The sequence below is a fragment of the Gymnodraco acuticeps genome, unplaced genomic scaffold (genome assembly GCF_902827175.1).
Source record: "Gymnodraco acuticeps unplaced genomic scaffold, fGymAcu1.1, whole genome shotgun sequence".
Classification (NCBI taxonomy): Eukaryota; Metazoa; Chordata; class Actinopteri; order Perciformes; family Bathydraconidae; genus Gymnodraco; species Gymnodraco acuticeps.
This window is the reverse complement of record NW_022991443.1, coordinates 2,340,509-2,484,687: the sequence shown is the minus strand read 5'-3', so window position 1 is coordinate 2,484,687 and position 144,179 is coordinate 2,340,509. Positions and strand designations below refer to the sequence as shown.

The following is a 144,179-nucleotide window of genomic DNA, read 5'->3' as shown; positions in this document are numbered from 1 at the left end:
ATCATGTTCTCCTCTCACTGTCCCCCATGGCATAGTTCTATGGCCTCGGGTATTACTGCTATCTCTCTTAAGGAGGAGCAGCTTGAGCGCATTGTTGTTGCCAGTCTATGACAGAGCACAAGCCGCCATGAGGTAGTTTACTGTTCAGGGACGTAGGTTCCCTGGCGCACATTCTTATCTATGGACGAGAGCTCTAGTTAGATTCAGGGTCCATATTTGTTTAGTCTCACTGATGAAGAATGTTGATTATTACACTCCGAACTAGATAAAACCTCGAGCTGCAGAAGAGTTCTTCAGAATTGGTTTGGCAACCACTGTGTCAACTTGTGACACACCACCTGTCTTGTCAATTCTCCGGCCGTAACTCCAAATAAACCGTCAGTGTTTGCCATCAAAGCTCCAGCTCTCCTCGTGTCTCTCTGAGTCCTGTTTCCAATTGCTTCAGAAGTTTCCCCCACACCTAACACATACAGTAGTATGCAATAAGCCAACAATACAGGGATGTTCTACTGCATCCATCAAATGTTGCTGTATGTACAGTAAGCAAGCATGCTTTTCTGTCTATTCTCACCCACATCTTGCGTGGGAGATACATACAGTGCATCCGGAAAGTATTCATACCCCTTAACTTTTTTCACATTTTGTTATGTTATAGCCTTATTTCAAAATGGATTTTTTAAAAAAAGTTCTCAACATTCCACACACAATACCCCATAATGACAAATAGAAAACATTTTGAAAGACTTTTTTGCAAATTTAAAATGAAATAATCAAATGAAATATCACATGTACATAAGTATTCACACCCTTTGCTTTGATACTGATAATTGAGCTCAGGCGCATCCTGTTTCCACTGATCATCCTTGAAATGTTTCTATAACTTGACTGGAGTCCACCTGAAGTAAATTCAATTGATTGGACATGACTTGGAAAGGAACACACATGTCTATATGAGGTCCCACAGTTGACAGTGCATATCAGAGCACAAACCAAGTCATGAGGTCCAAGGAATTGTCTGTAGACCTCAGAGACAGGATTGTATCAAGGCACAGATCTGGGGAAGGGTACAGAAAAATGTCTGCAGTATTGAACGTCCCAACGAGCACATTGGTTTCCATCATTTGCAAATGGAAGATGTTTGAAACCACCAGGACTCTTCCTAGAGCTGGCCAGGCCTTCCAAACCAAACTGAGCATCAGGGAGAAGGGCCTAAAGCCCCGGACACACCAAGCCGATTTTGGCCGTCGATGGATGTCTGGTCGACGATGAGCGTCCTGTCGCCCTACTCAGATTGGTGTGTCCCGCACCGTTGTGTCTTTTCGGCCGTGCCGACACCTTTTCGGATGCACTACAGCAATTTGTCATGGTCGTAGATTTTGTTTCCATCCTCTTGAAAAACCTTGACACAATTTGCCATTAAGAAGAAGAAGAGGGCAAAGTTTGCAATCGTAATTTCAAGAAGATGCTCAAACATAGTGTTCGATTTGAGTTTCAACAGTACCCTGTTGAAATGTACGCACAAAGCAAGTTAGTATATGTCCAACATACTAACTAAAGCATCCAAATTGAGACACAGCATTTTTCATTATAAATACCAAACATTCTCTGGTTCAAATTTGTTTTTATTGTGTGGAATTATGCTTTTGTCTGTTTAATAGAACGGTAAATTGAATATCTTTGGTATGTTGGTCGGACAAAAAGAACAATTTCCAGAAGTAACCTTGGTCTCTGGGAAATTATAATTGGAATTTTTCAATATTTTCTGATGTTTTGTTCGTTAATCTATAAAAAAAGAATTGCTAGATGCAGTCAAGTGTTTGGTGATGTAGGGACGTCTGCACATTGCTGTGGTTGTTTCCCTCCTTTTCCTCATACAACAGTTGAGTACAAACTGTCATGGATCTTTTGTTCTCCCTTCTTGACAACAGGTGTGAATCTATCTAAGCTTGACTACTTCCCTGCATAATTTCCCCAGAGGAAAAAGGGATAATAAGGAGGATTAAGATAGTTAGAGACTTGAAAAAGTGTTGTTTACTTCTGCAGCTGCATTTGGAAAACTATATGTATATGTTCTCCGAAGTCACATGAGCATATATATGCAATGCATATGTTTGTGTATTTCTGCTTTGTGTGTGCTATGGGTTTAGATCTCATGTTCAAAGAAAAAAAAGAAGAAAAACATATTTTGGCAGCGCTAACCGTGGTGCCTCGGAGCCAGAGTTATACATAGAAAATTACACAGTGGTGTGCCAGCGCCTCCTGACTCGGGCGTGCAACAGGGGGATACAAAGGGACACACACAAACATAGAACTACTCCACATAGATGCTATCATTCGATACAATCATAACATAATGCAAACACCACACTCTAAAAACGAATTCAGGCGACCTTTCACCTCCACTTAATTAAATGCATGGTTGCAAGATAAACATGTGAGTTAATTGATTTAGATAAACATTTTAAGTTGCAAACATTAATTTATAAGTTGTGTTGACGTAATAATGTTGATAATTACATCAACTTAATATTGTGTGTAATTTGAACTCTGATTTCTGCGTTAATTGACTTCAAACTAAATTCAAGTTGTAGTAAGTAATGCAATTGGCTTGATAACTTAATTGTTCTACACCTTGAGTTAAGGATTTCAAGTCCACTCCCACTTAACATGCCTGGACAAGTTCCCACAGTTAACACAAATAGAAATATACAAAGGACATTTTAAGGTGAGTGTCATCTGTTGTCATTCAAATACAGTAGATAGCCTTGTAGTTGCACTGTATAGGCAAATTGCTGTTTGACCAAAATTAGCAGCCTTTGAACTGTGAATAGTTCTGTGAGAGGATACAAAGTAGTAGAGGCTACTGTGAGAGTAAAAATACTTTGGTCACTATTGTGATGTCGCTTTTTATTCAAAATGAATCTCGGTGAAGCAGATCAAGGACATGCTTCTTGAGGTAGGATCGTTATTTAGAGTTGTCATTGAAATGCAAGTTGTTGGCAGTCACCCATTCAGAATATATTCATTTAGGTCATTTCTCTTTTTTTCCTTTTTCAAAAATAGCACAATACAATTGAAGTACGCAGAGAACTATAGCCATCCGCTGCCTTGTCGTGTACCTTGGAGAAAAGGAAGAGGACCTTTTCAAGGAGTTTAGCGACGTAATTAAAAATCTTGAAATAAAATACAATCCACGGGCACAGTGTAAAAACACAGGACAAAAGCACTGCCCTCTGTCAGTTACATTTTGAAGCATATTGCACTTTTGGCCACACCCCAATCAATAATATCTTAGCAACGTTCAGCATGGATAGGTGTTGACAGCAATGGCATGGGAAAAGGATTGTGTAACATTTGAAAGGTGGCTTCTGCTCTTCACTTAACCAGTTCAAATATTGTATGGAACCTGCTAAAAAGATGAGAAGGTACACTAACACTTGCACAGTTGTGATTGACAAAATCTGTTCACATGCATTTAAACACTAGGCAAAGTACTCAAAAGCACCTCTGTGTGTCTTCAGGACCACATTGCCATGACGACTCACACATGCAGACTCAATAGGTGAAAACAATACCAGCGTTGCTTTAGCAGCTGGTAATAATGGCTCTGAATTAGCTAAGAGTGACAGTTTAAAAAGTATGCAATTACCTAATTCATTATCTCTTATGCGCTAACCTATTATTTAATGTGCTTCAAAAGGACATGAATATCGCCTTCATCAGTGACCGGTCCACCCCAGGATCTGACCATACGATGGCAACCATCGTGGTCGAGGCAAACAAATGAATGAGCATTCTGCGTTAAATGTGTTCATACTGTTTGAAATAACGACTGTCGGCAGTGCAAACATCTTTGTTACATCTTTTGTAAAATGGATGTGTGTGATCTGCAGATTGGTGGCCATTGAGTTTGTTTCTGTAGTTTTACAAAAACTTTACAGATTTTACATATTTGGCACTGGTTTTAAATATGCAAAGGCCTCTAACTTCGTTGTGATGGCAGCATTTATTTGCTGTGTCCCCATTTCCCATGGTAATATGGCTAATGTGTTTATTTATTATTTGTGGGGCAATTTCAATTTGTGTTATTTATCTTTTTTTTCAAGATTGAAATGAAGCTCAGCGCAAGTTCTTTCAGGAAGACTGGGTGTACATTCACTCCGCAGCTGCATATAATCAGCTCATCACAGGCGTTCTCTTTAACCTATTACATTTCACCTCATTCTCCAGCAGCCAATCACCGTGCTGCAGCCAAACTATAAAATGGTTCTCCTCTCTCCTGCAGTCAGCTGTGATTTGAGGTGTTCATGCACCTTATCATATGGCATGTGTCAATAAATGTTCAAACTAAATGAATTATCTCCTAATTGAAACATCATGTGTTGAAATAAACAACTGCAGTTCAAAATAAAAAGTGAATTACCTAATATTTTTGTTGTGGAATCAATTAATTTATTTCTTTAAAGGCAAAAACATGAAAAAGCTAAGAAAAAAAACTATTGAATACAATATATTTGGAGCAACTTAATTTATAAATGGTTGTCAACTTAAAAACGTGTGTTCACAATGATGGTAATTAAGTACATACAACTTAAAATTCCTTTTAAATCATGCGGTAAAACTAGTCGGAACAACTTAATCTTTTGAGTTATCAACTTCAAAACTTGAGTTTATGCTACCAATTATTAAGTAAGTGGTAATTAAAAACACCTCTGATTGTAGAGGAAAAGCCTTCTCCCCTAACTCAAATAACTTTGTTGCTTTAAGACAATTTCATTCGAAGTTGTCTTAACTCAATAAACATCGATGCAAACTGTTGCGTTGATTTTCTTTGTTGAGCCAAGGCATTTGTTTTTAGAGTGCAGATGCACCCTAACACACCAAAATAGAGACACTGATGCAATTTATTTTTAAGAATCAGCTTTCAAAGCCACATTTTTGAGGATCAAAGAAGCCTTTGAAGGAAAGAAAAATGAAAAAAAAGATCGGATAACATTTAATGGCTGGTTAAAGTGACATCATTATGGCATTCCCCTCATTCAAAATATTAGCAAAGACATACAGAAAACATAATAAGGAAAATAAGAATTAGGGAAATAAATGAAAGAAAAAAAAATAGAAAGAGAAAAGATAATAAAGGCTAATAAAAAATATGTCAATATATAAATACACGGAATCAGTCAAATAAATAAAAATGTTATTTAATCTGCACATTTATTTAATACATTTATGTAAAATAAATTCACACACCTACGCTGTCACTCACACCTACGCTGTCATTGGAGGCAGTCGCAATTTCTACAGGCTCGCACTTACCTGTTAGCATCTGGCATCTGTTAGCATCTGTTAGCATCTAGCAGCATCTAGCTCTCCTGCTTACAAACTTTTAGCCATCCCTGCTTATACAAGTAGTAGTTTTAGTTGTCTGCGATCTGCGGAGGCCTACTCTCACCTGTCGAGTGCGGCTGTACTGAGGTGTTTTTCCTCCGGAGACGTCGCGAAGAGACGGAGCGGCTCCACCTGTTTGCTGCCTGCGATCTGCGATCTACGGAGGCCTGCTCCCACCTGTAGAATACGGCTGTACTGGAGAGGTTTTTACCCCGGAGTTGTCGCGGAGAGACGGAGTGGATCCACGCTTCGGGCTTGGCCTGCTTCCACCGGGCGTGTGCTGCTGTACGGAGGAGGATTTTACCACCGCTGGGGCCTGCTTTCCACCTGTCCTGGTTCTGCTGTTGCAGAGGCCTGCTTTCACCCCGGGGATACCACGGAGGGACCGGAGCCAAGGGCGCCGGAAGCGGGGGGGCCAGGGGGCCATTGGCCCCCCCACTTTTCAGCCCTGCCCCACATTTTCGCAGCAGCAGATGCCGCGGAAAACTGTACAAATCCCGTTTCAATAATTCCACTCTACTCTAAAGTCGCATCTAAAACGCGATCTGATCTAGCTGTGTACATTTTGTTATTTTTTATTGTTATATATATATTCAATCTCAGTAGCTACACGCATTTTTTAAGCTTGTAAAGGGACGACCACAGCTCGCCTCTCACTCGCCACTCTGCTTTTCCCCTCCCTCCGCTGACATTATGAATGTATGGCATATAATCATAGATAACACGGCAGGGTCCGTTACAGTTTGTTTTCATCTGATTTCAAATAAACAAAGTCTTGGCTTTCAGAATATTAAACTTGTTTCAGCAAATTCAAATGATAAATACAGGTTCGAAGCTTGTAACGGCATAATTACAAGCGGAGAACGGAGTAATTTAACGTCACAACAGGCATAACAACAGCCGGTGTTTCTCGTGAGTGCAGTAATCCAAACGAAAATATCTTCCCTCCGTAGTATTTTGATCATTTGCTCCGCTAATAATCAATCAGATCGATCCAGAGAAGAGGACACTTTAAAGGCCTTTTTCTCAAAATGATGACTCTGTAACAGTCATTATATAATGTGACATATTTTGCTTAATATTTGGAGTAGCCTCCAAAAACAATCCTGATATCATTAGAAAGCTAGGAATCAAAATGTGTCTTCGGGTCAATGCGACTGATTTCGATGGAGCAGGTCACTTTGCATTAGGTAAAATAAAGCAGGCAGACATAACAGGAAGAATATGTTGGCCTACATTTTAACCCAATCAAATAGGACATTGTTACACCATTCTAATGTATCTATGTAAATTACAACCAATAAAAAAGCTTAGATTTGTTTATTTGTTACGTTGTTTACTTTATTTGTTACGTTGTTCTGTGTGTGTCAGCCGTTAATCTAGAGATAGAAAGAATATATACACTTGCAAACATGTCAGAAGAACCAGCGCAGAATACATCTAAATACAGTCAATCTAAACTTCAATTTAACAACTGGAAGGTCACATCCCTGACATCCACATCTCCGGAGCCTGGACCTTCTTCAAACAGCGAAGCCAGATGAACGACGTCGTCTGCTGCCTTTTTTTAATTTTCACAAATAGAATTGAGGTTTCACAAATCTCAAACCGTGTTATAAAGAATCTTTAGAGTCTCTGGGATAATCCAGTCCAAATAAATCGGCTATGCAGCGATTTAAGAGGTTCAAACACGGAGGATTGTTCGCTCAGCGCTGTCAATTAAATGTCCCTTAACTTTCCCCTTAACTGCCGAATCGGATGCTCTGAATCGGAAGCCAACTTCAGCGTCGTAAGCAGCAGCTCTGCGGCCGCAGAAACTGTCAAAACCGCCGCCGCCGTTGTTGAACCGAAACAGGCTGGTTCCGACTGCATGGAGGTTTGTTGTCGGGACATTGAGGCGGGTAAAGCATACTTGCCAACCTGGAGACCTCAGAAATCGGGAGCATTTCAAAACCACCGCGGGGGAGGGGGGGAGGGGTGCTAGTGGATCGCCGGAGCTGGATTAACATTAACATGCTTATTAAAGTTGTAAGGGCACTGCCTTGCGGCCTGTAGCACCATCCTTTATGGAGCATATGTGAAGGACAGGAGTGAGCAGAGTTGTCAATTCTTGTTCTGTTTTCTGTGACTATTTTCCCCACCCTCTCAGACTTTCAGTTGCGTGCGCTGCTAAAGAGACGCGCTACCATGGAAACCAAACAATGGTGTAGCTGTATTAAAGTCCGAGTGGAAACAGTCCTGAGTAAATCTGATTTTGTCAGAAATCGGGAGAAATGCGGGAGAAATATGACCCTGGGAGGAAACCGGGAGAGGCCAGTGAAATCGGGAGTCTCCCGCGAAAATCGGGAGGGTTGGCAAGTATGGGGTAAAGCTGTACAGCTAACTATCGTAAAAAAGGAGACCGCTAGTAGATTATTTGAGCAAAGAGAAGGTACTTCAAATAACGCAGAATGGTACAAAACCAGAGAGTGGTTAATTATTTGCAAAACCACTAAACGATAGTGATAAATTGCGATGTTAACAACCTCATGATAACCACATATTTTTTAAATTTAGGATGATACCTGTGTTTAGTCTAGAAAAAGGTAATTGTGTACATTTTATTATAAAGTTGTGTATATTTACAGACTGTTGCAAAAACTAAGAAACTATAAACATCAGGTTTAAAACTAAAATAGCTTTACAAAAAAGTAACACAATTAAAGATGTTTGGAGTTGTATTTGAGTTATTAATTTACATTTTTTGTCAAAGAGATGCTGATTTGAAACTGTTGTTAGGCCTACATACAGTTACGGCATTTCCTGTTTCTGCCGGAGAGAGGGGAGGCCGTCCCAAAAGCTTGACGCTGTATTTACTCCCTCCATCTGACAGGAGGGAGCTTAATGTGTCACTCCACGGAGTTCACTCCATCACGGAGGGGGAGTGTGTAGGGGTAGGGTGTAGGGCGTGGTTTGGGATTGGGCCATACACACGCACTTTTTTTGCCCCCACTTCTAAAATGAATCCGGCGCGCCTGACCGGAGCGCTTCCACGCTGCTGTTTTCACCTGTCCTTTGCTGCTGTGCTGATTTTGCTCCAGGAACATCGCGGATACTGTGTGCTGGTCTGGGAAAATGGCCCATATCGGGATTCTGCTGTGCCTGTTAACTGTTTTGGACTATGAGAAGATCTCTATTCATTCTGAGAAGACTACGGGATTCAGGTCTGTTCTGCCACCCGCAGTGGGCATCCCCTGCAAAGGTTTGGATGTGTTGCTCAAACAATTACCGGTTGCCTTGTCACAGACAATCTGCTCGACAAAATATGTTTGTCTTTTTTATTTTCCTGCGATGATGGTTATTCAGGACTGCTTCTTAAGCTCAAATCACACTCTCGCAGACTTTTCCGGTGTTTCTAAATTAGATGACAATGTATGTGTGTCGCTTAAGAGGAAAAGATGCCTGGTTTTTGTTTTTGTTATTACTGTCAGGAAATGTACAACCTAACCCTGGTCCGCCCAGTAGTAGTAGTCAGATCGCTACTCCTGCTGATTTTAAAGCTAGGTCTGGGTTGGGTTTCATCCACTTGAATGTGCGCAGTCTGTTAGGTAAACTAGATTTTGTCCGTATCTGGGCAAAATCGACTGACGCTGACGTCATTGTCTTATCAGAAACATGGCTAAACAAATCTATTTTGGCCTCTGACATTGCCTTAAATGGTTTTAATGTGTATCGTACCGACCGGCCTAATAAAGGTGGTGGCGTTGCCATTTATGTTAAGAATAAGTTCAGTGTAACCACATTAGTTTCCAAATCGATCAGTAAGCAATTTGAATTTTTAGCCATAAATATAGAAGTGGCAAAGGGTCAACAGGTCATGGTAGTGAGTTGTTACAGACCCCCCTCAGCTGTCAAAGACTCCTTGTCTTCACTAGCAAATATTTTATCACAACTAGACTACAAGGAAATAGTGCTACTTGGAGATTTTAACTGGGACTGGTTAACTGCAGTGTCAGAGGATTTTAAAAACCTTTGTATCTCTTTGAATGTTACTCAGATTGTTGACAGTCCTACTCGCCCAAATATTAAGTCCCCTAATAAATCCTCCCTAATTGATCTCATTTTAACTAATGTTCCCCATAAATATTCATCTGTGGGAGTATTTGCAAATGATCTGAGCGATCACTGTGTTGTAGCCACAATTAGGGACACTAAGGTCCAAAAGGTTAAACCTCGCATTATCATTAAGAGAGACAAAAAACATTTTGTTGAGCAGGGTTTTGTGCATGATCTGTTTGATTGGGGTAAAATCGATCTGTGTGCTGATGTGGAAACCGCATGGTCTTATTTTTATCTTGGTTTTATGGAGATCATTGATAGACATGTACCCCTGCGTAAATTTAGAGTAAAGGGACGAGACAATCCTTGGTTTTCTGCTGAGCTGTCTAGTCTCCTTCATGAGAGAAACACGGCCTGGGCAAAGGCTAGGCAATCAGGCTCAGAGGTAGAGTGGCTGCGTTTTAGGCAGCTAAGGAATAGCTTCACTTCAAATGTTAAAAGTGTAAAGTCGAAGTACTATTTGTCAGTTACCACAGAAAACCTAAATAATCCTAGGAAATTTTGGAAAGCAATAAAATCGATATCCACCGGTGAGATCCGTAATGAGCTACCTCCGTGCCTTACCACAGCATCTGGCACTATATCGGACAGGGCTACTATGCTAAATTGCTTTAATGAGCATTTTGTGTCCTGCGGTTCTATGTTTGATTCTGTGACTAACTCTGCTTCTGTGAACACCCCAATCCGTGACTCTGAACAATGTGGTCTGGAAAACCCTTTCAGTTTTACTCCTTTTACTGTCAATGTTGTTCATGAAGCCTTATCCAAGCTAGATCCTAAGAAACCGGCTGGCCCGGACAACGTAGAACCTTTCTTTTTAAAGATAGCTGCTGATTTTATTGCTCTTCCTCTTACTACTCTTTTTAACCTCTCCCTCAGCACAAATGCAATTCCAAAAGTATGGAAGTCAGCTTATGTCTTGCCTTTACTAAAAGGAGGGGAGGCAACTATTTTAAATAACTATAGGCCAATCTCTAAATTGTCAGTTCTGGCGAAGGTTCTTGAACGCTTAGTGAGTGAACAGGTAAAGGAGTTTTTATGTAAAAATGATATCCTGTCTAAACATCAGTCAGGCTTCAGAAAGCAACATAGCACAATCACTGCCACAATGAAAGTGGTGAATGACATTACATTACATTACATTGCATTTAGCTGACGCTTTTATCCAAAGCGACTTACAATAAGTACATTCGACCAGGAAGACACAACCTTGAAGAAAACAGAATCATATAAGTACATCAGGTTTCATAGAGCCAAACATTTCAAGTGCTACTCAACTGGCTTTAGATAAGCCAGTCCTTTATTAGTATATAAGTGCTTTGTTAATAAATCTATCGCTCGAAGTGGAGTCGAAAGAGATGAGTTTTCAGTTTGCGCCGGAAGATGTGCAAGCTATCTGCTGTCCTGATGTCAATGGGGAGCTCATTCCACCATTTTGGAGCCAGGATAGCAAACCCACGTGTTTTTGCTGATGGGAACTTGGGTCCCCTTCGCAGCGAGGGTGCAGCGAGTCGTTTGGCTGATGCAGAGCGTAGTGCACGCGCTGGGGTGTACGGTTTAACCATGTCCTGGATGTACGAAGGGCCAGATCCATTCGCAGCATGGTAAGCAAGTACCAGTGTCTTGAAGTGGATTCTAGCAGTTACCGGAAGCCAGTGAATGGAGCGGAGGAGCGGAGTGGTGTGGGAAAATTTAGGAAGGTTGAAGACCAGACGAGCCGCTGCATTCTGGGTGAGCTGCAGAGGTCGGATGGCACATGCAGGTAGACCAGCCAGGAGGGAGTTGCAGTAGTCTAGGCGTGAGATGACGAGAGCCTGGACCAGAACCTGCGTCGCTTTCTGAGTCAGCTGGGGACGTATCTTCCTGATGTTGTAAAGCGTGTATCTGCAGCAATGGGTTGTAGCAGCGATGTTTGCAGTGAAGGACAGGTTGTTATCTAGGGTCACACCCAGATTCCTTGCAGTCTGAGTCGGGGAAACAACTGAGGTGCCGATGTTGATTGTTAGGTCAAGAGTGGGACAATCTTTTCCCGGAAGGAAGAGCAGCTCAGTCTTGTCAAGGTTGAGCTTGAGGTGATGAGCAGACATCCACTGAGAGATGTCAGCTAGACAAGCAGAGATGCGTGCGACGACCTGGGTCTCTGAGCGGGGAAAGGACAGAATGAATTGGGTGTCGTCAGCGTAGCAGTGGTATGAAAAACCATGCGGGCTAATGACTGATCCGAGCGAGTTTGTGTACAGGGAGAAGAGGAGGGGACCAAGAACAGAGCCCTGAGGGACCCCTGTAGTTAATTGACAAGGGTCAGACTCAGACCCTCTCCAAGTCACCCTGTAGGTGCGGTCTTTGAGGTATGAGGTGAGGAGGGAAAGTGCTGAGCCTGAAACTCCAAGTTTTTGGAGAGTGCGAAGGAGGATCTGATGATTCACCGTGTCGAATGCAGCAGACAGGTCCAACAGGATGATGACAGAGGAGAGGGATGCAGTTTTGGCAGTGTGCAGTTCCTCAGTGACAGCAATGAGAGCAGTTTCTGTGGAGTGACCTGCCTTGAAACCAGACTGGTGCAGATCCAGAAGGTTGTTCTGATGGAGATAACAGAAGAGTTGTTTAAAGACAGCGCGTTCAAGTGATTTAGACAGGAACGGGAGTAGAGAGACAGGCCTGTAGTTTATAACATCTGACGGGTTGAGAGTGGGTTTCTTTAGGAGAGGGTTTACTCTTGCCTCCTTGAGACTGTTTGGAAAGTGACCAGAAGTTAGAGAAGTGTTGATGAAATGGGTGAGAAACGGTAGAATATCAGGAGCGATAGTCTGAAGGAGGTTTGAAGGGATAGGGTCCAGAGGACAGGTGGTAGGGAGGGCAGAGGTAATGAGGGTAAGAACCTCACTTGGAGAGAGAGGGGAAAAGGAGGTTAGTGTGTGGGTGGAAGGAGGGTCTGGTGACCCAGCGGTGAGTAAAGGTGAGTCAGAAAAAGAAGAGCGAATATCATCAACCTTTTTTTCAAAGTGGGTAACAATCAATCAATCAATCAATCAATGTTTATTTATATAGCCCAATATCACAAATGTTACATTTGTCTCAGTGGACTTTACAGTTTGTACAAAATATCAGTATGACAATACGACACCCTCTGTCCTTAGACCCTGACATCGTACAAGGAAAAACTTCCGGAGAAAACCCACAGTTTAAAGGGAAAAATGGGAGAAACCTCAGGGAGAGCAACAGAGGAGGGATCCCTCTCCCAGGACGGACAGACGTGCAATAGATGCCGTGTGTAAATTGAAAAGATAATACATTTGCAACATAGGTAGTCCAAATGTTTGGAAATGCATGTGTGTATAATAGGAAGATGAATCCACGAGGATATCCATCCAGGACCTATGATCCAGGACCACAGCCACGACTCAAGATCCAGGGCTCGCGATCCAGGACAGAGGAGCGCAGGATCATCCATGACTCCGGATCCCGGCGTATATAGACACCAAAAAGAAAGACATTTGGGGAAAATGTCGCTTGACAAAGTCGCTTGACAGAAGTGAGGAGGGGGGAGGGGCTTTTGGAGGGTCCAAGAGGGTGGAGAAGATGGAAAATAGTTTTTTGGATTGGAATAGGAAGATTGGATCTTATCTTGAAAGAAAGTGCTTTTTGCCTGAGAGATCGAAGCCGAGAAAGAGGAGAGGAGAGCCTGATAGGTTAGGAGGTCTTCACGGTGTTTGGATTTCCACCGTTTCCGCTCTGCTGCCCTAAGGACGGTTCTATTAGCACGCAGTGCATCATTTAGCCAGGGAGCAGGAGGGGACTGACGAGCCTGCCGAGATGTGAGAGGACAGAGAGAGTCCAGAGTGGATGAGAGAGTAGAGAGGAGAGTTTCTGCAGCAGAGTTTGGAGGTAGTAGTTGGAACTAGTGTTGCACGGTGTACCGATACTTGAAAGGTACCGCGATACCCTGCCGTTAAAAACGGTACGATTCCTCCGTTTCATTAGTATCGGTACTTTAAGAATGACGGGGAAAAGTACTCTGGTGAGAAAGCGCCGTTTTAATAAGAGCCGTGTGTGTTCAGCGCTCTGCTTCCACTCCCTGCGTGCACTGCAGCCGTGCCTGCAGTCCCGCCCCTCTCAAGCACGCTCTAAGTCCCTCTCCTCTCTCGTGCACGCGCTAGCTGCCAGAGCATGTGAGAAAACGAGAAGCATGGCTGCAAGTGGGAGTGCAACTGCCGCTGCGCCTCGGCTTGTTGACAAAAAAGACGCCAGAAGCGAAATTTGGAAGTATTTTAGCTATATCTCTGACAGTGAGGGCAAGCCTACGGACACCACGAGGCCTGTCTGTAAGAAATGTTTTAGATCCCTGCAAACCAAGGGAGCAAGCCAACACATCAAACTTGGCTAAGCACCTGGCCGACCGGCATCCAGAGCTGTTTAAAGAATTTAAAGACAGACAGGTTAGCAAATGTGGTAGATAACATCATTACATCATGTTCAAGCCCATGCCCTCAAATCTAAGTCAAACAAGTGTATTTTATTTAGTGACAAACGAACGTTTTAGTAGTTTGACGAGGCAATTAATGGCAATGATAACTGTCTAATATGGCTATCTTTTTAGCTAACTTACCAATGTGGCTAACATCTGCAATATACATTTTGTCAATAATTATTTATATTACTGTGTGTATTACATGTTAACATATTAAAACAATTATATTTTATAAAACAAAAAAGTTGTTTGAGATGATGCTTAATTTTATTTAATACAAATTATTGTCATTTATTTTGTTTATTGTTCTCATTGTTTAAAAGTTTGTTATGGTTCTGGTGTGAAATAAAGCACAATAATTACATTTAAGACTGTTTCCCTTTTTTTAAGAAAAGTATCGAAAAAGAATCGGAATCGCAATTCTTGACTTGGTATCGGTATCGAAACCAAAATGTTGGTATCGTGACAACACTAGTTGGAACGAGTCCGAGGAAGGGAGGGCTGAGAGCACCGATGAGACAAAGGTAGAGGGGGAGAGGGAACGAAGGTTTACGAGCATTACGAGTATTTTAGACAATAAGCAGAGTTGTGCAGCTCTATTTATTGACCTTTCCAAAGCGTTTGATACCGTCGATCATCGCATCTTAAAGCAGAGGCTACTCAGTATCGGCATATCCAGCCATGCAGTGGGTTGGTTTGTGAACTACCTCTCTGAAAGGTCCCAATGTGTTCACTTTGATGGGCTGTCTTCTGAGTGGTTAAACATTGCTAATGGTGTTCCTCAAGGTTCTGTTTTAGGTCCACTTTTATTCTCCATATATATCAACAGTTTAGGTGAAAATGTGGATGAAGCTACTTTACATTTTTATGCTGATGATACCGTGATGTACTGTGCAGGTCCCTCCATTAAGGAGGCTGGTGTTAAATTACAGGCTGTTTTTAACATTATTCAGGCTCAGCTTGCTGAACTTAAGCTTATTTTAAATGTTGATAAAACCAAGGTAATGCTATTTTCAAAAGCTAAAAAGACACCAGAGCCTGTTTTGGATATTGTTACTATGCAAGGACATGTACTTGAAGTGGTTACCAGTTATAAATACCTAGGTATCTGGCTTGATGATTGTCTTACTTTTAAACTTCATGTCAATAACCTGCTTAAAAAGCTGAGGGTTAGACTAGGTTTCTTTTTCAGAAACAAGTCCTGTTTCTCACTTGAGGCCAGGTAAAGGCTAGTCACTGTGATCTTTTTACCTGTGCTGGACTATGGTGATTTGTTGTATATGAATGCACCTGCCCATTGCCTGAAAAAGTTAGATGCCGCCTATCACAGCGCACTGAGATTTGTCACAAATTGTAAAGCACTTACTCATCACTGTACCCTGTATGCCAAGGCAGGTCTGCCATCACTTACTGTAAAGAGGCTCAGTCATTGGTACACGTTTATTTATAAAGCTTTTTTGGGTAAACTCCCGTATTATATCTGCTCTCTGATAACACAGAGAGTTGCAAGCAGCTATTGTCTGAGATCGCATGATGTAGTATTGTTAGATGTGCCAAGAGCAAGGACTGTCTTAGGTAAGACAGCTTTTATGTGCGCAGCTCCACTTGCTTGGAACAGTCTTCAGCAAGAATTGAAACTGAGCAATCTCATTCCTCTGCATGTTTTTAAAGCTAGGCTAAATGAAATGCTTGTTGATACTATGGGCACTTGTAAATGTCTAACTATGTAAATGTATCCTGTAAATATAATGTATGATGTCCTTTATTGTTTTATGTTTCATGTGGAACCTATATGCTGCAGGTCTCCCTTGAAAAAGAGATCTATGATCTCAATGGGACCAATCTGGTTAAATAAAGGTTTGAAATGAAATGAAAAAATTAGGGCCGGGACTTTAACGCGTTAATTAAGATTAATTAATTACACAAAAATTAACGCGTTAAAAAAATTAACGCATTTTAATCGCACTTATTTTTGCACCGCGGAATGTTTCTCACTGGATGAGTTTCAGGCGTACCGATTATACTGGAGCACCAACTAACGTTCATGACTTCAGACAACAACAAACCACAGTGAACAACAGTGGGAAATGTTGTTTTAAAAAAACGGACGGATGGAAGCGTTGATAAGAGCACGGTTGTGTGCAAATTATGCAAAAAGGAATTCGCATATCACCGCAGCACATCAAGCCTCAAGTATCACCTCAATGCAAAACATATAGCAGCTAGCGTGGAAGCTAGCGTGGACGTTAGCCTCTTTTATCGCGTTCACACCAAAAAGAGCCGGTACTCAAATTAGTTCATGAGAACCTTTTTACCCCCACGAAAGTCCCTGCTAGAGAGCAGGGACTTTCGTACGGCTCTCTTGTGAGAAAAGAGCTATATTTCTGATTGGCTGGGCGGATTGCAAACCACGCCCCGTAAAACTCCCAAAAAGTTTTGTGAATTTTATTATCCTCGCATTAGCATTATTAGCATTAGCCCAGCGCAGAAACGCAGAGAGACACATTTATGGCAACACAAAATAAAACATGGGAGCGGTGGAGATGAGGAGGTGTCGGCGTTCTGGCGATTTACTCGGAAGTCTTCAGTAGAAGCTGCTGGGACTCCCAGCAGCTTCTACTGAAGCCAGTCCCCAACTCCGGGGACTTCCGGCCGGGGACTTTGGGCGGCAGTATACGCCGTGAAGTGGTTTGCGGCCTGCCAGTAAACCCAAAGCAGAAGAAGAAGAAGTGACGTCAGCGGCTTCATTTGCCTAATCCACCCCCAGGTTCAAAGAGTTCTCATGAACTAAGTTCTCATGAACTAAGTTCTCATGAACCTTTGTGGGAAAAGTACTGCGGTGTGAATGCGCCTAATGGTATACTAAAATCCATGTGAAAAAAATTGCTTCTCACTGTTCTCAGGTCAAATATTTATATGTGATTAAAAATGCGATTAATTTCGATTAATTAATTACAAAGCCTCTAATTAATTAGATTCATTTTTTTAATCGAGTCCCGGCCCTAGAAAAAATGTATTCATGTAATGAGTCATTTATTTATTTATCATTATGGTAGCTTTATTCATCCATAAATAACCGCACAACTGTTATGCAACGCAAGCGGCGTCGCTTTCAATTTTTTAAACGTCGAGTTTGAAGAGCTCTGTGAAAGAGGGAGAGCAGTATTGTTGGAGCTCTCTGGGCTGAGCAATAAGCTCCCTGACAGGCCCAGGTTGAATCTTTAATGCTCCAGGGGAGAAGGGAGTTGTATGTTTGTGTGGGTGTGCACGAGTGACAGGGCGGGCATGGGATGAAGCTTGGTCAGTCTGTAAATAAATGTTTATGGCCATTTCTAAATCATTGCTTTAGGTAAAAGCAATAAAGAGCTGAGATAGTGGAAGCACATGCGTTTTGAATGTTTGATGCGGACTAATTTAGCTTTGGAGAGAGGATAGCAACAGCGCTGTAGAGGGCTCCCTCGACAGCGCTGTTAGCTTTCTGTCCTGCCTTGGGTAAATGTTTGGCAAACGCTGTCCCTGGTTGCTGTATTTGTTGCACGCTAGTGTGCAGAGGAGGCCTAAGAAAATGAGACAGTTCTGTCACTACGACATCAGACACTCAGCACGCACAGAATTAACCTAAAGTGAACTTTTATAGCTGTTCACATCGTGTATACACTGTGCACACTTTTACTGGAGTTATATGTACCTTTGTGGTTTGTTATTTACTTACTCACTCCTGTATGTACTTACCCACCACCTCACTACACACTTGCTTTTTTATGTATTTATTTGAAGCCGCAGACATAAAACACACACAGTTAGATAGAGCAGATGCAGTAATTAGTCATACGCTAGCTTGTGGAATTCAACTTCATATTAACTGTTAATTCACTGTTTTCAATTTGTTCTCTTTTCTTAAATAATCTCTTCAATATGGATGGATTACTAAACGAGCCTACTCGGCATAGGCCAAGGTAGGCCTTAACCCATACCGAAAAAATGTCACTCTAATAGAAAGTCTGGGACTTTCGGAAACAGTTCTGAATTGGTTTGAATCCTACTTAAAGGACAGAAACAACTTTGTTTCTATAGGTAAATACACATCTGAGTTGACAAATATGACATGTGGGGTACCTCAAGGCTCCATCTTGGGGCCTCTTCTCTTTAACATCTACATGCTACCACTGGCTCAGATAATGAAGAACAACAAAATAAGTTACCATAGCTATGCAGATGACACACAAATTTACGTAACAATTTCACCAGGAGACTATGCTCCAATTCAAACACTGAGTAAGTGCATTGAACAAATCAATGACTGGATGTGTCAGAACTTTCTCCAATTAAACAAAGATAAAACTGAGGTAATGGTATTTGGAGCCAAGTCAGAACGTATAAAAGTTAGCGCTGAGCTTCAGTGTGCAATGTTCAAAACAACAGATAAAGCCAGAAATCTAGGTGTAGTCATGGACTCTGACCTGAGTTTCAACAGTCACATTAAAACTGTTACTAAATCAGCCTACTATCACCTAAAGAATATATCTAGGATTAAAAGACTAATGTCACAGCAGGATTTGGAAAAACTTGTCCATGCTTTTATCTTCAGTAGACTCGACTACTGCAATGGTGTCTTCACAGGTCTCACTAAAAAATCTATTAGGAAGCTGCAGCTAATTCAGAACGCTGCTGCTCGAGTCCTCACTAACACTAAGAAAGTGGATCACATCACTCCTGTTCTGCAGTCTTTACACTGGCTTCCTGTGTGTCAAAGAATATATTTCAAAATACTGCTGCTGGTTTATAAAGCACTGAATGGTTTAGGCCCAAAATACATTTCTGACCTCCTGCTAAATTATGAACCATCCAGATCTCTCAGGTCTTCAGGGACTGGTCAGCTTTCTGTCCCCAGAGTCAGAACTAAACATGGAGAAGCAGCGTTCAGTTATTATGCTCCAAATATCTGGAACAAACTCCCAGAAACCTGCAGGTCCGCTGCAACTCTGACTACTTTTAAATCCAGGCTGAAGACTTTTCTTTTTGTCGCTGCTTTTAATTGAACTATTCATATCTTAAACTGCACTGTAACTTTTATCCATGTACTTTTTCTTTTAATGTTTATTTTATTAGCTTTTCTTTTTAATGACTGATTTTAAATGCCATTTTCTTAATCTCTTTCATTTTTTGTAAAGCACTTTGAATTGCCTTGTGTTGAAAAGTGCTATATAAATAAACTTGCCTTGCCTTCACAACCAGAAAGAGATTCAAAATGACCACCATGAAAGACACATGAAATGTCTAAATAGAGATGCAAAAGTACTTAAATGTTACCAAAACAACTACAAAGAGAAACAAAGAGAATAAAAACTACACAGACACACAATGCAACTTAAAGAGACTCAGAATGACTACAAACAGAATCATAACAATCACAAACAGAAGCAAACTTACTACACAGGTACAAACAACTCCAAACTGAAACAAAACAACTACAAAGAGACTCAAACTGTGTAATAAAGGTAGTGGGACTTTTTCGTGTCTGTGCCCAGGGGGTTCATTGTTTCAAGTTCCCTCCATGCTCTTCAGGCCTCTTTGATGATAATGCTTACAACTCATTGAAACAAAGGTAACAAAACCCTGATACACATATTCCTGTGTGTGTACAAGTGATTTTAATTCGAAGCAACCTAATGGTGATTTTTATTATGGTGGGACAAGACTTAATATCCCCAAATAGTTTTTCCTTTCGTTTGATTGGTTGTGGGCAGACACCCAGCCTGTCTTAAGAAGCCACCAACCTCAAAGACACCTCATAAATCTGGGTTTCCGTGGAAAGTCGATGTCTCAGGATGGTCAACATGCTGATCCAGAGGCTTTTCCCCCCTGGCAGGACACACTGACTTATTGTCATTGGGAGCCATACAAATAGAAAATCTTTAATCTTGGTTAAAGTTTTGACATCACTGAGGGGCTTTCAGTCGCCACAGACTTGTATGTGGGACCTCGTACAAATAAAGCGCAAGAAGTCCAGTGTGTGGTCACACAACTCTTAAAGTGCTAAAATGAGACTATTAACACTGTTCCTCTGTTAGAAAACCACTTAACCTGCCCTAACCTGTGATGGATTACAGCCAAAGACGTTGTATAAGCCAATCAGACGAAAGGAAGAATTATCTGATATCTGATTTACACACGACATCTATTGCACGTCTGTCCGTCCTGGGAGAGGGATCCCTCCTCTGTTGCTCTCCCTGAGGTTTCTCCCATGTTCCCTTTAAACTGTGGGTTTTCCCTGGAAGTTTTTCCTTGTACGATGTGAGGGTCTAAGGACAGAGGGTGTCGTATTGTCATACTGATATTCTGTACAAACTGTAAAGTCCACTGAGACAAATGTAACATTTGTGATATTGGGCTATATAAATAAACATTGATTGATTGATTGATTGATTGATTGTGCTGTGATGTGTGCGTTGGTGTGTGTTGGAGGAGGGGCTCTGTAAGGAAGTGGCAGATTTTTACCGGTTGTGTATTTTCAAATTCTGGTTTCTCCAAAATTACCTACCCCACCTTTAGGGTTAATAAACCCCTCGACTACTTCGACTTCCAGCTGGCACATTATATATTTTTTGGTTTATTCCATACAGTAACATATCAGGAAAGGCAATGGTGTAAGAATGACAATGACAAATGAGTAATTGACAAATACAGATCACAGCCTTTAGCCTGTAGTTAGATCTATGTTTTATTTCAAACTATCTTAATAGGAAATTGATATATTTCTTCACTTACAGCGATTACAGAGAAGATTTACATTCAATTAATATCTCAATCTAAAACTAAATCTGGACTCTGTTTTCCCCTTCATGTCCAGTGATAGCAGCCTTTCTGTCTCTCCATGAAAAACTCAAATTTTCCTGAACTCTCCACAACCCTCACTGTTACAATCAGCACGCTGTCGCACACACTGATGATGGCATGGTTACGAGGTAGAGAATGGAAACATTGATTGACTTCCCTTTCCTAGAAAATCAAAAGGTCATGAAGGCTTCCTGAGGATCTGTTCACAAGCTGTGATATCTGTCACTAATCTCTGCTGCTCTGTGCAACAACCCTTCACAACAGTGGATTCAACCTGCGGGATCCACAGTGGGGGGTCTCCACATTTTGACGAGGAGCTCCTGAGGCTTTCTTGATTAAAGGTGGAGTAGGACAAATGTTTTGAATACAATGTATAGCTAAAACAATGAATGTATGATTGTTAATACACAAAGTACAGTATTGTATTCACTATTTGGGTTGATTTTGCCATTCATCAGTTGTTCAGTTGTCTTTTCCTCTTGAACTGTTGCAGGTCTCAATGATAGAAAGTGTTTCCTTATAGGGACAGTAAGTAGGATTTGGGGAAATTTAGCGTAGCGTTAGCAGTTAGCAACAAGCTAAATACAGCTCCTCTTCCCCTACATTTACAAGGCCCTATCAATGGCCAGGGTAAGGGTTGTCTGTTCTGACATACTTCAGAAATATGATGGTGGACCAAGTGGAAGAAGAGCTGTGCCCAATGAAAATATGAAGGGCTCATTCTAACGATTCTTATGACATACATTATATTCCATTTGTGTTTTTAAATCTTCTTTATATACTAGAAACTGGCCCTTTAAGGAAAAAGTCTGGGAACCACAGATCAAAACTTTTTTTGTGGTTTTAGGTATATATTTTGTTACTTTGCTAAAGTGAATAATTGAAGATTTATATGTATTTTCTTGCTGTAGAGGCTTTCCCTTATGTCTCAGTTTTATTTGTCTGTCTCACACACACACACACACACACACACACACACACACACACACACACACACACACACACACACATTCTTTGCTTACAGTATGAGCCTGTCTGTGGGAGTTCTCCTCAGTACAGTATGCAGTCTGTGGGTTTTATCAGAGGTGTCCCACCTGGAGGGAGTCTGGGAGCAAAAACACAGCTTCAGACAGATTTAGAGCTCTTTCTGCTCCACAGGAATGAATGAGCAGTGTTTGAGTTGCTCCGAGTTTGAATAGTGCTCCTTTTGGGAGTGAGCCTCCCATTGGTAAGTGGCTCCTGGAGTGTGAGGATGCATAATGATGCTGTTGGGTGAAAGTCTTGCATCTGCAAAAGTCAACACACGGAATTGACCTAAAAAATACCAGGATGGAGACTGTTTTTTGTGTATTCTTTCAATGATATTCAATCAAAAGTTGGTGTTAAATATTCTGCGGCTCTCAGCAAAGACCCTTTCCCAGAAACAATAACGTACTCTTTGTAGAATAGCAGCTTTTAATGGAGTGAGACAAAAAACAAAAGCCCTATTGGGGCATATTTTTGGAAAATAAAACACAGTTGGATTCTAGTAGGTTCTTGGCCTTTGGCTCATTAATCTCCCCGCAAGCTATTTTTTTCATAACTTGTGTTTCCTGTGTTTTTAGCACCTAATTTATTGCTGGGAAAATAGGGCACTTAAGAAATGAGTGCCATATAAATGTGTCAGTTTAAGACTCGTAATGTAAACACTATATATTTTAGCTCCAGGGATAAACTGTATATGTATACACAGATTCTCTAGATGAATCATCTGTGTGTCTTTTCAAAATAAAGGTAACTCATATAAACATATTATTTTTACACATGGTTAACATTGAATATGTTCTTGTACAAAACATGTATGACGTCACAATTTGATAATATTTCATGCGGTTACAATATAACACTCGTAGGCTTTGTCAAACAAAACCCATGGCTCAGACTGTATCCCCTACCTTAATTTGACATTGCAAATATCCAAAACCCAATGGAAAAATCGAATTGTCTTTTTCTTGAGGGAACCAGGGCAATGGCTTTTTGGGGTTAGCTTACACAAATATGTTATCCCTGTATTGTATAAGATTATGATAACGAAATGGTCTCCTTGCCTTTTATTCATATCAATGTAATCTTATGAAATCACTTTACTTGTAAATGTGTGTTAACTTGATGATATAAACCTTAAACTGTCCATTGACCATTTACCCTGTAACTTCCCTAATTTCTGGTAGCAAAAAGAAAGGTTTACATAATATTTTTTCTAACCAGGCCAATTTCATAAAATCATAAATGTACTGTTACAAACAAAACTTTTACCTTATAAGCCCATATCGTGTCAACTTCCTTCACTGCTAGTCAGAGCAATCATTTCATAAAGCCCGAAAATACGCAGTAATATAATTAGACACATTATTTACCTTTGCTGCAAAGCATCCTTTCTATTGGTTCAGTTCAGCTTGACTTTATTTCATTGCTTTGCTGATTGCGAAATAGGCAAAAGACGGAATGGATCCATAACATCTGCAGTTCGTTATATCTATAAACCAATGTGAAAAAGTATGAAGGAAATGTATGGCTTCAAGCTGTTTGGAATACCAGATATTATGATTAATGACATGTCCACAGTTTTATTATATGGTAAAATATGAAAGAATCTACAAGAAAGCCAAGTTGAGAGTGGATCAAGACATCTTCAACTTATTTTTGGAACTGATAATCATTTGATTTAATAATTTAACTGCTAAAGTCTGCTAAAGTGCTGTTGTCATCAAACATATGCTTGCTTTAGATATAACATATACAGCTGTTTTTACCTTAATTTGATACTTCTAATGTCCTACATGGACAGTTCTTAAGCCTTAAGGACTGTCCATGTAAGGCTTAAGGAGACCAAATACAACGTCAATTACCGGCAGAGCCAGCCCGTAGCTCTGGCGACATAGGCGGTCGCCTAGGGTGCCAGATCTGGGGGGGGTGCTGCGCTGGTAGTTCTGGGAGGGAATTTCTTTTTTTTTTTACTGTTTGGCTCATCCTAATTTTCAGCCTTGATGTAACAACATTCATAATTAAGTCAAGGTAACACCCTTTTCACCCCGGTTACACTTTTCATTTGCCCTGTACGATGGGCGCTGTAAGTGATGAAAGTGGGGGATGTTGACTTATCAGGCGCCCGCAGCTCACAGCCAAAGTGTATGGAAAGCCAAAAGTGCCTTAATACGCGCGTATATTCGCGCGACTATACGGACCTGAGCCCCTCCTGATTTCCATAGCCAATAAGTTCAACGTTTTTTCAACCAATAAGTGAAGGGTAAAGACATACCAAAGCAATCTGTAGATGAAAAGTTCCTGACCTTGTGAGGCTGTGCTGTAAATTGTACATTATTCCAGATTCAGGGGACTAAGTATTAATTAGCCGTTGAATATAATAAATATATCAATCAATATATCAATATAACCTGCCTTCATTGTCTTTTAAAATAAAATCGCCTTACCCTTTTCCTTAACCCCCTGGAGTGTGACGTGAAGGGTATTTTCTCAATTTTTAGATGTCTCCTTAAATCACCTTTTAAATGTATTTCTTATAACATGGCATGGTGTTACATATCACAGTATCTGGTATTGCTAAAAATGCAAAGTCACTCACCTTAGAGCACTGTCTTATGAGATACTTAGCTTAGAAATCCGATTTTTGGAAAACTTCAAAACTCTTGTGAAACAAATATTTACTCATGTCATCCATTTTTTTTGGTGTTTCAGATTTGGTCTTTGGTTTACAAAAGTAGTGAAATATATGAATTACACTATAGGCCTATATAAATGTGTTATTCATGTCTAAAATGAAAATGTGTCAATTATAATTTGGAGTAACATTGTTCTATCACTCTACTTTCCCCACAGAAAAGTTACATCAGGACTGAATAATGACTTAATATTCCATACCAAGGTTCATGTGATGTGTACAAATACAAATTGAGCATTACAACTTTTTTTTTCAACCAACTATTTATGTTAACATAAGAAACTGTAAAATCTCAATATTTCCAATATCAGAACTTTTTCAACCAACTATTCATTATAAATGTAAAGACAGGGGGAGCAGTGTCCTGGTCTTTGTCTGTCTTCCAAGACAGTGGGTCTGTGTTTTGCCATCACTGTCGTTATGAGTACAGATATGCAGACAGATAACTCCTCGACAAGTGGCAAGCGTTTATCTTCTTTAATAAGATGTTTACATCCACAAGTCAACAGAGTAAAACTGAAAGAAACACAATATACATTGAAATTAGACACTTAGCTGTGATGCAGAAATATATATATAACGGTTAATTACGTCACAAACATCACAAAATATGCATATAAAATGTTTACATGCAAAAGTGCTGTGTAATACACACTACAAAACATGTGCTAACCATACATCAAACATCAATGAATAGCAATCTACTTAAACATTGAAACCTCAAAATAATCGTTGATATCCTCTTAAGAATATGTAAAAAAGCCAAACATACTTACAAGCAATGCTTTCAACAACATAGCAACGAAGGATGGATGCAGATTCAAACAATGATATTCTCCTCTCTGTCCCTTTCAACCACGACTCACATGTGGGTATCACTTCCTATGTTTTTAATGTAAGTATTTCCCATTGGCTGGTACTAACAAAAGAAGAAACAAAAAGCAACAGCACCACCTGCTGGCTGGAGTAAGACAGTGTCTTAGACAGCACACTCCCCGCTTGACATCTATGAGATGTCACAATTACATTTTCTTTTGATTGTTCTTATCATTAGTGTTTGGAAGGAGGAGGATAGTGTCCATTATGGGCCTCAAGAAAACCTTGCATGTTCCTCCAGAGGCAACCGTGACTTCTATCTTCCTGACCTTTCCGTCATGGCTGGGGAAGGTTTTGACCACCATGCCCATTGGCCATTGATTCCGATGAACCTGACTATCCTTCAGCAGCACAAGGTCACCTTCTTGCAGGTTAGGTCTCTCCCATTGCCATTTCCTGCGGCCTTGTAGGGTAGAGAGGTATTGGTTTTTCCAACGATGCCAGAAAGCGTTTGCGAGATGTTGCACCTGCTTCCACTGGCGTTTGTAGAGGTCACTGTCTTTGAAGTCACCAGGAGGTATTTATGGAATGCCAACCTTCTGGGTTAGGAGGGTAGCTGGTGTTAAGATGATAAGAAAGCTTGGGTCGGTGGACACTGGGATGAGAGGTCTTGTGTTCACAATGGCTGTCACCTCTGGTTGCGGCGCAAGCTTAGCCTTGCCGAACAGAAATCCAAGTTCACTTTTGGCTTCTGCATCTGTTACTTTAATATAGGCTACAGCTGCTATGGCTTGTTTAGAGGCGTCGCAGAAAATGCAAAGCCCCCTGCTCAGGGGGATGGCAGTGTATGTCCTTGGAATGCGGACGTGTTCCAGATCTTTGATATAGTCTTTCCACTCACACCAGTCTTTAAGCTTCTTTTCAGGAAGGGGTTCGTCCCACTCGCAGGCCTCCGTTGTAAGCTCTCTTAGCTGGGCTCTACCTTTAATGCTGACTGGAGCTGCAAAACCAAGCGGGTCGTAGAGGCTATTTATGGTCGATAACACCCCTCTGCGAGTGTAAGGTTTCTCTGCCCTGGACACCTGGAAGGTGAACTCGTTAGTGGTAACGTCCCAGCTTATTCCTAGACTTCGTAACATGGGTGGAAAGTCTGCTCCAAGATCGAGGTCTTTTAAGCCTTTTGCAAGATCATCTTTTGGAAAGGCTTTCATCACTTCGATGCTGTTAGAAGCTATCTTGTGCAGCTTTAAATTGGATGCAGCTAGCGTTTCTTGGGCCGCCTTGAGAGCTGCAACGGGCTCATTTCCTGATGGAAATGAGATGAGACCATCGTCAACATAGAAGTGACGCTCAACTAGGTGTTTCGATTGAAAGTAATTTCCTTCTTGGTCTTTGGATGCCTTTCTGAGCGCGTAGTTTGCCACGGCAGGTGATGGACTGTTCCCGAAGACGTGCACTCTCATGCGGTACTCCACTATGGGTTGCTCCAAGTCGTTGTTCCGGTGCCAAAGGAAGCGTAAGAAGTTCCTGTGATCTTCTCGTACCAAGAAGCAATAGAACATCTGCTTGATGTCAGTAGTTACTGCCACTTGCTCTTCACGGAACTGCATAAGGACACCCAGCAGGCTGTTGTTGAGATTGGGGCCTGTGAGAAGGACATCATTTAAAGACACTCCATGGTGTTGAGCGCTCGAGTCAAAGACCACCCTGATTTGTTCTGGCTTATGAGGGTGATAAACCCCAAAGAAGGGAAGATACCAGCATTCCTCATGTTCTTTGAGTGGGGGTGCCGGTTCTGCATGACCGCTGACAAATATATTTTCCATAAAGTCCACAAAGTGTTGTCTTGTTTCAGGTCGCTTCTTCCGCGTGCGACGAACTGAGGAGAGGCGTTGACTTGCTTGCTGTTTGTTGTTGGGAAGACGTGGTCTTGGAGAGCGGAAGGGCAACGGAGCCACCAAGCTGCTTGAGTCGTCTTGGTAGACTTCCTTCTCCATTATCTGCAGGAAGGTTCTTTCTTCTATGGAGTAGGCAGGTTTCTCATCTGCGCTAGTAGACTGAAAGACTGTATCTCCCATGGTGTCTGCCTTAGAGTCCATCCTGTCGCGGTCTTGGCAATCAAAACTTTCATTTACCTGCATGCTGTTTTGACATGGAAGGAAGTAGCTTGGTCTTCCATTTTCCAAGATGTTTGTCTTGAGAACATTTACATGTCCGGGGTTGTGAGCCCTGCCAAGACAGACATCACCAACAATAACCCACCCAAGAGCTAACTTCTGTGCGAATGGAGCATTTAGGGGCCCGTTGCGCTGCTCGAGCACCTTGTGGGTCTGAATAACATCTCTTCCAAGTAGCAACAGAATATCAGCCTTGGGATCGAGTGCTGGGATCTCTATAGCAACGGCCTTGAGATGTGGATGATAGTGAGCGGCTTCAGGAGTTGGTATTTAATTTCGATTGTCAGGAAGCATGTCACATTCGATAAGCGTGCTGTGTCGAGGTACAGCAATCCTGGTATGTGTCCTTTGCTCTAAGCAGAGTCAATCTCTAACAGTAGGTCACCAAGGTCCCGCAGCAGATGAGGCTCCTTGTTGGTAATTCTGGGGAACAGTTCTAGCCTATCAAACATAGCCTTTTCTAAGGCCTCAGGAGATCCATAACACTCTAGAAGTCTCTCCCACACTTTGTTCAGACCGAGGGAAGGGTAGTTAATATGCACTGCTCTGAGGCGTTTTGCATGTTGTGAGGATTTGTCGCCTAACCACTTAGTCAACAAGTCAAGCTCTTCACTAGCTGTTAGATGTAGACCTTGGATGGCTTTTTCAAATGAGGATTTCCATGCCCAGTAGTCACTTGGCTTGTCGCTAAACCTTGTAAGACCTCCAGTGAGCAACTCACGTCTAGCTAGAAATCTGGGAAGGTCAGAAATACTTGAGGTTTCTTGTGGGTGAATCAGAGGACTTGACCATTGTGGTTGTTCATGCACTGCAAAGCTCTTACGGCCCGTCCACACAGCGGCGTGCGTTGAAGCTTACAACGCTTCTGCCCATTCACTTTGAATGGGGTGACGTCACTTTTAGCCGAACTGCATTTTGGGAAGCGACGTAGAGCGTTGCTCGCTTCAAAAGTTGAGCAATGTTCAACTTTTGGCGCCTCGGCAGAAGCGTCAGCCAATGAAATCCCGTTTATGCAAATCTGCCAGTACAAGCGCTAGCCAATCAAACCGCATGTATGCTGGGAGAGACTACGCAGGTCATTTCCTCATATTCCAAAAAATGGAGGGGAAATTCATTATAGCGGTAGTGAATCACCCGGTGCTGTATGATCAGTCTCTGTTCATCTACCGGGATACAAACTGGAGGAGGGAGGTGGCAGAGACAGTGGGTGAAACTGGTAGGTTTTGGGGATTTTATATCCAGTTTACTTCGTTTTAACATTGCTATTGCTTTGTATGTCGGGGGCGGGAGATTCATGTGATTGGTTGTTGGTCACGTTGCTCGCAAAAAATCCCCAAGCTTCAGACACGCCCACCGCCAAGCGTCAACGCACGCTGCTGTGTGGACGCTCCGTTAGGTAGCTGAGATGCTCTGTCGTTTGCGTTGTTCTTGCAAGGCAGCAACGTATATGGAGATCTCGGGTCAAGCATTTCAACTTCCTGCTTGAGTTGGTTGAATGTGGAGTCCGCTGGAGCCTCGTTAGGCTTCAGGGCTGCATGTGGAGTTGATTTCTCATTTTGGAGAAATTGGTCATTCACATACTCGCTTGTGCGTTCTAATGGGTGAAATGTCTGTGGGAAGCGAACGCTTATGCGGTCTTTTTCTATTTCGCTTGCCGCAGCCTCGTACACATTAGCTTCAGCGAGAGCTGTCTCTGCATCTCGTTCCTGATTAAGCGCTTCCAATGTAGCCTCCAGACGTGTTTCTTCCACGTGCTTGTTTTACTCTCAATTCAATTTCCTTTTGAGCATAGGCCGCTCTGGCTCGTGCTGCCTCCGCTCTAGCCCGTGCATTGACCGCAGCCAAGCTGGCAGATGACTTACTGGAGCCCTTTGATGATTTTGATGCGTGAGTGTGGACTGATTCATTATGTCCTGGCTGAGACATGTTTAGTTTCGTAGGGAAGACTGACGTGTGTATCCACCTGATATTTTGATGATGTAGACGAATCTGCTTTTTTACTGTTCTGCCCTCACTGTCGTTATGAGTACAGATAACTCCTCGACAAGTGGCAAGCGTTTATCTTCTTTAATAAGATGTTTACATCCATAAGTCAACAGAGTAAAACTGAAAGAAACACAATATACATTGAAATTAGACACTTAGCTGTGATGCAGAAATATAACGGTTAATTACGTCACAAACATCACAAAATATGCATATAAAATGTTTACATGCAAAAGTGCTGTGTAATACACACTACAAAACATGTGCTAACCATACATCAAACATCAATGAATAGCAATCTACTTAAACATTGAGACCTCAAAATAATCGTTGATATCCTCTTAAGAATATGTAAAAAAGCCAAACATACTTACAAGCAATGCTTTCAACAACATAGCAAAGAAGAATGGATGCAGATTCAAACAATGATATTCTCCTCTCTGTCCCTTTCAACCACGACTCACATGTGGGTATCACTTCCTATGTTTTTAATGTAAGTCTTTCCCATTGGCTGGTAGGCTACTAACAAAAGAAGAAACAAAAAGCAACAGTACCACCTGCTGGCTGGAGTAAGACAGCGTCTTAGACAGTACAGTCTGGCTTCTGTGTAGGTGGGGGTAATGGTGCGTGGGCTGCTGGTGGCTGTGTCGGAGGGAGGTAGGTGGGATTGTCCCAGATTGATGCTGGTGGCTGTGTGGGAGGTACGTGTGCTAGGCAAGACTTCTTTGCTGGCTGGGTTGATCGTGATGGCTGTGGTGGATGCCTTTGTACCAAGGTGTATCTTAATCTTGTGGTAGGCACAGATGGAGGTGGAGGCCGCTGTAGTGATGCTGGTCCTCTGGTCCTTGGTGGTGATGGCTCTGGTGGAGGTCTTTGAGCCACGGTAGATCTTGACCTGGGGGCCGGCACAGATGAAGGTTCTGGCTGCTGGATAAATGCCGTCTGTGGGCCACTAGGCCCAGGCAGCTGTGAAATCGGAAAAAAACATACCTTTACATTTAGCAAATCAAAATAACTGTATGACGTATTTGTCTAATAAAAAAATGGAAATAAATCCACATGACTTTTTATGTATATTTATGTATATTTGTATAGTATTTTATGTATATTATATTATGTACATATTATGACATTATGACTTTTTTAAAGCCTTCTTCATTTACAGTATATAATACAGTGTTACGCCCGGCCTAGGGGAACCTAGGCGCAGCATAAAGTTTGCTCTCTCCCCACTTTTCCCACTCTCAAGAAAAAGGCAGAGACAGAGAATGTCGTTTGGTAAATTTAATTTACCAATTCTGAATTACACAAAAATATACTTTGACAACCAAAAAGAAAATATGCAGAAAGTATGATACAAAAATAAACAAATCAGGAGTAACAAAACCACAAAACGAACTAACCTTAAACACAACATCTTACCTAACAGAGACAAATAAATATCCAGGCTTCTTACCTACAAACGAACAATCCAAAAGGGAAAAAGAAAAAGGGTTTGCACTAGTGATGTTACGTATTGCGCCGAGGCTTCGGAGCGTGTGTCGAGTAATCCCCGAAGCTTTTTGTGAAGCATGTGTCGAGGCTTGTATCGTTTTGGGCCAGTGACGTCATCGATGACAAACGAAGCCTCGCTGCCTGTCGATACCACGTGACTGCTTCAGGAAGCGATTCTGATCGGTTGAACCGTTGAACCACAACGCTCATAATACCCATGGATGTATAATAAGAACGATATTACCCCTCCTGTACCCGGGCCCGCTGGTGACACGATGGAATTAAAAGAGCTCAAAACCTCACCTATATAGAGGTCGGAACATGTCATAAGTATAAATAGATACAAGCATAAATAAATGTAGTAAAAAAAACATGAATGAATAAATACAGGAATACATATGTTACAGTATTTTCAGGGAGATTCAGCGTGTGTGCTGTGGCTCAGCTGGAAAGCAGTTGACTCACGACCGCAGGGTCCCTGGTTCAATGACTCGTCAATACGTCTTTTTTGTTGTTTATAAAAGCTACAGCTAAATGAGATAATGTAGTTAATAAATGTATTCTTTGATATGGTTTAGCCTTTCTCAGGCTACAACATGGTTACGTTTATGAATATTAGTAAGGAATACAAATCCCTCTTTGCAATGTTTACCAGCCTCCTTAGGCTTTTCAATCACAATCATTCAACTGGAATAAAAACAATATTGTTAACATGAAAATATGATTTAATGTTCGTTGTTTAGAGGTATTCTAAGGCTTTACTCATTGGGAACTCGGTATGAGATAGAGCACACTGTTGAGATGTCCAATCTGCCTGTTTTACACACTTTGACCAGCAGGGGGGTTTGTGTTCAAATGAAGCCCATGATGAAGCCTCATGAGATGAACCCTTTTGCGAACCAATTGGCTGGAAAGCTTCAAAGCTTCATAAGGCTTCATCTCGCCATCACTAGTTTGCATTCCTGAGAAAATAAATCCGTCTACAAAGACAGGTAACGTAAAAATAGCTCACAGCCAGCGGAAAAGGACAACATTTTCTCAAAGTGCGAACATAGCACCACAGGACAAAAGATCTAATCATGCGCCGCGTTGGGAGTAGGAGAAGTTGAGTCAGAGAGACCGAGAAACTGCACGGCTGCAGCTTAAATGCTCCCGTCTCCTCAGGTGGACCAATCAGCCTGTCGAGGGCAGCCAATCAGCAACCGGACACCACCTGTTCAATCACACGCAGCCACACAAACACAGAAGGAGGAAGAAAATCTGTACACAATACACATAACGACCCAGGGTCGTAACAACAGTGATAACACACACAACCCGATTGACTGTACTCACTTTAACCTGGTTCTGTTATACACTGATAGGCACAATATTAGACATATGCGATATACATATGGCTATATGACAGATACTATTATACATAATGGCTGCTATATATGAAATAATCATCATCATTCATTGTTTTGTGATATTATGTCCCTCTTGTTTTTTATAAATATATATATTTATATATGTGTCCTTAACAAGCACTATATTAGCACAGGCTATCGCTCCCTGTATAATGTAGGGCACAAACTACTATGTTACTAGGTGTATGACTCCCGTGCACTAGTTTGGCTTACATTTCAAGTGTATTCTGCTTGTATAAATATGTGAAATGCTGGTCTGAGTTCATAATTGTTCATATTATTGAAATGCTAATAGCGCTAATGCTATGCTAATATTGTGCCTATCAGTGTACAACAGAGCCAGGTTAAAGTGAGTACAGTCCACCGGGTTGTGTGTGTTATCACTGTATTATATACTGTAAATGAAGAAGGCTTTAATCCTTCATAAAAGTCATAATATGGCATGTGGATGTATTTCCATTTTTGATTAGAGACAAATACTTCATACAGTTATTTTGATTTTCTAAATGTAAAGGTATGTTTTTTTTTCGATTTCACAGCTGCCTGGGCCTAGTGGCCCACAGGCGGTGTTTATCCAGCAGCCAGAACCTTCATCTGTGCCAGCTCCCAGGTCAAGATCTACCGTGGCTCAAAGACCTCCACCACAGCCATCACCACCAAGGACCAGAGGACCAGCATCACTATAGCGGCCTCCACCTCCATCTGTGCCTGCCACAAGATTAAGATACACCTCGGTTTTAATGCTCAATTTGTATTTGTACACATCACATGAACCTTGGTAAGGAATATGAAGTCATTATTCAGTCCTGATGTAACTTTTCTGTGATAGAACAATTTTACTCCAAATTATAATTTACACATTTTCATTTTAGAAATGAACAACACATTTATATAGGCCTATAGTGTAATTCATATATTTCACTACTTTTGTAAACCAAAGACTTTGGAAAACCAAATCTGAAACACCAAAAAAAATGGATGACATGAGTAAGAGTTTTGAAGTTTTCCAAAAATCGGATTTCTAAGCTAAGTATCTCATAAAACAGTGCTCTAAGGTGAGTGACTTTGCATTTCTAGCAAGACCAGAGACTTTACTGAACATTTTGATATGAAACACCATGCCATGTTATAATAAGTACATTTAAAAGGTGATTTAAGGAGACATCTAAAAATTGAGAAAATACCCTTTACGTCACACTCCAGAGGGTTAAGGAAAAGGGTAAGGCGATTTTATTTTTAAAAGACAATGAAGGCAGGTTATATTGATATATTGATTATATTCAAAGGCAAATTAATACTTAGTCCCCTGAATATGGAATTCACAGCATAGCCTCACAATGTCAGGAACTTTTCATCTACAGATTGCTTTGGTCTGGCTTTACTCTTCACTGATTAGTTGAAGAAACTTTGAATTTATTGGCTATGCAAATCAGAAGGAGGGGCTCATTATCATACAAAAAAATCATGCGTATGTTCGCCCGTATTTTTGCGGAGGTCCGTATATTCGCGCGTATATACGGCCGTTTTTACAAAATAAAACGGGCGAAATATACTCACGTATTCTGGTACTTTGGGCGAGCCTCCGAGCGAGCAAGAGAGAGAGAGCATCGGTACCGCGGATTGTTGTTGGATTGAGGCTGATAACTACAGCTCAGTGAGGTAAAGGACTCTGAGTGTTTAGATATTGCACTTTAGTCTAAGTTATCTCAGTGGGTCTCAAACGGTTTGGTCACAATTTATGTAAACAAATATTTCCAAGGCACTCCTTTATAATTAGGATAAATAAAAACAGGTTTGAAGTCATTCCAATGTATACTATAGGACAGTAAACCAAAAATATCGTTTAAAACTGGAGAGATAAAAAAATATGCATAAATAAATAAATGTTAACTAGGTAAAATAAGATATGAATGAACAACAAAAATTAAATACGTTACATGTATTTGTTATTGGAGTTGTACCCCCTAGATCTAGTCTCTAGTAATTCTGCTCAAAGTGCAAAAGATTGAAGCATTTTACTTTAAAATGTTAAAACAAATCTTTTGTTCCCCCCCTAGTGGATGTGACATCCACCCCCCAATTAAAACATGTTCATACAATAATGAATACATTTGAAACCTTCTTTATGTATATAACCAACATGTCAATATGTTTCAGTTTTTGTAGTGTATTGGTCTTTTGTAGAGATTTTTCATTTATTCTTTGTAAATTCTTTATGTCTTTATGTCTTTATTAGGATCCCCATTAGCACTAGCATGAGCATTGGCTATTCTTCCTGGGGTCCTCACACACTCAAAACATACATACAACAAAATTAAAACAAAACAAAACAGCTCATAATTTCATGCAATTTACAGTGAAATGAAGTGAAAACTAAAATGGTCATCCAATTATCGCCATCCCAAGGCCAAACAAAAGTAAATACAAATAAGTGTACATAATAATATATGCATACATAGCCACAGGCATAGTTCAAATTTACTTTGTAATACTTACATAATTTTTTAGCAACCTTTTGAAATGTACTTGAGAATTTTCCTGAATGATGTGAACCGGTAAAGAGTTCCAGCTGATCATGGCTCTGTACATGACTGTTTTCTGTCCCATATTTGATTTAGATTTGGGTAATACAAACCTTCCTTCTATTGTATGTCGTGTTTGATAGTTATGTTGTGCATATTGCGCTATAAACCTTTGTGATAATATATCTGGTGAGTGAGTCACTGTAATATTTCTGACAAAATGTAATAAAATATAAGTTGACCTCTGTCTGACAGTTAACCATTTCAGTGTCTCCAGCATTTCAGTGACTCTGGTTCTGTAGGAGCACTGCAGTGCACATCGTGCTGCCTTATTTTGTGCTACTTGTAGTTTGTTTAAATCTTTTTCAGCAGCACTAGACCATATAACCAAACAATAATCAAGCTGTGACAGAACCAAAGCATCCAAAACTTGTCTACTGACATCCATAGGCAAATATTTTACAATTATTTTTACAAGTGACACACCCCTTCCCATTTTACATACAACATTATCAATTTGTTTAGACCAAGATAATTTATGATCCAGGGTTATGCCGAGCAATTCTATTGTGTATTGCTTGGAGGGGGGGGGGGGGCACCAAATCATAATCTCGCCTAGGGCACCAAAATGTCTTGGACCGGCCCTGATTACCGGGGTGTTACAATTAGATTCAGTAATTAGTGATGTTATTTGGTGTGTCAGAGTGTTGGTGTAGGTTAAAAATGATTCGCTGCAACCCTTTATTCTATACATTGATTGCAGCACAGAAAGTAAATAGAGGACACAGCTGGGACAAAAGAGAGCACAAATGCAGGACAGCTGTGTGACAGGCAAGCATTCAGGCAGACTCCAAAGAGATTTCTCAATACTCAAATTTCCCCTCCTCGACTCCTCGACTACTTGGTCCTCCGGTAGTGACCCGGAAATGAATTTCAGCGCGCCATTTTAAAGGACATCTAATTTCTCTAAATGCACATCGAGGACCGAGGATCGAGCGTCGAGGAGGCTTTCTGGAGGAGCTATAACCGAGGATACAACACTGATGGTTCCTCCACGGCTCCTCCGCGGATGCATTTCCGGGAACGGTGGAGGCGTGATGCACGGCCGGACTTATCTCTGCCAATGACAGCTCTGCATGCATCCCTTGGATATTATTTTAGAAACTGCTTTCATCGCGTCGCGATGTTTCCAGAGAGAACAGCTGTGATGTCCGTGCAGAAAGCAGAGCAGTGTGTATAATATATATCACCAGGGCCGCCCCTTGCCAACTTGGGGCCCCAAGCGACATTGTGAGATGAGGCCCCCCCCCCAACCGACAGGAGTGAAAAAAAATTGCAAATATAATTCCTGTTTATTATTATTATCAACAGTTACTTTTTTATACAGTGAGGTAAATGGTAAATGTGCATGTATGTCGTTCAGTATGCGTTTACAGGTGAATACGTCTGCATTTCCTGCCAAATACTAGCCTCATAAAGATTCAAATATAATGAATGCAAATAAACTACTTCTACTAATAATCATAATCAATTCAATAATATAATAAATACTATATATTTTTTATTATAATATATATATAATATAATATAATATATTCAAACGTAGTTCTCTCTGTCAGCAATGTATCAACAACTACACACACATTTCTATCAGTATGTCTCTGTGTTGTGGTTGACATGATGATGACTGTTAGGAGTTAAGGGGAGAGGCTGAGCGTCACCATGAAATGTGCAAATTGACATAAAAATGAATAAAAGGGGAAAAAATGCTCCATGTTTTTTAGGCTGTAAACTTTAACTGTTATGTAAGCCAACTAGACAGACAGTGTATCACTCTTCCTCCTGTACATTAGCAGATCAAAGGCATAACATACTTGAATAAATGGTAAATAAAGAATGCTGGAAATAACTGCATCTCCATTAGCCTATATGCTATGCAGAGACTCCCTTCTTCATGTCGTGAGTTGCAGCTGATGTTTTAATATGGCAATTGGCAATTTGACTTATACAACATTCGCAAGTTGTACATTTGACTCATACAATAACACACCTTCGAGTGATGCTCTAGTTTCTTCATGTTTTGTTTTTTGCGCCGGACTGAAACTGTATTTTCAGCGACATCTCTTCACCTGCACTAGTGGCCGTATCAAAGCCGTGATTGGTCAGATGTCGATACATTACAACGGTGTCGGGTTACAGACATGCTCCCCTTGTCATCTCTCACTCTCGCGGGGGTGCGCGGAGAACTGAGCGGAGAACTGCGCACAGCAGCTGAGGCCCTATGGGCGGGGCCCCCTGCGCAAGGCGGGGCCCCATGCAGCCTGCGTGATTGGCCTGTAGGGAGGGGCGGCCCTGTATATCTCTCAGTATAACAGGCCTACTCTCTTTATTTGCTTTAGTTTAGTAGATATCTACAAACAAAGAGTCGATATTTTTCTAAGACCACTTAGTGCTTCACATAATAAAATACACAACGGCTGTAGCTTGATTATGTTTTAGGAGCTGTAGGTGTGTGTGGTAGGCTACAGTGTGTATGTGTGTGTGTGGTACAGTGTGTGTGTGTTGTACAGTGTGTAGGTGTGTGTTGTACAGTGTGTAGGTGTGTGTTGTACAGTGCGTACGGCGGACAGACGGGTCTCAGTTGGTTTGGTGTCCTCTGCTTACTTTTAATAGGCTACTTGTAAATACAACTTTTGGCCCAGAGAGAGGGGGGGGGGGGGATATATCCAGTCTCTGATTGTGTTACGTTATTATGAGAGTGCTCTCATACTTGTTTGATTCTGAAATTGTATATATTTATATAAATATATGTGTGTGTGTGTGTGTGTGTGTGTGTGTGTGTGTGTGTGTGTGTGTGTGTGTGTGTGTGTGTGTGTGTGTGTGTGTGCGTGCGTGCGTGCGTGTGTGTGTGTGTCCGCATCTGTGGCCTGTTATTGTCTCATTATACCGCACTGTCAATGAATCAAAGTAAATATATAAGTCATCATGAATACATCTGTCCATCAGACAGAGGGCTGCTGTGCCTCCTGCATCATTAATGGACGTCTCTTTAAAATGACCGATCAGAGGAGAGGAGTTCTCATTTCTCTAACCGCCTGCTGCTTCCCTCCTCAGTCCTCCGCTCGCATCTCCTGTGGGCGGGACTAAGTATCGAGGATAGGAGTCGAGGAGGGAAGTCGAGGAGGGGAAATTTGAGTATTGAGAAACCTCTCAAGAACCGTCCTGGGACAAACCACACACAGTGCATTGTGGAAGGAGTTTGAAATAGGAAATGTTGTGATTTGTGCTTCCAAAAGAAATGTTTTATTAGATTTTAATATAACCCTTCCATGTGGAGTTGATAAATAAATAAACAGCGATAAAATAACACACTAAGCATTTTCAAGCACAATAAAGAGAAAGTAAGTCAATAAGATATTTTTAGTAAAGTTAGGGTCTCGTTGAAATGGAACCCGTACGTAATTCATAATCTAACTTTTTTATTTATTTTAATATAATTATCTATTTTACCCTGATGTTTACCACTGTTCATTTTAGGTGTAAGAAACATTAAAAAATATATATTATAAATAAATAAATCAATTAAAAAAGATGTGTAACAAAAGGTTTTCGGGAAATACAAAAATAATCTTTTTATTATATTCACTAATGTTGGTATTTCCGTTGTTCAGTGAATTTAACTCATTATTGTTTTATAAATGTATATGTCGTCAATCATCATTCATTTTGTCTGAATATAATTTATTCAACATAACAAATTATAATTTCATGGTGCTTCTGAAATGTACAATGTCACTATCTTGGAATAAATAATAACAATATCGAACATGTTTTAAAAAAAAAAGTACAGCATTGAGGATATGGCTTGTTAACCTTACATTTATATTATCGCTATTCTTTTCAGTTTTCAGCAACATTAGTGAATGAACAGTGCCTGTGACTGAAGTTCAATCGTCTAAGCCAAGATAAACTATTGAGGAACACTGCAACAAATAAAGCCCAATATATTTAATATCTCAAGAAAACAGCAATAAAATAAAGGATTAAAACATGCTTAAGAACAACATAAAAAATGATGATCTCCTTTCGCATTTTCATTCCACCCCGACTCAGCCCACCTCCACTGAGGATGTCAGTTGATCGTTTTTAGTCGGCTTACCATTAGGACTGTCTCCTCTGTGGAGGTCGTACAGAGTGACTCGCCACATCCAGGCAGGCGTGAAGTGACAAGATCACATGTGGCAGGACTGGGAAGAAGGAGCTTTGCGTGTCAACCAGAGTGGAGGGAGAGGGAGGCAAAGGAGCGAGATGATGGAGACAACAAAGAACGAGGAGGAGAAACTCAGAGAAAAGGCAAGTCACTGCCTAGGGGAACTGAGAGACTGCTCACAAACTGTAAATAAGACGTATTTACAGGACTTTTATCCGGAAAACAAGGAAATAAGAAAACTGGAGTCTCAGGCCCAATCCCAAACCACGCCCTACACCCTACCCCTTCACACTACCCCTCCGTTTGCGCGTTCGCGCAGAGGGTCCGCCACATTAAGTGCTGTTCCAAACCAACAAGTGTGGAGCGAGAGTGGGCTATCAAGCCATCAAACAGCGAGTCTGCATCTATACATCCATGGGTTGCAGTCAAATAGTCCATTTAGCTTAGGAACCTTCCTAACGGAGTGAAATGACCCGGAATTACCTCAGTAGCAGCCATGATAAGTGCCGTTCGAATTCTCTAGATGATAGGAAAGGAGATTTCAAACTTCCTTTATAACCTCCTTTAGCTTAAAGGCCCTGACACACCAAGCAGTCACCAGAGAACTCGCCGACGCCGACTGTTGCGTCGCCGTGTTCTCCTGCGTCTTGGCCATGTGTCGCACTAGAACACACCGCAAAGACTTCAGCCGAGCACGTACGAACTGCGCATGGGTGAGTGGCAATAACTCTCCTTACCAGCAGGCGGCGGTAGGGTGTATTCATCATTCAAAAGAGGCAACAAACGAAAGACAGAGAAGAAGAACAGACTGCGTGATCTAAACAAACAACAAATAGCGTGTGCGTTCCATTTTCACTCTCATCCATCGAAAACAGGTTTCGTGCGGTACTCGAGCTATCAGCCATTGGAGTGTTGCTTGTGGAAGACATTCTCAAGCAACCGTTTCACTTCTCATGCACTGATTCGCTAGATGAACAGCCAATCAGAGTGATTTCTTTGTCCGACTGCCTGTCGCCGACGCACGGCCGATTCAACATGTTGAATCGGCTGTGCGTCGGCCATGAAAGGCCAAATAAGGTGTGTCACGGCCGACGGTGCGGGACACACCAAATGGAGTTTGGGCGACAGGGCAGCGTCTATCGTTATTCCAACCCAGTTTAGATTTTGCTTCCGCATTACGCAAGAACGTAGCGCTACGCGATAGCGTCATAGCCTTCTTCTTCGGCTGTTATTCTTCGGCTGTTATAGCGGTCGCGGTAAAGCAGGATGAATAGTTGTTTTTTGTCTTTCCAAAGGATTTGTTGACTGAAAGTAAACGATCCTGTTTGTTTGTTGACTGAAAGTAAACGATCCTGTAATCAAAGCCATATCGAAGATTCCTGAGATTGTATTACTGGTGTTTTATCATCTATAAATAGCCTGTGTGTATTCTCAAATGTCGTTTTCAGGACAAACAAAAGACGTTTTAAATATCTTATCTTATCAGCAGAATATTGAATATAACCTTGACTATTACTGTGCACTTCATTTATTTGACAGCATTATTTAATGATACTATTTTATATATATATATATTTAATGATACTATTTTATATATACATTTATTCATATACACACACACACTTATATGTACTCACACATGTATTTATTCATAAATATACACAGATGTATTCATTCATTTATACACACACAGCATTATTTAATGATACTGTTTTATATACTGTATATATACACACATTTATTCATTTATAAACATATAAACACACACTTATATGTACTCACACATGTATACACACAGATGTATTCATTCATTTATACACACACTCACATACACTTTATATTAATTCATTTGTACACACACACACATACATATATATATATATATATAAACAACACAATATAATAAAAGTATTGAGTATTTCTACACTCTGGTACTTGTACCTTTACTCAAGTACAGTACAAGATCTTATCACTTCTTACACCTTTGGAAAGCACTTTTATGTAAAGGAATACATTTTTATAAATGTCCCAACATTTTATTTTTAGATTTTACAAACGTTTATATGTTATTAATGTCAAATGTTATATGTTGTATTATATAACAAAATAGACATTAAATAAAATATTAAATAGATACCTTTACATCCTAAACAGAAGGACAAAACGTTAATATGTTACATGACAAACAAAAAAACAAAACATTATATAGGCTATATATACAGATGTTTGCTAATGTATCCCTCTTATATCCATCAGGAATTAATATTAAATGATGAATTAACATTACCTCAGCACTGCATAAGTATGGTCGTCAGTCATATTGACAAAGAAGCACTATTTTATTATTATAATTATAATTATAATTATGGGCGTTTAAAAGGACGGTATTTCGCTTGTCAGATTCATATTTGCCGCCCATAGAGATGTAACGCCAGGTTGCTATAACAGCCGAAGAAGAAGGCTATGACGCTATCGCGTAGAGCTACGTTCTTGCGTAATGCGGAAGCAAAATCTAAACTGGGTTGGAATAACGATAGACGCGACAGGGCACGCTTCGTTGTCTGACTAACGAAAACGGCCGATTTCGGCCTGGTGTGTCAGGGCCTTAAGAACCACTGGACCTCCCTTTACGAAAGGAAAGGCGAAAATGCTGCCCCACAATGCCTTGCAGCCGCAGCATTTGCCGTCACACAACAGTCGGGCGTTCACGGAAACAACCGATTATGACCGAGAAATTATATCAGGAAAGTTACGGTGCTTATTAAGCTTTTTAAAACAGTAACTTGCCAAAGTGCTTTGTTTTGAACGTTCATCAGTATTATAATCAAAAAGAGAAATATGAATGTTAGTTTTTACTGAAATTATCAAATAAAGTCAACATTTCACAGATATATCCAGTCTCTGATTGTGTTACGTTATTATGAGAGTGCTCTCATACTTGTTTGATTCTGAAATTGTATATATTTATATAAATATATGTGTGTGTGTGTGTGTGTGTGTCCGCATCTGTGGCCTGTTATTGTCTCATTATACCGCACTGTCAATGAATCAAAGTAAATATATAAGTCATCATGAACACATCTGTCCATCAGATAGAGGGCTGCTGTGCCTCCTGTCATCATTAATGGACGTCTCTTTAAAATGACCGCTCAGAGGAGAGGAGTTCTCATTTCTCTAACCGCCTGCTGTTTCCCCTCCTCAGTCCTCCGCTCGCATCTCCTGTGGGCGGGACTAAGTATCGAGGATAGGAGTCGAGGAGGGGAAATTTGAGTATTGAGAAACCTCTCAAGAACCGTCCTGGGACAAACCACACACAGTGCATTGTGGAAGGAGTTTGAAATAGGAAATGTTGTGATTTGTGCTTCCAAAAGAAATGTTTTATTAGATTTTAATATAACCCTTCCATGTGGTGTGTCTGAGTGTAGAGAAAGGGAGGCAGTTTGGAGTTGATAAATAAATAAACAGCGATAAAATAACACACTAAGCATTTTCAAGCACAATAAAGAGAAAGTAAGTCAATAAGATATTTTTAGTAAAGTTAGGGTCTCGTTGAAATGGAACCCGTACGTAATTCATAATCTAACTTTTTTATTTATTTTTTATTTTAATATAATTATCTATTTTACCCTGATGTTTACCACTGTTCATTTTAGGTGTAAGAAACATTAAAAAAAAAAAAAATGAACTAATTTAAATAAATCAATTAAAAAAGATGTGTAACAAAAGGTTTTCGGGAAATACAAAAATAATCTTTTTATTATATTCACTAATGTTGGTATTTGCGTTGTTCAGTGAATTTAACTCATTGTTTTATAATTGTATATGTCGTCGATCATCATTCATTTTGTCTGAATATAATTTATTCAACATAACAAATTATAATTTCATGGTGCTTCTGAAATGTACAATGTCACTATCTTGGAATAAATAATAACAATAATGAACATGTTTAAAAAAAAAAGTACAGCATTGAGGATATGGCTTGTTAACCTTACATTTATATTATCGCTATTCTTTTCAGTTTTCAGCAACATTAGTGAATGAACAGTGCCTGTGACTGAAGTTCAATCGTCTAAGCCAAGATAAACTATTGAGGAACACTGCAACAAATAAAGCCCAATATATTTAATATCTCAAGAAAACAGCAATAAAATAAAGGGTTAAAACATGCTTAAGAACAACATAAAAAATGATGATCTCCTTTCGCATTTGTATTCCACCCCGACTCAGCCCACCTCCACTGAGGATGTCAGTTGATCGTTTTTAGTCGGCTTACCATTAGGACTGTTTCCTCTGTGGAGGTCGTACAGAGTGACTCGCCACATCCAGGCAGGCGTGAAGCGACAAGATCACATGTGGCAGGACTGGGAAGAAGGAGCTTTGCGTGTCAACCAGAGTGGAGGGAGAGGGAGGCAAAGGAGCGAGATGATGGAGACAACAAAGAACGAGGAGGAGAAACTCAGAGAAAAGGCAAGTCACTGCCCAGGGGAACTGAGAGACTGCTCACAAACTATAAATAAGACGTATTTACAGGACTTTTATCCGGAAAACAAGGAAATAAGAAAACCGGAGTTTCAGGCCCAATCCCAAACCACGCCCTACACCCTACCCCTTCACCCTACCCCTTCACACTACCCCCCCGTTTGCGCGTTCGCGCAGAGGGTCCGCCACATTAAGTGCTGTTCCAAACCAACAAGTGTGGAGCGGGAGTGGGCTATCAAGCCATCAAACAGCGAGTCTCTATCTATACATCCATGGGTTGCAGTCAAATAGTCCATTTAGCTTAGGAACCTTCCTAACGCAGTGAAATGACCCAGAAGTACCTCAGTAGCAGCCATGATAAGTGCCGTTCGAATTCTCTAGATGATAGGAAAGGAGATTTCAAACTTCCTTTATAACCTCCTTTAGCTTAAAGGCCCTGACACACCAAGCAGTCACCAGAGAACTCGCCGACACCGACTGTTGCGTCGGCGTGTTCTCCTGCGTCTTGGCCATGTGTCGCACTGGAACACACCGCAAAGACTTCAGCCGAGCACATACGAACTGCGCATGCGTGAGTGGCAATAACTCTCCTTACCAGCAGGTGGCGGTAGTGTGTATTCGTCATTCAAAAAAGGCAACAAACGAAAGACAGAGAAGAAGAACAGACTGCGTGATCTAAACAAACAACAAATAGCGTGTGCGTTCCATTTTCACTCTCGTCCATCGAGAACTTGTTTCGTGCGGTACTGGAGCTATCAGCCATTGGAGTGTTGCTTGTGGAAGACATTCTCAAGCAACCGTTTTGCATCTCATGCACTGATTCGCAAGCTGAACAGCCAATCAAAATGATTTCTTTGTCCGACTGCCCGTGACCGACGCACGGCCGATTCAACATGTTGAACAACATGCGTCGGCCATGATACACCAAATTGAGTTTGGGCGACAGGGCACGCTTCGTCGTCCGACTAACGAAAACGGCCGATTTCGGCCTGGTATGTCAGGGCCTTAAGAACCACTGGACCTCCCTTTACGAAAGGAAAGGAGAAAGTGCTGCCCCACAATGCCTTGCAGCCGCAGCATTTGCTGTCACACAACAGTCGGGCGTTCACGGAAACAACCGATTATGACCGAGAAATTATATCAGGAAAGTTACGGTGCTTATTAAGCTTTTTAAAACGGTAACTTGCCAAAGTGCTTTGTTTTGAACGTTCATCAGTATTATAATCAAAAAGAGAAATATGAACGTTAGTTTTTACTGAAATTATCAAATAAAGTCAACATCTCACAGCCTTTACTGAGCTGTGTGGGGTTTGTTCAACTTTTAAAAGATGTTTGAATGGTGATATACACTGTGATAGATGGTAAGGACTAACGTTTATAATAAATACATTTGTATTGATTTTAAGATATTTTCATAGTTCATACAATCATACGTATTGGGATCATTTGTATTAATGTGGACCGGAGGGAGAGGGAGACGAGCATAAGTTTCACTTTCCTTTTTTATTTCAATTCCAACTTTGGTCATGAAGAATATGTTTCTCTGTTGTCCACGTTCATAAAGCATAAAGCAACACCATCAGAGCACGGTGCAGAGTCTCTAGATGAGTTTACAGTAGTCCCTCGTTCTTATTAAACATCCATGATGTAGTCCGCTGTATAGAAAACTGTAGTTTCCATAGTTTCCCCACAGCAGCAGACGCACACAATGACGTCCGCTGGCGCATCATAAACACGTTGGATAGTGATAGTGCAGTCGGATTCTCTAAAGTACCGCAGTCTCTTCTCCTAAATCCTTTTGAATTCTCCTATCCACTATCCCTTAACCCCGTGACGTTTCACTCAGAGGTCAAGGGATAGACGATAGGGATAGACGTTAGGAGCTGATTTTTGGACTATTCCACCGCAACCATGGTCTGCATCGGTGCTGACTGGAGACCGGTCTCTACCTGACCGGTCTCCGTCTCAACGCTGTGCGTCAATTTTAGTTAATTAATTTGTATTTTGTGTCTAAGAGATGTGATCTGAAACCGTTGTTACTTACAGTTACGGCATTTCCTGTTTCTGCCGGAGAGAGGGGAATTTGTCCCAAAGCTTTCCGCTTTATTTACTCCCTCCACATGACAGGAGGGAGCCTCGTTGAGCTGCGAGTGTCACTGCATGGAGTTCACTCCGTCACGGAGGGGGAGTGTGTAGGGGTACAGTAGGGTGTAGGGCGAGGTTTGGGATTGGGCCGCCTCAATGTGAAAACAACCATCGGATGTGGGTTGCCATGAGGATGCGTCCTACCTGCTGATGATAGAGAGTGAGAGAGGTGACAGAATTAGATCAGGAGAGATTATAAAAGCCAGGCTGAGAAGGAGGCAGGGGGTCCAACGGTGCTAATCTAAAGCTGTGTGTTGCATAAACACCCTCCCTGCCTTCTTGCTAGGTGAAGTGGGGTTGCAGGATCCAATCAACGTATACGAGGTCAAAGTGATGGACATCATGTACGAACAAAAAGAGACACAGAGGGAGGAGACATCAATAACATGCATGATACATCAGGGTCTCAACAACAAGGGTTCACCCTACGGTCAGGGAATGAATCCTTAGGCGCATTGCCTCTTTGTAACCGCACTAGACCGACAGATTTCTGGGAAAAGCTTTCAGCAAATTTTAATAAAAAGTCCATGGTCAGTGCTTTTTCTTTTACAGAAACGGCAACAAAATATGTTAGTCAATTATATTTGTTTGCCAAAAGACTGAGGATATGAATAGTTCATCAACCAACTGGAGTCTGAAAACGAGGACTATACATAAAAAGTGATTTGCAGAGGATGATAGCATTAATAGTAGCGTATAGTTGCTTTGCTCGTCTGAAGGTTCGATTCACAAAAGATAATGGTGCTAATAATGCTACAGTGCAAGTTTTGCAAATAAATGCAATTTGTCATTCTTGCCACCTTCCCAAACCCCCCAAAAGAGGAGAGAAAAAGAGAGGAAAGGGAAACATGTAATCCCAGAGTTTGAGAAAAGAGGGAGAGAAAATAATTTGTTTATCTGTTTGTCTAAAAATATTAAAAGGCGCTTAGTTTGGCTTTGAGCTAATTGCTAAGTAGCTGGATAACATGCTTAAAAAAATGTGATCATGCTAATGTTTTCCAGGTATTTTTAATAAAGCTTGTTAACGCTTTATCATTAGCTAATTAGCATCAAATACAAAGTGCAGTTGAGGCTAATACTTTTGAAGGTATCAGGACAAAACACCAAAAAAGGGATGATAATGATTAACTGCGTCAAGAATTTAAACGATTACAAATGTATGAGCCAATTAACCAACAACGTGTGTTTCAAATAAAAGTCCAGTACATCGTCATTGTACCACCTGAAGAGTCAGCACCCAACGGTTGCAGTGCATTGCAAAATCGCCATCCTCCCAACAAACTATTGTATCTGTGTTTGCTAGGAGGAGCTGCAGTGATGTGCGTGCAGAGACTCAGAAGATTAGATTTAAGGTGGACAAGGAAATGACGCGGATAAATGTGCTGGACGGTGAGGGATTTTGCGAGCTACTGAAATACATTGAACCAGGCTATTGCAGTTTACCATGGGGTCTATGGTGATGACCCAAGTTTGGAGAAACAGCAGTTTTCGCCATGTCCGCATTCGCTTCATATTTCTGCACTGTAGATTTGACTATGTCAAACTTGTGGTGGCACTAGAGGACAATTGAGGGGATCAGAAGTTAATCTTCTAGGAAACATGAATTTCAGTGGAGAATTTAATGGCAACGCATTGGATAGTTCCAAGAAAAAAAAACGTTCAACACTCAACAAACTCATTAAAAACAAAAGACATGCAACTACAGGACTGATAGATGGATGAGTCATAAAACATATTATGCAACCAATCTTGTTTTTCATTTTCATTACATTTCCTCCCGTGCAGTTGAGATACCAGCACTGCTGGAGCTAGACACCGTACCATTTCAGCAGGAAATAACATTAATTCTAGTTTAGATGGCTGATGTTTGGACACACTTCAGCTGTAATGCAAAAAAGGAGTGCCTTTCCATGTGGGGGTTGTTGGAAAGCACACCTGCACACATGAATAGGGGTTATTTGAGGTTCTTTCCAAGATTTTGAAGTTCATATGAGGGCTTCATTTTCATCATCATGTCATTTTCTGTTTTCCGCAAACATGTAGAGTACAACTTTGTTAAGCTCTGCCTCTGTACTTTGTTCCCAAACATATTTTTTAACAACCGCATAATGGGATACTTCTGCTCTTGATGCTAGCCTAGTATGACATTTAAGAGGTGCTCCTTGGGTCAGCTGAAGGGCAACACAGTTGTGAGTTTAGCACAAAATGAAATCCAATCCTACCTTACCCTACAGTATCTGCAGCAGAGGTGTACCTCTTTTTGGTCAGAGAGAGAGCCTCACTGCTTTCTAAAACCATTATATTTGGACTTTTCACCATGATTTGTTGCAGAAAGTGGAGCCGGAAATTCACAAGATTGCAGGAAATGGAGGGGAAACACACCAACCGAGTAATTTGTGCCCAAACAACATTACAAATAAAAACCTACCCAGTTGGCTTGAAGAGTGTGACTATCACAGCAGTTGGGATAATGATCTGGCACAGAATGTGAAAAGAGAGAGATTGTTTGATATGCTGGAGAGAGGATGCAGGCAGGTGTGTTCGAAGAGAGAGAGAGAGAAGTACAGATTGGTGGCAGCTGTTTCGGTCAACCAGGGACCCAGGATACTCAGAGGGGCAAACGGGGACACAAAAGTTACATGATAAGGAAACATACGGAAACAAAAGCCACTACTTATCAACTACAGTTTAGACCAGGGATGGGCAAAGGGCGGGCCCCACCTCCTCTTTTTGCGGCATTAATTTATAAACAACGTAATTAATTTAAAAAAATCTGCCACTTCCTTACAGAACCCCTCCTCCAACACACACGAACGCGCACATGACCAATGAGGGCACGAGATAAGTTTGTGCACAGATGGAAGGCTGACAGGCCGGCTAAAATGATTGGTCGTGCTTTTTACAGCACTACGGCTTCCACAGATGACATTTTTGTATGGATTTTTTGTCAAAGCACTTCAGATATTCATTGCTATCGGGATGTTAAGAGCATTCCATGGAATATAACAAAAAGTGTATCTCGAGCCAGTTTCTCAAACTTACCTTCATGTTTATGTCATCTTAATGGTTAATCTCAATACACACACATTTTCCGTGCTTTCCAATAGTTTTAAAATAGTTTTATTCCACTGTAATAACCTGTTCAATACAAACATGCCACAAATAACATTTCTGTGAACTGATATTTGTTTAGTGAGCTTATTAGAGGATGTTCCCTGAAAGATTGTAAAATGTCAATGAAGATGTCAGACTTAGTATATGTGTTAATAATGACATACAATACATGGAATTTGTGTGTGTGTTCCAAGTGAATCTGCGGCCCCCTGGTGGCCAGTACATAAATTATGTGGCCCCCACCACCATCCAAGTTGCCCATCCCTGGTTTAGACTATAGAGAAATCTCAAGTGCCTTTCTTGAACCAAACTGACATAATAAAACTAAATGTGTTAGGGAGAGAGCGTCCTGAATTTAAAGAACCTTTTAAAACAGTTTACAGATGACACATCTTAACAGGGTATAATTAGTAACTATTATCTTAATTCTCCTGTCTATAATAAAAGTATTTAACAAAATGACGGCCGTGTGAGTTTTTTAGCGTGGACCTGACAGAATCCTTTGTATCTGAATTTGCTGTACTTGAAAGACAAAAACACATACACAACGACTTCGGGTTTCAATCTTGTGTGTAAAGTAAATGGAATAGAATATTATCAATCTTAACCTTTACATGTATAGATTTTTTTCACAAATACAATTAACAAATATGTTCTCATTTTAGCTGCATTCGTCTGGTGGTCAAATGTCTAGATTTCAAATGATTATTTAATGAATTGCAGTTTTCTTTTTTAAGATTTAAAGAGATAGCTTGGCTCACTTGGAACTGAATGATGTCTCCTCAGGGTGAGAGGAGTCTTTTTGTTGTTTTATATTTAAACTCATACTTGTCTAGTTAACTGATTTATGTCAAAAGTATCTAAAAGTGGACCAAAAAGCTAATCTGCAGTGCAGACTCCAAGTGACCCTCCCCCCGCCCCCAAAAAAAGTGATTTGTTGGGACTGATAAAAGGTAAGGTTCTAGAAACACTTTGTTGCAGTTACCTTAAACTACTGTAGAATCCTGATCAAGGAAGATACAATAAACAAACTGTATTGGTGTCAAACAAGGAATTTAACAACTGATTCAGTATAAATTACTTCAAAAAGGATAAATAGATTACCAAACAATCCTTTTAATCTGTTTGTTGACTGACTCCAATTAGACATGTGAGATAATCTCTAAAATAGGATTTAGCCCAAATTAGACAGAGTGGGATTACAGGGGAGCAGACTAACTAACATGTATTTGCTTTTGGGTCTGGTGTTATCCCATGTTCCCATTTGTGTTCTTCAATGTGTGCAAATTAGCAAATACATAATTGATAATGCTTCATTTTCATTTACAAACCTAACATGTCAGCAACCTCTTATTTAGAATAATGTTTAGAATAATTGTGTGGAATTATAAATCCCATACGAAGGAGTAGAAAACAAACAGCAACACAACATTCATTTTTTCCCGTGTGTTCGACCTACAGTACTTCCAACATATGGGGCTGTATGGTGATCCATAGATGAAAACCTGACATGCTATTGGATTGATTTCAGTCACATTCCTGCATCCAAAGTCCAGCTGGACATTGATTCACCACCGATGCTCTAGAGGCGGTCAGATGTGAGTCTGGAAGCGCTGGGTCAAGTTGGTGTTCCCTGCTCACGTGTTAGGGATTGTGATGGTGTGTGTGTGTGTGTGTGTGTGTGTGTGTGTGTGTGTGTGTGTGTGTGTGTGTGTGTGTGTTAAGCTGTTAGTATAGACTAAGCTCTGGGACATTACGTATCCTCACAGAACCCCTCCGATGAGCTGCGGGTGGATGGAGATATATGGAGCAGGCTGGGAGAGAGGGAGAGCAGAAAAACAATCACGCTTTTCTAACTTTAATGCAGAAATTCAGTGACCGTGGTAATCTCAGTTTATTTTAGATTAGATTCCATTTGTATCGCACCATAAAGGAAAAAAAACATGGCTTAATTACAGCAGCGCCATTTGCAGGTGTTAGGAATAATGCAACCAAGACACAGTTTAGGTAAAATGAAAAAAAGACCAAAAAGTGCATGGTTTTGCCCAAAAGGATGAAAAGATAAGATTGGTACACTGAATTAAAATATAAACCAAACACTCAACGGCTCTTAATTTATCACACGTTGAAATCAAAAGCTAGGACATTTATTGTGCACACTAAAGGCTTATTCCTCAAAGCAATTTGTATTTGCGCCCACGAAAAGCTGTATAAACTAAAATATATATATATATATATATATATATATATATATATATATATTATGTGCTCTTATATATATATATATTAGGGCTGTCAAGTTAACGCGTTAATAACGCGTTAACGCAAAAAAAAATTAACGCCACTAATTATTTTAACGCGATTAACGCATGTGTATTTTTTTTCCTCGGCCGCCCCGTAGTTTCAGAGCGCATCGAGTTTAAAATACCATCTACAAGCTGATGCTGACAGCCCCGCTCCTGCCGCCCGCTTGTGGCAGACCACACTTCCACGCTCACCGACTGGCTATTGGGAGGACCGGGAGGGTGTGTGTATGTGTGGCTCGAGCGAGAGAGAGAGAGACCTTACGTGCATTGTTGTTGTTAGCATCTGGTGCTAGCTAGCTGCGCTAACGGATATGGAGCTGTTTAAATGAAAACAGAGGAGCGACATTTCGCCACAACTGCTTGACTTTATTCAGGAAGCCAGACAGTGGGACATTGTACGAAAAGTCAGCACACTCAGCACGGATAGTGCGCAACATCATTGCAGCGTCCAGGCAGCTCCCGTTCGAGCATATGCCTTGAGTTGCACATAGCTCCAACGATCTCTCACACACACACACACACACACACACACACACACACACACACACACACACACACACACACACACACACACACACACACACACACACACACACACACACACACACACACACACACACACACACACACACACACACACACACACACACACACACACACACACACACACACACACACACACACACACACACACCCACACACACACACACACACACACACACACACACACACACACACACACACACACACACACACACACACACACACACACACACACAATTTGTATTGTATGAGAGAGGTTCCAGGTTGAATTGAGGCGAATATTTGTAATGTTCAGAGGTTGTTGTGTTTAATATTCATGAGAATATTTGTCATTGTTCAAATGATAATAAACATTTGCATAAAGCATATTTGTCCACTCATATGTTGATAAGAGTATTAAAAACTTGAAAAATATTCCTCTAAGGTACATTTAGAACAGATCAAAAATGTGCGATTAATTTGCGATTAATCGCGATTAACTATGGACAATCATGCGATTAATCGCGATTAAATATTTTAATCAACTGACAGCCCTAATATATATATATATATATATATATATATATATATGACAGATGAGGTCAAAAGGCCACATGCATATACACAGAATTTTCTCTACAAAAACAAAAAAAGGAAAAAAACAGCTGACATGATTTGAAAAAACAAAATAAGATGAGCAGAAAAAAACTCACCAACCAGTAATCAATATCTAAAAAAAATAAAATACATTTTCAAATTAATTCAGTATTGTTGTTTAACATGTTTCAACTGCCAAGGTCATCCATCACCCGACAGGTGTGGCAAGAAACAAGAGCACATTATTAGAGCAGCCTTTTATTGTGAACAGCCCAACACACACCTGTGTTAATCAGGCTGTTTAATCAGCATCTTGATAAGACACACCTGGCACCTGGATGGATGATGTTGGCAAAGGAAAAATGTGACTACAAACAACATACAACTTTGGGGGTTGAAAGAAAGATCATAGGGCCTACGCCTAGGCTATTTCTGTGCACAGAAATAAGTCTTAGAATTGTTATTTAAATTGTGAAAAATGGGAGCAAATCAGCAGCGAACCGCTTCAACATGTGTATTTCGGTGTATTCACGGCATTCATTTGGTTATTCTACAGTAGGCCTATTGTTGTTTTATAGTTATTTGTTAATACAACCCAATTTGTGTTCTTTGAAATTGAAAAGGATATCGCATTGTGTTTGTTACTTTCGTTGCAGTTGTATATGTCTTAAGTGTAATTTGGCTTTGCTTCCTATTCATGGACATGCTTTTATTTTGAAGGAGAGGTAGCGCTGTTGACAGGAAGTTGTTGTTGCTATGGAAACAACGTGACGGAGATTAACGGAGAAAAGTAATATCTACATATAAAGACGGAGAAAGTAAACGATAACGTTTATGGTTAAGTGTTATCAGCACCCCCCGAAGAGGCACAAGCTCTTACGTTGATATTGGAGTTTTCAATAAATTCAATCTGAAGAAAAAACGAATATCCGAATAACAAAATTGAAACCCGAATAGTACTCAAACGAACGGATATTCGGGTACAGCCCTAGCAGTGACGTGCGGTGAGGTTCATGGCTGGTGAGGCACTGACTCTTTCAGTCAGATTTACAAATATCATATTTTGACCATAATCGACATATTCGGTTATTTTCAAAAGCTTTTTTAGTTTAACAGACCGTTCAACAAAAGGATACCCAAAATCTAAATATTGGATTGTTCTTTCTTAGTAAGATCCCATTTTCATTACAATTGGGGTCTTACCTTGACTTGAAGTCCATGCTATCCTTCTGGACAACAATCTCTATTACTTTTTTGTAAAAGTCCTCCTTATCTTCCTCTAGTTTCAAAAGTCTAGTTTGTTGTTTGCGTCGCGTCTACCGTCTCTGCGTAGAATAACAGTAGGAACAAGAACCTGTGGGCTCACTTGCGCCCCCTTCAGTGCGGCAGACGTTATGGCTGCCTCCCCTGGTGCTTTTTTCATTGTCGTTGTATGATGAGACCAGCGAGCTTAAATATCATATACGTGAAATAAGTTATTTAGAGACTATGGATGGCGAAGATAAATGTAATAAAGGGATCTACAAACATTACATTGGTGACATACAGTGAAATGGTGCAGGCATGCGCTTAGGGCCCGCTTTCCAGCCAGTTTCTGTGGGGTGACGCATTCTGAGGTGAGGCAGATCTCATCTGTGCCTCACCTGACCCCACAGCAGAGTCCTGCACGGGTCTGATTTTCAAGACCCGCTCCCGCCCCGCACCCGCGACGTGCAATACCGAACCCGCCCCGCTACCCGCACATATTGCCAATTAGTTCCGCAACCCGACCCGACCCGTCGGCACAAGATCCGCAACCCGACCCGAACCCGCATAGCCTATGAGCAGTGAAAACGTGCAATTATTAACACACGCAGTTTCATATTTGTCTCAGAAAGCGTGGGATGTTGGTTATTTCCTCCATCTAGGTCTAGGATGACACAAAAAGCCTCCCAGACGTTGGATTTCGCTCTTGAGGAAGTGTTATTGAAAATGCTGTATTCTCCGCTAGAGAGCTTCACCTCAGCCATTTCGAATGTGGCGCGCACAGCAGCAGATTGATGCGCTGCAGAGGTTATGATTATGCGCGGTCCCGCGGGGGAGAGGTCTGAGGATTTTAAACATTAAACTAATTTATTATTATTTTAATATATTTATTATGCAATACCCGCGACCCGACCCGCATCATCTTTGTTTTACCCAGAACCGAACCCGGAAAAAAGATTTTGAAAAAATACCACCCGCGAATCACCTTTTTTGCGGGTCACCCGTCGGGTACCCGACCCGATGCAGGACTCTGCCCCACAGTAACTGGCTTGAGCGCGCTCACAAAATAAGTGCCCGCGGGAAATTAGTGCCCGCGCTCCAGCCAGTTACTGTGGGCTTACGAGAGGCAGAGCTCGTCCCTGCCTCACTTCTCATCGCTACCCGTAGTTGTAGCGGAATTCGGCAAATTTGCTAATTTTGACTGTAAAAAGCGATTGGAATCATACATAAATCACATTTCCAAAACAGATCAGTGGAGACATTTTATTATTATTACTATTTAGTTTTTCTTTAGTTGTTTTTCCGTTACATTGGAGTATGACAGGGGAGGCTCTGCAGTTTGTTGCAGTTATGTGGAGATGTGGCAACGCGGATGTAAAGAGAATGTTGTGTTCATTCTCAGAATAAATGCCAGAAAACACCCCAGAAGCTTCGCTGTCATTTCCTGAATGATAACAGGTCGCTTACGGTTGTGACCATGGATGTATAATAAGGACTGGATACAGCGTGGAAGGCGGGGCCTTATTCATTCCTATGAGAGTTGCTCATTGGCGCATGGATGACAAAATGGCCCAATTTTTCAGAGAGTGAAACGTCACAGATTACACAGCATGCCTGAGAAGTACCCGTAGGCTATGTGCGCTCCAGAGGTCGCGTTAACAGAATATTTTCCGTATATGACGGATTTTTTTTAACAATGACGGACAAATCTGAAAGAAGTCCGTCATTTTGACAGATTAGAACAAACTCGGAACAACGCCAAAATTTCCCCGCAGCGAGGCTCCGGTGTTATGCCGTGTTATGCATGCCCTCCAAAAAAGAAAATGATACCGTTTCCAAACCTAACTGTGCCGTACAAATCATTGAAATGTCTGTGAGTTTTGGCTTTACGCTGTGCACGCTCCCGCGAGGTGCAGCAGCCATGCATAACACGGCGCATGTGAACTGCCCCCCCCCCCCCCCCCCCCCCCCCCCCGTTGACAGTTCATGAGCATGCTTAGACCCCCCCCCCCCCCCTCTGCTGTAGTCCAACCACCAGGAGACTATTGATGTGTGTAGTGAGTTTGGTAGCACTCCACTGCATAATAGTGACGCTATTGAAGATTATACCATATTTATTGAAGATTATACACTATAAATATTCACCAAAATTATTCCAAACCATATTCTTCCTAACTCTCTGCTGTAGTCCGACCACCAGGAGACTATTGATGTGTGTAGTGAGTTTGGTAGAAATATACTGTATAATAGTGACGTTATTGAATATTATTGTATTTTCTTTTTTCGGAGTTGCACTTTGCAGACGGTCCCTGAGCACTTGTTTCTTCTCCGGCTGCTGAAAGAGACCAATTTAATGTGTTCAGCTCGGAGGACGGCGCATATTGGCTTTTTTTGATCAACATGTGATTGTAGTTCGTTGTCAACCTTACCACGGTACATAGGAGACGTCATTTGTGTCTGAATAACGTTTTGTTCATGAGTTATTGATCCGTGAAATCCGAATCTGCCAATATCGTTCTAACTGTACTCAACTCGGGCCGCCCATGTATATTACCGGCTGCCAAAGTATGATTCGCGAGCTATTTAAGTTTAATTGTTTTAATCCGACCGCGAGCACGACGGCATCTGCGATCCCTCGCTCTACCCCTCGCTATCGCGTGAAGGGTCTGCTGTATGCGCTCCGCACAGTAACCCTGCTGCGTGCTCACTAGCGCACCCCCCCCCCCCCCCCACCCCCCCCCCCCCCCCCCCCCCCCTTCATAACGTCAAGTACCCCTCAAAAGGTCCAGTTCATTTCATTTTAAGGATGCGCACCAAGCAACATCTCCAGGTGCTCCTTTGAGAACCAGGGCAAAAAAGTTATGTGCACCCCTGTCTATAACTCTTGCAAAGATACAAAAGTATACCCAAGATAATACAACCTTAATATGGTTTGTAGAAACCTAAACGCTTGTATACTAAACTTAAGTTGTACTGGGCCTGTTATGTATGAAATTATTAACTTTACTGGCAAAGAAAATAATGAGTGACGTTAGTTGTCACAGACATGCAGTGACGCTGAGTAAAAGTTCTTGCGTTTCCCTCTCACAATTTATTGGAGTAACTTCAGTCCTTCAAAGTAGCATAACATCTAAATACTCATTTAAAATACAAGTACTGAGTAAATGTACTTAGTTACGTTACATAAATTGTCAAAAGCGTTTACACAAGTAGGCTTATATTTGCCAATCACTTAAAATATAATAAAAGCTCAACGTTACCGTGGTTTATTACTGTTCATGGGTAGGCTATACTCTTATCTCGTCGTGCTCTCATACTCTCTTTGTACGTCAACGTTTTGGATACTTATACGTGCATGTCCTCAACATCAACGTTAGTTACTTATTTAGGTTCCAGGATGGTTAAGTTAACTGCGATGTTGCAGTAAGAGACTGAGTTAGGTACAATATTGGTCTACATTCACCTCGCACCTTTTTTGTTTTGTTTAACTTAGGCCTATTGTATTTACGCAGCCACATATGGGGCGCTAACCTTAATCATGCTAAGCTAGACTCTGGTTATGTAACGAGGGTTCCAGATGGTGCACTGGCCCACGTTAGCTAATATCCCTATTGTACTTATAGTTGCGGCGTTTTACCCCGGAGTATAAGCAGGTGTACAACATATATAATACAAGTACGTGCCATGTGAGGGTTTAAAATAGTTATAACATTATAATGTGACAGGCCATCCTGACGATACCATCTGGTCCCATGGTGTAATGGTTAGCACTCTGGACTTTGAATCCAGCGATCCGAGTTCAAATCTCGGTGGGACTATCCTTTTTTTCCGGTTTATGTGAAACGACATATCAATAATGTACTGCACAATTACTTATGAGAAGGTTTGGACCAAAAGCTAATAAATAGAAGCTACATCTGTACACCACCTAAAGAGCTTGCACTGCCGATAATCCGATGATGATGATACACAGCCTACTACACAATGTTTCTCATAAAACCTTGTAAAAGATTATACTGACCTCAAGTGACCTTTCTACTTATTCCAATTATTTATCTTCTCTATGTGTGAAACAATGAAGCAGCAGTGGTAAGTGCAATAGCCTAAAGTACTGTAACTGAGACAATTATCAACCTTGGAACATAATTTTGTGGCAAATATTAAACGATCATTCTGAAAGACACAGGTTTATGTTCAAACAATTTTATTTCCACACATAAATGGCAGAGTTAAAAATATATATATACAGTAATATGCTTGAATTGAACATTACTTTTGTTTTATTGGAATGTTTTTTTCAAATTCTTTACAAATATGTCCATAACAGATGTTTGCCTACAGGGCCACATAGGCTAAAGTGTACAGTGTATCCCTTTTTTTAAAGTCTTCTCTCATACTCAGCTGTTTTCTTACCACAATTGTTTTCCCATGCATGAGTGTAGCTCTTTGTGACCACACTGGAACAATTGTTTCCCGAAAGTCTGTTGTGACCTATGGTTGTGACATGTGGATGCATTTGCTACAATCATACTGTACAGCCAAAAATAAGACTTGCCCAGTATTCCAGTGGAAACTGAAAAGGCTAGTGTACATACAGCACGGTACATGTGTGATGAAAAAACTATGAAATCATATCTATTTTTGAAGTGGCAGTGAATTGTATTTGCAAAAGATAATATTGTAACAATAATTAGAAATAGTGAAACAGACTAATTTAACAGCCAAAATAGTAATATAAAACATGACAAAGCATTAAGAAAGCGAAATGTTCTGAACAATTAATTGTATTACTAATTTGGCACAGTCTTCTGTCTGCAACATTTAGATTTGAAACATTTTTAAAAGGTATTTTAGATGTGTAGCTCTGTCACATCTTACAATTTACCATCATGAAAAAAACATTTAATAGAAGTGAAGATTGTTGGAAATTAAATAAGAAACTTTTCCCCAACTAATTGTCACAAAGCTGGAGGGACTGCCTGAAAAAGCAAATGTGAACACACTGCTCGCAAACAATATTTCACACATCATAGTGTTTCTAAATCTATTGTATGTGCTCTACTTTTTGGCCAAAATCCCCCAAAACCCTATGTTGTTAGTGAACTAAGTGAAGGAGTAAAATTGGAGAAATTATTGCAGCACTTAAGAGCTCTATTATCTCTACACTGGTAATTATCTTGCACTTAAAGCTTTCTTCTAGTTTGAATTAGGAGAGTTTTAACCAAAAATGTTCAGCACATCCTTTAGTTCCAGGAAGTAAATCAGTTGGGATAAAAGGAGGCGCAAAATGAGCTACACACTACGGATATATAAAGAGAAAGGCTTTTTCCAAGTTGAGCTGTCATGTAGCCAATATGTTATACTAAGGAGAGATTTAATAGAGATTGGTATAAAAACCATGAAAGTCAGAAGCCCTTTCATCTTAGTAGCTACGTTCAGTGTTCAGATGGAGTCTGTTTATCAGCCATAAAAGAACAGTTTTAATTTGGCACATGAATAATTACTTTATTACTTATTTTACTAAAACTAACCAAGTTGTTTTTTTTGCACATTTGTTTGGTTAACTTTAACTACGTGTTTAAAACTGCAACCGTAACGCAGGAGAAACAATGTTTACCTCATAATAATATGGCATTTTGGGTCTATGGGAACATCATTTTGTAGGAAAAAGGGCTGGTCTGTCAGTTTGAGTTCCTCCAATTAATGTTGATATTAAAACCAAAATAATTAATATCTTTACAATTTAATACATTTCAAAACAAAAACCTTATTTTAAAGAAACTTAACTTCAACAAATAACATGAATTCCATCAGAGTTCTACGCTGAGATGATAGCTATCACTATTTTGCTTAACTCAGTTAGAGTTAATATTAGCATAAATGTTTTCTCCATCATTAATGGAATTTACTACTGTATCATTTAGTTATATGGAATAACTGGGTTTGACAAAATTGACATGTGTTAGCTTCAGATAACAGCTTGGAAATATCAGTAAAATATGGTAAATGCAATTTTAGCTTTAGCTAATGCTAGCTAATTGTGAATGCTGGCCTTTTTGACGCAGTCCAGTAATGATTAGATTATATTTTCTAGGTTAAGCATGTGAAGGAACATATCATATCGGTTGGCTATGACATTCATTGGTCTCAGTGGTTCACAGGTAAAGCATTCAAAAGCTCCATACTGCAATGCAACACAAACATGAATGCATTTGTCCTTTCAAAATGGCAGTTTTTGGATTTGAAATTTAAGAGGAAATAAGTTCAACAATAAATCAAATACATAAGTGGACTTCATCCCAGCCACAGAACAAAACACATGTATGCAAAAACTATGCTAAGATTACAGGGTGACACCATGATATAAATATATATTTTTCTGATCAGCTCATTAGTGTCCATAAACTGGAGTTATAACAAATATGTGTTTGTGAACATCACATGCTTTTTTTTAAGTGCTTTACTGATAATTTCCCAATCAGTTAACCTTTATTTTGAAAATACACCCAAGTCCTTTATCTTTTGTGACTGTGTGTTTGTGTTTGGCACCACCACCACCTTTCTCCGGTCAGATGTCGGTGGTCTCCAACTTGTTGAGCATGTCCGCCTCTCCGTTGCTGCTTGTCTTCTGCTGCCCGTTGGCTTTCTCCTGCTCCAGGGACAGGAAGTGGCTGTTTTCGTCTCGTTTCGAATTCGCAGCGTCCTCCAAGCTGATGGTGGCGCGGCTGGTTTCGGTGAAGGAGGAGTTGTTGTGGTGGTTGAAGTGGTTGTGGCTCATGGGCGTGTCTCCCCAGCCGGTTTTACCCCAGGCAGACTTCCACTGATGCCACTTCCTCCGCAGCGCTGTCTGGGCCTGGTTGTCAAGAGTTTGGTTTTAGTTTAGTTTACGTTTTAGTAATTAGAGGTTACATGCAGTATCTTGAATATAAATATTAACATGATCTTGTATTCATTGTATGATCCCTTTTAATGTACCTCAGTATTGCAGAAACAGAATATAATTGCCACCAGGAGTCCCTGCAAAGCAATGGGACAGTGGTTAAATATTCATACAGGAACAGATGTCAGTGAGATTATCCTGTAAATAATAAATGTTTATGAATCATCAGGTTTAATTTGACAAAGAAGAAGCAAATAAGATAATGTTTCTAGAAAGCTGTTTTATTAATGATAATACACAGCAGCTGAAGATCATATTTCCCTCAGAAAGAAGCCAAAATGATTACCATTTTTTGCCTTTTTTAAAAAACTTTTAAAAATGTATTTATTTTAACAGGGAAAGTGCACATTAATCAACATTTCTGTAAATGTGCCAGTGTTAGCCAAGAGGCTATTTTTCCTCTGTAGTCCCTGTCTGGCAATAGATATGACAGCTGAACATTGACAGGAAAAGAGGAGAGAGAGGGGATACAAATGTAGCAAAATTCTTTAGTGGAATCTGTTTAAAGTGCTTTTTAGTTTGATGTTGCTTAATGAAAATGGAAAGAGTTGAATGCCAGATTTAATACAACTATTTGTGTATAAATTGTTCGGAACATATTTTGTTCCATTGCTTATGTACTCCACTTTAGTTGGAATTGGAAGGAGACCATTTTTCTCATTTGCCATCATTATTATAGTTCCCATGTTGGTCTTCATATATGTTTGGTACAGAAAATGTAAAATCTTAAAAGAAACATGCAGATTATTAATGTCAAATGAATTATGTTTAACATCACCATAGAAGTTTTTTCGATACATCACATGAGTCTCTGTTCAGCAGCTTGTGCGAACTTTAAATTGCAGTGTATTGTTGCCTGTACCTGGAAGTGGCAGAAAATATTGACAAAGAAGTCATAGATGGCCCGGCTGATGCGTCCCTCGGGTCTCCATGGTAACAGGATGTACTGGACTCCCAGCAGAGGGATGAGGATGAGCGTGGCTCTCACCGCCTTCATGTAGGCTGTGGACTCAGCGCAGTGGGTCTCCTTCAACTTGGTGATTAAAACACGTACGATGTTCAGGAGAAAGAAAAAGTTCACCTACATGGATGATGAAATTAAAATGGAGAGAGAAGAGAGAGACAAATATTTAAATCTAGTGTGATTTGACTTTTGAAGGGGGAAAAAATGGCATTGATTTGCCTGATGGTGGCACTAAAACATCAACTTTGTTGTCAATTACCTGGCAATAGTTAAACCATTTAAAGGCAAAAAGACAACTTTACACATTCATGACATATTTTGCCCCAGTCTTTTACCTTTACAAAGTAACTTAGTCATCAAATACCAAATATAGTCTGCATAGTGGCATATTAATATAAAGAATGGCAATAAAAGCAGTGCATTGTAACTGATAAATGATCTGAATTGACTGTGCATTTGCATCTGTACCATGGTGCATTTACATCAAACGTTTTGAAGGAAAAGTACTCATTCATATATATATATATATTGAATGAGTACTTTTCATCATCATTCTGCAATGGGTGTAGAGCGCAAAACTAAATCTGAAAATAGCAATGATGTAAGCCTTACATTATATAACATTGCTCTGAATAGATTTGAATGTATTATTTTATTTTACTTGTACTGTACGTGTATGTCTATATATAAAATATAATAATACAATTGACACCCATGTCTATAATACTATATAAACATACTTGTATTGCAATATAATCTGCTTATAGCAGCACTATATAAATATATTTTAATAAGCATCGATACATATTCATAGAGCTTTATAGCAATAATCACAACATATTATGTATCATTTTATAATGGCTTCAGCAAAGTAAAATAACAATGTATAGTTTCTGGTCAGTCACTGATATTTTCATGTTTTTTTAATGTACTTATTTTTGAAAAACAGCTTGTTACATATAACATATCGGCCTATACTTATATATCTATATTTTATATATTTTGTATTATTCCAATCCAATAACAGTAATTTATAATTTCATTAAAATGCAACATACAAAGAATATAATGTATTGCATCTATGGGAATTATATTCAACTATGATCCTTGCATATAAAAAAAGTCTATTATTAAGTTTTATGATATTTGACCTTATAAGCAACTCTTAAATGCTTTATAATGTGTTGTGATTATTGTTAAAAAGCGTTCAATGTTTAAAAGTGTTGTATAACTATAATTTGAAGGTGCTAAGGGCAAGTGGCATAATGCATAATAATTGTGTTTATAACACAATACTGTAGGCACAGAGAGGCTACCATGTGTGTTGATCAGAGTCGGGTGTAACGCGTTACTTTGTAACTTTGTAACGTCACCATGGTTAAAGTAACGCGTTACTTTGTAGCGCGTTACTGTAATAGTATTAGTTTGCCGGTAACGGAGTAGTGTAACGCGCTACTTTTATAATTCAGTAATCACACTACAGTTACTAACATTTCCCCGACACGCGTTACTTCGTTACTTACTAAAATCAGTCATAATCAAACCTCAACAAACACCTGCAAAGAACACATGCTAAGGTGAAGCTAACGCACAGCTATTTGTTGTTTGTTTATATCACGTAGTCTGTTCTTCTTCTCTGTCTTTCGGTTGTTGCCTGTTTTGAATGACGAATACACACTACCGCCGCCTGCTGGTAAGGAGAGTTATTGCCACTCACGCATGCGCAGTTCGTACGTGCACGGCTGAAGTCTTTGCGGTGTGCTCCAGTCTGGTTCCAGTGCAACACATGGCCAACACGCAGGAGAACACGCCGACGCAACAGCGTGAGCAGAGATAGAAAACATTCAGGATCTGGATCAGTCTTATGCGACAATGGAAACTGAACTAAAGAGAACATTTGAAACTTTAGCAGTCTGCGTGATCTGCCTGCAGGGAGGGGCGGGCCGGCCCTGCGAGTAAAGTAACGAGTAAAGTAACGAGTAAAGTAACGAGTAAAGTAACGATTTACTTTATGTAGAGAGTAACGAAGTAGTGTAATATATTACTTTTTTTTAAAAAGTAATATGTAATATATTACTTTTTTTTAGTAACGACCCCATCTCTGGTGTTGATTACTCACTAGTAGTGCAGCCTGAATGGGCCCATGGATGATATAGAGCAGGTGTGTGTGTGAGCTGATCCAACACCTGGAACAAATACAAATTACAATTACTCATGCACAGTGACTCAAATAAACCTAAGGGCTCTCAAAGCCTGAATCATTAGTCATCACTGCTACACTTAGCAAACAAAGGGTTTACGCAAATTCCTCTTGATGAGGCAAATCAATATCTTACAAATCCTATCATCCTGATCAAACAGAGAATAAGAACGTCACAGGAAGGGGAGAGGGAGAAATCCCAGTCTAGAGTTATGCCACTGTGAGAACACACTGCAACATTTCTGGCCTTGATCTGACACATTTGAGACAATAGAAGAAAAATAAACATGCTACATCTCACTTGTCGTTGAAGAAGAAACCGCGAGCCACAGCGTACGTGACGGCAGGAATGATCGGGAAACCTAAGAACAGAGAGAGTAAGTATACTAGAGAGATGTAAAAAGTAATACAGCACCATAATATGCTCCTAGAAAGTTACAAGTGGGCTTTATATAAATAAAAACAGTATAAACTTATATATATTTTTTATCTAAACTTAAATAGTTTGACATTTTGGGAAATATTCGTATTAACTATCTTGCTGATAACAAATATCCGTCAAAGATGAAGCTGTTAGCTTAGCTTAGTTAAATCCAAACTCAAACACTAACTTATACGTCATTTATTTAGTCATATAAAAACAGCAGTAGGCTATAGTTAAAGTTGTTATAGTTAGAGTTATGTATTGTTGAATCTGAACTTTATTTTACAAACTCGATATAATGTGTTTTATTGTTAAGCTAGGCTAAGGGTTAGCTTTATGTTAGTAACACAGACGTAACTCAATTACTGTACTTCAGTACACATTTGAGGTATTTGTATTATACTCAAGTCTTTTGTTCTTAACTTTATACTTCTACTCAACTATGTTCCAGAGGAAAATGTTTTTCACCTTACTGTTCTACTTGACTTTACTAAGTTACCAGTGCTTTAAGAATCAGAATCTTTGCATACGGAACATATGAAAAACGTATTAAAAAGCATGATAAAGTGAAGATTTGCTGTTTTTTGTAATAAAAAAAAATTGTAATTTATTTTAATTGACAGAGAAAATACAAATTGTAAAGATGTCATGTTGGGAAATGATGATGGTGTTACTCAAACAAATAATTAACAATAAAAACAATCATTACTTACTGTAAAATAGTTATTACAAATAAGCTCCACTTACTAAAAAAGTAATGTCCTGCTGTCCTGCTAAATGCGGGAGTTATAAAATATTAATATAATATATTGTAGAAGTCACAATTATCCTTTTTCTGCACTAAGTACTATTCCTGATTATACTTAGGTAACCAGTGGTGGGGCACAAAACACTTAGATGTCTATATAAGCTTCTGCAGTGACGTGCAGTGAGGTTCATGGCTGGTGACACTGACTCTTCAGGTTTACAAATATTATATTTTGACCTAAATCAAAATATAGTATTATTTTCAAAAGCCTTTTTAGTCTGATTCTTCGATTAATTTTAAACAGACAGTTCAACAAAAGGATACCCAAAAAATGTAATTTGATCATTTACATATTGGATTGTTCTCTCTTAAGATCCCATTTTCCATAACATTTGGCACACTTGAAGATGAAGTCCATTTGCCTATCCTTCTGGACAAAAATCTCTATTACTTTTTTGTAAAAGTCCTCCTTATCTTCTTGTAGTTTCAAAAGTCTATCATAAATCTAATCGATAGATTTATGATTCGAAAATTATAAAAGTAGGGTAGACATGTGGATATTATCCGGCTGAACAAAACGTGCATTTATCTAACAGCTACGTTTCCCACAGATCTTATTTTGAGCTATTTTCTAAAATCCTATGGAGAAATCTCATTGCTTTTTTGTGGAGGGAAGCCATGCGCAGCTTACTTCCTGGTTTTAGGACACGTCACTGCAGCTCTCTCGTCTCCTCTTCACACACCACACTTTTCGCGGCACACATACTTACAGCCAATCAGCTCTGAATGATGTGAGTATGGTGGGGATGGCAGCTCAGTGCCCCTATGGTGATGATTGTTTTGCCACACACATTGAATAGAAAAAAACTCTGAGCATGCACAGTGTAGTTTTTACAGCACCCATTAGACAGTGAGAGAGAAGGGCTTGATCGGGGCTTGACCCACGTCGCTCAAAACGGCTCAATAGGCAGACAGGTAGACACTAATTAGAAGAACACAGACTAAAACAGCAATGTAGAGACAAATCAGATGATCGTAAAATATATTTTAAGATGTATGCATTTTGCATTTGTTTGCATTTTTTTGTAATTATTTTTTTAATACTTTCTGCTGACACTAATGACTAGTCGCCACTCTAGGTAACAAGTTCAATCCAGGGCTTTTATTTTTGGGAGCTTTCATTACTTTTACTTAAGTAAAGGTTCTGAATCCTCCATTGCACGTAAGTAGGACATGTAATATTCTCATTACTGGCACGCTTTAGCGCAAAGATATAAAAAGCTGTGAGCCTCAGAGAGACATAAAATAATCCATTACTAATACATAAGAGCTAGATGAGAGAGCAAAATGAAAAGCACAGGTTCATCCAAGCTTCAAGGTGACTTTAATGTATTAAATGATGGTGGGAATGGGATGTTCTCAGTGTAGGAAAATAATTCAAGAACAGGGTATAGTCTCAAATCAGAGAGGCTCTCATATTTTCAGGTGTACTTAAGAGTAAATGACTGTTTTGGCCCTTGAATTACAGGACTGTTAACCTTGAGAACAGTGTCTACTGAGGACAACACAGCAACTCCTCACTTGGAGTGTAGCTCAAAAGGTATTATGAGCTTAAGCGTAATATTATAAAGCAGCCACACAATGCAACTGTTATTGAATGTATTGATGCAGTCCCTTTGAATTTGTCTTGTGATTTCCTGGTAGCAAATGCTCATGCACTTTTATACTTAAACATAATCAGAATACTTGATTTATCAAAGCAGACTTTGGTTTTTGGGATGGTTAGTTAGGCTATATTTTAGAATTAAAGTAAAAGATAAATATACATGCTATATCTTTGTAGACCCAGGTTATTAAAGTTTTGGAGTTGGAAGTTAAAGTTATGGTTGGAGAACTGTGTAGGAGATTCCTGACTGTTTTAACATTTTGGTTTGAGAGATATCTTCCAGTCCTCTTGAGTCCTTCTCACTACCACAAAATGAACCTAGTTTGTTAACAATGGACCTCAACTAATTCTGGTTAAATGGCATTTGATCTAACTACAATGTTGTTATTTAATACTGTTTTACTAGACTGCATAGAAAAATAGGGATTTATTCTGAAACCATTGAAGCATTGCGCCATCTCCTGGAACGTCAAGTCGCTTTCATTTCTCTCGTTGACAGAAAGTGATGATGTCTCCTTATTTTGGTAGGGACATATTAGAACAAAAACAGATAAACATATGTTATACCCATTTGTTTTTTAAACCAGGCAAAACTATGTGCTTAGTTTCAGCACTTCTAGGAAAGTATTCATTTACAACCATTTATTTTCAATAATTTTTTATAGTTTTATTTTCAGTTTAAGTTAGAGAAGGTCTCCAAGGATCATATCTCCTAATATAAATACACAGTATAGTAAATGCAAATGTTGAGATGCAAAAAGAGAAGGAGTGTTTTTAGTAACTTTATATAGCAGTCAGCAAGCGTCCTGAGTTACAATAGTCTTCTGGTTTGTTTATTAGTATTGATCTAAGTTCTATGGTTATGAGAAGACTGAAATATACCAGATAAGGTTGGAAATCATTGCTTGCTGTTTTTGATTCACCGCATCCACCCCTCTAGTCGAAGATACCGACCTCTCGAAAAATCACAGTTGTTTGCCATAGACATGCTTGCGCTGAAATTGTTGGGAAAGGGTAATTAAATATCACATCCTCCAGACTCACCCCATCCCAGGACGTAGTACCAGAAGAGCTGCTGTTCCCCTACGAAGACGGCCACTATGATGAGTGTGTGCAGGTAGATGCCCTCACACAACATCCAGAAATAGTTGGAGGTGGATGTATACTGAGTCAGGACAGCCAGGACCTTACAGCTCACCTGTGGACAGGAAACCGGAAGTCTTAAAATATGTTAGAAGGAATAAAAAGCATAATTAAATAAGAATTCCAGACGGAAAAGCACCCACAGTTTGATAGCTGTGAGTTAAGTATGGGTCATTTCTGTTAATATGGGACAATTAGGCCTGTGAAGTGAAATTCATTCGTTTAATGGGATGAAATATAGATTCAGTAGCTCACAGGGTTGCTGGCGGTTATGGCCTGGTTATTGGCCACAGTGAGCGAGAGCCACATGATGGTAACGATGGAGTTCAGGATGAAGGAGAGGAACATGCTCTTGTGGAGGGAGATTCTCTGGCAGCTCAGACTCCTGGAAGAGAAAAACAGTAAGTAAACAGTTAGTGGAGGATTCATTTTTAAAGGCTGCTAACAAAAACATTGTACCGAAATTGCAATAGGTCAAACCATACCTGCCCTAAAAATCCACAAAATGTAACCCAAAATTGTTTTAGATTCATTAGAATGTCACAGGATGGAAACGCCTTTTGGAAAATGTGCATTATGTAAGGCTATACATTCACAGTGGCCCAAACCAATTTACTTTCATACAATTGCACAGGATAAGTCACATTCAATCTTTTAAATTCTGATATGGGCAACTTTTATTTGTAGTCCTAAATGAGACAGAAGTCGTAATTTTTGCAATCCGACCTAAGAAGAGTCTCTGGATCGTCATTTGTTACAATATGGTGATAGCGAGAGTCTTGTAAAAAGGTACTGAAAGCTAAAAGCAGCCCTTGATATTGAAACTTTGGATGAAATCTGTTTCTGTTCATGTCGCAGTCCCTCCCTCTCCTCCTCACTCTACAACCACACACACCTCTGTGAAGAAGTAGCAGCCACTAAGCTGCTTAAAACCATAATTAAAAGTCGGCACTCTTCCTCCTTATCCTCACATTTTGACTGAACTCCAGGCACATTTCAAACATTTCTCAGCCATCGTACACAAACTGCCACTGTAATAAAGGTTATGACTCACTTGAAGTAGGAGAAGATGATGAGACAGATGATCAGAGAGACGATGGACAGGCCGTGACCCACCATGGCCAGGTAGTACAGACTGATGGCAAACTGCAGGGACAAGCAAATTCATGAAGATACAAAATTCACAAATTATTAGGAATGTTTAAAGTTCAGGAGAGAATCCGTGTTTGCATCCTCTACATCTATACTGTATATCATCAAAAGGCCATTTGAAACATGAAGGAAAACATCTGTAAAGAAAATATGAGCCTTTTGGAGAAATTCAGAAGGATTCCCAAAGGCCATGAATTTAGACACATACAAAAATAATCATAATGTTGTTTTCCAAATGCCAAGGCATATAAATGACTTTGTGAAGACCGTTCATGCATAAATATGGAAGTGCAGGGCTGGGAACAAATCCTCAATGACATGCATGTTAAACTCAAGTGTGTAGACATGAGGTGATTTACAATGATTAATCGTACATTGTAAATCGGACGAGCAAGATTCTTGCATTTACATTTAAATCACAAGTCCACGGAGATAGAACTTTCCATGTTAAATTATGAGTTTAAATTCCATTGTTGTAAAGGCGGGGGAATAAATTAAGATGGGCAAGATGCTCCCTTTCTGCGACAGAGTTTGAGGAGTTTTCCTGCGATGCTTATAGTCATGTTGCACTTCCAAATGTGATCCTTTTCAAGGATTTCAAATATATTTGAGGGCAATATTTCAATTAGGTAAGATTCATTTGTAGTTTCACCAGCCTCTCCACTCACATTAGTAATGTTGCTCATACCCAACAACCCTTGTTTTTGATGCTACAGCATAGAAAAGTGTACCATTTACAAGATCTGAAGCACATACAATTGAGTCGACCTTCGTAGAATGCCTACCTTTATTTATATTTTTTAAAACATGTGAAGAAGGACTGTCTCGCCTGTCTTTCTGAATTATAACCCATCAGTACATGTCGGAAGTATACACATATTTGATAGACATGAACCAGGAGTTTTCTCTGAAAACCTACACTTTATATACGACAAAGACAGTTCCACTGCCGGCTCCTGCATGAACAGTATGGTAATCGGGTAAGAGCACTTGCTACTCTTCTCAGTACAGCACAGCTCCCTATGGGCGATAAGGAATAGCAATTTTCTTTTTGAAATGGCAATTTTTTTAACCGGACAGATGCTCAGAACCGGACAGATGTTTGACAGCCTTGAGACCCCCTTGTGTAAGAAGCAATGTGCAAGCCCACATAGAACAAAAAGAGTATAACATCGTTAAACATTTAAATAGTAACAGAAGTATTTTAATTACACTTGTTTAAAGATGGTATTTATTGTATTGTATTTTATTTTTTTATTTTAGATTCTGTATATTTAGTATTGAACTTCTTATGTTTATATAAAAAGTTTTTGTATTTTAATGTCTTTTAATGGTCATTTAACTTTATTAATGTTTGTATTAACATCTTTATTCTATTTATTTTATCTTTTTATTGCATATCCTAACTTGAACTTGTCATGTTGAATATACAGTATATATATATATTTTATTCTAAAATGGAGCACAAAATCCAATTTCCCCCTAGCAAAATAAAGTATTCGGATTTCTGACACCACCGTATCAGGGCATGCAAATTAAAGTCACACGCTAACCTTTAATCCTACTGAGATTTTGACAGTTTGGAGACTGTCAAACCTTTCCAGTCTCCAGTGTTCAGCTCAGAGCACGCATGTCAGAAATGTAAGACTGCACTTCATGTTGTTATGCTCAGCTGTCCGAGCCCCCATGACTTGTGACGATCCGATATCAGCGTATGTCACTAACCCTTCTGGGGATGTTTCCTGTAGTCGGTTCACATTACATTTCCACATCATGCCAGCAAAAGGGTGCCCTGTTGCAGTGTCCTTTAACCTTTCACACCATAGGGTTCAGTGCAAATCTACACTGTAAAAGTAGCGATAATCAGCAAATAATCTTGCACTTAATGTTAAGATTCATTATAAAATTAAAGAAAACATGTCAATATCACCACTGTAATATACTCTTCGATTATAATATGTTAAAATTAGTCTTGTACCGAAATGTTTGCTTATTCATTAAAAAAAAAATGTGTATCATAGTTGTTTGCAGGGCCATTATCTGAGCCTTAGTACATGGGATGATCGCTCTTATATGTTTGCTTAATCTCTCAATTTTACATTTCAGATCCAATATTTGATTATTTAAGTGAAATATTTCGGACTACCTTAGTGATTTGATTCCCTATTTTATTCTTCTACCTATCTGCACATTGTGGAGTTTCACTCTCTTGTGTTTTACCTTGAGTTTGTCTTTGGTGTGGGCCTGACACTGGGTGTAGTTGGTCCAAACTCTGTTGCTCTCTGGGTGGTGGAACCACTGGCCCCCCGGATTACACACCTTGGTAACCTTCTCTGCATAATAGGGACCATTCACATTGCAATTATACAAACAGTCAAAAGTTTTCAAGAAACTGTACTGAACTGTATTACATCAAATTATTGTAATAATGTAAACACACAAAGGCAAACATTGGGAAAGAACTGCAAAAAATGTAAATGCTGATTAATACATTCGTAGGCTTTGGCAATTTTTTTAATAATATGTGGGATTTTGCCCCAGATCACACAATAATAGCGTCCTTGACACACCTTTTCGACCTGGTATGTATGATTTATTTTGATCATCTAGCCTCTTTTGTAAATAGAAAAACCTTTTTAAAAATCGGCATCTTTGTAGATAAGAATCTCTATTATTGCATGAATCATTTTCCCCCCAACCCTAGTAGTCAATTTACATTTCAACACAAACAAACATGAGACACAACACACAAAATCATAACCAGTTGTGCCTGAGCTTGTATGTATTTTTGTTTGTGTCCTCACCAGCAGGGTCAAAATCCAGGAAGTACTCCGGACACATCTGCATGACGGTCCCTTGAGTGGAGTCCCCCCAGCACAGCCAGCCGTCCCACGTCCGGTTACAGAAACTGCCTGCAGAGGGCGGTGTGGACATGACATTGAACTAACAGAGAACACTAGATGCGTTTGTTTATGAATTATTTTTTTTAATGAGATTTTAATATAATACTGCTTGCTACAAGATCAGAATTTAGATAATAATCATTCATTTTGCAACTGTTTGTTTATCAAACAGTGTCTCCATTTCTAATGCTAAATTCATTATGTCATTATTAGCACATTAAACATTTTCTATAAAGTCTTGCATTTTTGTTGAAGTTGGACATTTTGGAGCTGTTTGTCTATTTACCCACTGAGTTCAAATATCCCTGCTTAAGCTAAACTAACAACATGTCCTCCAACTCATACGACCAAATAGGTCGATTGTTCAGCAGCTTATTACGACCTATAGTCACGTTTTAAAGTTTAGCACCTCTAGTGGTCGTGTAAGAAACAACAATTTGCGGCAATTGCAAACGCTCCGGAGGGTCGTATATTCACAAATAACCCTCTCTGGAAAATCCTAAATTGTAGAATAGTTTGGCCATTAAAATGCTTTTTGATTAGATTTCTAGCGAGAAGTGTATATTGTACTTTTAGACTCCACGTTAGGGCTGCTCGATTAAGGCAAAAATCATAATCTCGATTATTTGGGTCAATAATTGATATCACGATTATTAAAAACGAATGTCCATTTACTTTGAAAACATGAATTTATTGGAAAAAAAATATTTGAACAGTATGTTTTTAACAGTTGATTACCCTGAACCTTAAGTATAATTCAACTAAAAAAAAAAAGTAATAATAATAATAAACATTTTTGATTGCGTTGTTTTCGTAATCGTTGCAAGCCATAATCGTAATCGCAATTCAAATACGATTAGCAGCCCTACTCCACGTCCAGTGGATGTGTAGGATCTATAGTTTGATAGATATTACGAAGATTATTTGAGGTCTCGCCAGCGTCAACCCTCACCGGGTGAAAACAGTATTTCCGGTCTCGAAGTTTTCATAATAAAACCGTAAGTATTCCCCTCACTGTCAAATGATTTCACAGTGACATCTGCGATACTCATCCACTAAAACACATCAGTTTATCCTTGTAAATTACACAACATTAATTGGTTTAACTTGTGTACAATGCTTTTGTGTTTTTCCCATAGGTTTTTCCCTTTCAATTCTGAGAGACACATTTCTTTTTTCAGAGGTTTTGATGCTAAAACATCGAACTACCCATAATCCTCAGCTATCGTTGAAGCTCGGTGATTGGATGTTTTAGCCGCAATGCACGTTGGGATATGGTGTTTATGCGATGTGAAATCCGAAAACATATAAAGAAAAAAAGGAAATGATACTTTATTCCGAGTGTGCTTGCTTTTCTCTTTGAAAGTCATCACATAACGGCATTGTAATACACGGTTCGGCTGCATTACATATTACACATCTGCCGTAGTTCTCTTTATAGAGCCCTGATTAGAAGACCTTTGGACAAACTGGAAGAAATGCCGCCAAAACTGAATATGTGACGTGGATCATAAATATATCAGCAATTAAACAACATCTTCAATTTCTCTTCACACAATGCGTCTCCTTGCAGTATCAACATTCATTCGGCTGACTTTTATATTTGATCCAATGGGTAAATAGGCTGTATTTACCCCATAACGGTGCACAGCTGATAGAAAGGGACTTGTAGTTTTTAGATATTACTGATTTTCTTTGAATAAAAGAATGTAAATACTGAGTTGAGAGAATAGTCAGGGGTTTTGGGTGATGGGAGACACATCTATGGAATCACAATTTCAATAGCTTACCGTTAAATGACGGATATACCTCAGATATTAATGTGTAGAACTACAATATGTGAAATAATATAGCAATATCCTGTAAAATTATGTGAAAATATGAATAAAACTACACATCTTCAGATGTTATACATACATAAGTGTCCTACACTAATAATACAAAGTTATTATGGCATTGTCTGCTGTGTGTTATTTGTAACATCTTCATAAAGTATAACCAATACTCAAATCAATTAACAACAGGAGGGGTCACAGACATAAGACCAGCTATTAAATAAAGCTCTTCTGACCTTAGCTGTCATCTGGGTATATATTAATGCTGCCCATTATGGACACAAGCAATTTTCAGCCATTTATTAATTATATGTTTTACATTTGAGTGTTTCCTATCCCCTAAACCTCCAGGGATGTACACAGTTTAATACTGGCAACTTCTAATTATGGGAAATATGAAAACGTCTTTTAAAACTACAATTCCCAGTAGAGACGTGCCATAGAACATGTTGCGAAACACAATTAGCAACTGGGGGGTGGGGCTGGACCCGTTCAAGTCCAGTTTTGGATAGTCTGCCGTGGTACCATTCCATTACAAAGATCTGTTTGAAGCTCGGCGTAACCTTGGCGCACTGCCACTCCAACATCCAATCACAGAGCTTGAGGAATAATCACGGGGTTTGTCAAGCAAAGTGGATGTTGTAGTCCCAAACGATAGCTGAGGATTATGGGTAGTGTCGTAAAACTGTGAAGTAACACATTTGTTTGTGTGAAACGCTCAATGAACTACATCTCTGGTCTCGCAGAACAACACACGTCACCAAGATGGCCGTCACTACTGTCTTGTCAACAAAACGATTAACTACCCTCACTATCACCACAATGAAACACGTCCAGAAGAATGTCATGCAAAGCTGCCTGCCTTCCTTTGATTCTCTCTGAACTGCCTGGTCTTTTTAATGTTTAATGTCAACCATTTTGCAGATAGCATGAAGTAGAAAAGATCGGCGATTGCCGATGCTAGCGTTAGCATTTCTCCCCCGGGCTTAAATTGTGTATGATCACACCGGTGACAGTACTCTTCAAAGGGTTCACGAAATATGACTCTTACTGTTTAACATTTTGGGTTACTTAATGTTACTTCATATTAAGGCTAATAAAAATGACAAGGCTGTAATGCTAACTAATGTGCTAGCTACTAGCTAGGTAGCTAACTTGATCCAGCCACTCCTGGCTTACTTGTACTGGATTAATTGTAGATATCAAAGAAAAAGGTTTGCAATACATTTCAAACAAAGCATTGGAGAAACGGCCTAGTAAAAAAACAAAGTGTACTGTAATGTATTATACATATAACACTAACCCATAAACTATAACTGTATGATGAATGCTGTCAGTGGCTGACATGTCCACAGAGGATCATAAAGGTAAGAAACATACATTATTAATAAACTCCCATCGCAGAATGAATCACATAAATGATCTATTCCACATAATTGGTGTGTTCGTAAAAAATGATGTCTCCAACTGAAGCTGGCCCGCACCAAGCGTGTCAACAATAGACGGAAACCTGACGATACCAGGTTGTACTGTGGCATGCTGGGAAACGGAGCACATAATAACATTTCAAAGGCAGTGAAGCACTGAGCGCGAGTAACAGGCACTGGGAAAGAGACAAAGGGCACGTTTCCTTTCTTTCATACTCACTTCCTGTCTCTCTCTCTCTCTGAAATGTTGAGTAGTTAGGACAACCAGTAATACATAGATCTATATCTGCATGTTTGTGGGAAATGTACCTCACTGAATATTAAGCTGAAAGGAAGAGAAAAGCGCCTAAAAGCTATTTAAAATGAAGGTTTGAGAACTCACAAGTTGGTTTACTATAGTTCAGCTGCAAATACATCTGAAATGCAATGTTAAACCTATGGAATAAAGTGACCTAAAGGGTATCTATGAAGCTATTATTTTAATCCAGTCGAATATATGAGGCACTACCACTAAAGCTCAGATTGAGAATTTACATTTTGGACATTGGTTTTATTAAAATACACAGATTGCCAAAGCGACCACATATTTTATCCAATCAACCCAGATTTTTAAAAAATGTCAGCCCGCAAATCTAATCCATACATTTTAACTAGTGCGTGTCTGGCGTTGAAGGTGATGTTACTGCATTTTCAAACTGCAACGATATGGGAAAAACCTGAGCTCTTCCGCCTATACTGAGAGGCTATATGTAGTGGGAAAACAAATGAAGAAAAAACCCTGGTACCAAAAGGGAGTTTGGCAAAGAACCATATACTGCACCAATTTCACCAGGAATTTCTCATTTATTTTTTTCAACAATGACTAAGAGCATCAAAATCATTTGACATGATAATGTTTAGCAGGCATTGAGTGGTGCAGTGAGGACGTGTTTTGTAGGCCAGCCTCGCTGGGGTAAAAGCTATGTGATTTTGTCTACTGGATTTTGGTATTACGGATAATTAGCTTTGTGGCTACCACATGTTTATGATAATTAACACGTTTTGTTTGGCAGGGTAATCTCCACACTTTGACAGCACTCTGTGATTTTTTAAGCCTAAATGCAATTAGCAGAAACAAAAAGCTAACGCTAGGCTATAAATGACCTGGTAGCATGGCTGCGTATAACCACCGCTAAATTAAAAGTGAACTTGTGTTGGGATGATGACATTTAGTAGTTCATTTGGTTACTCGTTAGCAACGGCTGGTTTTTTGACACATAGAAGCTTTGGACATTCACGAGTGGATTTTCCTGCTGGCGTATTTTATGTCGTAGAACCAACGTGCCAAACTCTTCAGCTCGTTTTAACTACCTTATTTCAGGCTTCTAAACACAAAAAAACATTGACTTTGAGATGAGGGACCTGGATTTTTCTTTTCTGGGTTTTTTAGGACTCATTACTGCACCAATAATGTTCACCATCTTTGTTTAGCATATAAGCAAGCTAACATTAGCTAATTAGCACAATCACAGATAGGGCTGATGGGAATGTCAATAGTTTTGCAAGTAAACCAAAGTCAAAGGATTGGACATAAAAACATTGTGACCTGACAATGGCGCTATATGAAAACTTAGAGATGACCAAAGTCATTCAAATGTATCATGAGGAGAACTTAAATGGATCTACCAGATTTGTTGAGAATCCACCAATATGAGGTTATTACCAAAGTCAGTAGGATCCATCCTCTGAGGACTATGACTGTCTGTTTTAACATTTTAATGACAGTCAATCCAACATTATTGAGATATTTAAGTCTGGTCCAAAGTGCTGAACCGACCACAATTCATAGATTTCTAGCATTTCGAAATATTGCTGATAATGGTAAGCTGTAATTTACTGTAGTAGACTTACTAATTTTTCTGAGAAGTTTTTTCTTTCAAAAGAATGTTATTTTCTCCATTGTATCCATTTTTTTTTTTGTCGATCTAAGCACGAAAATGGTGCGAGAATAATAGCCCATGGGATAAATGGCAAGACGATCTAAGCACAATGAATAAAAGGATATCCTGCAACTCGGATGCAAAATATTGTCATCAACATTTATCTGCCATCCGCCAGAAGAAAAAATGTGTTGATCCCAAAAGATCTTCCTTCCATTTGGACGGCTGTTATCAGCTGCACTGTGATTTATCAGAACAATAGGTACCTTCTTCTGTGCTTAGTGGGTCATGGATTATCTTCAGGTAGCACTCGAACTGAGCAGCCAGGATCTGATGTCGGGACTTTCCCAGTACGGTGGAAATGTCGCTGAATTTGTCCTGCTGCACCTCCGAATCATTCGCGATGGTCGCCACATCCTCAGACTGGGACACCTGGGAAAACAATCACACATTGAATGTCACATTGACACAAGAGATTTAGGAATGATAAACATAATATTTCTTATTACACACAGACAGTCATTTGCAGATTATGAGACAATGGGTAGAAGACATGCGAAAGGTCCCGCCAGCTCTCCTATTGGAGCAAGAGACACTATGGTATTTCGTTTTTACCCATCTTGTGTCTCTGTGTAGTTGATTTGTGTCTCTTTGAAGTTACTTTGGGTATTTGTGTGGTTGTTTTGCCCCTTCTCATAGTAGCTGTGAGTGTATTTGGGTCTCATTGCAGCTGTTTTGCACTTCTTTGAAACCACTTTTAGTACCTTTGTGGTCATTTTGTTGTCCCTTTCTGGGTGATACATTACTCTTCAAGCAACATTTTGCAGGTGAAGGCCAATCAACCTATTTATGTAGCCCAATATAAAAAATGACACATTTGTCTCAGGGGGCTGAACAGACTGTATAGTAGGGCTGTGCAATTAATCGTATTTTAATCGCGATTACGATTATGGCTTGCGACGATTAGGAAAACAGCATAATTGACAAAATACGATTATTTTGCTGGGTGCGCTTTCGCCCCTCCCTAAAAGCCCACTCGGCCACGTGGGAGTGACATGTGTTGTGAGTGTTCAGCGCAAGCGAAGATGTCAGAACAAGAGCAGCAACTAGTTAAAAAGAAGGGTCGCGGGGAGATTCCCAGTCGATCGCGAGATGTGTCTAAAAATAGAACAACAATATTCTGTGTTATCGTTAATGTCCTGTAACATAATGTTCCCGTGCCAGAATAATGCACTTGAACGCATCAAAGCTTTGTGATTGGCCGGCCTCACCCCATGTGTCCGGGCGTGGCTGGTGAGCAGTGCACTAGTTTGCTGACGTTGTCCGTGTCAACAGCATGGATGGTCAACAGGAGTGACAGTCCGCACGCACACAAGACCGCAATTATGGCAGAAGCAAAAAAGCCCAAAATATATAATTTTCACTCCGAGTGGGAGGATCATTATTTTTGTATCTATTCCAATTCAAAGTCCATCTGTCTCTCATCTGCAATGCGAGCGTGGCTTTATCGAAGAAGGGTAATTTAGGAGCGGCATTTCAAAACAGTGCACAAACGCTACGAGACGGAATTCCCTCCTAATTCTGCCCTACGCTCCCAAAAGGGGAGGGGCCTGAAAGGACAGCTAAATGCACAGCAGTCCATTTTCACCAGGCCCAACAACAAGAGCAAGGCTGCTACCAGAGCATCTTATCGTGTCAGTCACGTTCTTGAGAAATACATGAAGTCTTTCGAAGACGGCGAAGTTGTGAAAGAAGCATTCCTGGAGGCTGCGACGCGCTTTTGTGGGACAGTAAAAATAACAGCAGCATTTCAACAGGTTTTTGATATAATAAAAACTAAATTTAAATACCGTTATTAATCTGCTGTAAGTTTTAGTTTGTTTGAATTTATTCATGATAATTATTGTACAAAATGGTATAAGAATGCAAACATTAAGATCTGTTCTGTTTAAATTGATTATAGTCTATCAGTTCAGAAACTAGTGTTGCTTGCATCCTATTTTAAAGGCATTTCTTTTTATACTCTAATAAAATGCAACAAAAAATGGGTTTGATTCTATTAATGTTGTCTTTTTTATTGCACTGTTGCTGCAGATTACTGTGTAGCTTCAGATCTGAGTTGTCTTATTAGTAAGCCTAATTTATACTTTTGTAGCAACACTATTTTTATATAATGGCAAAGAAAGGGTTCTTCAGAGTCTTTTCTTTTTTTCCTGTGTCATATGTGGCAGCACTGCCACAAGTTCCTCTTCAGAGAGGGTCTTCAGTACAGGTGGCAATATTGTCACCTGCCTGCGCTCATCTCTGAAACCAGACCATGTAAACAGCCTGGTATTTCTTGCAAAAAATCTTTAAGAGATGACATGAGCAGCCCTACCAGCATTTGCCATGGTGGCCAAAACATTTTTATTTGGTCTTAAATTGTAGTTCAACATTTATTTCCTGTTACTTCTGGACCATGACGGTTGGCCAGCCTTCAACGTTTAACTGAGTGGAATATGTTGAATATGTTTTACCAAAATGTTGGCTATATGTTAAGGAGTTTTCAGTAGGTTGTGACAGTGCACTGCAACATATTTGATTTCATTTATTTGGGTCTAATTTATTTTTATTTATCATATTAATATATGTTTAGTATGGTTTTGGAAGTGCGCTCCAACACATTTATTGATCTTGTTTATTGGTAAAATATTATTTGTTTTAAAGTTCAATAAATGGTCAATGAATAATCGTCAAAATAATCGTGATATCAATTATTGACCAAATAATCGTGATTATGATTTTTGCCATAATCGCACAGCCCTACTGTATAGCATACATACTGAGTCCTGAGACCCTTGGAAAACACAGAAAAACTCCCTTAAACAACCCACAAATGAAGGGGGAAAGAAATTAAACAAACCTCTCGGATTAGACAATCCATATCACAAAAATGATGGTGTGTAGATATACAGTACAATGCAATCCATCAATGAAACACATTGTTGCACTCACCTCTGTGCCCAATGTCAATGCAACAACCAGTGATAGTATTAGAGTCCTCCACATGTTTCTAAAAGATAAACAAAAACAAGAATAATACAGTTATTGGACATATTTACACTAGATTACCATATAGTACTGCATGTAAAGAGCTGCTATTTGTTCCGAAACTGTGGTTCTCACAAAGAACAAAAGTATTCTTTATATATATAGTATGAACATACACAAACTAAAGTATACATGCTAGCAGCTGTTTGAGTTCCTCAACTGAGAGACATATGTGAATGTATTTTTGAGATTTCAATTCTTAGTTTGTGTGGGTTCAGGGTCTCAGTAGTGTGCTTATGTTTATTTACAGTATGTGTGTTTTCCCATCAGTACAGGAAGTTCAAGCCCTCAATGGGTCATAGAAACAGATGTGTTTGTAATTATATGTGGGCGAAAGGGCAGCAAGTCAGAAAAAGATACTTGGTGTTAGGAGTCATAAGAGAGAGAGGGGACAATGGTGCAGAAAAGCAGTACAATTTTACAAAAAGAGTCCCTTTGGTGGGAACATATGAGGGGCTGTATTTATCTAGGAAACTGGCAACATTGTGTATTGTATTCAATCCCAATGTCAGAGGTCAATTTCAGATGAAATGCAGAGTCGTGCTGCATTTGTTGTAAAAAGCCCTGAAATGAAGCTTTCTCTCTGGAAATAATTCCAAATGATGAGCATTAATCAGAAAGCTTAATATCTCTCCTCAGCAGTATTTATGTGAACCTTTATCATCTCAATGCATTTTTTTCTACGATATTAAATGTAGTGTTGTGCAGAGAAATGTTTTACTGATCTAAGCATACAATAATCTTCAGAATTATTTAAGGGCAGAACTTAAATGTAAATAAACTGAATTGCAGGCAAATTTATAAAGAACTGAATTTAATGTCCGTATACAAATAAAAAGCTTACTATTGTGAGTGAATGTTAAAAGTTACAGTTCAATTTTGTTCCAGAAAGCTCTTCTTGGAGGCATTGCTCATACAAAGCAAGAGATAAAGATTGTCGTGATTTTCAACGAGTATGTCGAAAAAATAGCCCAGATTTAACTGAAACAGGACATTTAATAAATTATATATCAGTAAATATTTAAAGCATAATTTCATACTCAGTGATTTTGTGTTATGGCTCACACCCAAAGGGAGAGATGTGTAAAGTGTGTACAGATGTCAGCGCTTTTGACATACCCTAAGGCACAAAGGTAACATTTGCAGTAAATAACTCATTCAGGAATGTATTATTCATGATGTAGCCAACATTTCAGTAATTGTTTTCAGTGACTCATGTTTTGATGCTGGCAAACAGAATGTTGCACAAATTAGAGAACATTTGAAATTCCTATTTCCAAGTATTACCATCAAATCAAGAAAACATAAAAAATACATTTTGGGGAAATTTGTTTTTTGCAGTCTAACGACGATGACACTACTGTATGTTTGCGTGTCAGAGGCAGTAGCTCCTTTTGTGTTAGCTTAGCATACATCTGAAAGCAGGAGAAGCTGTTAGCCTAGCCAAAAATATTGATAAAAAGGTTAGTTATTATTCGACCCACTGAAACATCAGCGCTCTCAATGGCATTTTTTACTAAAGGAGACAACAGTATCGTCAAAGAACTTAATGATGCCAGTAAAAGTTCTTGCTTATAAAGTTTCTTTCAAAAGTTGAGCTACATTTCATATAGGCCTGCTGTCTTACAAAATGTCCTAATATTATAACTAATGGTATTTACCAACTAACTAATTTATGTTTAACATTAATAAAATAATCAAAGCAGCACTGTGTAAAATATTAATTCAGAATGTAATCTAAAAAACATAAACTTTAAATTCATAGGGTTTCAAACTGAAATAAATGACATCAAAGCTTTTTGCCTCACTTCTTGAAAAGGGTCAAAAGTGAGCGATGAACATAAACTAGAACCACACTAAACTGTTGGGATTTTAACAGAGGCAATCTCTTCTTTTTGATGTCAAAGACCTAAGTAAAAGAAAGATGCGCAACACACCAGTCTCTTTGGCATTTACAGTACAAGAAGGTGGCAGTTGTACCATAACACCATGATCAAAAAGCACCACAGTTGCATTATTTTGCTTCCATACTCTTTGCAGTTGTTTTGCCAAAAGTACTTTCAAAACTCTAACCTTGTCTTGAAATTGCCCCTCCAGAGATATCTAAATAAATGAATCATGTGCCACAGACTTGTTTACACATTGTAACATTACCAAGTTGTATCGTGTTTGTTCAGTCTATACAAAAGCTTTAAAATCGTGTGTTAAATTGCTAAATTCTGTGTGGAATAAACTAACACATCATAATGTGTTAGTTCATGAGCTTTAAAGGTGGTGTGAGGTAGGTTTTTGTTATCTTTTGGACAGAGCCTGAACAGCTGTTTCCTCCTATTTCCAGTCTTTGTGTGCAATGTCAAGCTAACCCATTGATGGCTCTAGCTTCATATTGAAAAGGTCATACATGAGAATGGTATCGTATCTTCTCATCTAACTCGGTCAATCAGCAAATAATCACAATAGTACAAAATGTAAAGTTATTGCTTTAAACCTAGGCACTGCGGTTTCCTCTATCTTACTTTAATTCAAGGCATGTGTCAATAGAAGATATTATTTGGCTTTTGTTCCATCTTTTCTACACAATGCGCATAATGCCCTAAACCTGCTTCTTAACCCACTGTCTTTGAAACAGTTATTATAAGGACTTCCAAGACATATATACACAGACAACTCTGCAAGCAGAAACAGACTTATTAAGACAATTGCATTCAATAAGAACCAAACAGTGAATGCTTTTCGATCTGCTTTGTACACTGTTGCCTCAACAATGTATTGTTCCCAGTCTGGACATTGTAAATCCAAGGACACACACACTCACACATAATAATATCTTGGCAGTGCTCACTGTATGCCATTCTTACCAACAAACACCGGCGCAATGTATCTGTGAACTGCAGCCATCATTGTTTTCTGATACCAAAATAAACAGAAAGGCTGCTGAATTTCTTGTTACATTTTCAAAAAATGTTCCTTTGTCTCATCACATCTGATGAGATATCAGACATAAATAAAATACTAAAGCTGTGTCCCAATTCTGTGTTCTTCAGTAAGCTACTTGCACTATTTGAGTACTGAAAAGTACAGTATATATTAATAATCAAGTGTTACTAGTACCCTGATAGTATGAAAAGCTGAACACGTTCTACAGTCAATAGCTGAGTGACTAGGTAGCAGATAGGGAGGGAATAGCAGTGGTTGCTAGTCGTGTCTATGGTAACTTTCAAGAAATGTAAGGTTAGGCATTGACCTCAACTGTTTAAGTCCAGGTTAGGTTGTCGGCTAGATAGTCAGTCTTAAATGTTTAACACTGTAGCTCAATGGTTAAGGTTATGACTGCATGTTGGACGGTGAGTCCCTTAGCCTTGTTGTTAAGTTTTACAAATCCAGTACTAGCATGTAGTTGCTGTTTTTCCAGTGAACACCATATATAAATGTAAGATAGTCAGGTGTATGTTTTTCACCAAGTACTACCATTTTGTTGTTGAATAGATGCTATCAGAATGTTTTCTATTTGTCTGTAATGATTTGGTACTGTGAAAGATGACGCTTATGCTTACTGTGGCTATGTTAAAGGTCCCATGACATGGCAATTTCTACTGATCATAATTCCATTGTTGAGGTCTACTAGAATAGATTTACATTGTTCAATGTTCCAAACTCACATTGGTTTCTCATACAGCATCTCATAGTATGTGTATTCACTCTCTGTCCTAAACGGCTTGTTGGAGCTCCAACCCCCCCCCCTCCCTATGAGCCCACTGTGTTCTGATTGGTCAGCTCGCCCACTTTGTTCTGATGAGTCAACCACCGTTACAGCGGAACATCAGTGATTATGTGTTACAATGGCGTTTGTTAGCAACCAGAAAATGACACCAGTAATGACAAAGAGATGAGAATGCTGCGTGGGGTGTGGGTGCCGTGTTGGCGGGACGTTGCGGGGGCTCGCTGCTGCAGACAGTGTGAGCTGGATTACTGGGGTCGTTTCCTGGTTACTGTTTGGGGTCTGCGATAACGCGAGACATCGCGAAACTCACCTGAACTCAGCCTGAGCACACACACACACTCGTAGCCTGGCTGTGAGTTTGTGTGTGTGCTCAGGCTGAGTTCAGGCTGAGAAATCCGCGGAGCCGCAGCTGAGAAAAGATAAGGCTGAGTGAGTCTGTGTGTGTGAGGAGCTCCACGGATTGGTCCATTTGGACCTGGGCATGGTTACGTCACCATACTCAGGAAGAAAAACGAGGCGTTCTGGGAAAGCATAGACAGGTCTTTTCTGTGTTAGAGTTTTACTCGCTACAGGGTGTACTTTGAGGGTTTGTGACTTTGCAGACCGTTTACATGCATACAAACCTTCATAACACACAAGGGGACGGGTAATAACCGGGAAAGTATGACATGGGACCTTTAAAGTAAGTGCACAATAGCCGTGTTTAATTTGTCAAATTCAGGCACCATGGAATTAAGTAGACATGTACAAATATTCAGAGTATAATATGGAATGTTAGCTACTAATACCTCATTCACACCAACGCAACTCCGGTTCAAGCTCCGTGCTAGAGCTTTTCAGGTTCAGAACCGGTTCTTCGGTTTAGTTCCGGCTTTTTTCACACTGCCCAGAGTCCGACTGGTGCTGCGTCATTGCGTCATCGTTTGCGTCATGACGTAACCGTTTGCGTGCCTGCTTCATAAAGCCAAACCGCGGGGAAACCCTTCACAGCTGACACCGACAACAACAACAACAATGGCCGATTGTGCTCCAGCTTCCTCTGTACCTCTTCGGAAGACCAGATTCCCAGTAGGTAGGTCTCTTCAGTGGACCACTGCTGCTTGTTAAGTTTCTCCATCGTTGTGTACAAACTGGATAAAACGCCGGCTTTTTGTTGTTGTTCAGGAGTTGATCCCGCCCCTGCCCCACCTCGACGTAAGAGTGACGTATGTGGTGCTTTTGCTCTGGCCGGACAATTTTTTGGTGCTCGAAATGAACCGGATTCCGGAGCTAAGAGGCTGCTCCGCTGCGGTGTGAACAGGAAAACCCGGTGCTTTTCAAGCTCCAGCTCCGAACCGGCCCTGAAACACCGTTGGTGTGAATGAGGTATAACAGAATAACTAGATTGAGACACAGCACACGATTTATGCCTTGTCCTTATATGTTTCTTTGTTAAGCAACCTTGGGTTAATGAAAGGCGCTATATCAATTAAAGTTATTATTATTATAAAAATAAGTACACTGGAACTGCGTACAGCAACTGGGTACTAACTGAAAACATGCAAGGAGTTCAATTTTATTTAACATTCTTTTCACAGGTCTTTGTGTATAGGAAAACAAGTGTGTTAAACATTTTTGTCTAAACTCTATCCATGTTGATATGCTTATCTGTGACTTCATGATCTGGATTACAACTTTTTTTGTGATCAAACATTCCATCTTGTAGGGGGACATCTTGTTGACTCAAAAAAACACACACACACACACACACACACACACACACACACACACACACACACACACACACACACACACACACACACACACACACACACACACACACACACACACACACACACACACACACACACACACACACACACACACACACACACACACACACACTTCATGTCCCCTCTCTAATGTTTATCTCTTGTTTTTCTCTCATCACTGTTCTTTGAGAGTCCTTCCTGTCAATCTGCCTCTGACCTCTCTGCTTTTTCTCTCCTAAACTGTCATCTGTCAACATTTATCTGGGCTACTCTGTCTCACGTTAGGACTGTGTGTGTGTGTGTGTGTGTGTGTGTGTGTGTGTGTGTGTGTGTGTGTGTGTGTGTGTGTGTGTGTGTGTGTGTGTGTGTGTGTGTGTGTGTGTGTGCGTGCGTGAGTGCGTCCCTAACTCTGGTCAGGCCTTCTTGTTTTTGTTTAAGTTTAGGTGCTGTTGGTCAATTCTGGAAAGTGATGAGGACATAAACACCCATAATCACCCACATACATATCACATTTATAGGGAAACTACACCGATTTTTACATTTTAAATCTGTTTACAGGTCTTGTATAAAGCCTTTTGTGTCTACATCGAGATTAATTAAAACTTTGACACTCATGATCCAACAGTGTTATACGCTAAAGTACTCTTTTATGAATGCTGTTTCTGTCTTTCATCTGTAGCCTTTAGAATGCTTCATTAAAAAGGTGAAGTATTGTATCAGCTCAGATATTCCAAAGTTTTAGTTTACTTACTATCCACAAATTCCATGAAAACCTAAACCAGCAATGAAGCCTGTGTTTGACTGATTTTCCTTTAAAGGAGTGTGTATTTCTTTCTGCAGGATAATGTTTAGATGGTCTGACTGCCGGCATTGCCAACTGGAATGCTTGGCTGGAAACAGCTAACACAACAATGATTCACTAGTACAGCATGAATAGTGAAGGAAACTCATAATAACACACTAAAATACAGAAGAAATTATTACAGCTTGATTATAAAAAGATCAACATTATCAGCCTTCAACAATATCAACATCAGACCCTATAAGGCCGGTCTGTTGCTGAGTAGTGATAGACCTGCAGAAGTGTCTCTCGTCATTGAAAGCACATAGCAACAGATGTTTTTATAATAAATGCTTTTTTATATACATATATCAAGATCAATGACCAAATAGTCCAATTAGTTTTGAAAGCAAACTAAATAAATGCTTCCAAAATGTGTTAAAACATTTTTAATGCTTCTTAAATTTGCCTGGTCTACAACAACATAAGGCTTAGATGTCTGTGTATCTCATGGAAAGCACAAGAAACAAGACTTGTCTTTGAGCCTCAGGGTCCTTTACTTTATATTTAAAAGCATTCCAAAGTAGGCAAACCTCCAATGAGGAAATTAAACACACATCTCTTCAGCCAAAAGTACATACAGTATGATGCCTAACAGTAGCAGGAAAAGACCGTTTCAGCTGTGTTATGGCAGGGATTAGTCATTACACTTTTGATCCTGCAGAAACAAATATAATTTTAAAGATTTTTGATGAGCCTACCCACTTTTGGCAACAGCCAACAAAGTGGAACAACATAATCTTCCCTATGTTTTGGCCAGTGTTTAACCCTGTCATCCACTTCCAATATTAGATATGGCCATTTCGCCCTTTTTCTCTAAGCATGCATCCCCCCTCTAAATCAATTAGCGACGTCTTCCAATTCCCCGCAATACCTTTGGAAATTAGCCAAGAAATGGCAACCTTCATTTGGAAGCAATACGGATTTAACAGCAGATATGATGTGGAGAATCTGGTACCTCTACATCATTGGCAATGGTTTTCTTCCAGTGGGATTGTTACATTTTGTCTCAAATAACACAAACACTTGTTTAAGATCATGGAACAACTTGTATCCAACCCCATCGTATCCATCTTAAATGGATTTCCTTTGAATAAGAAGAAAATAAAACAACATAGACTAGCACCATGGCATAATGCTGAAACCCGTAAAATAAAGCAAAAGTCGAGACAACTTGAAAGGATATGGCGTTCCACTAAACTTGAAGAATCTCATTTAATTTGGCATATTACTCTCAATGAATATAAGAAAGCACTGCGTAAAGCGAGAGCAGCTTACTACTCTTCATTAATAGATGAGAATAAGAATAATACAAGATTTCTTTTCAGCACTGTAGCCAGGCTGACAGAGAGCCACAGCTCAATTGAGCCTTCATTATTACATAGCACTCAGTAGTAATGATTTTATGTGCTTTTTTAATGATAAAATTGTTACTCTTAGAAACAAAATTAATGACCACCTCTTGCCTTTGACCAGTATAGTGTTATCAACAGCTCCCGGAAATGTAAGTTCTAATATTACACTAGATAGTAAATTAGAATGCTTTTCAGCCATAAACCTTGAACAATTAAATTCAATGATTCTCTCTTCTAAACCAGGGGTGGGGAACCTCCGGCCTCCGGGCCGTATACGGCCCGCGAGACAATTTGGTACGGCCCTCGAGGTAATTTATAAACACACGCAAAAAATAAAAAAATGTAAGAAATCTAGACCCCCCTAGAGGAGGTTAGGTCCCCCCCCCCCACTTAAATCATGTTCACATGGATAGGAAACTAAATACATTTGCACACATCTTGTGTCCATATCTTTCTGTTTTGGTGGTCATGCCACACCGTGCACGTGCATGCGCGAGTCATGGTGAGATATCTGGATTAAGAGGTTGCTTTTTCTTTGCACAGAATGAAATGAATGGGCTGTGATTTTAGTTTTTTTAAGCAGAGGTCAATCATTTGTACGGCCCTCTGAGGATATTGTAAAAATTGAAATGGCCCTTGAGAGGAAAAAGGTTCCACACCCCTGTTCTAAACCATCAACGTGTATGTTAGACCCAATTCCAACTAAGCTGTTGAAGGAAGTTTTTCCATTAATTAGCACTTATTTATTAAATATTATGAATATGTCTTTATTATCAGGCTATGTTCCAAAATCATTCAAAGTAGCAGTGATAAAAACCTCTTTTTAAAAAGCACAACCTCGATCCAGAGGTTTAAGCTAACTATAGACCTATTTCTAATCTTCCGTTCCTTTCAAAAATTCTTGAAAAAGCAATCGCAAAACAGTTGTGTGATTACTTAAAAAACAATGATTTATTTGAAGATTTTCAGTCTGGCTTTAGAGACAGCTCTGGTTAAATTCACAAATGACCTTCTAATAGCCTCAGACAAAGGACTTGTCTCTATTCTTGTTTTGCTCGATCTCAGTGCTGCATTTGATACTATCGACCATGATATCCTATTGCAAAGACTAGAGCACTTAGTTAGCATACAGGGAACTGCTTTAGACTGGTTTAGGTCCTATCTATCTGAACGCTCTCAGTTTGTACGTGTTAATGATGAATCTTCCATGCAAACCAAAGTTAGCCATGGAGTGCCACAGGGCTCAGTGCTTGGACCTATTTTGTTCACACTCTATATGCTTCCGTTAGGCAATATTATAAGGAATCATTCTGTACATTTTCATTGTTATGCGCAGGGGTGCACATAATTGTTTTGCCCTGGTCCTCAAAGGAGCACCTGGAGATGTTGCTTGGTGCGCATTCTTAAAATGAAATAAACCGGACCTTTTGAGGGGTACTTGACTTTATCAACGGGGGGGGGGAGGTGCGCTAGTGAGCACACTCATGCCAGATACGCCGGATACTGTGCGGAGCGCATAAAGCAGACCCTTCACTCGATAGCGAGGGGTAGAGCAAGGAATCGCAGATGCCGTCGTGCTCGTGGACGGATTAAGAAAATTAAACCTAAATAGCTCGCGAATTATACTTTAATATACCTGTGCGGCCCGCCCAAGTAAAGTCTATGTGTGGGAAACCCTGCTATCTTACCAGTTCTTATGCAACTCGCAAATATCTCTATCTTCTCTCTTTTCTCTCTCTTCTCTCATCTCTCTTTTCTCTCTCTCTCTCTTCTCTCCTCTATTTCTCTCTTCTCTCATCTCTCTTTTCTCTCTCTCTCTTTTCTCTCTCTCTCTCAATGTTGGTGCGCAAATGCGTCTTTTTTCAAATGATCGGGGGGTGAGCATGCGCACAGGGGGCGCACCTGCGCACCAGTTATGTACAGCCCTGGTTATGCGGATGATATCAATCAAGCCTGATGAATTGAATCATCTAAATACAATTCAAGACTGCCTCAAGGACATAAAAACGTGGATGACTTCAAACTTTTTTATGTTAAACACGGCCAAAACTGAAGTTATTGTACTCGGCCCAAAGAATCTACGAAACAAATTTTCTAAAGGTATATTAACTATGGATGGCATTAATTTGGCCTCCAGTGAGACTGTAAGGAATCTTGGTGTTATATTTGATCAGGATTTATCCTTTAACGCCCACATAAAATCAATTTCAAGGACCGCCTTCTTTCATCTACGTAACATTGCAAAAATCAGGCATATCTTGCCTCAAAACGATGCAGAGAAACTAGTCCATGCATTTGTTACTTCAAGGCTGGATTATTGTAACTCTTTATTATCAGGGTGTACCAAGAAGTCAGTCAAGTCGCTTCAGCTGATTCAAAATGCTGCGGCTCGTGTACTAACCAGAGTTAGGAAAAGGGACCACATTACTCCTGCTCTGGCTGCCTTACACTGGCTGCCTATAGAACACAGGATAGAATTTAAAATGATTCTTATCGCCTACAAAGCCCTTAATGGGCAGGTGCCATCTTACCTTAAAGAACTCATTATACCCTACTGTCCTACTAGGGCATTGTGTTCCAAGAATGCAGGGTTGTTGGTTGTTCCTAGAGTTTGTAAAAGTACAATGGAAGCCAGAGCCTTTTCTTATCAAGCTCCACATTTGTGGAATCAGCTTCCAGTTTGTGTTCGGGTGGCAGACACCCTATCCGTTTTTAAGAGTGCGCTTAAGACCTTCCTTTTTGATAAAGCTTATAGTTAGGGCTGATTAGATTCAGCCCCTAGTTTTGCTGCTATAGGCTTAGTTTGTCGGGGGACACCTTACTTCTTCCTTCTCTCTGTCTATACCTGTGTACTCTCATGTTCCGATTAACCCAGCTTCCCCCAAATTTCTTTTTGGTGTCTATCTACGCCGGGATCCTGAGTCGTGGCTGATCCTGTTGCTGTGGTCCTGAGTAGGGCTGCTCAATTAATCGTATTTTAATGGCAATTACGATTTTGGCTTGCAACGATTATGAAAACAACATAATCGAAATAAAACAATTATTTTTTATTTTATTGGTTTTTCAGTTGAATTATACTTAGAGTTCAGGGTAATCAACTGTTAAAAACATACTGTTCATATTTTTTTTTTTCAATAAATGGATGTTTTCAAAATAAATGGATAATCGTTTTTAATAATCGTGATATCAATTATTGACCCAAATAATCGAGATTATGATTTTTGCCATAATTGAGCAGCCCTAGTCCTGAGTCCTGGATCGCCAGCCCTGGATCTTGAGTCGTGGCTGTGCCTGTTGCTGTGGTCCTGGATCATAAGTTCTGGATGGATATCCTTGTGGATTCATCTTCTTATTACAGACACATGCATTTCCAAACATTTGGACTACCTATGTTGTAAATGTATTATCTTTTCAATTTACACACGGCATCTATTGCACGTCTGTCCGTCCTGGGAGAGGGATCCCTCCTCTGTTGCTCTCCCTGAGGTTTCTCCCATGTTCTCCTTTAAACTGAGGGTTTTCCCTGGAAGTTTTTCCTTGTACGATGTGAGGGTCTAAGGACAGAGGGTGTCATATTGTCATACTGATATTATGTACAAACTGTGAAGTCCACTGAGACAAATGTAACATTTGTGATATTGGGCTATATAAATAAACATTGATTGATTGATTAATTTCAAATAACGTTTTGGTGTAGAGCATATATAAGAAGACTACATTTATTTAATCCTTGTCTTCTTGATCCCAATTCCCTAAACTTCACTGTGAGAGTCTTACTGTTCCCATGGGATCATGGGTCATCAGACGGGATGATGGGAAATCTAAACACTGCTGTTTTGTTAAACTAGATTTAGCTTTATTGGCGATTGCACCAACCGAGATGGTCTGCAGATGCTGCTGTGACGTTTGTCCCGACCCTAAAGGTCATAATTGCTTAAGGTACAGTATGACAGGCAGTGAGTTTAAAGAAGGACTTTAAAGTAGATGCAGGGATGCCTTGAAGGCTTTGTAAATGCTGTAATTGGATGCAGTTGCTTTTAGGAAGTATTGAACTTAATTAGAGAAAACCCAGACACACAAAGCATGCTTAAGGGAGAACAGAACAAAAGTTTGGATTTAAGAAGAAAATAAAATCCTTTAGGGCAAATAGCTGAAAGGAATTATTCTGTTGTTGTCTACAACTGAAGAGAAGAGAACATTTTGTAATTACATTTTGCGCTCATTTAGGATAACTAAAACTAGTTTTAGTGTGTGTTTGGCAAAGATATGACAAAATACCTGACACACAAAACCAGAAAGAAACAAAGAGGGCAAAAACAAAGGAATGGCCTTTAGTTTGTGATTCAACATTCTGCAGACACCATAACGTAAACTAGTGCTGCAACTTATTTTCATAAAATATTATAAATTAATTAATCCTCATTCAGGGTTGTACAATCTGAAACGTGGCATGGCATAACATCACATATCACATATATTCAAATCATCCTGATACAAGTTAGATATAATATTATTGATATATATCCACATATTAATAAGGATTCTATTTATTAGTTTCACTATCCATAAGTGATATAGTACACAAATATTCGTTTTAATGTATCTGATTATTAGTTTTAGTGATAGAGTATCCAAATAATAGTATACATATTGAATATACATTTTAAGCATCCAAATATGAGTATCCAAAAATGAGTATAGTTTTATAGTTCTAGTATTCACATATTAGTGCATTCCAGCAGGGGATCTAGAGAAGCACCAACACCAGGAGTGTGTACGTATGGGAAGGGAAGGTAGAGAGAGGATGAAGGTTGAGGAGGATGGTATCGTCTTCTGTCATCCTGCAACCACTTCCTCCCTTTCCCCCCTCTCCACTTCTCAACAGCCCAACAGGTTAAAAATAAGCCATTGTTACACAAACACAAAGGGACAGGGAAAGGACTTGCACAGTGAGGACACACTTTTAAAAAACACATAAATGATCTGTTAGACATTGAAAAGTGAGGACGTTACTGAATTAAGGAATTATCTTATAATATATAAGTAGGGCTTAAACATAATCATTATTTTTTCAATTAATCCAGTAAGCATGGATTCCCTAAAGAGTTTTTTTGAATAGAAGAGTATTTTTTTACGCTAGCACACTTTCACTTTTGAAAAGCAGGCACTGGAACTTTAAAATCATTCAAATCAATGGAAAAAAATATTAATTATCTGTCATTCAACATGCATACATTTTTGAAACAATATAGCTTTCATTGACGTCATCTAAAATATCCCAAGACTGATTCAAGAGCTAGAAAAGTGAGACTATATATCTTAGATTTTAATATCATATCGTAATATGTACATGTATTACGGAAAGAATAACATATTTCAATGTTTATATGTTAAATATGAAATTATCTGTCTTCAAGGGGGCCGCTACTTTGAAAATAAATGTGTACAAAACAAGTATGGAGCACAGTGAGAGTAAACAACCAGTCAACACACATAATCCTGTTGCAATGACCACAAGGAGGTTCAGTTACAGGTCACAGGGTATGTGATGCAGGGGGTAAGAGGAGAAGAAAATATACAGAGAGCCTTCAAGGAACAAATGTTTTAGAATCCATTGAACAATATGGCAAGACAATAAAATCATTGTTATATCTCACACAGGCTCCGCCCTCTACTGGACTCTATGGGTACTACTCTCTATCATGTCGTGCGTGCATTCACCTACTGAGTTACGTAAATGTACCCGGCCAATCGGGGCGAGCCTACCTGAATGCGCGCGCAGGCCCACTGTATATAAGGCGGCTACGCCCTCCGACCGTCATCCTACACCCTCTTCAGCGAGCGGCCTAGGAAAGACAGGGCCCCCAGGTAGAGGGCTCCGTCTGTGCTTATATAACTAGGTCCTGGTGGCTCCCACCGCCTTCCCAGGCGCAGGCGGGGGGAGCCCTCCCCACTATCGTCCATGCACACTCTGCACGAGTGTGAGTGTGCCTTATCCAAGTGGCGGCCCCCGACTTCTCCACGGTTACAACCGAATGGGAGGAAATGGGGATGCGGTGGATGTTAGCCAAAAGCCGGTCAGGGGCAATGTGATGGGTCGATGTTGTTGGACGACAGGGCGTTTATACATCGGGGCTCCTGTGAGAGATATAACGGGGGGTTACGTATTGTAACCCTAGTTATATAAGCACAGGCGGAGCCCTCTACCTGGGGGCCCTGTCTTTCCTATGCCGCTCGCTGAAGAGGGTGTAGGATGACGGTCGGAGGGCGTAGCCCTTTATATACTGTGGGCCTGTGCGCGCATTCAGGTAGGCTCGCCCCGATTGGCCGGCTACGTTTACGTAACTCAGTAGGTGAATGCACGCACGGCATGATAGAGTGTAGTACCCATAGAGTCCAGTAGAGTAGTATATATAACTAGGGTTACAATACGTAACCCCCGCACTGGTCCATTTACGGGCCATGGTGTTCTTTCATGCAAGTGGGAGAAAAACATCCAAACACACATTAAGGTGTTTATTTAGATAATGTAAATAACCAGCAGCGGATTTTTACAATACACATTGTTTGGCGGTTTTCTCCAAAACATTGTTTTAATGTTCACTTTAGCAGCACTTACATAATGTATACCACATTTTCAAACATGTATTCCTATGTATATTCATAACGTTTTTTCCAGAAGTCTTCACTAATGGCCTAAATTATACAAAATGTTATCTGCGAAAACTTTTCTTTTTTTTTATAATAGATATTTGGATTTATCGAGTGATGCAAATTGATATCCAACATTTTATCTGTACAAATTTGAGGTTGATATGTGAAAAAAATAAGAATTTTCAACCTGGCTTTATACAATTTTCTGATTTATTTTCCAGATTTGAGCGTACAAATTGCATATTTAATCAAATAATCCCTCATTTGCATATGTAAAAATAATCCACTTGGGAAGTTTTATGTTGATATTTATACATTATTTTTTCACCTTATTCTCCTGTCTCCTCCTTAAGAAACCTCTAGCACTTGTCTGGAACACGAGCTGATTTACACAAATTACATTTTTCCACATCCCTCATTTGTTTTTAAGATTTTGTGTCCCTTTTCCAATATTAATGAGTGCACATATTGAGTTAAAGTTCTGGAAACTGGGCTCTCAACACTGTCTGATCCTGTAAATCACTTACGAGGGGGCCATCCCACAGGCAGCACAAAGATTTACAGGAACGGAGCGGTCTGTATGAGTGATTACAGTCTTGGTTATTTTCCCATAGCTGGACCCAAATATAGCTCCCCAAGCCTGGAGCTTGGCCATGCAGTGTCTTTTTGTAGTTTTTTGTGTTCCTATGGGGCTATAAGCACAGGCAGTTCACGGCAGAGAAAAGACACATAGCTTCCAACACATGATGGTCGAAACACGATATGATCACATCTCCAACAAACGCAAGCTCTACCACCAGACAGCTGACTGACCCATAGGTTAAAATGAGACAGGATATCAGCACTGTTACAACCCCCCCCCCCCAACTATCAATCAGTGTGGGAGGCAGCTCACCCTGACACAGTTCTCAGATATGGTCATCCTGACACCACGCTCATCACCAAAGCATCTACTCTCATTCTTGTTCATGCTATCTCACTGAGGTCTTTCCTTTTTCCTGAGAACAACCAAACCCTTTCTTCTTTTCTGAACACAATAAACCCTCTAATTTTACAAAGGCCTTATTATGCTTTTTGGGTTTTTCCCTTTCCTGTAGTGGGTTATATAGGTTTGTGTGCATGTCAATGGTCTGCAAAGGCTAAAATCCCTGTGTTACCTCCAGAGGGAGTTTCTCTCCCATACTCTCACCCCCTGCCTGAAACGCCTCCATTGGACTCACTCCATTATTTACTTCTGTAACATACACTGAAAAAACGGAAACATTGACTTTAATTAAATGTATTATGTTTCACATTGTAGTATAGAGTGTAGTGACATCGTTTAGTAACGATCGTTACTCGCGTTTGTATTGGCTAGCGCTCCAACACATTGGACGTGATAGGGTAAGGGGCGGGACATTTCTGACACATCTCTAAGCGGTTAACCAATCACAACAGAGCTGGACAGCTAACCAATCAGAGCAGACTGGGCTCTGGTTTCAGACAGAGCGTGAAAAGAGGTGCTGTATACAGGCAGTATGAGAAAAATAAACAGCTTTTTGAACACTTAAGCAAGTTAATATTACATGTCACTATTAGACAAGATGTTTTTCATAGTTAACTGGTCCCTTAAGGCAAGATTTTTCAATAGCTTTTTCAAAAATACTCCAACCACAACCTCTGCGAGTATTATTATGCAACCCTGGCGTGTCAGTTATCTTCCCCTTAGCCTGAAATAATCCCACGTTTTTTCAGGGAGCAAAGGGGGGGGCTTGTTGGCTTGTTTGGGTTATGAAGTGGGGGGATAGCTGGGGAACGACTTGGGGACTGGGACCAAAGTAGCTGCCTAAACGCTTATTAATACCCTGATAGGCTAGAGCAGCCTGTTCCAGTAAAAAACACGCTGGGGCACGGGGGGGGGTGGGGGGGGGTGAACGTTTCCCACGGATACACAAACAGACACACGGTCAGATTGTAGAGTGTGAGGCGTTAAAACGTCAAGGTGTGTGGATTACAACTTGGCAGCTCTTGTCATAGAGGGTATTCCTGAAGATACTCCAATTAAATAGAGCCAATTAAAGATAGGACACACAAAGCTAACATAGAAATAGCCGCTGCTGGTGAAATAACCGCTGCCTTGCAAGTTTTGCATTTGCAAGTACAAGCAGAGGGTTGTGCTAAAATAAGATTAGTGAGTGTTACTGCACAGCACGCAACATTAAAGGGGACATATCATGCTATATTTGAACAATATATTGTAGGGCCATACCTATATAAAGTATATAAATATAGTTTTTTTTTCAAAATACCAAACAGATCGTGCATTTTAGCCATGCCTCACTTTGCTCTATTTGCTCTTTCCAGCCCTGTTTTTGCAGGGGGCTGATTCTGTGAGCTGCAGCTGACCACGCCCCCCTGCAGGAGAGGGGAGCCTTTGAGATCAGCTGCTGGGCTGTCAGAAGACGGGAGAAAAAGAGATCTCCGTCCTCCGTGTTTTATTCTTATAGAAGTAAGAAGAGAAGTAATGGGGCAGAAACCCTCCTTTTTAAGCAGCGGTCCAGACATAGACATCAAACGGCGACACATATTCAGTTGCCAGTTACTTTGGCATTAGGGCAGGGATATCTAGATACTTTCCAAGGTTTGACATAATGAATTGTGCTACTTTTAAAGCAAGCAAATATGTTTTCAAATCTGTAATCAAAAAGCTCCTCAAAAACACTATCGAAGCAGTTCCTGCCGTTGCTACGTTAGTTCAAACAGTAACAACGGACTATTTTTCTTAGCAGATGCATGTCAATTTAAATCAATACAACTATTTTTTAAATCAATAAAATCATTTTCTAAATCCATAAAAGCATTTCAATTAATATTGGGAGTCATGTCGTTACTTTGTTGAGAATGTGGCTATGTAATAAGCGGGATAATAACACCTTCATGCCGATCTAGATCCCTCCGCTTCGCGTCGGGCTCCTGATCAGCCTGTCGGTGTTCTTTTCCCCATAATGACTGCGTCGCTGCACATTATCCCTTACATATGATTATATAGAGTCATTATTCATTTGTTTTAAAGCAGGATGCGCAAAAGCTTGCCTCGGGGAGGGAGAAAAAGAGCGGAGAATAAACAGAAGGGCAACCATGGCAACCATGCAAGGGAAGTCTTCTTCGCTGCTTTTGTGGCCGACTACAGCGCCACTTACAGGCCTGGCATATGTACTACAGCGTCTCCAGCGCTTTCGAGCGGCAATGGCCGGCCGTGGCCCAACCTCTCATTCCCCTGATAGGTGGATAATTGACCAATAGCCGTAGCACCACTTTACTGACTTCAGTAAAGTGTTCAAATCTGTATCAGTCTGTATCAGATGCGTTGCAGCCCTGTTTTTAGAGATTTGGGTATAGAGGAAAAGAGAAAGGGTTGTATTTTCTGACACTTGGTGAGTTCCCTGACACACCGGGGACACATATTCATGTATAAAAGACGTACAAGAGTGCATTTTGCATGATAGGTGACCTTTAAATGACTTCTGCTTCCTCCCATGCGGCTGTGGGGCTTAACCATTTAACTGCCAGCACCACCATTTTGTGTCTTGATATCTTGTTGAAAAAAAAAAAAAGTTGAACTCCATCTGATTCAGCCAGCTCTACCCTTTGGTTGACATGTTATGCACAAAACAACCTCTAGATGTCACTGTGGTTCAAACAGAAAGCCCTTCAGCTAGCTTCCACTGAGGAAGTTGGCAATGCTAAAAATCACTGCTGAAGAAATCACTCTTTTTGGTCAACTTTTGTAAGGTAACCATATCCTTTTTGACATATTTTAGTGGCAGGGCACTGACTGAACATAATTAGATAACTTGATGCACAAAAAAAGTTTTAACAAGGGTGTAATTTTTTTTTTTAAATATGCTCAACCAATCGGTCGAATTGGCCTTTTATGGTAAGCTAGCAATATGACTTTTTCAGAGTTTCAGAGATGTTTTCCAATAAAATATGGTAAATAAATGGCTAGATTCATGGTAATATTACTAAATCTAGTCCTGCCTTATGAGTCTCAGAGTGAAAGAGTGATAATAATTGATATAGCACCTTTCATGCATGGCATTCAGCCCAAAGTTGCACACAGATGAGCAAGTTAGGCCAACACAAGATATAGACATTTGCTGTTAGGCCAGTGGTTTCCTGTTAGGCCAATTCAGCATATACAGTAAGATGAGCAAGTATTTTTTTTATCATGAAAAACACTTTACATTACTTTTTTCCTTTTTTTAGAATTAGAATTATAATGTATTATCTTTTATGAATATATTACATTACATTACATTGCATTTAGCTGACGCTTTTATCCAAAGCGACTTACAATAAGTACATTCGACCAGGAAGACACAACCTTGAAGAAAACAGAATCATATAAGTACATCAGGTTTCATAGAGCCAAACATTTCAAGTGCTACTCCATTGGCTTTAGGTAAGCCAGTCCTTTATTAGTATAAAAGTGCTTCGTTAATAGTTCTAACGCTCGAAGTGGAGTCGAAAGAGATGAGTTTTCAGTTTGCGCCGGAAGATGTGCAAGCTATCTGCCGTCCTGATGTCAATGGGGAGCTCATTCCACCATCTTGGAGCCAGGACAGCAAACCCACGTGTTTTTGCTGATGGGAACTTGGGTCCCCCTCGCAGCGAGGGCGCAACGAGTCGTTTGGCTGATGCAGAGCGTAGTGTACGCGCTGGGGTGTACGGTTTAACCATGTCCTGGATGTAGGAAGGGCCAGATCCATTCGCAGCATGGTAAGCAAGTACCAGTGTCTTGAAGTGGATTCTAGCAGTTACCGGAAGCCAGTGAAGGGAGCGGAGGAGCGGAGTGGTGTGGGAGAATTTAGGAAGGTTGAAGACCAGACGAGCCGCTGCATTCTGGATGAGCTGCAGAGGTCGGATGGCACATGCAGGTAGACCAGCCAGGAGGGAGTTGCAGTAGTCTAGGCGTGAGATGACGAGAGCCTGGACCAGAACCTGAGTCGCTTTCTGAGTCAGCTGGGGACGTATCTTCCTGATGTTGTAAAGCGTGTATCTGCAGCAATGGGTTGTAGCAGCGATGTTTGCAGTGAAGGACAGGTTGTTATCTAGGGTCACACCCAGATTCCTTGCAGTCTGAGTCGGGGAAACAACTGAGGTGCCGATGTTGATTGTTAGGTCAAGAGTGGGACAATCTTTTCCCGGGAGGAAGAGCAGCTCAGTCTTGTCAAGGTTGAGCTTGAGGTGGTGAGCAGACATCCACTGAGAGATGTCAGCTAGACAAGCAGAGATGCGTGCAACGACCTGGGTCTCTGAGCGGGGAAAGGACAGAATTAATTGGGTGTCATCAGCGTAGCAGTGGTAAGAAAAACCATGCGGGCTAATGACTGATCCGAGCGAGTTTGTGTACACGGAGAAGAGGAGGGGACCAAGAACAGAGCCCTGAGGGACCCCCGTAGTTAATTGACAAGGGTCGGACTCAGACCCTCTCCAAGTCACCCTGTAGGTACGGTCTTTCAGGTATGAGGTGAGGAGGGAAAGTGCAGAGCCTGAAACTCCAAGTTTTTGGAGAGTGTGAAGGAGGATCTGATGATTCACCGTGTCGAATGCGGCAGACAGGTCCAATAGGATGATGACAGAGGAGAGGGATGCAGTTTTGGCAGTGTGCAGTTCCTCCGTGACAGCAATGAGAGCAGTTTCTGTGGAGTGACTTGCCTTGAAACCAGACTGGTGCGGATCCAGAAGGTTGTTCTGATTGAGATAACAGGAGAGTTGTTTAAAGACACCGCGTTCAAGTGATTTAGACAGGAACGGGAGGAGAGAGACAGGCCTGTAGTTTATAACATCAGACGGGTTGAGAGTGGGTTTCTTTAGGAGAGGGTTTACTCTTGCCTCCTTGAGACTGTTTGGAAAGTGACCAGAAGTTAGAGAAGTGTTGATGAAATGGGTGAGAAACGGTAGAATATCAGGAGCGATAGTCTGAAGGAGGTTTGAAGGGATAGGGTCCAGAGGACAGGTGGTAGGGCGGGCAGAGGTAATGAGGGTAAGAACCTCACTTGGAGAGAGAGGGGAAAAGGAGGCAAGTGTGTTGGTGGAAGGAGGGTCAGGTGACCCAGCGGTGAGTAAAGGTGAGTCAGAAAAAGAAGAGCGAATATCATCAACCTTTTTTTCAAAGTGGGTAACAAAGTCGCTTGACAGAAGTGAGGAGGGGGGAGGAGCTTTTGGAGGGTCCAAGAGGGTGGAGAAGATGGAAAATAGTTTTTTAGGATTGGAATAGGAAGATTGGATCTTATCTTGAAAGAAAGTGCTTTTTGCCTGAGAGATCGAAGCAGAGAAAGAGGAGAGGAGAGCCTGATAGGTTAGGAGGTCGTCACGGTGTTTGGATTTCCACCATTTCCGCTCTGCTGCCCTAAGGACGGTTCTATTAGCACGCAGTGCATCATTTAGCCAGGGAGCAGGAGGGGACTGACGAGCCTGCCGAGATGTGAGAGGACAGAGCGAGTCCAGAGTGGATGAGAGAGTAGAGAGGAGAGTTTCTGCATATCTGGTTGTATATATTGCTCATTTTCCATAAAAGAAACAAATGTATTTAAGTTTGTGTTTTATTTTAGTTTGATGCATACAAATACTGTACTGTATATGATGATTCTTGAAAATGTACTTTTACCATAGAAGGCCAGCTCGACCAGTTGGTAGAGGCTCATAAAAACAAAACTGTGGGGTCAGTCAAAAAAAATAAAATTGTTTGTGCTTATTTGTGGCCCATTTGATAAGAAAATGCAACAACAAAAAAATGTCCATAGCTTTTTTCTTGGTCTGGCAGTTAAAGGGTTTTAATGGTGAATGCTAATGTACATGTAAACGGAATGAAAATCAGCCCGGAGAAATGCAAATTTGGAGAGAATGAAACAAAGCACTTGTCAATGTATCCCACCTGCAGGAAGCAGGTTCATAGTAGCTGTATGTTTTTAAGCTGCCATGTTGTTTCACTTTTTGTTGGTGTTTGGAAAGCAGACTTTGTGTTAAAAAATATATTTAGTAACCAGCATCCAGTGTTTAATTTGCACAATTCAGTTTAGTAGTTGGTTCGTAAATTAGACGTGTTCAAGAGTCTTTTTGATTGTTTATGAAATTGAAATGGATTCAATGAAATCTGAAGCCCTGAATCATTAATATTAAGGTTTTATGTATTAGTATATCCTCAGGATACACAAAAGCTCTACAGAGGACGACTAGGGCCACATTTGAGTCAGACATCTGAGAAAAAGAATGTAAATCCTGAGATAAATGTCAAAAGTTATTTTAAATGTCTTTAAAAAACGTATTTTAGGTCTGACTCCCGATATAAAGGCTTTACCCCTATGATTTAGATTTTAACCTGAATTTTGGGGGATTTTATCTCAAATTTCTGAATTTTCTCTCAGATTTAATTCCCACAAATGAATTTAACCCTCATAATTATTTAATCTCTGAGACGAAAGTCAGAACTTGTACATGATTCTCTCTTGGTTCTCAATTTGACTCTGTCACGACTCATACATTTTCACAAGTGGCCCCTTTTTGTGAAGCTCAAACAATAACATCTGGGACATCTTGGGAGGCGTGTGGCGCAGTGGGTTAGTGCGTTGGTGATCGGATCAGGGGAGCACAGGTTCAAACCCCACTGCAGTCAGCACGTCATGCCTGGGCAAGACACTTCACCCCAAATTGCTCCTGTGGGGACTGTCCACAGTATTGAGTATGTAAGTCGCTTTGGATAAAAGCGTCTAACAAGTGACATGTAATGTAATAATGTAATGTAACATCTGTTGTCTATCTTAATTGGGTCTCAGCGCTCTGCTAATGACAGGACAAACTCCGGCTTCCAGTTAATGACTGAATCACTGCAATAATGCCCATCTTTACTGTCATGCAATTCACTTTTACCTCTGTTTTTTTACCCACTGTATATGCTCCATTATATTGACCAAGGAAGGACTCATGGACCATCTGTTGTGTTTCATATTTGTGGAGATAATCACAGCGACTCTCTATTCAACTCTATTCCATTTCTATTTATATGGTACTTAGAATTGCAACTGTAGAAGCAGGCAATGAGCCAACTCAGGGTGTGACCTTCCCTCAATCTGCATTCATCCTCAATGATACACTTTACGACCCTGTGCAGAAAACACAGATTAGGCCTACTATACGGACCTTTACTGTCTCTATGCCATTCAATGGCTATTTAACAGTTTACAATGAGAACATTTACTGCCTCTTTGTCAGTCAATGGCTTTTTTTAATGCAAATTCTGAAATAAATACCACAATATTCCTATCAGAACTTGCATTATTTCCATGGCTCTCAATTATAAATGTATAGAGTAATTGCACTTTGCACTTACAGTTGATACCGAAACAAAAGTCAGTTTCTTTGGATATAAAAGTTAAGTGATAATGTTCTATTAGTATATTGATTTATGCAATAGCCGTAGTTCTTTTTCACGAGGGTAAAACATCACATCCTGACTTGTATGGACACATTTCACGCGACCACATTCAAGTGACGCCAAATAAAACCAGTGCAATAAGTGACGCCTGCTTCTCCAAGTGTGTGGCTTCTCAGTGGAAAACAGAGACTTGATGCCTACCTGTTGTGTGAGAGAGCTGTCAAACGGTCTTATCCAAATATTCCCATGTTTGCATGATCCGTGCAGAGAGGGGTCTCATGCTGCCCTTCTGACAATACTGACCAACCCCGACCACTGAGCTGCAGGCGTCAAGTTGTGAGCAGCAGCATGCGTAGTTCCTGTTCGCACTTTCAAAATAAAACATTTACCGGGACAAATATAGGAGAAGTGTTGGAAATAAATGGGGGCAAACTAACAGCCACAAAAAACACAATCAAGGTGGCAAAACTGCCCAAAATTGCTTTGTGAAAAATGCAGTATTTTCTAAGATAAAGTGTATGCACTAGTTTAAAAATACATTTAATAAATATCCCTTTATTTATTGATATTTAAATTTAGGAGCATGGTTAAGAGTTAAAAGCTTAATAAGATATTTTCTACCTCATATATGAACATACTGATATCAGCATGAATTGGATTCACGATCAACTGTTGAGGGAAAGAAAGAAAAATAATAAAAAAGGAAATTATGAAATAGAGAAATCAATTGACAATGCTTTCTAAATGTACTATATTTAATTTTACATCTTTCCCCAGTGACACATTTCTAGCCTTTTATTTTGACGGTAAAGTACAACTTCCGGTATCACTCAGATTCTCTCTGTGGGTCTCACATTGCAAAAAGGCTTTGATTATAATAATTTAAAGGCTGCTGTTTAAGATGTTTAAAGATTACACAGATATTATGTGCTGAAAATATTTCATTCACCTCCCCTATGTTTTCAATCCATTGTAATTTCATATAATTTGATATTGGTTACAAAAAAACAAAACAGGGAAAATGCTTTATCATTCAATTATTTAGAAAGCTTTCAATGTCCTTATTAACGATACAATATTGATTAAATAAAATTATGGTCTGTGTCTGCAACATAGTCATTTGGCTGAAGAGTACAACAATGCCCTCTGCTGTTTTCAGTCTGTGACAGTTTTACTGCAGTGTCTACAAATACAGCAAAAATCAACATTTAGAAGCAGGAGAAAATAATAAGTAATTCCTTTAACATTAGGTAAAAGTTAGTATAAAACGAGTCTGATATTCCTAAATGATACTGGTTTATTTTAATTAATTATGTCTTTACGTGCTGCTGGGAAATGTTTTAACATAAAGTTGCTGCTACTGTATGTATCAGGTCACAAAGGTGTATCTCGACAAGAAATAGGCGCATATTTGTTATTCTTTGCTTTTCTTACCTAGGTTGGCAAGAATGTCTTGTTGAACTTTAGAGGACCATGGCCTGCCTGTGTGTCTATCCCAGCTAGATATAAACAATAATGCATCACAGCAGCAGGACACAAAGATGTTTCTGCAGTTTTAATGATTCGTTTATGTAATTCCAATAGGTCTTAACATGGAGTGGAACATTATAGAAGTCAGGCAATGCAAAAACCTGTATTTCTAAATTGTTATTTAAGATGTGTGACATTTTGATCAGCAATATTTCATTCTATGTACTGATGTCCTTGTATTTATGTTTAAGCCTGCTTCAGACAACAAATACTCAATTTAATACTGTCTATTATTTCCTTTTCATTGAACAATACAACGAAAAACACTTCAATTACACAGTTTGATGCCAAGCCATTCAGTTTTTCAAAACTACAGTATTTCATGAAGTCGCAACAAGGACCTAGACGCATCAGCATGTTTACGGGCCCTTCATTGGTCAATCCTGCTCCAACTCTGGTCCAATCACATTCCAGAGGGGGAGAACCATGCGCCCCACCTTGTTTCGATCACGTGACGCGAGCTTACGAAGATGGTGGAAGTTTCTTCTTCCTTGAAGTGAAGCTCCGACTGAATCCTAAACACCGAGGGCTAGGAGTTCACTGCAGCGTTACCAGTTTGGGTTTATATACTTTAAAATAGGGTAAGTTACTACGAATTATCTATCAGCGTTGCTATTTCTTTACCATAGCCGGTGAACTTTGGGATTTCCAGCCAGCCATTATGATGACACGAGCTAGTAGCTAGCAGCTAGCCCGGCTGTGATGGCAGCAGGCTGTCAGAGCTGGTGACCAGCTGACATTCAACATGTACCCAGCAACTCCTGACAGCACACTGCCACAGCAAATACACACACTGTTGAACCTAAGTGCAGTCTGTTAGCTAACCTGTACATACTGTTCGTCTCTGTACGGCTAACTGAGTTGCGTTAGCTCCTTATCCAATCCTATTTGGATTAAATTATGTAACCTTTACCAAGCGTAAATAAGTGGAGCCTGCCAAAAAGGAAATGTGCGTATGAGGTATAATGATTATAAAACGCTGTCAATAATTAGCGCACCTGCTAGCTACTGGTAAGACGGACTTAACGGTATGGCAGTTGTTTTCCCCTAGCTACTTGTTCGTATATGTAGCAAAACAGCACGACTAATCCAATTTAAACGGACATTTGCTAGTTTGGCTTTGTCGCGCTCTTCGGTAAAAGTATATTCTTTGTAGTACACAAAATACATTTAGGGGCCACTCCTCAATACGACATAATATCACATCCATGTCAAGCTGCTAAGCTAACTGAAACTACATTACAGTTTCAACCCTCATGTATGTTCTGTTTTATTATAAATGACGTTGATTTGCAACAGAATCATACATATACAATACACAAAGTGGCCAGTGGTATATCACTTTAGACAAAACTATTATGAAGCATACAGATACTGTATGTCTTCCTAGCCTTGGAAATAAGCTCCACAATTTGTTCAACAATTTAAACAATTTTGCTCAAATCTATCAAAGTTATTTAAGTTCAAATGTTGTCTTTTTTTTAATGAAACCAAACTACCCATTTCTTCATAATCATTTTCATTTATGTTTAACGTCTTCAAGCATGCAATACATATTTAGCTGATGTAAGCACAATTGTTGAATCTCTAACAAATGGCTGTTCAGCTATTTCCTAAACAGCGTCCCCCACCACAACCAATTCTCCATGCAGAGTTGTATCTCCTTGGATACATGTATTAATATAGGAGCAACCGATAAACAAATAAGGGAAGAGACAGAGGTTTTATTGTCACAGTTATTATGCGTCAGCAACTTGGAGAGTTGTTAGGTACTCTTCAATGACGGTTGTTATTTACAGGCAAATGTTTAGTCATGAAGGGAGGCTGGTTTCTGTTTCCTGGGTGTCCCTCCTGAAATGTTTTGGCTATTAATAATCCATCAATAATCCATCTCCTGACCTGAATGACAGAAGTCATGTTTGAGAACTCCTTCAGGATTTGATCAAGTGTTCAGTCATTCAAGAAATACAGGAGATGCTATTGTTGTGTACTTCAAAAGAGGAAACCAGGAATGACCGTATGAACAGTGATTCACACCAGAGCAGACTCTTGTATGCTGTTTCCTTTAAGCATCACAATAGAACAACCGGTTTGTCTCTTGTTATGATAAATGTAGTCTCCATGACAGTATGTTTTGGCACCCTGCACTATCGCTGCGTCTTTGAGTCATGGTGTTAACAGTTAATGAGTTAACCAGTTAAAGAAGACGATACGCAGCCTAGAAAATGTGGAAATGTACGCTCAAATTCAATTTAACATGCCTCATAGAACCAACAATTAAAATTGACTGGCCTGTGGATGGATGTTATTAAGCTGGTTAAAAAAAGTCAAAGTCAAAGCAGGTCAATGAGGAGTTTAATATTCAGAGAATACCCTCATCTAGAAACTGCAGACAGCCTGATGGCGAGGCTGCAAAGTCAGCGGTTGCTATGAATTATTGACAGAAACTAAAGCAGTAGCCAAAGTGAAGGTTTACCCAGGAGCTCCTCACTTCTTTCTGCCCTGCCTTGTGCATGCTGGAAAAAGTTAGACTGAGGATAATTATTCAGTGATGCACGGAACCAGGTTCGAGGAAAGATCACAGGATTGTTCTGCCAGTGATCCTTTGAACGTTCTCTTTTTGAGTGACATATCTGTCACTGGTGCAGGAGCTCCAGAGGTCATATCTGTTCACTGTGAAACAGACATTAAATGACTGGTGGTTACTTTTTATGAAATTACTCTCCAAATTAGCTCTGCTGTGAGTGTTTGTTTTTATGACCTTTCCATTACAGTGAATTATGTTTCAGCGTTATTAAACTGAAAGCATAAACATCAGGTGTTGGTGTCAGCCCCTTAAGGCTTCTTTCTAGCTGCCAGTTTACAACCATGTTTCTAAAAAAGTATTATTTTGAAGAATTCATCAGTGAAGCATAAGACAACATCTACAGATGTAAGTGTTTCTATGTGTTTAGTAATGCTGCACCTTAACACTCTTTTAATGACCATTTAACCTGTTATATTATCTTCTAGATCATTTGGTATTTAAAATGTCACAACATGATAACAAAATGTTCATCCCTGACTCCAGAGTCCAAGTTGAAGTCTTAAAATCTTATCGAAAAATTACTTTGAGGGCTACACAATTCATCTAAATGTTTTCTAACTCACAATATTAAAATGTCAGGAAGTACAGTATTTTTTTGAAAGGGGTCCTATTATGTGAATGTTCAGGTTCATATTAGTATGTTGTGTCTCTACTGTGACATGTTTAGATGCTTTAATGTTCAAAAGGTTCTTTATTTTTCTCGTACTGCCTGTGCTGCAGCACCTCTTTTCACCCTCTGTCTGAAACCGAGCCCATTCTGCTCTGATTGGTTAGCTGGCCAGCTCTGTTGTGATTGATCATAATAGGGCCCCTTTAAAGGCTGCATATCTATTAAATATGTGTTTAAAGTATTGTGGAGCTGCCTAGATATCACAACCTTCACGTCATATTCAACTTAACCAAACAGATTGGTTTGGTACAGATCATCCTAAAAAAATCCAATCATCATTTCATATATTTTTCAATGACAATCACGATGCAAGATTTTAAACCTGCCAATATTTTAATCAAATCTCAATTCCAATATCAGTCAAAGTAATGGCAACTAGTTATTTGTTCTGAATTGATAAATTAACAAAATAGTTTGGAATCATTGTTCTGTTTGACTAATTTATTCGTCAACTAATGTTGCATCTCTAGTGGTATTTATTCGGTTAGGACATCATATCAACTAATTGGTAGTCTTGTTTATAGGGTGTTGCTAAGAGGCAGGAAAACGTAGGAAGAGTAGGAGTAGAAGATATATTATTTTTGAGGGAAAACTGTATCTGCTCCAGCCCTGTTGTAACCTCGTATACCTAGATAATGATGGATACATGTATTTATCAGAGCCGCTTGTAGGTATAACCCTTATACATGTGGTTGTTTAAGGATGTGTAGTGTTGTGGCTCTATTTGCAGTCAGGTGTATCTGGCTCTCAGGCTCAGAGCAGGAGCCTCGGCACAAGCTGTATTCTTCAATGTGGAAGCTGCACTGCAGAAAGTTGTATACAGGCAGTATTTCACAGACTGCAGGCCTGACCTTTGTCTTCCTTTTAGTATCTTTTTATTACCTTCAATGATGGTGCAATGTTCACATCTGTGATGTCACTAAATGCATTCGGAGGACACTTTGGTCCCAGGGGAAGTAGAAAGAGGAGAGTTACATGTCAGAAAGATACAGTAAACAGGGCCAATTAAAAATGATTGTGGCTCGGGCAGATATGCTTGATTATATTTTATGGCTAGTTCCTACTCTGAGCAGCAGCAGACGGAAATGATATGTAATGTAATATGGCTACAGGCAAAACAGGGGCACGTACTGTTATGGATGTGCACATGAGGTCATTTCGAGGCAACAGGAAGAACATAATTGTGTTTCTCTCGTTAGCAACAATGTATAGTTGTATACATCATAACTTGCTTTCCGGGTGTTTGTTAAGTAAGGGATAATGTGCATGAAATGATCCTGCTTAGGCCACTACTAAATAAACGACTTGACTCACAATATTGATACAAAATAATGTAATTGATTTGAAAGTGATTGTATTGCATCCGCTAAGAAAAACATAGTCCGATCCCATGCGCACCAATGGTGTCAACCTCGGCAACAGCAACTTGACTCCAAACAACGGCAGCACTGATCAAGGTTTTCTGTAACTGTCCAAGTCTGTTCACATTTTATATTTATTTACAGGTTTTTAACTGTTACTTCCTGTCTGTCTGTCTTCTTCTGCGGATTCCTTTGACGTCCAGTGCTCTGTCTTTTATCCTCTTTCCTTCTCTGGCGCTGTTTTTCTATTCTTTACTGGGGACGGTTTAGCCATCATGAATCCAATGTTCCGTGCTCTCCACAAACATAAAAGTGAATGTTCAAAAAGTATTCCATAATGTTTTCTGATGGAGAGAACTAATGATTATTGTCCACAGCTGATGTGAAATCAATTAGTCTTATTTCTGAGGATTGATGTGACTGCACATAGATCCTCAATCCTCCTAAGCAACGGCCATGTTATGCTTAGCATTGGTCTGTTAGCAAATATGAACAACCTCTGAAATGTCCAAAATGACCAATCAGAATCTAGTATTCATCTAAGCAGTGTAATCATGTTAATTCATTTTGAACAACACTTGGTTTTAATACTTAGTTGAAAACTGGATGGTTATCATAATTAATCACTTTTATAATTTCTTCCACCCATAAATCATACAGAAAAAAACATAACCCCCTCCCCCACCCAAACACTACACACACCACTCAAATAAGTTTATATTAACAATGTGCCAATAACACAACAGCTAATACAAATCTTTTTCGATGTACATATTCTCCATTTAGTACAAGCAAACTGTTTTAGAAGTTCTACAATAACAAAACTAAAGGAAAGGAAAAACGCAAACAATACATAAATACAAAAACAATCAAGTTCAGTCGATACATTTCCAAAGGTTTTCCCAAATTGTTCCGATATTATGTTGAATTAAAGCAATGTTATGTATACTTATTTCTATAAGCAGGAGTAAGCTGGTGTAGTTGGTGAAACATAAAGTCTTAAATAATTACTGTTGGGATGTCTTTATTAACTTGTTGAAACTTAGAAGTGTCATCGTTGCAAGTCTTGCATATTATGGGCTTTAGTTTAATGACGTCATGTGTGGCAGCAGTGTGAAAGTGATAAGTCTCCACTCTAATGATGTGTTTTCTGTGCTGCAGGCCTCCAGCCCAGCCCCTATGTCATGGCAAGTGGAGTCACCAAGCCGGGCCCTTCCAACGGTCACCCTATGAAGGCACAGCTACAAATCGTTGGTAAGTCTTTGTCCAAATCAACACATTTTCTAAACGGTGCACGACTGCACGTACCTTTCCCATTTTCCCATTCCTATTTGACTTTTTCTGTCAAAAGATAATAAAAGCCCTCAATAAAAAAAGAAAAGCACAGGTGCTACTACTACAATCAAGGCTGGCTGTATTCCTTTGAGCTGCTTCAGTTTCAGGGTCCTGCTTCAGTGCATGCTGGCTCACTGTCACAGCTTACAGGGACATGCAAAGGCCCTGACACACCAAACTAACATCGATAGAAACTGGAATCCGTTCTGCAGAAATACAAGCCGATGCTTTGATACAAACCTTGAACCAAAGCAGCCACCATTTACTTTCATTCTAGACGTCAATGGTATTGTGAAAATATGATTGTATTAGAATGATCAGATGAGATGAAGATGGATAATGGAAAGGGACTCTGTGTTTGCCCTTTTGACTTCAGTCTTTGTAGTCCCTGCTTTTGTTTCTCCTCCTGTGTGCATTTCACTTGAGCGGAACAGCCAATCAGAGTGATGCATTTTGCCGTGTCAGCCTGCTATAGCTTACGGAGTAAATGTTTGGCCACCAATTAGAGCAATGGTGGTTTGACCCCCCCTCCCATGCACTCAACACATATGTGTCCTAAAGCAAGATACTCAATCCCAAATGGTTCCCGTAGGCGTGTCTAACAGTGTGATCTTTGAAGAAGTCTTTGTGAGTCACACAAAATAAAAGTGTCACTTAAAATAAAATATAATGTAATGGACACACTGCAAAAACATTGCCATCATCAAATCCTCCAACTTGATCAACATTCTATAATTGGCTTGGTGTGTCAGGGCCTTAATGTGACGGAGCCATCTTTAGTAACACTTGTGCTTGTCCTGAAATGTCAACATGTCTGCTTTGATAAAGGCCTGTTGTGAGAACTAACACAAGGCCTGTCTTCTTAGCTCTATTTCTTTTAAATTAGCGCTGTCAACATGAACGTGTTATCGTCTACACATTTACGGTTGCAATTGATCTGAAGACCTCAATGTGTCCAAAAGAAAATGTACGCACATTTATCACATTAGGTTTGAGGCTGACTTCCTCCCGTAATTCCAGCGAGGATTTGTACCATGTATTACATGGCAGTGAAAATGCAAAGATTTAGCAAAAGCTACATGTATGACACTGACTGGAGAACACTGGACATCAGTGAGAACCAGGGTGTAACGGCACTCGTTTGCTTTGGGTGTGGTGAAAATGGACGAGAGACATTTTGCCAAATCATGCGTCAGCCCTTATTTTGAAATTGCAAAGGATTGGGAAATTGCGGTCAGTCATTAGTGTAGAAAGAAACAAATGGTCCCAATATGACAGTGGCAGCAACAATACGAGCATGTGTGTGTGTGTGGTGCACAATATACAGAGGGGAATCACAGCGGCTCTCTGTGACAGGGGCTTTGTTGATATTTGTGTCGCAAAAAAACCCACACCCCGTGTATTTGTTTTATCTCACCCAAAATACAGGTAAATACTAGTATTTTGATCTTCTGTTTAATCAAAGATTATTTTTGTGATTAACACAAAATGATCTGTGGTTTGTTCGTTACTACATTGCCTAAGCTCCTGCCTCACCAGCTCAGTATACTGCTCACTGGTCAAATCCAGATTTTATTGTCCCTTGTTCTGCTTTTTCAGTATTAAAATGTGTGCTGTTCCCGAATGATCTTTTCTTTTTCTTCACCACCATGACTAACTTTCCGCTGCACTCTTCCTTCTGCCTTTTTCAGTGCTATCTGCAAAGCTAAAAGAGAACAAGAAAAACTGGTTCGGCCCCAGTCCCTATGTGGAAGTGACAGTCGACGGCCAGTCCAAGAAAACTGAGAAATGCAACAACACCCACAGCCCCAAATGGAAGCAGCCGCTCACTGTGTGAGTCCAAGCACCAGCACTCATGATAATATGAACTTTGGTATTCTGTTGCTAACTCGTATAAGACCAGACTCCTGTCAAACTGTATTTTAAAATGCAAATGCTCGCTCTGCTCTGCTGACGGCATGCTTAGTTTGGGATAGGGAATTATAATGTTCGATTGTTCACAGAAAACATGTTGCTGGGTAATTTCCTCAGCTTTGATAGACATCTTACCCTTATTATTATTATTCACCCTAACATGTTAAATGTTTCCAGTCTGGGTGTTCCCGATAGCTAAAAACCCTAAATCAGTTTTTTACAAATGTTTTTTTTTTAGGTTTACAAATACATATATATTTGTGTGTGCACACATTGAAGTTAAAGAGACCCTATCCCTCTTTGGGGGTGTTCCCTTTCCTGTAGTTTGTTATATTGGTTTGTGTGCATGTTAAGGGTCTGCAAAGGCTAAAATCATAGTTCCTTCCAGAGGGAGTTTCTCTCCCACACCCCGCTGAAACAGAAGTAGTTGGAGTTTTATCAGTAATGGAGAATATATAGAAAGTGTATTTGTGCCTAATAAAGTTTAGAATCGTAACTGAAACAGAGAAAAGGTGAGGTAGAATGTAAAAGTCTGTTGATGTTGTTTGTGTCATAAACGGTGGTGTCTGTTCACAAAACTTGCACATTTTCATCAGAGTTTAAAGGAAGGGATTGTTTAAAAGAAGGGATTGCGAAACCATTGTTTCCCGTTTAGCATTTCTGAACAACTATATCTTGATACATGACTGCTGACTGAAGTATTTTGGCTTTGCTCATCATCACTTCCTCAGAAAATCTGCCCAGACCTTGAAGAGTTTCTCCAAAGCATACAAACGCAGACTCCCTTATTATTGCATGAAATTGCCGGTGTAACATATGATTTCGATCGAGATGCTGGGCCTGCAGCAGTTTTCTTTTCCAGTGAGTCACTAGGAATTCAGGAAGTACTTTTTTCTCTGTAGTTAAAATGTCGAGTTCAGGATAATAGTGTGTACAGTTTAAAAGATAGATATGCTATCTGTAAGTGGTTTGCACTTAAACGTAAAATGCCTCACAGTGGTGAGAGTGTGTATGTATATACAGTCCTACATATTCACACATCATGTCCTCTTAATTTTAGCCTTTCAAGGATCTTCTGACCTTCCCAATATAGAGTACTCCAAGGTGGCCTACTTATTGTGTAACAAGTGTTTACTATGGGATGTAATCAGACCTGACCCGACCAGGCTATAAATGATACATGAACTAACTCCTCTGTGATTACCTTTAGAATATAGATAGTAATGAAAGTGGGAAGTCTGGCTAAGTTATGAGGAAAGAAATAAGTTATTTACATTAAAGGGGTCCTTTTATGCTTATTTCAGGTGAATATTTGTATTTTGTGCCTCAACAGCAGTGCTTCTCGAAGTGTGAGAAGCACTGGTGGCCCGTGAGCGCCCCCTAGTGGTCCGTGAGTATATTGGTAACATTTCACATTTGAAATAAATAAATACATTTAAGTTTTCCGCACTCTCGCAGGAATATCTCCGCAATGGAGCGAGCTTAAGTTTCACTTTCGATTGCATGATATAGCCCAGTGCAACACCTTCATCACACATGTTGCCACTTGTTTATACCATTTTCAGACGATTTGTAATCTGTTCTAGAAAAACGATGTGTTTTTGGATATTTGTGGAGTTAGGTGGTCCGCGAGTGTTTTTTTTATTGGTTAAGTGGTCCTTGGTATGAAAAAGTTTGAGAAACACTGATCTACAGTGACACGTTTGCATGCTTTAATGTTCAAAACAGTCTTTATTTTTCTCATACTGCCTGTGCTGCAGCACCTCTTCTCACCCTCTGTCTGAAACCAGAGCACAGTCTGCTCTGATTGGTTAGCTGGCCGGCTCTGTTTTGATTGGGTTACCGCCTGAGATGTCCTGCCCCTTAGCCTATCAGCCTATTTTATTTTGTTACGGAAGTTAAAAAAAGTCCAATCAATGCGTTTCAGGCAGGGGAGGAAGTGTGTGGGAGAGAAACTCCCTCTGGACGGAACTGTAGGACTTTGCAGACTATTTACTACACCAAATCTATACAACACACTACAGGAAAGGGAAAACCCTAAAGCATAATAGGGCCCCTTTAAAGTAAATGCCTTTAAAATGGGATGGTGGCGAAAGCTGTGAGATGAATATAATTTTGTAAGCTGTTGTTAAGGGACTAGCAGTATCTCGCCAAAAAGAGAGAAATAGTGCTGCTCAGTGAAAGGCCTCTCAGCTTGAAACTGATTGTCGGTGAAGTCCTGATAGTAAGCCCCTACAGGGCTTTCTGAAATCAAATCCTCCGTTAGTATCGATGCATTGCTCGAATGAATTGAACCGTTTATTTCTACAGGATTGTGACTCCGTTCAGCAAACTGGTGTTCCGTGTGTGGAGCCACCAGACCCTGAAGTCCGACGTGTTGCTGGGCATGGCCACACTGAACGTCAGTGACACGCTCAAGTCTAACGAAATGAAAAGTGAGTGGGAATCATGTCTTTCCAACAGGTGTATTTATTCTGGTTTCTCAGTTAACAGATCATGAAAGTGTTATAATGTACCCTTTTGCACCTATCGGTTCCCATGACATCCCTAATGTTGTTATCTTTAGAAATGTGTAATCAGACACACATTGATCAAAGAATCCCATAGGCATTCATTCAACAACTTTGATGCTAAACAGTGCGTGTTCTGGTTTATCTCAGTGTTTCCTTTGTTTTCCTGAGAATGAGGCTACAACCAGCTACCCGCTTCCTCTTTCATTTATTTCACAAACGAAGAATGAACACGAGAGGTCTTGGCAAAGGCCTGTCGGGGATCTATCTGATGTGGTAGATGACAAAATGTAGAAAGTGCATTTCAATTTGAATGAAAACATTTGATGCTGTTGAGGCTTCTTTTGTAACGAGTGAACCCTTAAATACAGAAAGTGTTTTAATGCCGACACGTGGTTTACCTGACTTTTTTTTAGAGCAAAAAGTATATGAATAAGGCACTTAACATTCCTGTAATAGGCAGCTGATTTTTGTCATCCCTTTTGCAATGGTAGATATTAGGTTATGTTTTATTCTTAGACCCTGTCCAGGTGTGTTTAAGAAAGAGCTCTGGGTTCTTATTAACTTATTCACATAACTGTTATAATAAATAATTTGTCATTTGACATTTGGTATCATACAAACATTTAGTAAGGACTAAAATCGCATCACTGACCATGATTTTTCTAATTTATTATAATTTAAAATTGAATTGCTCCCAACTGATGACAATAACATATATAATAAAGTTGGTATTCGTTGTGGTCCCCACGTTGCTAGGATGTCAACCCATGGGTAACTTACCTACACATTAATTCCTAATGTTAACAATCTATTTGTACACGGCATTACCTACTGTCGGAGAATGCACCTTTTCTCAAGTTACGCCTGCATCATTATAGCAGGCGTAATATTTCACTTGCCATCGTCTCACTCGGACCATCTTGTGTTTGTGTGGTCTCTGTGTAGTTTCTGAGGTGGTGCAGACCTTACAGCTGTGTGCAGACAGAGACCAGTCCGATGTGGTGGGAGACCTCTCCGTCTGCCTGGACGGAATGACTGTCGACCCCGAGATGTTCGCCACGGCAGAGGCCGACCATCACAGTGAGTCACAGAGCCAAAGCCTGTTAGAATATTCTCAAATGTAGCTTTATTTGTTGTGAGAAAAAGTAATTAAAATCCACGCATTTAGTCAAAAATGTCAGGAAAGTAAGTAATGAGCCCATTTCTAAATGTTTTGTAGAAATGCCAAATAATGTATTTTAGAAATGCCAAATAATGTCTTGGTTGTGTTTAGAAGGAATAGGGGGAATCCATGGGTTCTAAAAGGGACATTTTATTCCCTGAGGATGGGAGTGTTTTTATTATTTCTACATGCTTGCCAAAATCTATTCCATATGCATAGCAAAGCCAGAAATGATAAAAAAATATATACAAGATAAACAATTTCTAGTTTTATTATCATGAACTTCTGCTTAAAGACCCCTTGGGCAAAATGTGTAATAATGGGCTTTATGAATAAAATGTGAATGTTGTGTGTTTTTACTCCAGGTACATCAAACGGGGATTCCCAACCCAATGGGGATCATGTCACAAGGTGCAGTAGCTTCTCCTGTCGTCAGTTGATCTTAACGTGTCACCATTTAGAGTTTCTGATATTTGTATTAATCTCTGTGTGCTCTTCCTGCTCCCAGGCGGAGTCGAGACAGCTCCCCTGCTGTGAGCGTGGACGGTGTCGAGCACAGGTCTTCTCCCAGCGGGCGGAGGTCGGTGCACAGCGCGGGGTCTCCCTCTGTGTCCTCAGGGGGCTCGAGGCCTCTTCGACCCCCCCGGCCCTCCAGACCTCCTCCTCCAACCCCGCGCAGACCCGCCTCTTCACCAGGTCAGACATTTATTGAGGAACTTTATTGAGCAAAGGTTGAGTGTTCTTCTTCCTGACTGTGTAGTGTGTCACATAATAATTGATGTCAAACATTTACCCGCTAGCTAAATTGGAGTTGGGCCAACACTCACAAACATGAGGAAACATTTGCTGTAGCTGAGTCACACAAGGCAACACTGAGGAATAGCACAAACAATATGGCGGCAATGTGTCTGTGAAGGGAACAATAGATCCTCAGCCCACTTTGCTGAACATTTGTGTTTTTGTTCTATTGTTCCGGTTTATCTGCAAAATAATGGTACATAAGTAAATCTTAAACCCGGAAATGAGTTAGCATTTAAGCTCTTCCGGGTTTTATTATCTCAAAAACAATGTTTTTTTTTAATGCGTTCCTGGTTAGCTGCCTTAAAAAGAGTCAATGACATTCAATAACTTAGTAAATTAGCTTTTTACTTCTCCCGATTGCATTTACACCGTAATAATTATAAAAGTGGTATTTGGTATAAGACATTACATTAATGGTAATATGTGGAGAATATCCTGCTGAACACAACGTGTAAGTATAATAAACATGTGTTTGCCACAGATCTTATTTTGCTATTAAATCCAATGGAAAGATCCCAATGGCTTTTGTCGAGGGAGAACTTGAAAAGCTAACTTCCGGGTCGGCAAACATATATACGTCATCACTGCACCACCCTATCAGCCATCATAGTCTTAGGATTTAACTCTCTGCAATGTCTGATTCTTTCCTCAGCATCCTCTAGTAATGGCTCTGCAACAGCTGACGGCAGTGACTGTCAGTCGGGTTCTGACACACCGGTTCGAACCCCGGCTTCAGGACCTTCTCCGGCACCAGGACCCTCACCTGCACCAGGACCCTCACCTGCACCAGGACCCTCACCTGCCCCAGGACCCTCACCGGCCCCTGGATCAAGTCCATCGGCGGGCTCGGAGAGGAACTCTACAGCGGCCCCCAGCTCCGGGGCTGCTGCCCCCAGCTCCGGGGTAGCGGCCTCCAGCTCCGGGGCTGCGGCCCCCAGACAGCCGGCCAGCAGCGTCACCCCTGCTGTCACTCCGAGTGTCCCCGCTGTCAGCACCGGGCCCCTGCCCCCAGGGTGAGCCATCTTTAATAATCTTTGCAGAAGAACTTGGGAAGGTTAGGGTCAAAGTCAAGTTAAAACGATATTAATGTATGCAAGTGTATTGTGCAATAGTAGTATTATAGTGCTAGACAACTTTATACATGAGGCACAGTTTATTGAGCATTTCATATTTCCTGTGTGGACAAAGAGAATCTCGGAGTGTGAGGATTGTCGGAATACCTGTTTGTTTGTTTAAGATCTTTTTCTTGTTTCTCTATTGGGTTTCATTCAGCCTGTAATTCCGCAAATTCTCTTTAGAGCTCTTTTAGTGCGTCATTGTGACAACATCATAACCTTCACCGGCTAGCTGCTGCTTTTGTATTAGGTTGACTCATGTTGTGAATGTGTTTACATCCATCCATCACCTTAACGGCCGGGGCTGTGCACCATTACCTAATATCCTCCATCTTATTGCCATGTTTAATCTAGGTGGGAGCAGAGGGTGGATCAGAACGGCAGGGTGTATTTTGTCGATCACGTGGAAAAGAGAACGGCGTGGGAACGCCCTGAACCACTGCCCCCTGGGTAAAAAGTCCTTCCCTTTACATTTTCTTTTAATGACAGATTGTTGTTTTGTCTGGAGTTTATTGGATTATTTTCATCGGAAAGGAACTTTTAAATGAAGGGGTCTCTCAATCGTAACACTGGCTCATGCCTAGTTTTAAGATCTTCATCCCAAATGTTTCCAACATTTGTAAGAAATACTCGTTTTAAGCCTCGCTTTTATTCAACACTTTTGAGATCTTGGGCGTTTTTATCTATATACTCGAACAGGATGATGCATTTTAGCTGTCGTACACCTGGATCATAAATGATCAGAGAAAAAAGCATAGCTAAAAAACAGCAATTATTAATGTGCAACTGCTTGAAGCATTTAACCCGTTTTTAATTTGTTTGATTTGGAGAGGAGGGGGCGTGCGAATAATTCAGCTGCAATTAAAAACCTCCTGGAGAAGCTGACTTTTCATTATCTCTTGCTACATCAAAACGCCACCAAACTCCATCTTTCGTTATTGTTTTGAATGAGAGATGAGAGACCCTTAGAAAATTACACAAAGCGCAATTCATTACAGCTTGGACGACTTCTCAAAGAAATCATCGAACAATGTTTTTTTTTGCCACATCTCATCATTACAATTCAGACTTAACTGATGCTGGCAGACAGAAAGCATTTAATCAGGACCGATTGTGTGACGAAGACAGAAGAGATGGAATAAATGTGTATTTAATAATAATATTCAAAAACTAGTCATTGTAAGTGTTTTCAGAGTTTAGGGACTTTGTCAGAAATCGCTACAGGGTAACTTTAACTGCCATACATTTTTTTATTTCACACGTAGTTTGTCAATGCTGTTTGTCCTGACAAGTCATCAAATCCTACATATCAGTGCAGTGTAACACTATACTGACTCTGATCTCTATCTGGGCTGTCTTAAGTTAATTTGCTGAGAGCAGCATGTGGCTACGTCCTATGCCATGTTCATGTACCACATTGATTATTTACTTTAATCTGAAGCCTTGACGCATTTATTTATCCACGCTTTTTCCATACACCCCATTGTACTGGTAGGGTGTCTGCATATTGTCTTTCTTAACACGTTTGCTCTCTTCCTCTTCAATGTGTGACATGGTTTCAATGGGGCAGAATGACTTTGAGAGTCTTCTGTTTTTACCCATGCTCACTTTTCTCCTGCTGTGTTCCCTCGATGTATCCGTCCTCAGCTGGGAGCGTCGTGTCGACCAGATGGGGCGGGTCTACTTTGTCGATCACATGACCCGGACCACCACGTGGCAGCGCCCCACCATGGAGACGGTGCGTAACTATGAGCAGTGGCAGCACCAGCGCAGCCAGCTGCAGGGGGCCATGCAGCAGTTCAACCAGAGGTTCATATTCGGGGTGAGGACTTCCTCTTTGTCTCGTGATACAATGTGGTAATATAGGTTTGTATTAGCTCGACTAGTGCCGGTTCAGCCTGTAGAATCTTGGCTTTGGAACTGTAGGGTTGACGGTTCAACTCCCAATCTGACCAGTTACAAAGCGCCTGAACACTGCCGCCTCCAGCAACCTCCAATAATAACTCATTTGTACATGTCTTTATGCACATATGTCCTTCTACTTCTCCTTCTTCTTCTTTGAGCAGCATACTTGTTGTCCTGTGATAAAAAAATAAATAATATGTCACCTCCACGAGTTTGCAAAATTGAGATGTTTTTACTGGAAATTCAGCTAATGCTGATGTTAGGTTTATGTTTGTGACGTAAGGTTAATTACAAACACTACCGCTTGTTAAACAACCAACTGGGTTTAAAATGTTACTGATATTTAACCCCTTATGTTATTTTCTTTATGTGAAGTCACTTTATTTTCCGCATCAAAACGCAAAATATTGTAGATGTCTTTAAGATGCTTTGAGATTTATACAAAATATTCTTTCTCTCTGCTGTGCAGCTACAAGAGCAGGTCTCAGCCACTCAGAATAAGGAGTTTGATCCTCTCGGGCCTCTGCCACACGGATGGGGTAAGATCTTTTAAAGCTTTTTCAATTTAAATACACCGGCTTAGGACAGTAAATATGCACCATTCAGTTAGCTAGCACCATCTAGCTGAGCCTCTCATCTATCAAAATGTACTAATGTGTTTCAAAAGAACTTACATTTTTTATTATTTTACAGCTTGTTGTTTAAGAAAAGAAGCTTCCCATAATGAATCCTAACACTCACCAAGCAAAAAACAATAAGACATCTGCTAAATCTGAAGTCCACTCTGATTTATTTCAATATTTAATCATCCTCTTCTGGCGCCTGTTGGATGGGGCCTTATCCTTTGTTATTGCAGACGCGTTCACTTGATACAATATTCATAACAACACAACGCAGGAGGGTGTACCTTGTTGTACCAGAAGAGTAGTCACATCTCACTTCAAATGATGATATACCAATTCAACCATTAAATATGAAATGAAATACCATTCAGAGCAGTGATGATTTTGAGTGGTGGCTATAGAACATAGGTTAAGGTTGAATACAGACAGGGGAGAACAAGAAATCCATCCATACGCAAACGTCTCGCAAATTATTTAGTTGAAGGACTTTTAAATGTATAATTTGTAACACTTTTGCCAAAAACTTCTTAAAACAATTGGAATCATGTATATTTTGTTGAGTTGTGTATTGACATTACACCAGATATGTTTCAAACCAAGAGGAATCTCTCCTTTGCTCATGCTTCAGTTTTGTAGTCTGCCAGAAGCTGTAATAATTAGACTTTTTTTATTACGTTTTCAGCCACATTTTTACACTACAATGTTTTGATAGGGGTTGTTTTTAACTATATATCGTATGTAACTGTGATGGATTTGAATCATTGGATGTTTTGATTTTAAGTTAGCCCAAAAGAGATCATATTGGAATCAAGAATGATTTTGAACATGAAACTTATTAAGTGTTTTTACCAGTTTTACTCACCGTGTTAATTTGAACGTCTGGATCCTACATTATCAGAGACACTACCTGACAACATAAGTTGCAACTTCATCGGCGAAACACAGATTTCTAATCTAAAACTATTTTATTGAAACCCCTAGCGGCACACCATTACATATTTTGAATTTAAAGATTGTTTTAAAATTGAGAAGGAACCCTAAATTGCCGTCAGTGCTTTGATGGTATACACATTGATAATAATAGTAACTAATTCTTCCAATGTTTGTCTTTTTGTTAATGTGTCCTTTCAGAGAAGAGAACAGACTCCACTGGCAGAGTTTATTTTGTACATCACCCTACGCGAGCAACACAGTGGGAGGACCCACGAACACAGGGGTTAGTATTCATATTTAAAACCATTTTAGATGAAAATGATAATATAGTGCATGTAGCACCAGTTGTATGTGACCAACTTTAGTTTGCTGCATTATTTTAGTTTTTTATGAAAGGGTCTATCACTAAAGGTTGATCTTGTTTTTTCAGTTTGCTGAATGACAAGCCTCTCCCTGAGGGCTGGGAGATGAGGTTCACTGTAGACGGTATTCCCTACTTCGTGGACCACAACAGGAGAGCGACCACGTACATCGACCCTCGCACTGGAAAGTCCTCACTGTAAGTCCTCTGCCGTGTTGTTTCTCCTACCTTGTTTAAAAATATTCAGACTTAAACATTAACCAAAAAGTTGTGCAGTGATGGCACATTTTTGTTGTCCAGCTTGGAAGTAAGCGTCTTCTGCAACAATGAGATTTTGGAATATTACAGAAAATAAGATCTGTGGCTAGCAAACAACAAATAGTTGCATGTGATACTTCTCAGTTCAGTTTTTCGAATTCCCAGGCAGCAACCAAAATGCGTCTGATGGACTTTTAACCATTTCGAGCAACTAAACGCTGTACCCCACGTTTTCTACAGTTGGTATATTGAGCTTTTGCCTAACGCTGTTGGAAGTAAGGACAACACATGTTTTTTAAACAAAAAAGAGCTTTAATTGCATCTGATCATCTTTTTTGGTGCGAAAAATACACATTCCAGTTAGTTTAACAATTACGCATTAGCGGCCTCAACAGAAAGTTTCACATCAGCTGCAACCGGTTTGGTTGTTTGCCGAATAATTCCTCAACAACGCTCTTCAAGGTCTTTGTCTCAGTAAATCATAAAGCAGATCGTGCCAAGGCACAGTGGGATGGTTAAAATAAATGATATGAGCTTGCAGATTCGTGTTGTTCCCTGACAACTAGAGTAATGCATCAGACCTGTTTGACAGAGTACTCCTGTTTCCTGTATTCCAAAGACATTCTGAGTTATTAGGAAATCTCTAACAGGTCGACACAGATAAAAAATGTTTAGTGAACATCAGTGTCATGAAATACCTTCCCGGATTATAGAGGGAATGTTTTATTTTTTAGGTGATAAAGTAAATCATTTATACTAGTAGGGCCTTCTTGGATGCATTTAGTCGGTAACATTCTGGCTTTGGTCTTTCCAGCTCATCTGCATACCATAAATGAATGAGTTACAAAGAAGTCAAAATATTTACCTAATGGTTTTTTTTCCAACCCAAAATATTATGCCTGTATATGCTTTTCACATTATTGAAAATACATCACCAGGCAGCTCTATTCTACCAGATAGTACTGTTTACACAGATCTTTGACTAAATGATTCACCGTCTCTGAAATCCTCCTTCTATTTTTACCACTTGTTACGCATTATCCTGACGTGTTATCCTTTCAGATGTAACCCCTCAGTTGAGTCATGATTATAAGTCCTGAGCATAACAGGACTTGAGAGTGAATGCTTTGTTTACACGTGTGGAACAAACAGTTGGGTCAATGTGACAATATGAACTGACAGGATATCAACACACTGGCCCATTAAGCTTTAATATATTCACACTTAGGTTTTGTGTGTTATTATAATTTGTTTAACAAGAAGGTCCCTATGACAGCTCAGACGTACACCTAGGCCAAATGACAAATCTCGCGATGGTAACAAAAGTGAGATAAAAGCCATGTGTTTTCAATGTGTGATTGCGTCCGTCCTTGGCGCACATTGTGATGGAAAGTTCTGGATCAAGGACTCGAAACACAAAAGGAACACAGGAGAGCTCGACTTGATGGCAGACTCTAATACCAAATCCCAAGTATTTATCTAGTTCTAGACACAACTATTCTCAAGGGAAGAGAGAAAGTGGCAACAGAGGTCGCATGCCTGAACGCTGACTATAGGAGTAGAGTGATACACTGGGTGAAAGGCAGAGGCCTAGGAAAATGTTTCCTCAACACACGTTACATCCTTCCACCAAGTTTCATTACAAATGTCTAAAGTATTTTTTCTGCTGAAAATCTGACGAACAAACTAGGCCAAAACAAAACCTCCTTGGAGCAGATAACAATCGAACAACAAGGGAAAATGGCAAGAAATATACGCTTCAGCTTTAAGGTAAAAGGACACTCAGAATCTTCTGTCTTCTTTGCCTTCACAGTGAAAACGGACCTCAGATCACCTACGTTCGAGACTTTAAAGCCAAAGTACAGTACTTCAGATTCTGGTGCCAGGTAAGGGTCGTAACCGTGCACGAAGTGAAGTTCTTCTTTGGGCCCATATTTTCTTTTCCAGCTGTAAAATAAGCATTGGTAAATGTATGCCTTATTTAGAATATGATAATGTATTTGTAATTATTATTTTGTAGTGCATTTTGGATATTTTTAGGATAACGTCTTGTTTATCTAAACATTTGTATTGGATTTCTATGAACATTTTGGGCATTTTGCGTTACGTTCTGATGTTTATATAAATATCTCAATTTATTATGTTTATCTTTTTGTTTGACATTTTACCTTAATTTTATTATGTTGAGATTTTTATTTAGTTTGATCTTTATATTGCACATTTGAACTTTTAGCTTCTTTAGTTAATGTGAATAACCCTATTTTATCTTTTTTAAATTTTGCCTTAACTTCTTGTGTTTAAATAAATATAATTATTTAATTATGTTTATCTTGTTTTAGGCATTTACTTGAATTTGTTGTTTTATATAAAGATTATTTTATATTTTATTGCACATTTTCACTTTGACTTCTTTTGTTTCTATAAATACTTTTATTCAATTTTATCTTATCTTTTTGGGACATTTTACTTTAACTACTTTTGTTTATACAAATATATTTATTTCATTTTATAAAATCGTTTGATTGCTCATCTTTACTTAAACTTCTTATGTTTTATTGATGTATTTATTCTATTTTTGTATGTGGTTTTTCATTTCTAAAATCGAACAACTGTCACAAAACCCAATTTGATTCCCCATAATGAAAAAAGTATTCTGATTGTTGGTCCTTTGAGTCTTGTCATACATACTATTGCTCAATGCAGTCCTTTATTATGTTTCTTATACACTGTGCAGTAACAGTATGTGTTGCCATGTCACAAAGAAATCATGTTTGATGAATGCTTCTGATATTTCCCCTTCTCCCCAGCAACTGTCAATGCCTCAACACATCAAGATCAGCGTAACCAGGAAAACCCTGTTTGAGGACTCCTTCCAGCAGGTAAAGTGTCCCAAACATGACACACAAAGTTTACGTTACTACAAGAAGTTTTGCTTTTACACTTACGATCATTTTTATGATCAATAATCTGCTCTCTATCAATTGTTGTTGAGACTGCTCTTGGCTCTTGAAGGCTACTGTTTTATAATACTCACTCCATCACCAATCTCTAAATTCATTGTCTCTATTTTAGATTATGAGCTTCAATGCTCAAGATCTACGAAGGAGACTTTGGATCATCTTCCCTGGAGAAGAAGGCCTTGACTACGGAGGCGTTGCCAGGTAAATTAGATAGTTGTGAATATGTAATCCTGAGTAGTGACAAAAATGGTGCTTTAAGAAAGTTATTTTGATTGCAGTTGACTTGGTCCTCCTCTCAATAATCATTTTGATAAATGATGGTGTTGCCTGTCTGGTTTGAGTCTGTCCCTTTCTTATAATTCTGCTCTCTTCTCTTGCAGGGAGTGGTTCTTCCTGTTGTCCCATGAAGTTTTGAACCCCATGTACTGCCTGTTTGAATATGCCGGAAAAGATAACTACTGTCTCCAGATTAACCCCGCCTCCTACATCAACCCTGACCACCTCAAGTATTTCAAGTTCATCGGACGCTTCATTGCCATGGTGAGTCGCGCTTTATGCGTTGTGCCGGTCATTGTGTCCAGGAAGATTTGTCACGGACAAATGGGGGAAAGTCCTGTCAATAGACTCCAGAAAAAAAAACACAAACACCAGTATTGTTAACTATCTACCTCAGCTTTAAACCTTACAAAAAATAAGGACATATACTTCAAATTGTGCTTGGGGGGGGATTTTTTCCACTGGACAATATGACACATTTTAACGTGTTGGACTTCAACAGATTTGTTGGTCAAAGTCCGGTAAATACCAGCTAACGGCTAATGCATTAGTTCATAGTTTTAGAGTTTTGTACTGTTCAGATTCCAGAAAGAAAGCAAAGTGTGTTTCTGTCCGTCAGGCTCTTTTCCACGGCAAATTCATCGACACTGGTTTCTCACTGCCATTCTACAAGCGCATGCTCAACAAGCCCCTGGCCCTCAAAGACCTGGAGTCGATCGACCCGGAGTTTTACAACTCGCTCATGTGGATCAAGTGAGTTTGAGTCGACTTTTTAGATGAACACTCTGAATGTATCGGACACCCTTGACTAGTTTTCAGCATCTTGTTGAATGTACTCTTTGTGTTTGTGGATGATTTTATTTTGTGATGTCAGACTGGCTCAGAAGGTCCATTGGTCACACAATCTACGGTTAATCCAGGTTGAATCATAAGCCTTTCAGAGTGTCTGAGGCAAGTCTGCTAAATGAGTCAGACTATACAATAATACAGCTATTTGTAGAAATGTAAGGGCATAAAACAAACCTGAAAGGACAATGATTAAGCAATCTCATAGAATATTTGTGTTTAATTAATCAGAGCAGCTATATCTCAATGTCAGTTAAACTTCATGGACAATAAAAGCAGACAACTCAAACACACACAATCCGGTCGGGTTGTTGAAGGAAAAACTCTCAACAAAAAAACGGACAAGTTTTCACAACCAGAACACGTGTTTTACCCAGAAAAGTCCGTTTTAACCTCAATATTGACCGGTGGGATTTTAATATTAGTATGTTCTTATTGATGGAATAAGAACATGTAGAACAAGAAGAGCTCAAGTTATTTGAATTCTATGAAACCAATACAAAATGCACCATTTCCTACCAAATCAAAGAGTCTGCAGTGATGCTGATAGAACACATATTAGACCAATGCAATCTAATACATTTGATTAATAAATCATGTTCAGTGAGATTAATTGGAACAACAACAAAGTCCCAAGTGTGGTTAAAGTATTAGCTTTCATGCAAAGTCTTTAAAGTTTTGAAAATGCTTAATATTAATAGATTTTCAAGGTTATGGATATCCTCGTATCTGGATACAAAATGAACAGATTTTTAAACATAATCTGGTGTTTCATCTCCAAAATCATATGAATGATCAGAGTGTGTTAACTTCTTAGGGATAACAACATCGAGGAGTGCGGGCTGGAGATGTTCTTCTCCGTGGACAAAGAGATCCTGGGGGAAGTCTCCACCCATGAGCTGAAGCCAGACGGAGGAGAGCTCCAGGTGACGGAGGAGAACAAGGAGGAGTACATCAGGTGGATAACTGATCATTTCACTCATAAGTCACTCAGATATAATGTCTGGAGGGTTTTACTGTAGACCACTTTGCAGTGTTTCTGACTTGATGAAGTGGAGTGTAACATGTGTGTGTGCCTCCGCCCCCCCCCCCCACAGGCTGGTAGCAGAGTGGAGGCTGTCCCGAGGGGTGGAGGAGCAGACTCAGGCTTTCTTTGAAGGCTTCAACGAGGTCCTCCCTCAGCAGTACCTGCAGTACTTCGATGCTAAAGAGCTCGAGGTAGAGAACAACATGGCACTCTTATTCTTTACCTGATAGTGCTGCAAGAAATGCAAGCTGGTTTCAAAGTCATTTTTTAGATTAATAAACAAATATTTGTATGTAAATAACATGTTTTCTGTTGCAGGTGATGCTGTGTGGTATGCAGGAGATCGACCTGGCAGACTGGCAGAGAAACACCATCTACAGACACTACGCTCGCAGCAGCAAACAGATTGTCTGGTTCTGGCAGGTCAGCATTCACCTAGTAAACTTTATTATTAACGTAATGTACGGAGAAAGATCCATAGGGGCCGTTTTCAAGCAAAATAACTGCAGAGAAATGGGCATCATGCACAAATGCATTGTTTTCACCTCATTTAAAATGGTACATTTGTATATTTGTGCATACTAGGGTCACTTCACATTCTTGGCATTGCATATCTTTGGTATGACAGGAATGCTGACTTTATTCACGATGCAATGTTATCCAATTTTTTGTAAACTGACCTCACTTAATAAAATGACCTGTTGTGACCTTTAGGATAATGACAGCCTTATGAAACTTTACAACTGCAAACCATAGACTGAGGGCTTTCCTAGATATATTGATAAGATGATAATCTGGGGGTTTCGCCCAAAAAATGCGATTCTCACTGTAATCTCGTATTGTCAAATGTCAATGGATTTTTGCGTGGTTTTAGATTCTTAATATTGTCATCTTGAGGGATTTATGACCATGTATATACATTTTTGAAGAAGAAAAAAACCTTGCACCTTACCTCTGTAAGAAATTGTATCAGTCCAAAAACGTGTTGTGCTAAAAGCCTAATTTTCTATTTTTCTGGTTGGTATTGTGTTTTGAAATCATTGCATTGAAGCAAATCAATCAGCAGTGAGGTGGTTTACCTTTTTGGTTTATGTTTAATCTCTCTGTTCATTATTGGTGAAAAACAAGAAAGAATACCGAAACCCGTCCTTTCTGTTTATACAATGAATAATTGATGTATGTCTAATGTGTGATTGTATACGTTTTCCTGGACCTTTCAGTGTTTTAACCAGCCTGCCTCTTGTCCCACAGTTCATAAAGGAGGCGGACAACGAGAAGAGGATGAGGCTGCTGCAGTTTGTCACAGGAACCTGTCGCCTGCCTGTAGGAGGCTTTGCCGACCTTATGGGTAAAAACATCAATATGACTTTCTTTAGTTTTAGCTTTTTACATACGTTTCTAACTAAGATTGTAAAGCTAGGTATCGGTGAGATCTCACTGTGTTGGTCCCAGTTTCTTGTGTATATATTTAACTAAATAAACTTTTACTTTTACTTTTCAGGAAGCAATGGTCCCCAGAAGTTCTGTATCGAGAAGGTGGGAAAAGAAAACTGGCTTCCCAGAAGTCACACGTGGTGAGTTCATGCACACTTCACAAGAACCTGCAGCAGATTGACTCGGGGTGAATCAAACCTAGAGGCCATATTGTTACTTAGCAAAACATGTCATAGACCCTTTCAATACATTTTACACAAAGCTACAACATACTATCAAAAATGTATTTAAAGCAGTGAACCTAGTGATGCAACCCATTTCTTTATCCTCTTCAAACGGTAACAAATACAAATGTTCATACCTGATAGTCCAAACTAAAGAGAAAAAAGGTGGTGACATTTTTATTTTGCATCTCTCAAGGTGATGAGCACAAGCTACCAACAACAGAGTGTAGAAAGTATATTTGTTTTCAGTTAAAGTGCATCCGACAGGCAGCGATAGAGATCACATGACATTATTCCAAAAATGTTGTCGGTGGATGTAAATGAACCACTCTTATGGACTTAAGGAGTATAAAGAACCCAGGCATGGAGACATGTTTGGACTTTGTGACCACTTCAGAGGTAGGGAGTCGTTATTTTCCTTCATCCAAATGATCAACACTTCAATGCTCCTGTTTTAGGTCGAACTGAACTGTAGAGAACCAATCTGATGATGTTTAGCCTAATTGTGTGGTCAACTAAGCCTGTTTGTAGCAGTTCATTGTAAGAATTTGTATTGTTACCCCCTTTAGTTTGGTCTCTTAGCTTGGTAAGTTGTTTTACTGGGGATCAGCTACAAACATTGACCTCATAGCCCAAGGATTAATGAGTATTCTTTCAGAGTCTTGTACGATGCTCATTCCGCTCTTACTTTGAATAATCACCGTCTGGGGATCAGGCCAATGCCAAGCTGATATACAGTTAATATATATATTTTGTTTACTTTATTTTCCCAGCTTCAACAGACTGGACTTGCCGCCATACAAGAGCTACGAGCAAATGAAGGAGAAGCTGCTGTTTGCCATCGAGGAGACGGAAGGCTTCGGACAGGAGTGAAAGGAATCAGGAGGCGTTTGATAGAGGGTGCAGGACTCTGAAGGAAAACAGTGTTCAAATCAGGGAGCCCCTTCAGAAAAAGCGGGTGTTTTCATTCTACTCAAGCATGCACGCACACACTCGTTTGCTACTCCTTCGGGTGCGTGTGTGAGACCGTCGCCTGCATGCTGTTGCTACGGAGCTGGGATTATGGTCTTCTCTGCTCGCGGCAGGCCTCTCGATGCTCGATAGGTACCTGAAAAATGTTGTATTCTTCTGAACCTGAAGCTGCTCCCATCTCTCAGGATGTGCGGCAAATTATGCATGGGATCCTGAAAACGCACCCTCCATGAAATCTGCAGGATTTCCCCCTCCTCACATCATGTAACGGCGAGCAACGGGGGGCATCGTAGAAATCTTAAAACCAGAAAGGGCACAGGTTCTTAAAGTAGAGTCTCGCAACGGTGACTTTGATCGTGATTTAATTCCTAAAGTGTTTATTTTAAGATAAGATTGAGAGGGTGTGCTTTTTCTTTAACAGGGTTGAAGGCACAATGAGTAGGATTTGTTCAATTACTATTTTTTTTGAACACATTTAGAGTCAGCTAAACGAGGGTGACGGTGCTTGCTAGCAGATAGAAGCTATCCCCAGATTCAATTTCGTTTTGGAAGGAAGTTTATTCTGCACGTCGTTGACATTTTCCTGGCACTATGTCTGCGTTGTTTTCCTAAATCAATGCTTACAATCTAGCACCTTGGTCGCTACATTTTTATGGTAGAAGTTGCCGACAAACGGACAAATAACGGCAAAAAGAAGAGAAAATCCACGTCTCTGTTCCTGATCCACACACTTCTGAAGTGAGGATTTAGAGGATTAATTGTTCTACAATCTGTACATTTTGGAAAAATCCTACTCGTTGTGCCCTTTCACCAAAAAGCAGACGTTGTTGCCCTAAGATTGTTTATCGTGTCCACATTTAAAATGATGACAAACAGTGACTTTGATCACATCCTGAAATCTCTCTCACTTTCACTCATGACTTAAGTGATTTTTTTTGTGACCATATAAAATGATTGCTATGTCGTAGTTTATTTTTTAAAGTGCCCCAAATTAATGCTTAAATAACAGACAATCTTGGTGCTGCAAAGAGATTTTTGCGACATGTCTAACATGTGTAACTAGATCACTTTTTTTGTGTTCTATAGTATTTGATCTGTGAATCGCTTAATGATTGTGAAAAGTGTTGGAGCCTCCATTATTTTAAAGTAGTGGGAAATGTGGACAACAGAACTTAGACTTACCCTAGTTTTATAGGGAAAGAGTTTGAACGCTGTGACGGGAATGGGGAGTCTTGGATTATAGAGAATTCTGGGAGTATTTTATAAGTTATTCGTGTTAAAATCAGCTTCAGAGGGTTATTTTAATTCACGGGGTGGGTTTGTTAAAGACAAGGTCCTGAAAAATCTAGTGGGAATGAAGTATTTTAAAATATGTTTGAAGTACTTCAATTAATATGTCAGTTTAAATTATTATTTTTAGAAAGCAAGTGAAAACACCAAATGCAAGTCAAACCAAATCTTGTTTTTTCTTTTAGTTTAGATCAAATCTGAAGTGACATTTTTAATGCTTTCTTTGCAAAACTCCACAAGAAATTGCAAGAAAACGCATATGTAGCATTTGAAGGGGATTGATGAACGTATTGCCCAACAGCCTACCACAAAATAAACAGGAACAATTTTATGACATTCTTACACATTTTAAATAAAACTGGATCTCAATAACTATCCAGTAATAACAGAAGTGTATGACGGAAAGACACCTCTAGATGTGGAACAAAACTGCAAACATCTGTTTGGTTAGGTTGACGTCACACATTTGATCAGTCACAGAGATCCAGGGAGTGCTGTGGCTCATTTAGAGTGAGTTAAATACACTTTAAATAGAAAGGTTAGGGCGGCACAATTCATCACATTTTTATTAAAATCACAATATGGACTAGTGCAATATCCAAATTGCAGTAAGCGCAATAATATACATTTCTGTTAAGGCAACATATTTGAAAATATTCTGAATGAAGTGAAGCTGAAAATATATCCCGGCCTTAACAGTATTCTACAGACCTATTAAAATGATTGTTCAGTATGATCCTCTTAAAGAAACCACACCATCCTCGTATCACGAGCTGTTGACCAATCACAACCGAGCCAGCCAGCTAATCAGAGCAGGCTGGGCTCTGGTTTCAGACAGAGGGTGAAAAGAGGTGCTGCAGCACAGGCAGTATGAGAAAACCTTTTTGAACATTAAAGAATTGAAACTTGTCCAGTAGAGTCACACTATACACATATGGACCTGAAATGAGCATAATAGGAGCCTTTTAGTGATAATTGTAATACCATTTTTATAATTCTTGCAAATCATATCGAAAATATAATTGCCAGTGGGTATTTTTCCAAATTGTGCAGCCCTAGCTCAGGTGGTGTTGGTGTGACATAGCAGAGCACTTTAAAACTAAATATCCCTCCCTTTTCTTCTCAGCATGTGAATAATCTAGTCCTGGGCTCTTTGTTTCAACTTGGTGAGATGGTGTTTGTCATGAGCCTTCAGGTAGCCTTATTTCCATTCTCAGGCATCAGAAATCCTTTGTTAGCAAAATGGTCATGGCAGAGATGAACCGAGAGTTCTGAGAGTGCACCAGTTTGGAAAAGCTATATGCTGATGACACTTCAGCATGGATAACAACTACTGAGACACAGTCAGTGTAATATAACGAATGTATCATAATGAAACGTTGCCTCAGATTGTTACCCCTGATGCAGAGTGAGGTTTTGATCTGGGTCGAACACAAATAAAAATCCCAGGGAGTTGGCAGATAAATATGTGAATAATCATAATTCACCGCCTTTTTTCCCCTCCATGTACAACTGAAACCACTGTCACTCCTGTATATGAAAACAAGTTGTAAATGGTGTCAATAACAAATGTTCTTTTTTAAAAAGAAAGGTTTTAATAAGAGGTTTATGGTAACACTATATTTTCTTTTCCCTGTTCAATTGCCGATGTACATGAAAGATGTGTAATATAGAAATTGTCACCTTAATAAATTAAATTTAAAAAAAGCGTTGTGCCTTCAATGAGTTAATCTGTTTAATATGAATTAGTATTATGTATTCCTTTTTCTTATTTCTTATCATTTGTATTTCTTTTTAACGTCATTACTATGCTAGACGTCCCGAAAAGGCGTAGAAGAAGAAGTTTTAGTTTCAGGGGCCAGTCGAGCTGAGGAGCCAGTTGAGATGACAACTGCTGTCCACCAGTCCATCTGAAGGTAAATGTCATGCAATGAATGTATACATACTGTAAGCAAAAGAATAGCAAGTCCCAAATGTATGCTTTTTTACAGTGTACATATTAATAATAATAATATATAATATTTTTATAGCGCCTTTCAGGAAACCCAAGGTCGCTTTACAAGTCAGGTGGGGAGTAGGGGAAAAAAGGCAGACAGGTTAAGGGGGTGGGGAAGTAGCGGCCTTGCATTTGACGGCATTTTGCTGTTGCAAGGCATAAAAAAGCATGTGAAATGTTAACCGTGAACAGTATAAGATCACATTAACACGTTTTTTATTTAAAAAATATTTATGGTTATCAGCATTTATATTACAATAATTATTATCTGCTCTTTTTATTTAAAAATACATTTGCTAATTGGGGTCTAAATATTATCTGATCATCATTTGACACATCAGATCCTTAAGCATATAGTGGTGATGATGACAGTTGATTATTTTAAACAATGTAAATACATTGGAGGCTACTACGTTTCATATGGTCTATATACAGTAAATCTAATTTCTCTGCAGGTGTTTTTTTGGAACAATGGAATAGGATTTTAAACGTGGTAGCCTATTAGGAAAATAATTGCGAACAATTTTGATCATATATTGATTGTTAAAGTAAGTTAAAGTAAATATTTGGCACACCCGATTATAATAGAGGCGAAGTCCCTCCCTTTCCGGGGGACCTCCATGGGACCTTATTTCGGAAAAAGTATGTATTGAAGTCAATGGAGAGAGAAAGATTATCTTTCGATCCCACGAATTACACATATGATGTTTGTCAATTTCTAAGATAATTTTGCAAGTCAAAAAAATTAAAATGTGTCTTAAAACTATGAAGTAACACTTTGTTTTGTGTGAAACCGCTCAATGAACTACATCTCCCGTTTCGCACCACACACCAATACGGCTGTCACGCAGTGGCGGAGCTGGGGGGTGGCTGCCACCAGCCACCCCCAGCTGAATCCTGGCCACCCTATTGGCCACTCCAAACACCCTCACCACGGGAGCCCAAACTATTTTAGAACATTAAGAAGAAAAAATGTAAGTAACCTTTCATCATTCATCAATAATTAACATAACGTTATATTGATAATGTACTCACTAAACTTACAATTCATTTAACTTATTTTCTTCCAAAAGTTAATTATCCAAAGCCTCTGTACAGCCCATTCTATTTACATGTAATGGTTTGGTCCCGCCTCCGCCTCCAAACGGCACTTTCTAGCAGAGAGTAGGCTTGTTTGAGACGTGTTGCGGCTCGCCTCGAAAGTAGACGAGAATAGCCGATCGCAGCCGGGGGAGGTCTCAAAAAGCTCGCCTGAAGTCGGACAGCTCGGAGTCGGCTTCTTCTTCTTCTTCTCTCGGTTTTTTTGGCGGATTGCAAACAACTTTAAGGTGCATACCGCCACCTCCGGAGTCGGCTTGACTCGGTTTGCATTTATAAAGAATGCACACGTGTTTAATCGTTAATGTCAGATATGTACTAAGTAAATACATTTGTTCCTGCTCAAGATTAGATTCAACTTTATTGTTATTGCACATATTACAGGTACTGAGACAACGAAATGCAGTTTAGCTTCTAACCAGGTGCAACAAGCAGTAAAGTGAAAAGTAATGTAGCCTACACAATAGACAGAATAAAATATAGAATGAATTGAATGATGAATAAACAGTGAGGGGTATGAATACACTAGATCAGTGGTTCCCAAACGGTGTGCCGCGGCACACTGGTGTGCCGTGAGGCAAGTCCGGGTGTGCCGTGGGATTTTGTGACAACCATACGTTATTATTGCAATATACAACTACACAAAAAATAATAATATTTTTTAATTTACTATATCAGTACTTTGTAGGTTTATATGTACGCAATCTGCGCGACTTGTGCGTCCACATCTCCACGTGCAGTGCTGCATAAACATGGCTGAGTCAGCGATAACTCTCGAGGGGTGAAGGCAGGGGCGTCGCCTGGACCTGGAAACATTCGGGGCTTAGCCCACAGTGGCGGCGCTACAGTCACATTTTCTACTGCAAGACTCCCCACACGCACATACACAATTGCGCCATCTGGTGTCACAAACAAAAAGCTTTGTTACGGCAATGGATTGTGGGAGATTCTCATAGCACGTGAGGATCTCTTGAGGGTAAGGTTCCTGTATTATCTCGGTGGACAAAATGTATGTTTTTATTTTATAAGGACAATAACGTACTGTTGTGTTTGTTTAGTTTAATGTTAATTGTTTAATGCTCACAGTCACAGCAACATGTTTTTAGTGTGATTGGCTATTTGTTTTATATGATTTATCAACGTGATCATCAAGAGTTCATCTGAGCACCAGAACCCAGCTCACGAGTCCTTTTATGCTGTCCATTGAAATGCAGGTATGCGAGTTTTGTACACCAGTTTATTTATGTTTAATATTTCACATTGCTCCACATGATGCCTTGACTACAAAGTATTCCATGTTTCTACGCTTCTTCCTCTGCGTCACAGTTTCGGGAATATCAAGATCATTGCACAGGGCCTTGGTCTTGTCATAGACCTCATGTGCTTTCTCGTTACTTCGGTAACTTTTCAGTGTGTTCTCAACTGCTGTTTTGTAATCCACTGCCTGCACCAAGTCAATTGTTTCTTTCTGCAGGTATTTGTGCAGGCCCTGAGTGGTTGAGAGCAGTGTCTGGAACATGACAGCATGCAGATGGTACTGCATTTTCAAAGCTTGCTTTCCAGTCCCTTTACTAGAGGGGCTGAAAGGCTCCCTAAAGTCTTGATCAAAGCAGGGAGGTTTTTGACATGCCCAGCGAACAAGTTGTTTGTCCCCTACCTCTAGCTGTTTCTGAAATGTTTGCAATCTCTGATGGTGGACAAGAAAGAGTAGAGACACTCCAGGAGATCAACACAGGTATGTGAGTTTTGTACACCAGTTTGTATAAGTTTAATGTTTCACATTGCTTGTGAAAAATATACTATAGCTATACGATCACTGATGTTTTGTTGTTGACTGGACACTTATTTTGTAAAAGAGATAGCATGAGAGGATCTCTTAAGCAATGCAGCTCACGTGTCCTTTTTATATGCTGTCCATTGAAATGCAGGAAAGTAATCAGCTCTGAGTGATCTGTTGCCGAGGGGACACTACACCGGAGTTACATAAGCAGAGATAGTGCTATTTTGGGGGGAACTCACCTCCTCTGGGGTCCCCCAGGAAGATTTTTTTTAAATACTGAAGTTAAAAGCATCAATCTTGTGCACTTTGAGAGCAACATTAAGAGATATGGATACATCTCTCAACACCCATCAAAAAGAAATCAAAGAATCAGAAACGGGTTTATTATTTAAAAACACTTAATTTTCCAATTAAATCATAAACTATGTCAAATTATTAGAAGTTGTTAGTAATCAGATTAAACAGAAAAAAGGGATGGAAGGAGGAAATAATAATCCCTCATCTCTTGCTGTTTGCGGTTGAAATGATCTCTTTTGCTGGCCAAACATGCTGGATGGAAAGCAGTGATGTCTCACTTGCCTTGGCCCTCTATCTGCAGTCCCTAAATCAGTCATGTTACTCATTGACTCTTGTCTGTTCTGGTGTTCCTGTTCATTGTTGTCTCCATTGTCGTTCTTGTCTGTTGTATCTCCTTCTTGTGTGTCCCTTTCTCCTGTTCTCCTTTCTTCATCCTCTACTCTGTTTGGCTCATCTGTGATGACTGTGGGTAAACACAAACAAGTATGTAAGTCAATCAGTTTCCAGCTCTGTCAAATAAATGAATTTCAAGATACACAAATGTGTCTTCATTAAAATGAGTGTCACCACACTGTCACAAAATGTAATACTAACCAATTGAAAATAGTTACATTTACATCTCTTGTAGATATCACTGTTAGAGTAGTTATCTGCCAATAGGACATAATCATTCCTATACAAATGCAGTTTAAGTAATTCACTTAATATATTTACTTAAAACTTTAATAGTCATTTTCACTTAATACTCTAATATAGTCATCTTTCTGCATTCAACACTAAGGAAAGCTGTACAATTTGACATGATAATGAGGAAAAAAGGCCTCCGACAATGCAGATCATATCAATTTTAAGATGCGGGTCAAGGCTTAATATTTGGGAGCATAGTCTCCCTTGCTCCCTTTCAGGAGCCCCACTGGATTAGCTTTGATCTGAAATATTTGTATAAAAAGCTTGTTAGCTGGCTGTCCATCTCATAATGTTCACATAAAAACTAGCTGTCAATAGAAAATATAAATCAGAATTATATTTTCATGCAAAATCTGTCACAAAAAGAGGTTGCACATTTAAATGCAGGTGTTGTTATGGCAACGTCAGTGGCCAGACAGCCACATTTACTGCTGCAAATACGTTCAAACATGCTGTCGACACGTAAAGCAGTGGCATGCCACCATTTCAGCTGACCTTTTCTCAGAAATACTGTCACATAACATCCATATATATATTTCAGTGCTAGGTTGATGCTTAGCTAAGCTAACTATGAAACACTTTAACTGACAGGACTCAGGAATCAGGATCAACTGTGTACTACTGTAAGGCAGCTTCTAGCTTCATGTCGAACACAGACAGTAAGTCAACATTTCCCAGAGAGCTTTCTTTGAAATCACCAAGTAACGCTAAAAAACACAACATTTAGATTGCATGACAAAGTGTTTATTTAATATATCTGGCTAGCTATAGTTACTTGCTAACGGTTTAGCTTACCCGCGCGATTCAAAGTAACGTCAACGTAGCTATAATGTATGCTTTGCTTACATGTTCGCATAACTTGTAAGTTTACTGACAGGTACATACCTTGTTCATCTGGCTCAGGTGGTGGCTCTGGGGTTGTTGTGTGAGCCACCACCTGAGAATTGCCGTCTTTTTTATTAAAGAAATGTCTAATGTCCATCTTCAGAATCTCCGCGTCCGGGGCTGACAGTTTAAAGTTTAAACATTGTCACAGAGGAGAGGTACGTACCTGTCAGCCAATAAAACACGTTTATTTCCATGCAACTCTCTGATTGGTCCGGTGGCGTCGTCTTTGCCTCTGTGTTGCATTCACTGAACATGGGAAATTACATTTCTGCCGTCCGTCCTATAGGTAAAGTAGGTTAATGTATTATATTATTGAGGGAGAATTTGTCCGGGGCTAAAGAAAAAACATCCGGGGCTAAAGCCCCGGATGCCTACCCCAGGCGACGCCCCTGGGTGAAGGTATGCCCATTATTATGAGTTCGTCCGAAGAATAGACAGGAATGTGACGGTGAGGTGCAAACTGTGTCCAGGCCAGAAGCTGTTATCCACTGCTGGAAACACCACGTGGTCAAACCTCAGCAAACACCTGCAAAGAACACATGCTAAGGTGAAACTAATGCACACGCTATTTGTTGTTTGTTTATATCACGTACTCTGTTCTTCTTCTCTGTCTCCCGGTTGTTGCCTGTTTTGAATGACAAATACACACTACCGCCGCCTGCTGGTAAGGAAAGTTATTGCCACTCACGCATGTGCAGTTCGTACGTGCTCGGCGAGTAAAAATAACGAGTTACTTTATGTAGATAGTAACGAAATAGTGTAATATATTACATTTTTTTAGTAACGACCCCATCTCTGGAGTTGGCGTTCTCTACTCTGATTTACATGAAGAACAACAGGAGGTCACGGCTCTCTGTTGAACAGGACTTGCGAGTGGCCCTCTCCTCAGTGCCACCAAGGATTAAAACATTCTGCGCGCCCCGACAGGCACATGTATCTCACTAATTTGTAAGTCGGCACAAATATTTACAATAGCACATGTTTCAATGCTGATTGCTGAAATGTTACATTTATAATTTGTAGTTCAGGACCATGGACAATGCAGCTTCCTTGCATTGACAGTTCTCTGTGCTGAATTTCTGCTGAGTTTGCTTTGCCTCATTTTTAATGTTGTGACCTGTCTGGTTTAAATGAGTGTGTTGCTGCTTTGATGAAGCCTAATTTGATAAAGTTTCAAATTAATTTCTGAGATATTTCGTTAATAAATATTTCACGAGTAATATAGTTGTCTTTGTCACATTTTATTTGGCATTAGTAAATAATTATGCACATTTACAGATATTTTACATGATATGAGTGATAACACGTGTTATAAGGGCTATTTTGCACAATAGGTGTGCCTTGAGATTTTTACTTGTCCTTTGGTGTGCCTTGGGCACAAAAAGTTTGGGAACCACTGCACTAGATATCAGCCTGTGAGCAGTATGAACAGTGTGTATGAATGTGCTAAGATATATAAAGTATGAAAACGGTAAGCAGTGCAAGTATAGTATAAAATATATAGATATTAATGTCATGATGATAAACATTGTGGAACAATGATGAAAAATGGGAATGGATGTGGCGACGTAAAACTGACACAAAACAACAACAAACTTTTGCTGAGCCAATTGGAGAGTTTCATCAGCAGCACGGGGTAAAAACCACCAATGAGCGCTCAGCTCGAGATACCAGCGAGTCGTTTCCCATCAAGCATTTCGCTTCCGCAGCCCGTGGAGAGGAACTGCGCCGCCTCGCTCTCAAGGCTGCGGGCGTCTTTGTCCCGCGAGATTTAAACGTCTCATGTAGGCGAGCCTCCAGAGCAAGTCGGACAAAATGACTAACCATCATGCAACGCACTAGCAAGACGTTGATCGCAACTGCGCAGGTCTCGCTTGTCTCAAACAAGCCTAGTGAGAGCATGTGAGGAGAAGGGATGCTAGTACTTACGTGTGTGCCATGTCTCAACGACTAACAAAGTCAGGCTTTCAAAAAGAAAAGAAAGAAAAGAGAGAGGGACTAAAGGGCGACAGTATGTCACCCAGTATTTCAAGAGAAAAGGTGAGTGGTGGAAATTAGTCTGTTTAGCTAAGCGTGGTCCATTGTAAATAATAATTTGTATGTTTTTTTTTTACTAAGCTGACATTAAGTACTGTTAATATCTATATAGAAAAAGCAGAGGTTTTTAATTGCACTGCTCTTTTAGCTGACATTTAACAAATGCAGTTACATTTTTAGCAGCTATTCATACTAATTCAGTTGTCCCTCCCCCTGGTGCCAGGACCAACAGATCCATCTTTAGGCTCAGCAGCCCTGTCCCCCCATAATGCTGAACCTGAACCAGCTTTTCTCCCAACTGAAGGAGGTGAGCAGCATTGTGTTGAATTGCATGCCACTTAACATATCTGAAGGGAGACTGGAATACAATATATATACAAAAAGCTAACATCTCATTTCAATTATACATTTCAAACACAGTATTTTCCCACATATTTAAGTTATATTTATTTGGATTGATGCATTTGTGTTGAGAATGTTCCATTCAAAAATGGTATTATTAAAAAGCCATTTACACCATAAAAGATGACTATTGAGATCTATTGTCAGGAATGTTAGTCTTATATGTATGGCCAGAGGGCAGGACCTATGAACACATTTACTACCCAATAGCATTGTGAGGCTGAACAAAAGGATCTTTTGACTATGTAAATGTAGACTTTTTAAAAAACTAAAACATTTACTGACTTTTTTGGATAGCTTAAAGTAATTTTGTAAAATTACAACCGGGGCCTTACAGGGTTAAGGGCTATTGTTTATTGTTATTTACTTTAAGATGTTTATTCTTAACCAATAATTGAATTTAAAAACTCTTATTTAAATTATGTGTGTGTGTCTCTGTATTCCTGATGATACACTGAGAGAATGAGCTCATTGGGCTGCTGATCACCATAAGCTAAACAATCTCTATATTGCACTACATTTGTATAATGTAAGCTTCGTTGATACTTTGCCTGTGGGAATAAGAAAAAAATAGTTAGATATACTGAATATTATTTGATCTATTCCACCACTAGCTTAATCCCAAATAATGTAGAGGTGTGTAGGTGCCTTAAATAACCCCTTATTTTATAGTGAGATGTATTTTTATGTTCATATATTAGTTATTTCAATGCCACCCCAAAATTATCACTGGTTCCATCCTGGCCACCCCACTGAAAATGTCCTGGCTCCGCCACTGCCGTCACGTTGGCACATTTCACTTCTTTCTTTCAGAATGAGGCTAAAAGTATTAAAAGAGGTGAAAATCACTACAAGTCTGGGCATGTCGAGAGCTGCACATACACTAAAGGGGAGTTAGTCGGTTCCGTAAGAGCCATCATGCGGGACCGGGATTCTGGGATTTGTAGTCTTTCTAGTTGCGTATTTTTCATAGTCTTATATTTCAACAGTTTTAAGACAAACTGTGACTTTTTTGACATGGAAATTATTTTTTACGATTGACAAACATCATATGTGTAATTCGGGGCACAATTCAAATGGGATTGAAAGATAATCTTTCTCTCCCCATTGACTTCAATACATAATTTTCCGAAATAAGGTCACATGGGTCGGAAGTAGATGGGCGGGACTTCGCCTCACTATGGTTAGTCGCAGCCAGCGCCGTATGTATAGGTAGATAGGTACATAGGGCTCTGGTCCAACCCGGTATCACGGCAAGATGTGAACATGTGACGATTTACCATGCTGGGAGACGTGAAGATGTCACGATTTCGTCCCTTCAAACGTGACAGTTACACGGTATTGTTAACATGGCCCAACCAGTGGAGATATACCCAGAAATGCCAAGCAAATGCTACCCCGGTGGTCGGTTGTTATTGTCAATATTAATATAATAATGATTTATTTTTTAATAGTCACACTCGATTTCGCCGATTTTCTTGTTGCCCCAGCTAAACCTCTTTTAGCAGAAACAAAGGCTACATTAATGTATTGAATCGATGTTAATCCATGTGTGTGGATGTGGAATTAACGGACTTGACGTTGTGCGATTGCGTTGCCAGGCAACAGCTTCGGTTCATGTTAATTTACAAACTTTTCAACTAGAACCGTGGTTATAATAATAATAATGCATTATTTCAAAGCTCTCAAGGACACCTTACAGAGCATAATTAAAAACAAGCAACAAAGAAGATCACACAGTAATACAAGACTTAAAAACAAAGATAAAACAACAATTAGTTTAGAAAAATTATTAAGATATTGAATATGCCAGTTTAAAAAGGTGTGTTTTCAGGCTGGATTTGAAGGTTGAGAGTGAGTCCATATTGCGGATGTCTTGTGGGAGAGAGTTCCAGAGACGGGGGGCAGAGTGGCTGAAGGCTCTTGACCCCATGGTGGTCAGGCGGGCAGAAGGTACAGTGAGCTGGAAGGCAGAGGAGGATCGGAGGGCACGAGAGCGAGTGTAGGTGTGAAGGAGTTCAGAGAGATATGGAGGTGCAAGAGTGTGAAGGGCCTTGAAGGTGAGGAGCAACACTTTAAAATCTATGCAGTATTTAACGGGGAGCCAATGGAGTATATATTGAAAAACATTTTAGAAGGCCTCACGAAATACTTTAATGTAAATTAAAATGTAAATGTGAAGGAATGTGTGTATAACAAAATACATCCGTCATTAACAATACCGAAAACAGACGTAGGCAAGATCCTCAGCAATGCACGTTGGGAAATGGTGTTTATGCGATGTGAAATCCGAAAACATTTTTTTTAAATAATACTTTGTTCCGAGTGTGCTTGCTTTTCTCTTTGAAAGTCATCACATAACGGCATTGTAATACACGGTTCGGCTGCATTAAATATTACACATCTGCCGTAGTTCTCTATTTATAGAGCCTTCTAGACAAACAGGAAGAACTGCTGCCAAAACTGAAAACGTGACGTGGATCATAAATATATCAGCAATTAAACAACAACTTCAATATCTCTTCACACAATACGTCTCCTTGCAGTATCAATACTAATTTGGCTGACTTTCATATTTGATCCAATTGGTAGATAGGTTATATTTACACCATAACGGTGCACAGCTGATATAAAAGGACTTGTAGTTTTTAAAGATATTACTGATTTTCTTTGAATATAAGAATATAAATACTGAGTTGAGAGAATAGTCTGGGGTTTTGGGTGATGGGAGACACATCTATGGATTCAGAATTTCAATAGCTTACTGTTAAATGACGGATATACCTTTCTGTCTGTGATGTTTTACAAATCAGATATTAGAAGTAAAACATGTGAAATAATGTAGCAATATCCTGTACAATTATGTGAAAACATGAATAAAACTACACATCTTCAGATGTTATACATACACAAGTGTCCTACACTAATAATACAAAGTTATTATGGCTGTGTGTACCTTGTGTGCACCGCCTAGTGATTAAAGCACGTTATTGAATTAGTTGTGTATAATATGTCAATAAACCTTAGAAATTCTTGAAATCTTGAAAGGGATATGCAAAATAGCCATTATATACAGTCTTTAATTAACTATTAGTAGAGAATAACGAGTAATGAATATACTGTAGTCCCGTGAAAAGAGAGTCGGAGGCGGTGTATTAAGAATAGAGTTCCAATCTTTATTATCCATTACTTTCAGAGAGGTTAACACATGCACTGCTCTGCCTGATGAGCTAGCAGGAATGGCAGCTAAAGCTACAGGTGTTCCCCACTAAAGGGTCCGTGTGGCAACACAATAAGCAAGGTGAATTATGTCCAATAACGTGTCACCACACAAGCCCCCCCAGAATTCACACATAAACAAAATCAGCATGGCGGGGAGGAACGACACGCCGACTCCTGAGCACGGGAGTCGGAAAAGTGACTCCCGCCTGTGCGGCCCCCGGAAGGGGAGGGACCGGAACAACAGGTCTTAAATCCGTGACAGGGGACGAGGCCGGGGGGCGGCCCCGTCGCGGAGGTCGAGCCAGCACCACAGGCTGGTCCAAGTCCAGGTGAGCAGCCTTCACCCGGTCCACCGAGACGTGCTCGGCCTTGCCACCCAGGTCGACCACCAGGTGCTTGTCCCCGTGCTCCAAGACCCGGAAAGGCCCATCATAAGGGGGCTGCAGGGGGCCTCTGTGCGCATCGTGCCGGATGAACACGTGCTTCGCCGAGCGGAGCTCTGCGGGAACCTGGGACACCTGAGTACCGTGCTGAGTAGTAGGGATCGGAGCAAAAGCCTCAGCGGCGTCACGCAGGAAAGCCCGCTGGGCCGACGCCGACCAGGGAGCCGATGCATTTGGGAGGAAATCCCCCGGAACTCTCAGCGGCTGACCGTAGACCATCTCCGCTGTAGAACACTGCAGATCTTCCTTAGGTGCGGTCCTCAGGCCCAGCATCACCCAGGGCAGCTTGTCGACCCAGTTACCGTCCGTAAGGCCGGCCTTGAGGGCCGCCTTCATGGAGCGATGAAAGCGCTCGCAGAGGCCGTTAGCCTGAGGGTGGTAAGCGGTAGTCCTGTGCAGCTTAACCCCCAAACCGCCTGCCACAGCGTTCCAGAGCTCGGACGTGAACTGAGAGCCCCTGTCTGAGGAAATGTCTGACGGGGTGCCAAAACGACACACCCACGTTGCAATGAAGGCCCGGGCAACGTCTGCGGCTGATGTCGAAACGAG

General features: G+C 39.9%; 3 protein-coding genes and 1 non-coding gene across 6 annotated transcripts; 2 read left to right on the top strand and 2 right to left on the bottom strand.

Annotated features, from left to right (window-relative positions):
* Window positions 1-24,753: 24,753 nt before the first annotated feature.
* LOC117532859 lies at window positions 24,754-28,331 on the bottom strand. 2 transcript variants are annotated; one of them, XM_034196426.1, is made up of 2 exons: window positions 25,282-28,331; window positions 24,754-25,025 (listed from the first exon to the last, which is right to left on the bottom strand). In XM_034196426.1, exon 1 carries the CDS (start codon window positions 27,464-27,466, stop codon window positions 25,907-25,909), a length of 1,560 nt encoding a protein of 519 aa, XP_034052317.1. In that variant the 5' UTR covers window positions 27,467-28,331; the 3' UTR covers window positions 24,754-25,025; window positions 25,282-25,906. The 2 variants fall into 2 exon arrangements, with proteins under 2 accessions (XP_034052317.1, XP_034052316.1); XM_034196425.1 differs by having other exon boundaries at window positions 25,286-28,331.
* A 28,949-nt stretch (window positions 28,332-57,280) lies between these two features.
* On the top strand, window positions 57,281-57,352 carry trnaq-uug. Its single transcript has one exon. It is a non-coding gene; the product is annotated as a tRNA-Gln (tRNA).
* Window positions 57,353-57,721: 369 nt separating this feature from the next.
* Window positions 57,722-103,051, bottom strand: calcrl2 (calcitonin receptor-like 2). The gene is made up of 13 exons (XM_034196408.1): window positions 102,885-103,051; window positions 79,850-79,907; window positions 77,122-77,287; window positions 71,576-71,683; window positions 70,992-71,104; window positions 68,674-68,765; window positions 67,875-68,004; window positions 67,521-67,674; window positions 63,940-64,000; window positions 63,558-63,624; window positions 61,337-61,555; window positions 60,510-60,551; window positions 57,722-60,387 (listed from the first exon to the last, which is right to left on the bottom strand). Exons 2-13 carry the CDS (start codon window positions 79,901-79,903, stop codon window positions 60,103-60,105), a joined length of 1,491 nt encoding a protein of 496 aa, XP_034052299.1. The 5' UTR covers window positions 79,904-79,907; window positions 102,885-103,051; the 3' UTR covers window positions 57,722-60,102.
* Window positions 103,052-104,659: 1,608 nt separating this feature from the next.
* On the top strand, window positions 104,660-132,488 carry itchb (itchy E3 ubiquitin protein ligase b). 2 transcript variants are annotated; one of them, XM_034196366.1, is made up of 24 exons: window positions 104,660-104,794; window positions 109,993-110,085; window positions 111,858-111,999; window positions 114,391-114,515; window positions 115,539-115,673; window positions 116,121-116,166; window positions 116,264-116,451; window positions 117,209-117,569; window positions 118,026-118,121; window positions 119,319-119,493; window positions 120,046-120,115; window positions 121,331-121,415; window positions 121,563-121,691; window positions 123,565-123,637; window positions 124,559-124,630; window positions 124,824-124,912; window positions 125,092-125,251; window positions 125,607-125,740; window positions 126,651-126,791; window positions 126,931-127,051; window positions 127,179-127,283; window positions 128,112-128,208; window positions 128,362-128,434; window positions 129,292-132,488. In XM_034196366.1, the coding sequence occupies exons 2-24, from the start codon at window positions 110,016-110,018 to the stop codon at window positions 129,389-129,391; spliced, it is 2,787 nt and encodes a 928-aa protein (XP_034052257.1). In that variant the 5' UTR covers window positions 104,660-104,794; window positions 109,993-110,015; the 3' UTR covers window positions 129,392-132,488. The 2 variants fall into 2 exon arrangements, with proteins under 2 accessions (XP_034052257.1, XP_034052258.1); XM_034196367.1 differs by lacking the exon at window positions 118,026-118,121.
* Window positions 132,489-144,179: the final 11,691 nt, after the last annotated feature.

Coding starts and splice junctions, on each gene's coding strand:
- calcrl2 (XM_034196408.1), bottom strand. CDS start 79,903: ATGTGGAGGACTCTAATACTATCACTGGTTGTTGCATTGACATTGGGC. Junction 68,766..70,991: donor ACACCAAAGACAAACTCAAG/GTAAAACACAAG, acceptor TTGTCCCTGCAG/TTTGCCATCAGTCTGTACTA. Junction 60,552..61,336: donor ATATTTTCTGCCACTTCCAG/GTACAGGCAACA, acceptor ATTGCTTTGCAG/GGACTCCTGGTGGCAATTAT.
- itchb (XM_034196366.1), top strand. CDS start 110,016: ATGGCAAGTGGAGTCACCAAGCCGGGCCCTTCCAACGGTCACCCTATG. Junction 124,913..125,091: donor GACTACGGAGGCGTTGCCAG/GTAAATTAGATA, acceptor CTTCTCTTGCAG/GGAGTGGTTCTTCCTGTTGT. Junction 128,209..128,361: donor AGGCTTTGCCGACCTTATGG/GTAAAAACATCA, acceptor TTTACTTTTCAG/GAAGCAATGGTCCCCAGAAG.
- LOC117532859 (XM_034196426.1), bottom strand. CDS start 27,466: ATGCAGGTAAATGAAAGTTTTGATTGCCAAGACCGCGACAGGATGGAC.